Source organism: Malaclemys terrapin, chromosome 12 (assembly GCF_027887155.1).
Source record: "Malaclemys terrapin pileata isolate rMalTer1 chromosome 12, rMalTer1.hap1, whole genome shotgun sequence".
Classification (NCBI taxonomy): Eukaryota; Metazoa; Chordata; order Testudines; family Emydidae; genus Malaclemys; species Malaclemys terrapin.
The window spans coordinates 33,938,072-34,055,977 of NC_071516.1; the positions used below are offsets into that span (position 1 = coordinate 33,938,072).

Sequence of the window (117,906 nt, forward strand, 5' to 3'; positions counted from 1 at the left end):
AAGCCTCATGGAGCGGTGAGATCCCCCCCCTCCCCCCCTCTCTCTGTTTTCTTTTCTACCTCAGGTGTAACTTTCTAACCCTGTTTGACCAGGTCTAGTTTTCTATATATGACTTTTGTAATCTTTAGTAATGTAACTGTGATGTTGGTTTAGGCTCCTTGTGTAGTTATCACTATTATTCAATAAATAAGTTTTATGATTAAGCTGGTTGCTTCCCTCCCGAGCTCTCTGAACTTTACTCTTTTGTGTTTTTAGCTTCCCCCTTTACTCTGCAGCAACGCTCCTCGTACCTAAGCTAAAGATCCCTGCAGCGCTCCAAAATATTGGGGGGTTTGCTCATCAAATGGGTTACTACCAATACAAGTGTGACGTGAAAGTGGGGATAGGGATGTGCTGAACCTGTGATAATACGAGGGTGGCAGCTTGGAAGTGCTGCTTGACCCAGTCCACTCAGACTTGCTCTGTTAATGTGTGTGTGTTCGTTCATCCGGTTCTGGGGCTGGAGGAACCCAGCCCTGGGGAACCTAGGTTCTGCAGGGGACTTGCAGAAGGGAGAAGTAGAGCTCCATATGAAAACACAAGTGACACAAACAGAACACTGATATAATTACAGAAACACCCCCTACCCCCACAAAAAGTAACACTAATAAATGAGCGTTCCCCAAAGTAACAGGCAAATCTGGTAACACTGGGATTTAGTCCCCGAAGCTGGAACACCGTCCTGGAGTTCGGCGCCATGCCAGGAAAGCCAGGGGAGGAGGGGGTAGATCCATATGATTCCTCACCCACCTGGCTGTGGGAGACCCAGGTCCATCCCCCTCCGCCTGCCAGGGAGACAGGATTTGAACCTGGGCTCCCCCTGCAGGAGAGCGCGCTGACCGCACTGCGAGTGTCGCCCCTGGAGCTGCCCTGAGGAGCGGGTAAGGGGAGCTGTTGGGCCAGAGAGCGAGCGAGCGACTCCAGAGGCTGCAGAGCTCCCTGGGGGGCAAAGAGCAGGATCCCCGGCTCCCCCGGCTAGTGAGTTATTGATCCAGAGAAGAACAGCTGCGGCTGGAGCCTCCCCTGGAGCTCTGGGTTCGGGTGCTGCAGCCCAGTGAGAGAGACACGCTCCTGGCCTCTCTCTCCATCCGGCGGGGGGGAGCTGAACTGGGGCGACTGCTCTAAGCTCTGGGGTAAAAGCCATAAGGAGCCAGCTGGAGCTCAGAGCACAGGCACTGGATCCGGCCTTGTGACAGCTGCTTGGAGCCTCCCCTGGGGCTGAGAGCCTGGACACCCGCCGGAGGTGCAGGGCCTGGGGTCATGGGCAGGGCTGTAGGGACCCTGGCAGCGAACAGTCAGGAGCTCGCAGGGCTCAGCAGCAGCTGAGCAGGGTTGGGAAACGCCGTGGAAGCCCGAACGTTGGACGGCAGAGCCAGAAGTGGGAGTTGGGCACCTCTGTTAGAATTGTAAGATCCTGTGCCGGCTGCGGGCAGAGTTAAGGGCATTTGGGGACCATGCTCTGCATTTCCTGGCTGAATGGGTTTGTATTTCTTTTCAGGGTCACGGGGACGGGGAGTCTCTGGGGTCTGCAACATGTGCTGTGGGGATCCCGGCACCAGCCATGGGATATTTCATACCCCAAAGGCACAGGCACCACCCTTCACCTTGAACTTCACCTTCATGGAGTTTTCTGCCTGGCGACCTACAAAGAGCCTGGATTCTGTCTGCCCGCACCCAGCTCCTGGGCTCAGAGGTGCGGGTTTGGCCCACCCCTAGGCCTGGGCTGGGCACCAGCTCCCCTGGGTTTATCGCTGTTACACATCAGGATAACAACCTGCGTCTCTCTAGACTGTCCGGGGGAGCTGGACACCCGGCTACCACCTGGGCATGGAAAATCTCCCCCCGTCTTTTCTCTCTAGAATTCTTCCTTCCAATTTCAATGCCCTGGGCTGGCAGCAGCAGGGCCTGGCACCGGGGCTCAGCACAAGACATTTGGCTGCCGGAGCCCACACGACTGTCAGCGTCAGCTCACAGACGGGAGCAGCCTTGCAAAGCGCGCGCGGGAGGGGGGGGGGGGGGGGGGGGGCTATGTGAGCAGGGGGAAAGTGTTTGCTGCTTCCCTGTCCCATTACAACTCTGCTGTGTCCTCGCTCCAGGCAGGGCCAGGGGTTCCCAAGCTGCTGGAGGGGGGCTGGATGCCCAGTTCCCAGGTATCTGAATGGGAATCGTGTCCCAACGGCAGCCAAGCAGGGACAAATTTTCCAGGCCTGGCTACTCGTTCTCCTGGTGGAGCAGAGACCAGTGAGGGGGTGTGAGGGACCCGCACAGGCCCAGAGCTAAAACGTCCTGCTAAACCCTGCCCTGGGCCCATGCCCCGTGTCTGCCACCTGCACCCCACATGCTCCCCGCTCCCCGGGGCTCCTCCCGGCCCCAGCCAGACACCCCAATGTCTGGGTCTAGCTGCTCTACCCCACCAGAAAGCCGGAGCTGGGAGCTAATCCACCCGTTCAGGGCAGGCGGTCCCTAACCCTGCTGGGAAAACAGTGCCCTGGGCAGTTGTGGGGAGCGCAGTGCCCCAGGACCCCAGCCAAAGCCAGGCAGACAAACCCAGGGAACTGCTTTATTCCAGCGAGAGGCTGGCAGAGACAGTCTCCGCTCACAGCACCAAGGGCCTGTCTGCACAACGACCTTCCTCCGCTGTAAGTTACAGGGTCAATTTAAACTGTTCTCGTTAAACTTATACAAACCAATTGGCTGCTCTTAATTTAGGATCCGGGGGGCGGGGGTCAGCAGGGCTGGAGGCCCAGGATAGCTTGCGAGGGGGGGGGGTACAGGGATCCGGGGGGGGGGGGGAGGGCTCAGAGCCCGAAGACAGCAGGCCCAACGCTGCAGCCCAGCAGGGTGTTGGCGGCTTCCAGGCATTCGCTCAGCCGGGGCCCTGCAACGAGAAGACGGTCAGGGGAGACATCAGCCCTGGGAATGCAGGGGTAGGGGGAGGAGGAGACTGGGGAACAAAGGGCAGAGAGCTCACAGCCTGGGGGACTGACGTCGGGGAGCTGGGGGAAACGGGACGGGGAGCAGGTGGCTGGGAGCCTGTCTGTCCTGGGACTGGAGGCCTCTAGGGGGCTGGCTGTTAGGATGCCGGGGGGGGGGAGGGGGGAAGGGGCTCTTGGACCCATGGGGTGCAGGATCTCAGGGCTGTGGTTGGCTGGACTGTGGGGTCCCATGGGGTAGGACTGGTACTGTGGGCTTCTGAGATCTAGGGGGCGGGGGCTGGGCTGTGCGACAGAGGGTCTCGGGGGGGGGGCTGGGCTATGGGGCAGGGGCTCTCTGGTAGAGGACCTGGGTCCTGCCCCCGACCCCCAACTCTTGTCTCACCTGCTTGGCCCCGCACCCAGCCTACAGCCTTGGCCTCCAGCAGCTCCCACTCGTCGCGCTGCCCTGCGGCCCGGCCGTGCAGCCAGACCACGGCCAGCACCGTGGCCCAGACGCCGGGGGCCACGTCCTGTGCGGGGAAGAGAGAGACAGCCTGAGACAGCGCCCAGCCCCTGTTCCCCGGAGCGCTGCCCCCATCCCCCTAATGCTGCCAATCCCTCCAGCCTGGGGACCCCCCTGCTCCCCTCCCAGCGCTGCCCCCATCTCCCTGCCCTAGGGACCCCTGTGGCCCCCCAGTGCTGCCCCCATTCCCCTGCCCTGGGGAACCCCCAATCCAGTGCTCCTTCCCCAGACTCAGAGGGTTCCCAGCCCCCCCATTCTAGCATCGGGGACCCCCTACCCAGATGCCCGGTGGGATGTCCGGGGGTAGGGAGACAGCCTCAGAGAGGACCCAGACTGGGCCTCCCCATGTCCCCCCCCAGCTCTGGGACCCCTCAATCCAATGCTCCAATGCCCTGTAAGGAGGGCCTAGCTCCCCGCTGTGGGCACATTCCCCCCACTGGGCTCCAGATTCAGAGGTCATTTGATCCAGTCGCACTCAGACCCCGACCCCTCAGTCTGGGTCATGGCCAGTCTCGTCTAGGAGCAGAGAACAGGCCCAACTCATGGCACCTTCCCCACCTCCCACCATCTCTCCCCTCTCCTCTGCCACCTGCACTCACCTTCCTGGGTATTCTCGCCCTGGCATCCGTCTCGCTCACCCCCAGCGCAGCGGCCAGCCGGGGGTCCAGGTCCCACGAGCCGTCGGCATTCTGCAGAGACACCAGCCTCAGCAGGGGAAACTCCTCCGGTGCCCGCTCTAGGGAGAGACATGGGGAGATGGCTCTTGTACAGGGTTATGGGTACAGAACAGCAACGTGGCCGGTCCAGGCTGGGGGACAGCCAACAACCTTAACTCTGCCCCTCCATGGGCATCCTTTCTCTGCTACTCTGCACCCTGAATGTCTCAGTCCCAGTCATTAATCTCACAACCCCAGGGTGTTTCTCAAATACAATCTGACCCCGGGACCATCCCGCACTACAACCTGCGATACAGACCTATGTCCGGGGAGACACAGAAGCGTCTAAGGGTATAGGGGAGACGGGATGTTACACAGTCTATACGATATTATAGCCATTCCCTGGGCCAGGGTTATGAGGCAGAGTTAAGGTTACCTGGGCAATAGCAAGTTTGTATTTCCAGACTCTTCAAATTCAGGTTTTAAGGGGAGCCTTAACTTTAAAATTTCTGCCTTTCATGGGTTTCTTTGTTTAGAAACCAGACCGTGCCAACTGCGATCTGTGCCCCTGAACTTACCCGTACAAACATCCAAGCCTGGGACCAGCTTCACAAGGTATTTTTGTCTGGGAATTTAGCTGTGTGCCCATTTCAGAGAAAACTGCTCAGCGACATTTCTGTTACTAAAAAGCAACTGATTACCCCCTCCGCTGCCCAGTTGCCCCCCCCCCACACACACACTTAGCTCATTGATACAAACTCACCCTCCAAATTCCAGCTTCACAAAGTTTATCGCCTGGGAGTTTCCTTATTTTTTTTCATTTTGTTGCAAGATCATTTGCGTCCCGACACTTAAAAAACCCAGCTGCGGATTGCCCCTCCCCCAGCGTCACACTGGTGTTTTGCCCAGGAAGTTCCTTCACTTTCTATGTAGTTGTTAAACACTTGCCCAGCTCCGGGACCGTCAGGGCACGTCTGTCTCTGACCCGATGAAGCGTCATCCTGGTGTTTTCCCCCCACCCTGAGTCCTGACTGCCAGCCCCTGCCCCCCTCACCTTTCTGGGGCACAGTCTCTGGCTGGGCGCCGTGTATGCAGGACTTCCTGCCCTCGTGTCAGGGGCTCCCCCGGCTGAGCTTTGGGATGGCGAGGGAGACAGGAGGAGCGGCGCCGGGGGAGGAGATAGCTGGTACTAGCCACGGGGAGCTCTGGGGGTGAGTGCTCCGGGGGAGGGCGGTGGTTCTCACCTGGCACATCCGAGCTGTCGTCAAAGTCGCAGGCCATGGCACAGCCCACGGACACACCGGAGAACCCTTGGGTCCAGGCCATGGGCACAGAGGCGGAACAGGACATGGCCATGGGGGCGCTGGAGTTCGCGGTGACAAAACATGTGTCTTCCGCATGTGGGGTGCGGCCCCGAAGCCTGGGGGGGAGAAGGACGGACAGAGAGGGACGGACAGACACGCAGACAGAGACAAGCTAAGAGAGGGAAGGGAAATCTCCCCCTCACGGCACCCAGAGCCAATGCACCATTGGGACCCCTCCCCATACCCCCCCAGCTGAGACCCCGATACCCAGCCCCATCCTCCTCTCCCCCCAGCTCCCTCAGAGTCAGGATTTCCCCCCAGCCCCTTAGCGACGTAGTTACACAGACCTTAGCCCTCCTGTGTAGACAGGGCCGTGCCGGCGGGAGAACTTCTCCCGTTGGCTTAGAGCGTCTTTACCAGACATACTACAGTGGCGCAGCTGCGCGGAAGTAAGTTTATAGCATAGACCTGCCCTGAGATCAATGCAGCCAGGCTAGTGCAGAGAACCCCCCCAGCCCAACTGCCATCATTAGAGCTCAGAGTCAACAATCCCCCCTTAGTCGTCTCTTTTCCAAGCTGAAAAGTCCCAGTCTTATTAATCTCTCCCCATTTGGCAGCCGTTCCAAACCCCTCATCATTTTTTTTGCCCTTTTCTGAAACTTTTCCAATTCCAATCTATCCTTTTTGAGTTGGGGCAACTAGCTCTGCACGAAGTATTCAAGATGTGGGTGTACCATGGATTTATATAGAGGCAACATGATATTGTCTGTCTTATTATCTATCCCTTTCCTAATGATTCCCAACATTCTGTTCGCTTTTTTGCTGTCGCTGCACACTGAGTGGATGTTTTCAGAGAACTATCCACACTGACTCCAAGGTCTCTTTCTTGAGTGGTTAAAGCTAATTTAGACCCCATCATTTCATATGTACAGTTGGGGTTATGTTTTCCAACGTGCATTACTTTGCATTTATCAACACTGGGGGATTAGCAGGGGGCCTGGCGCCAGCAGCAGCAAGCAACCCTGCCTCCGCCCGCCCCGCTGTGCTCTGCCCAGCCGGCTCCCAGCGTCACTCGGGGTAGGGAGCCGGAAAGAAGCAGGGTGGGGGCGGGGACTTGGGGAAAGAGGTGGAGTGCGGGTGGGCGGAGCAGGGCAGGCTGGGGCTGGGTCACTTGCTGCTGCTGGTGCCTGGCCCCTGCTACCCGCCCAGGCTGCCCTGGACCCCGCGTCCCCCTGAAGGGGTTGCCCTGGTCCATCCTATGGATGGGACGGTTCTGATTAAATATAAGCCCAAACATTGGTGGACCTGGGCCCACGTTCCTGAATATTGGTGGAGCACGGGCACCACAGGCCCATATAACTCCCCGCCTATGTTGTGAGATCCTTTCGAAGCTCTTCGCAGTCTGCCTGGGACTGAACTATCTTGAGTCGTTTTGTATCATCTGCAAATTTTGCCACCTCACTGTTTACCCCTTTTTCCAAATCAGTTATGAATACGTTGAACAGCCCTGGTCTCAGTACAGACCCCCTGGGGGACACCACTATTTACCTCTCTCCATTCCGAAAACTCACCATTTATTCCTACCCTTTGTTTCCTAACTTTTAACAAGTTACTGATCCATGAGGGAACCTTCCCTCTTATCCCTGACAGCTTACTTTGCTTAAGAGCCTTTGGTGAGGGACCTTGTCAAAGGTTTTCTGAAAGTCCAAGTACACTATAGCCACTGGATCCCCCTTGTCCACATGCTTGTTGACCCCCTCAAAGAATTCTAGTAGATTGGTGAGGCACGATTTCCCTTTACAAACACCAGGTTGACTCTTCCCCAGCAAATTCTGTTAATCTATGCACCTGACAATTTTGTTGTTTACTATTATTTCAACCAGTTTGCCCAGTACTGAAGTCAGGCTTATTGGCCTGTAACTGCCGGGATCACCTCTGGAGCCATTTTTAAAAACTGGTGTCACATTAGCTATTCTCCAGTCATGTTTAGTTTATCAATTTGTTCCAAAACCTCCTCTAATGACACCTCAATTTGGGACAGTTCCTCAGATTTGTCACCTAAAAAGAATGGCTCAGGTCTGGGAATCTCCCTCACATCCTCAGCCATGAAGACCAATGGAGAGAATTCATTTAGTTTCTCTGCAATGGCCTTATCGTCCTTGAGTGCTCCTTGAATATCTCGATCGTCCAGTGGCCCCACTGGTTGTTTAACAGGCTTCCTGCTTCTGATGAACTTAAAAACATTTTTGCTGTTACTTTTTGAATCTTTGGCTAACTGTTCTTCACATTCTTTTTTGGCCTTTCTAATTATATTTTTACATTTCACTGGCCAGAGTTTATGCTTCTTTCTATTTTCCTCACTAGGATTTAACTTCCACTTTTTAAAGGATGCCTTTTTACCTCTCATTGCTTCTTTCAGAGTTATCTCTCAGGAAGGGGTGGGGGTTTCTGGCACAGTCACTGATCCCAAACCCTGGGGGAGGGAGGGAGGCCTTGCTCTCTCACCTGGTGCTGCCCACGGAGCTGGGCGTAGATGAGGCACCGCTGCCCAGGGAAGATCACCTCAGGGCCCCGGCCCAGCAGCGCTGCCTCCATCCCGGGGGGCAGATCCCAGCTCAGCGAGATCCCAGTCACGGCCAGCTGCAGGGCCCGCTTCAGAGACTGCAGCACCTGGGGGAGGGACCGACAAACCCAGGATGGGTCCAGGACATCAGGGTCCTATCCCCAGCCTGGGGGTGGGTGTGGGGACTGGTGGGGGGCTTGGAGCCAGGACTCCTGGGTTCTCTCCCAGCTCTGGGATGGGAGTGGGTGTCTGCAGGGTTAGGGCAGGAGGGGGAGCCCGGACTCCTGGGTTCTCACCTTGGGCTGCATGCGGTCCTGGCCTGTGATGAACTCGGCGCTGCCACCTGCTGCCCGGGCAATGCCTTTGACCAGAGCCGTGGAGGCCCCTTCCCCGATGCCGAAGGAGAAGCACCTGCAGGGGGGGCAGAGTCCGGGGCGGGGGTGGTGGTTCACAGACAGGAGTGGGAGGGGCAGAGATGGGGGGGGCATTCAGTGCTGGGGGGCAGTTGGAGAAGGCCAGTAGGGCTGGGGAGAAGGGTGAGGTGAAGGGATGGGCAGATGCTGGGGTTGGGGTCTCTCTGTTGGGCTGATGGGCAGGGCTGATGGGCAGGGCTGGTGGGAAATGATAGGGGCAGAGGTTCTCCATGCTGGGAAGGCTGGAGGAAGAGAGTTTGGGGTTGCTGGGGGGTCTCCAGGTGGGCAGGGCAGGGTCAACTTTGGGGAGATAATGGGAGGCAGGGATGGGAGGTGCTGGGGGTCCCCAGGCTGGGGGGAGAGAGTTTGGGGTTGCTGAACGTGCTCATGCCAGCAGGGCTGGAAGGACAGTGTTTGGGGTTGCTGGGGGGTCTCCAGGCCAGCAGGGCTGGTGGCAGGGTTGAGGGGTGCGGTGGGGCAGAGGGTCCCCAGGCGGTAGGGCTGGGGGCAGGGTTGAGGGGTGCTGTGGGGCAGACGGTCCCCAGGCCGGCAGGGCTGGGGGACAGGCATGATGCTGTGTGACAGGTTACTATTGATTAGCACAGTGGGGCAATTCGCCGATATTCATATCACAGACCTCCTGCAGGGCCGCCGCGCGCTCGGGCCGGTACACGTGATAGCAGGGTTGGGGGGGCGGTAGGTGGCAGGGTGGGAAGTCGCTGGGAGGCAGGGCTGGGGGGCAGGGTGGGAGGGATGCTGGAGGGCAAGTTCCCCTGTTACCTGTGGGCCCCCCGGTGACGCTGCACCTCAGCGATGACGTCCTGGGTGTTCCCCAACTCCCCGTCCGTGAACACGAACAGCTGGCGGGGGAGAGATGCTGTCAGAGCCGGGGACCCCAAATCCCCCTGGAGACACCCCCTCCCCCTGAGAATGGGGGCAGCCCCCAGAGAATCTTCCCCACTAACCCCCCTCCCAGAGACCCCCAGCCCCATAAAACCCCCCAGCCCCCTTCCCTCCCTTCTCAGACATCTCCCCTGGGGGGCTGACAGACAGCGACCCCTGACTCTAACTGTGACCCCGACTCTCACCTGTTCCCTGGCCCCTGGAGACACTAACCCGCCCGACTGCTGTGGGCACCTTTCCGGGAGCTCCCTCGTGCCCCCCACAACATGCTCTACCTGCCCCCCGGCTGCAGGGCACCCCCAGAGCTGGGCTCAGCAGCCAACGCTTCCCCCCAGCTCTATATAGAGGTACCCCCACAGCTCCTGCCTACCATGGCCTGCTACCACCCCCAGTGGCACTGGCCCCCCGTCGGCCCCAGTCCTACTCTGAGCCTCCCCCGCCAAGCCCCCATCAATTAACCCCCTCAGCCCCTCGGCAAGCGACCCCCATCAGCTCCCCCCAGCTCCAGCCCCCCACCGAGCCCCCGGGGATGCCCTGCAGCTGCCTCTGATACCTGGCGTGGGTGCCCATCTCGGCAGGGGCTGCGGTAAATGGATCGTAGTGGTGCCAAGATCTCGGTGCCCCCCAGGTCGGCCTGGAGCTGCCTGACGCGCTGCAGGGACTTGGCCATGGTCTGTTGGGTGTATCCCACGCTCTGCCTGCGGGGGTCGCCGAGGGGTCAGGGGCCGGGACAGCTGGAGCCAGGGACATCCCGACCCCAGCCAGCCCTGCCCCCAACCCACAGACACCCCGACCCCAGCCACCCCGACCCCAGCCACCCCCACCGCCTGCCAGCCCTGCCCCCGACCCCAGCCAGCCCTGCCCCCAACCCAGCCAGCAGCACGCCCTCTGACCCCCACCGACTCACCCGTAGAAGGACTCGAACCGAGACCCAAAGCCGTAGATGTTGAAATAACAGCCCAGGGGCAAACTCTTCAACAGCAGGACCAGGGTCTTCTGGGGACGGACAGACAGATGGTGTCACCCCCACGGGCCCAACCAGCCTGGGCTGCTCCCCCACTCAGCTCTGCCCCCCCAGGCCCAGTCAGCCTGAACTGCTCCCCTCCACAGACCCATCTAGTGTGGTCTCCTGCCTGGCCGTACCTTGGCGCTGTCGATGCTCTGGGGGGAGCGGTCTCAGCCGTCCATGGGGCACCCCATGCTGCCGGAGCGGTCCAGTAGGAAGATGAACTCCCCGGCCGAGCTCTGGCCTGGTATAGCCTCGGGCAGGCTGGGTAGCAGGGTCACCATCATGGCCGGGTCACCGATCAGGGAGCCTGCAGGGAGAAGGGTCCAGCCCCAAATGGGGGGTGGGGGGGCATGGGGTCGAGCCCTGTGAGCCTGTGAAAGCCCCCAGCCCCCCCCTCCTGCCCCAGAGCCCCACCCCTCTGTCCCTCCCCCCATATCATCCTCTCCCTAGCTCCCCCAGCACCCGCAGCCCCTCAGTATCCCCCGGCTGCCCCAGAACCCCACCTCCATCCCTCCCCCCATACCTCTTTCCCCTAGATTCCACACTGCCCCCAATTACCAGCCCCCCAGCGCCTGCCCTTCCATTTCCCATTCTCCCCCATATTCCCAAACCTGCAGTGCACCCCAGTGTCTACTGCTCCCAGGCACCCCACCCTCCCACCCCCAGCTCCGCTGAAACCCCCCGCTCTGGTCCCCTGAGCCCCCACACACACCTCATCCTCAGCTCCTTCAACACCCATCCATAATCATAAGAACAACCAGACTGGGTCAGACCAAAGGTCCATCTAGCCCAGTATCCTGTCTGCCAACAGTGGCCAATGCCACGTGCTTCAGAGGGAATGAACAGAACAGGTTATCATCAAGTGATCCATCCCGTTGCCCATTCCCAGCTTCTGGCAAACAGAGGCTACAGACCCCACCCCTGCCCATCCTGGCTAGTAGCTGTTGATGGACCTATCATTCATGAACTTGTCTAGCTCTTCTTTGACCCGTTACAGTCTTGGCCTTCTCAACATCCTCTGGCAAGGAGTTCCAACGGTTGACTGTGTGTTGTGTGAAGAAATACTTCCTTGTTTTTGTTTTCAATCCGCTGCCTATTAGTTTCATTTGGTGACCTCTGGTTCTTTTGTTATGAGAAGTAAATAACACTTCCTTATTTACTTTCTCCACACCAGTCAGATTTGATAGACCTCAATCATATCCCCCCTTAGTCGTCTCTTTTCCAAGCTGAAATGTCCCAGTCTTATTAATCTCTCCTCATATGGAAATCATTCCATACCCCTAATCATTTTTGTCGCCCTTTTCTGAACCTTTTCCAATTACAACATATATTTTTTGAGATGGGGCGACCACATCCACACACAGTATTCAATATGAGGGCGTATTATGGATTCATCTAGAGCAGCGTTTCTCAAACTGGGATCCGCGGACCCCTGGGGGTCTGCGAGGGAACTCCATGGTGTCCGTGGGTCACGCTGATCAACTCTTCCCCCTCCCTCAACTCCTCCACCTGGAAGCAGCTGCCAGCTCCCTGTGGCCCTAGGTGCTTGGGCAGCCAGTGAGGCTCCGCTCACTGTCCTCGCCAGGAATGGGCAGCGGGTCCCAAAAAAATTTAAATCAAAATGGGGAACCTCAGGTTGCTAAAGTTTGAGAACTGCTGATCTCGAGGCAATACAATATTTTCTGTCTTATTATCTATCCCTTTCCTAATGATTCCTAATATTTGGTTTGCTTTTTGGATTGCCGCTGCACATTGAGTGGATGTTTTTCTCCTGGGGGAATTCTGCACCACTGAACATGCACAGAATTTATGTCCAGTGCTGATTTCTTTGCTTCCCTGCAAAAAAGTGACTTTCTGATGGGGAAGCAAAGGGAAGCCACAAGAGCGGTCATGTGACCCTCCCCAGGCATATGTTTCAGGTGCCCAGGGCAGCCGGCAGAGAGGTAAATCACTGTGGGGCAGGGGGCGGGACTGGGAAAGACCCAGCTATTGGCTCCTACCCTGTGCTGGGGTCAGCTGCTAGTCCCAACTGGGCTGGGGAGGACGGGACTTCCTCTTCCCCAGCATGGAAATTGGGGCTGGGTCAGATCCACCCCCAGAGTTCTCCCCCAGCTGCAGGAAGCTCTGCAAACTCCTCCCCCACCCATCAATTCCTGCACCCATCGCTCTTCAGCTGAAGGGGGAGGAATCCCTGTACAGGGAGCTGCTCCCCCATCCGTCCAACCCACATGCATCCAGACACCCTCATACCCAGACCCTCCTGCAGAGCCTCACCCCCCCGCACTCAGAACCTACCTGATGAGCCCCACTCCCGCTGCACCTGGACCACCCCAACGAGCCACCTGCACTCGGATCCCAACCCCACTGAGCCCCAACCAGCTGCACCTGGATTCCCACCCCACTGAGCCCCCCACACCCAGGCCCCCGAGCCGAGCTCTAAGCCCCACACCCAGAGCCCTGCTGGGCCCCAACCACCTTCACCTGGACCCCCTGCAGAGTCCCATTACCTTTGCACCCAGAACCTCCCAACAAGCTCCTGTGCATCCAGATTCTCCCCCTGCAGATCCCCCACTGAGCTGCCCGCACCCAGACTACCCCACACAGAACCCTCTCAACCCACACCTGAATCCCCCCACACTAAGCCCCTCCACACTTGGATCCTGCCTTCCTGAGCCTGCCTGCCCCACCCCTGGTGTGCCTGGCACGGAGGGGCAGGGCCCTGGGGTGTTTCTGGGGCAGGCCCAGTCCTTGCGCTGTGTTGGGGTTGGGTGCAGCCTCACCGCTGAGTCTGTGTCCTGGGGGGAGGTGCACAGTGATCTCCCACCTCTGTGCAGCCAGGGCCTGTGCTCCCCAATGCCATGCTGGAGCCTCCACATTGATCTGACAAATAACATTTGCAGAAATTTAAAATGCTGTGCGTGGAATTTTTATATTTTTGGAGCAGAATTTTTAATGTTTTTCACTGTTTACCCCCTTTTTCCAGACCATTTATGAGTATGTTGAACAGCCCTCATCCCAGCACAGACCCCTGGGGGACACCACTATTTACCCCTCTCCATTTATTCCTACCCTTTGTTCCCTATCTTTTAACCAGCTACGAATGCATGTGAGGACCTTCCCTCTCATCTCATGACAGTTTACTTTGCTTAAGAGCCTTTGGTGAGGGACCTTGTCAAAGGCTTTGTGAAAGGCCAAGTACACTATATGTACTGGATCACCCTTGTCCACATGCTTGTTGACCCCCTCAAAACCATGTTGATTCTTCCCCAACAAATCATGTTCATCTATGTGTCTGACAATTCTGTTCTTTACTATCGTTTCAACCCGTTTGCCCGATACTGAAGTCAGGCTTACCGGCCTGTAATTGCCGGGCTCACCGCTGGAGCCCTTTTTAAAAATTGGTGTCACATTAGCTATTCTCCAGTCATTTGGTACACAAGCTGATTTAAATGATAGGTTACAGACCACAGTTAGTAGTTCTGCAATTTCACATTTCAGTTCCTTCAGAACTCTTGGGTGAATCCCATCTGGTCCTGGTGACTTATTGCTGTTTAGTTTATCAATTTGTTCCAAAACCTCCTCTAATGTCACCTCAATCTGGGACCATTCCTCAGATTTGTCATCTAATAAGAATGGCTCAGGTTTGGGAATCTCCCTCACATCCTCAGCTGTGAAGACCAATGCAAATTCATTTAGTTTCTCTACAATGCCCTTATCCTCCTTGAGTGCTCCTTTAGTATCTCGATCGTCCAGTGGCCCCACTGGTTGTTTAACAGGCTTCCTGGTTCTGACGTACTTAAAAACATTTTTGCTATTACTTTTTGAATCTTTGGCTAACTGTTCTTCACATTCTTTTTTGGCCTTTCTAATTATATTTTTACATTTCACTTGCCAGAATTTATGCTCCTTTCTATTTTCCTCATTAGGATTTAACTTCCACTTTTTAAAGGATGCCTTTTTGCTTCTCACTGCTTCTTTTACTTTGTTGTTTAGCCATGGTGGCATTTTTTTTTTGGTTCTCACTGTTTTTTAATTTGAGGTATACATATAAGTTGAGCCTCCCTTATGGTGTCTTTAAAAAGTTTCCGTGCAGCTTGCAGGGATTTCACTTTTGGTGCTGTACCTTTTCATTTCTGCTTAACTTCCTCATCTTTGTGTAGTTCCTCTTTCTGAAATTAAATGCTACCGTGGTGGGCTGCTATGGTGTTTTCCCAACCACAGGGATGTTAAATTTAATTATATTATGCTCACTATTACCAAGTGGCCCAGGTATTTTCACCTCTTGGACCAGATCCTGTGCTCCACTAAGGACTAATCAAGAATTGCCTCTTATCTTGTGGGTTCCAGGACTAGTCATTTAAGGTGTCAAGAAACTATCTCTGCATCCTGTCCTGAAGCGACATGTACCCAGTCAATATGGGGATAACTGAAATCCCCCATTATTATTACTGATTTTTTTATTTTAATAGCCTCTCTATCCACCTTGAGCATTTCACAGTCACTATCACCATCCTGGTCAGGTGGTCAGTAGTATATCCCTACTGCTATATTCTTATTATTCGAGCATGGAATTACTATCCATAGAGATTCTGTGGTACAGTTTGGTTCATTTAAGATTTTTACTTCATTTGATTCTATGTTTTCTTTCACATATAGTGCCACTCCCCGACCAGCACGACCTGTTCTGTCCGTCTGATATATTTTGTACCCTGCTATTTCTGTGTCCAATTGATTATCCTCATTCCACCAAGTTTCTGTGATGCCTTTTATATCAATACCCTCATTTAATACAAGGCACCCAAGTTCATCCATCTTATTATTTAGAATTCTAGCACTGGTATATAAGCACTTTAAAAACTTGTCACTTTTTAGCTGTCTGCCATTATGTGATGTAATTGAATGGGACTTTCTTTCATTTGACTCTCTCTCATCAGATCCTACCTGTATTTTATCATCTTCCATCCTCTCTTCCTTAGATCCTCTCTCTGTCCGAACCATGTGTTCCTCAGTACCTGTCAGCTTCCCCCCAGCCCTTAATTTAAAATCTGCTCTACAACTTTTTTAACCCTGCCCCCAGATTCCCCCAGCACCTCTCTGAGCACGCACCGCCATCAGCCCTAGGACCTCCCATTCCCCTACCATCCCTCTCATTGTCCTAGCCCCCACGACCCCAAGTCACCGCCCAGAACACCCCCCACATCCCATGGACCCCCCCATTCCCACCCCTCCGGCCAGGGGCAGCAGGGTGAAGGATCCCCCCCGCACCTGGCTCTGCTCCGGGCAACCCGACCTCCAGCACCGCGCTGGGTTTGTGTGGCTCCGTGTAATACACCAGCAGCTCCACGTCTCGGTCCCACGGGGGGGCCTCAGCCAGTGACACCTGGTGGGGTGACAGACACAGTCACTTCCCCATGGCTCCTGGAGAGCAGGGTCCCGCTGGCTCTCGCGCCCAGCTCAGTGCCCATCATGCAGCCGGGGGGAGGAAGCAACTCCGGGTTAGGAGGGAAGGGAGAGGGGGAAAAACACCTCAAAGGCAACACGGGGACTTGGCTCTTCTTGCAGAAAATACTGTGAAAATTCTGACTTTGTTTGGCTAAATCTTTCCAATTTGGGGGTGATATTTTCCCAGCCCCCCATTTTCTTTCATTCAAAATCAAGGAGAGGGAAACTCCCAGAAAGCAAAGGGAACCAGGACCCCTCAAATGTCCAGGATTTCACCCCCACAGGCTGGTCTCAGCCCCTTGAGATTTCCCCCAGAGAATGCGGGCAGCTCCCCAGATCCGCTGGTGTTGCTCAACCCTCTTCCCCGCCACCCGCCTTCTTGGACCCACCACCTGCCCTGCCCCAGAGCTCCCACCCCTTTTTTTTCCCCCCTAGGATCCACGCCCAGTCCCCTGGCACCAACCCCTCAGCCCAGAGCCCCCATCACCCCCCTGCTCAGAGCTGCCCCCCCACACTGACTCTCCCACTGGGGATAGCCGAGACCCAGGTGTCCGGGTGAGCCCTTACCTGGGCGGTGGTCCGGTTCCCAGCCGTGTAGCTCAGGGGGGTGAGGGAGCAGTTGGAGAGCACGCGGTCGATGCCATGGGACGACTGCAGAGTGACGCTCCGGCTCAGGGTATAGGGCAGCTCCCCCTGGGGGACTCGCGGGACCCCCTGGGTGACGTCCTGCCCGTCCCACCCTGCAGAGAGAGACAAGGGGTGAGCATGTGGCCCAGGCAGAGACAGATGCATCCTGGAGGCGAATGCCTGGCTGTGAAGATGGTGTCGCCAGGAGGGCTTTGGCTTCCTTGACCACGGGATGCTGTTCCAGGAAGAAGGACTGCTAAGCAGAGATGAGGTCCACCTAGCGAGGAAGGGGAAGAGCATATTTGGATACAGACTGGCTAACCTAGTGAGGAGGGCTTTAAACTAGGTTTGAAGTGGGCAGGTGACCAAAGCCCACAGTAAGTCAAGAACGTGGAGACCTGGGAGAAGTGTCGGAATTTGGGTGGAGAATGGGCTGTTATAGCAGAGATAAAGGAGAGACAAGACAGAACTGGGGTGGGGATCGAATCAGTATCTTAGATGTCTGTATACTAAAGCAAGAACTATGTGGAATGTACCTATTGGGTTCCGGGAAGTGGGTGGGCGTAAGCCCGCCCACTGCTAAAGGATCCCCCCCCCAGGCTAAGGGGAGGATCCACAGGGCCTGGAACTCAAATAATTACGGGGGACAACTAATGTAAAAACAGGGACAGGAGTGTGGTCAAAGGGTCAAAAGAAGAGAACCAGACGGGGACACCGAGCAGAGAACCCCGGACAGCGCCCACTGCTCCTCAAAGGCTTCAAGGGAGCCAGAGGACGCCGCCCAGAGGAACTCTGCCCGGATACGTGAACGGACAGAGGATCGGAAACAGGCCCCGCAGTCACAGGAACCTCCATCGGCCAACCTCCTCTCCCTGGTTTTATAGATGGCCTGTTTAGCCAGTGCCAAGAGGAAGTTGACCAGGAGGTCCCGCGACTTTGTGGGGCCACGGATAGGGAGTGCATAAATGAGAAGCTGAGGGGAAAAGTGTAACCAAAAACGTAACATAATATCGGTGAGGAGCCGGTGTAGGGGCTGCAACCTGGCACACTCTAAGTAAATGTGAGCCAGGGTCTCCCTCACGCCGCAGAAAGGACAGGTGTCCGGGACTGGGGTAAACCGCGCCAAGTACACACCCGTGCTCACGGCCCCATGAAGGAGCCGCCAGCTGAGATCCCCGGTGGGCCTCGGGACCAGAGTGGAATAGAGGCTGGCCCACCGGGGCTTCTCACCCTCGACAGGTGGCAGGAGGTCCCGCCACTTTGTATCGGGGCGGGACACGAGGGTGAGGAAGTGAAGAGTGTGGAGCACAAGCGTGTAGAGATGTTTCCTTGGCGCGGTCAGGAAACGAACCGGCTGCAAGTCGTGCAGCCGGCTCACGGAGAAGGGGCGGGGGGGCCGGTTGGGTCCACGGGGCAGGGGCTCAATGAAAAGGTCCGGAGGGCCAGGGGTGGAGGGTGGGCGGGGCGTGCCCTCGTGCAGGATCCGGTCGAGGCAAACCCGAGCAGCGGGCGGCAAAGCGGCCCTCACCTCCTGAAGTACGCGCTGGGGAGTACAAGGCCTGGAGAGCCCCATGCGCCGAGCGAGCGTCAGGGGATCCAGCCAGTCTCCCCGGTCGTAGTCCAGGAGGTCTCCGACTCTAGTGACTTCTGCCAGGACCAACCTCTGGCGCACCGCGGGGGACTCCGCCACCTGCACACGAAGCTGGGGATTGTGTAGCAGGGGCTCCGCGAGGAGATCTGCCCCCTCGGTGGCCGCCACGGACCTGGTCGCTGAGAACAGTTTCCAGGTCCGGAGGAGGTCCTGGTAGAATACCGGCAGCCCGGAGAGGTCTCGCGGAAGACCTCTCGGATCGAGATAAAAGAGCTGCCGGTCGTATCGGAGCCCTCGGAAGCGGCGCAGGAAGGCGTGCACCAATACGCTCCACGCCGGACTACCTGCACCATAAAGGAGCCTCTGCAGGGCCTGGAGGCGGAAGACATGGACCTGAGTGTGGAGGCACTTCAGGCCCTGCCCTCCCTCCTCCAGGGGCAGATGGAGGACCCCTGCAGAGACCCAGTGCAGTCCTGGCCAAAAGAACTCCAGAATCACCCTCCGGAGGTCGGCCAGGAAGCCCGGGGCCGGGACCAGGGTGTTGAGACGGTGCCAGAGCATGGACAGGACTAGTTGATTGAGTACCAGTGCCCTCCCACGAAGGGAGAGGCACCGGAGTAGTCCTGTCCATTTCCGGAGCCGCTCCGTCACCCTGCCCTGTAAACCTTGCCAGTTCTCCGGCGGGGACGGATGCGTGGCAGAAAGGTAAACGCCGAGATAGAGCAGCGGACCTGCGCTCCACCGGATGGCCTGAAGCGCGGGTGGGAGGGAGCTCGCCTGCCACCCAGCCCCTACCACCAGGCCAGAGCTCTTGACCCAGTTGACCCGGGCGGAGGAGGCCGCCGAGTACACGGTCTGGCAAGCCTCCACCCGCACCAAGTCGCCCGGGTCCTGGACATGCGGCGGAGGGCTTCCGAAAACTCGGCCAGAGAGAGAGACGACTACAGCCGGTCCCGGTCGCCCACGCTGACCGTTGGGAGTCCGTCCCAGAGCACTCTGCAAGCGGTAGGGTCGGTCGGATCCGGGGAGAAAAGGTGTGCGTAGAAGGCCCTGGCCCTCTGGCACATCTCCACCGGATCCGTAAGGGGGGTGCTGTCCTCCGCTAGAAGGCAGGTGACGTGCTTCTTGGCCCCCCTCCTTTTCTCCAGGGCGTAGAAGAAGCGGGAGCCGCGATCCATCTCCCGAAGGAGGCGGATGCGGGATCGAACAAAAGCACCCTGGGCCCGATGATCGTCGAGGGCCCGGAGCTCCTCCCGCTTCTCCCGGCACGCTCCGCAAAGGGATGGATCCTCAGGGCTGGCGGCCAGACGCCTCTCTAGCTCCAAGACCTCCCGTTCCAACTGCTCTATCGCCGCATCCCTCCATCGGCTGGCGCCCCGGGTGTAATCACGGCAGAAGAGCCGGGCGCGCACCTTTCCTAGGTCCCACCATCGCCGCGCCGAGGGAAAGGCACGCCGCTGCCCTCGCCAGACCAGCCAAAACTCCCGGAAGGACGCCACGAAGCCCACATCCTCCAACAAGCTATTGTTAAAGTGCCAATAGGCCGGCCCCGGCCTCTCCCCACATAGAGAGGCCGTCACGGTGACTAAATGGTGATCGGAAAAGGGGGCCGGCCGCACGGCGGAGGAGTGGGCCCGTGAGAGATGGAAACGTGACAAGTAAATGCGGTCCAACCGGGAGTGGCACGACCGATGGGCTTCCACCCGGACGTAGGTGAACGTGGAGACGTCGTCCGGGTGGTGGTCGCGCCAGACGTCCACCAGGGAATGACGTTCTACAATCTCCCGGAGGACGTCCGCGGCGGCCGGGCACTGCTCGGTCCCCGAGCGGTCCCGCTCCTCGAGGGTAGCGTTGAAGTCCCCGCCCAGGACCAGGCACTCACGAGGATCCAAGGAGCCGAGGAAGGCGGATGCCTGCTGATAGAAAGGCAGCCGCTCCGGGCCCGATGTTGGGGCATAGACGTTGACAAGATTGACCACAAGCCCCTCCATATGGACCCGGAGGTGTAGCAGGCGGCCCGGCACAACCTCGGCAACCCCCAGCACCTCGGGCCGTAGGTCGGGAGAGAACAGGGTAGCCACTCCAGCCGTACGAGCTGTGAGATGGCTAAAATAGACCCTGTCTCCCCACTCCAGCCGCCAGCTGTCTTCGGCGGCCGGATCCGTGTGGGTCTCCTGCAGGAAAACCACAGAGTACCCCCCTTCCCGAAGGAAGGAGAGCACCTGGCACCTGCGGAGAACCACCCTACAGCCCCGGGTGTTCAATGTTGCAAAAGAGATAGGTGGCATGAGGAGGGCTGGGGGGGATCCTCGCTGGCAGGGACGCTCGCGGCCCCCATTGGGCCGCGCAGCAAACCGTGACCCACCCCGAAGGTGAGCAAGGAGTCACGGAAGCTGCGGACCCGCTGGTAAGCCACAGCACCCTGCTTCCCGGTCCTTTTACCCTCCCCCATGAGGGCCCTCGCGGCCCGGAGGATCTGGTGGAAATCCCCCCATCGCTGGAGAGCGAGCGGCACCTTATTGCGGGAGCCACGCACATCTTCTAAAAACTCCCGCAGCTCTTCTCGCAGCATATGGGGGGGTGGGGTCACTGGCTGCAGAACATCCCCCGTTGGGGCCCCTGGCTCGGCCCCGTGGCCCACTGAGACGGGCAGGCAAGGGGCGGACCCTCGACATGGCGCCCGATGGACCGGCGCCACACGGTCCACCTCAGACCCCGGCCTAATGGGGGACGGCGGCGGAGGGAGGACAGCAGCCCCTAGTGGGTCGGGACTGGGGAACACAAAGGCCGCTCCCGGGGGGTCACCCTCTGGGAAAGAGAAAGACACATCCCCAGAGGCGGCAATGGCATCGTGGGAGGTGGAGGGGATAGGGCTGAGGTCAGGAATAGGGGTAGGGCCAGGGCCAGGAATAGGGTCGGGAAGAGGGACAGAGGCGGGATCCTGGGCCCCAGGAGCTGGACAGCTGGAAGGTAGCTCCTCTCGGTCGGGCCCAGGGGTCTGAGGGTTAGGGAGGGGGTCCCCAGGGATGCCGGGCTCAGGCTCTACGGCAGATGGAACAGCCACGGCAGCAGGAGGTGAACAATCTGCAATGGGGCCCCCACCCGGGAAGGAGCTCGGTTGCCCCACGCCAACAAGGGATACCCCTGGTAACTCGGGTCCCGGCCGCGAGGCACCGGCCGTCGCCTGAAGAGGCTCGGCGGCCGTCAGCGATGTGTCACCCGCAGCCGGGCAGGGCAAGGAGTCCAGGGGTTCCTCGAAGGCAGGAGCATCGGTCAGGGGAACAGGAGACGCAGAAGGGGGGGTTGAGGTGAGAGCAGCTAGATCAAGGCCCGCTGGCAGAGGGTCGTCCTCCCCCTGGGTGACCGGGGTCAGACCCAGGGCCTCGATCTCCTCATAGATAGAGGGCAGCTCACCTCCCACCACCCCGGGATCATCCCCGCTAACACCAGAGGCGACGCTTGCCTCGAGCATCGCAGAGGGTATAGGTGGTAAGGGGGTAGGAGGGGCCGCAACGTGGGCCTCCGCGAGGAAGGACCGCGGAGAATGGATGGCGGCATCCTCCGGTGCTGCCACAGCTTCCCCAACTGGCAACGGTAGATGTAATGCACCCGCGGGCAAAGCGGAAGGCTCAGCAGCGGAGCCCCCCTTCCTGGTTTTCCGGGGGGCCTCCGCACCGGATGGCAGGAGAGGAGCTCGAGCCTTCCGCTTGCCCCGCTGTCCCTGTACTAGGGTCCAGCCCTCCATGGCATCGTCTGCGGGCTGGGTGATAGGGATTGGGTCGGGGGGCAGAGATGACGGCTTGAGGACCTGAGGAGGTAACAATGGGGCAGTAGGAGGGGGGGCAGAATCCCCCTGGGGAGGGCCCTCTCTCGCGCCCGGCAATACCCCCACCGCACCCTCCTCTACAGGTCCCGCCACAGTGCACATAGCAGAGACGGGGCTCTCTCGCTCATCTGGGCATGGTGGGGGAGATACCCCTTGAGCCCGAGCGGGAGCAGTGGTGGTCCGAGAAGGAGGAGGGGCGGCTCCGGGTACCGGGCAACTAGGAGCGCCAGCAATGGTGGGGCTGGCACTCTGCCGGGGCTCGGGGGTCCCGGACGCTCCTCTGTGCCGGGCCAAGGGGCAGTCCCTCCAGACGTGCCCTATCGCCCGGCAGAGGTAGCACCGGGCCTCCCCCGTAGAATAGTACACCCGGTAATGGGTCCCCCGATAGGGGACCAAGAAAGACCCCTCAAGCGCCTCTCCAGCACGTGCCGCCGGCGGCAGTTGGAGCTGCACGTGCCGGCGGAACGAGAGGACGTGACGGAGGGCGGGGTCCTTGCAGCCTAGCGAGAGAGGGCGAACGATGGAAATAGGTTCCCCAGGGTGGAAAGGGCGGGCAGCAGGGCGACATTGGGAAGGTAAGGAGGAACAGAGGTAAGGACTACACGGACACCCAGGTCTTCTAGCGGCTCCAGGGGGACGAATACGCCCCCCACCGCCAGGCCTTTCTCCACCGCCTCTTGGGCGGCGGCCTCCGAGGCAAGGAAAAAGACAACCTTGCCATACATTTTGGAGGCCGCCACGATGGCCGCGGGCCCCACCACCCTCGCCAACGCCCGCACGTAGGTCTCCACGTGCGGCGAGGCGGGCACTTGGAGGCAACGGATGCCATGCCTCCTAGTCAAGGTGGGGAAGGGGCCCAGGCCACTATAGTTGGAAGCGGAGGCGGTGGATGGGCGAGATGGCATACCGGTGGCCGCTGCCACCTGGGCATACGCCCTAGGGGCTGGGGGAGGGGCACCCGCAGAGCTGGTGGAGGGAGCAGCGGGAAGGATTGTTGCGGCCGGTGGCAGGGCCGCAGCAGTGGAGGCAGCCCCTGCCATGGAGGGCCCAGTCTTTTTAGCGGGGCTCTTTCCCTTTTTCTTGCCCTGGCCTTTCCTGCCGGCTGGGGCAGCTCCCCCATAATTGGAGGGAGCCAGGGACGTGGCAGCAGCGGAGGTCACCCCGTCGCCCGCCGCTGTCAATGCCGCAGTGGTGGCAGGTGGTTCGGCAGCGGAGGTTGAGGTAGAGGCTAAGGGAACAGGCGGAGGAGGGGTGGCGGGGCCTACTTGGGGGGGCTCGCCCGCCGTGTTCCCCTCCATATTGAGCAGGGAGGGAGGGGAAAACACACTGGAGAAAAAAAAAAGGGGGGGGGCGGCTAAAGGAAAGGCAGGTCAACTACTCCTCCCCGCTAGGCTGCAGGCAGGGGAGGAGGGCACCGAAACGCAGGGAGATGTGGGAGTATCAAGGGCTCAGGGGGGACAGTCACCGACACCGGCTCCTCTAGTTACACTAGGGGAGGGAAGGTCACAATAACAGAAGGGGGTGCAGTGATTAACCAAAATGTGATGAAGGGCACAAGCGCACGGGAGGGGGCATGGGCACACGAGGGGAGGGGTCAATCAGGGGAAGGGGGGCGCAAGGGAGTAACGAGGCTGGGAATGGGGCAGAGGAACCAAGGGGCTAACCGCAGGGCTGGGGTGGGACAACGAAACCAAACTGCAGAGGGAAAAGGGCGGGGCAGGCAAACAAACTGAAGCTGGGGAAGGGCAAAAGGCTACAGAGGGCAAAGGGGGTAGGCAGCAAAGGGCAAAGCTGGGGGGCCTGTTGCAAAAGGGGAAGGGGTCAGTCCAAGGGGGGGTAGGTGCGTCCACGAGCGCTTGCGAAAAGTCAATGTGCGGGCCGCCTCCCCGCCGCTGCAGGCCCAAACGCTGTCAGTAGGGCGTGGCAGGTCAGGAAAGCAGCAGAGTCCCAGAGGCAGGAACGGAGGCAGATGGAAAATGGGCTGTGGGGTTGGTGGTGGGTGGTGGAGGGGGCAACGGTGGTGGTGGGGGTTTGGGGGGGGACACACACAGATGGACCAGGGGCAGGCTCCACGCCACACCCCCTGTGTCCCCACAAACACAGTCTAGACCCCCACCACTAGAGCACAGTTCGAAAATTACTCAGTCCAAAACAGCCCCCTCCACAGTGGTCTCCAGAGTCTCATGGGCTCCCCCAGCAGCAGATGGACCGCGCAGTCCTCTTCCTCCACCTCCAGGCTCCAGCAGCTCCCCAGGACACGCACAGCACCGGCGGCAGCAGCAGTAGTAGCTCTGGCAGCCAGGCAGGAAGGACCCCCACAGGTGGTAGTGCTCATGGTGAAGGTGGGGGGTCTTAGCGTCTCCCTCCAAAGATGGTGGGGAGGGGGGGCTGGCCGGCAAGGCCCCCCCACCCCTGACTCAGGAGCAGTGGTAACAGCAGCAACAGCAGTCTAGGGAGGGAGCTCTAGCCAGCAGCAGCAGCCCAGGGAGTAAGGGAGAGCTCCAACTAGCAAGGCAGGTGGAGAGGAGAAGGAGAAGGAGGGAGAGCTCCAGCCAAGAGGGCAGCTACAGAGGATACTGAGCACGCTCTGTAGAGGGGTGGACACCCGCTCCTGCCCTGAGGGGTTGGAAAAGCCCTGGGGGAAGGTTGTGGCTGGGAGCTGCTAAACTGGGCTGATTGGGAAGCAGCTGCAGCTGGGCCACACCCCAATCAGGCCTCAGCTGGCCCTATATAAAAAGGCTGTGAGCCAAAGGCCAAGAGTCTCTCTCTGTGTTCAGAGAGAAGGGCCTGGCTGTAGGGAGCTAGAGACAGGGTACTTGAGGACAGACTGGGGCGCTCCAGCCGGGAAAGCCCCAGACTGCAGCCTAGTAGAAGGCTAAGGGGAACTGGGGGTTGTAGAGGGCAGCCCAGGGCTAGGCCAAGGCAGCAGGTCCAAACCCAACCTTGCCGATGATGAGTGGCCTATACTGTAGTCTGCCCCAGGGAGCGGGGACTAGTTGGAGACTAGCAGTGGCCTTATCCTGAGGCAAGGTAGGGATAGTGGGTGGGGGTTCCCCTGGGAGGGGAGACCCTAGTACTGAGGGGTGTACTGCCAGGGGGCAGCACCCCAGATACAAGGGCACTGGGGTCCAGGAGGGTCATGGGGGCTAGAGGACAAGCAGATCACTGGCCTGCAGGGGGTGCTCCAGGATGCTGGAAGAGCTAATTCCCAGAAGTCACCAGCAGGAGGTGCCGCAGGGGTGAGTCTGCTCCTCTACAGGGAAAAGCAGGAAGAACTCGTAATGCTAGTAACTAAACACGACTATGACATAGTTTGCATCACAGAGATTTGGTGGAATAATAGGCATGACTGGAATATTGGTATAGGAGGGTACGGCTTGCTCAGGAAGGACAGGCAGGGAAAAAACAGGTGTTGCATTATATATTAAAAATGTGTTTACGTGGACTGAGCTGGAAATAGGAGACAGACTCGTTGAAAGTCTCTGGATAAGGATAAAAGGGTTAAAAAACAAGGGTGATGTCAGGGTGGGGGTCTACTACAGACCATCTAACCAGGAAGAAGAGGTGGATGAGGCTTTTTTTTAAACTAACACAATCATCCAAAGCACAGGACTTGGTGGTGATGGGAGGACTTTAACTACCCAGACACCTGTTGAGAAAATAACACAGCAGGGCACAAATTATCCAACAAGTTCTTGGACTGTATCGGAGACAATTTTTCCTTTCAAAAAAAAAAAAAAAAAAAAGCTACTAGCAGGGAGGCTCTTCTAGATTTGATTTTGACAAAGAGGGAGGAACTGGTTGAGAATTTGAAAGCAGAAGGCAACTTGGGTGAAAGTGATCATGAAATGGTAGAGTTCATGATTCTAAGGAATGGTAGGAGGGAGAACAGCAAAATAAGGACAATAGATTTTAAGAAGGCAGACTTTAGCAAACACAGGGAGTTGGCAGGTAAGGTCCTGTGGGAAGCAAGTCTAAAAGGAAAAGCAACTGGAGACAGTTGGCAGTTTTCTAAGGAGACAGTATTAAGGGCACAAGAGGAAACTATCCCACTGTGTAGGAAAGATGGGAAGTATGGCAAGAGACCACCCTGGCGTAACCAGGAGATCTTCAGTGATCTAAAAATCAAGAGTCCTACAAAAAGTGGAAACTAGGTATAATTACAAAGGATGAATATAAACAAATAACACAAGTATGTAGGGACAAAATTAACAAGGCCAAGGCTCAAAATGAGATCAAACTAGCCAGAAACATAAAGGGTAGCAAGAAAACATTCTACAAATGCATTAGAAGCAAGAGGAAGATGAAGGACAGGGTAGGCCCATTAGTCATTGAGGGTGGCAAAAGAATAACAGAAAATGTGGAAATGGCAGAGGTGCTTAATGACTTCTTTGTTTCGGTTTTCACCAAGAAGGTTGGTACTGATTGGACGTCTAATGTAGTGAATGCCTGTGAAAACAAGGTAGGCTCAGAAGAGGGTAAAATGGGGAAAGAACAAGTTAAAAATTACTTAGACAAAGTAGTTCTCTTCAAGTCACCAGGGCCTGATGGAATGCATCCTAGAATACTCCAGAAGTTGACAAGGAGATACCTGAGCCATTAGCAATTATCTTTGCAAAGCCATGGAAGATGGGAGAGATGAAAACGGCAAATCTAGTGCCCATCTATAAAAAGGGAAATAAGGACAACCTGGGAAATTACAGACCAGTCAACTTAACTTCTGTACCCAGAAAGATAAGGGAACAAATAATTACACAGTCAATTTGCAAACAGCTAGAAGATAATAAGGTGCTAAGAAACAGTCACCATGGATTTGTCAAACACAAATCATGTCAAACAAACCTGATAGCTTTCTTTGACAGGGTAACAAGCCTTCTGGATGGGGGGAAGTGGTAGACGTGTTATATCTTGACTTTAGTAAAGATTTTGATACCGTCTCCCATGGCCACCTCTTAAACAAACTAGGGTTAGCAACCTAGATGGAGCTACTATACAGTGGGTGCAAAACTGGTTGGAAAACTGTTCCCAGAGAGTAGTTATCAGTGGTTCACAGTCATGCTGGAAGGACATAACGAGTGGGGTCCTGCAGGGATAAGTTCTGGGTGCGGTTCTGTTCAATATCTTCATCAATGATTTAGATAATGGCATAGAGAGTACACTTATAAAGTTTGCGGAAGACACCAAGCCGGGAGGGGTTGCAAGTGCTTTGGAGAATAGGATTAAAATTCAAAATGATCTGGACAAACGGGAGAAATGGTCTGAAGGACAAATGCAAAATACTTCATTAGGAAGGAACAATGGGTTGCACACATACAAAATGGGAAATGACTGCCTAGGAAGGAGTAGTGTGGAAAGGGATCTGGGAGTCATAGTGGATGACAAGGTAAATATGAGTCAATGGTATAACACTGCTGCAAAAAAAAGCAAACATCATTCTGGGCTATATTAGCAGGAGTGTTGTAAGCAAGACATGAGAAGTAATTCTTCCACTCTACTCTGCTCTGATTAGGCCTCAACTGAAGTACTGTGTCCAGTTCTGGGTGCCACATTTCAGAAAGGATGTGGACAAATTGGAGAGAGTCCAGAGAAGAGCAACAAAAATGTTCTAGAAAACATGACCTATGAGGGAAGATTGAAAACATTGGGTTTGTTTCTTTTGGAGAAGACTGAGAGGGGACATAACAGTTTTCAAGTATGGAAAAGGTTGTTACAAGGAGTAGAAAGAAAAATTGTTTATCTTAACCCCTGAGGATAGGACAATAAGCAATGGGCTTAAATTGCAGCAACAGCGATTTAGGTTGAACATTAGGAAAAACTTCCTATCAGGGTGGTTAAGCACTGGAATAAATTGCCTAGGGAGCTTGTGCAATCTCCATCATTGGCGATTTCTAAGAGCAGGTTAGACAAACACCTGTCAGGAATGGTCTAGATAATTAATCCTGCCACGAGTGCAGGGGACTGGACTAGATGACCTCTCAAGGTCCCTTTCAGTCCTATGATTCTATGGGGGGAATGGGCTATTGAGGGGCATGGGGGGGATGCTTGGATATTGGGGGAGGGGCCGGGGGTAACATACCCTGGAGCGGGGATTGCAGGGCTGGGGAGGTACTTACCATGGGGCACATAGTAGTGGTCTATGAGGGTCCATGTGGGTCTTTCCCTGTGGGGTACGTAGTAGGGGCTAATGGGTCTGCGGGGGAGGGTTACAGGCTGTGGGTCACTCACTGTAGGGTGCGCAGTGGGGATTTGGGGGAGGACCAGGCAGGCTAAAGTGGCAGGGTGATCTGTGGGTCTCACCATGGGGCACGTGGGCGGGAGCAGGGGGATCTGTGGGTCTCACCATGGGGCGTGTAGCGGGGGCGCAGCACGACGGGCAGCATGTAGCGGGCGGCTCCATCGGGCTCCAGCGGCAGCTCGCAGACGTAGCGCAGGGTCAGCACCACCTCCTCCCCAGGGGGCAGGTTACCCAGGGAGCAGCTGAAAACGTCACCCTCGGCCCCCTCCTGCTGCAGCAAGAACGAGCTCTATCCCCCGGCAAGCGCGTCCCCGTACAGCTCTTGTGCCTGCCAGAGAGACAGGGTCACCCTGAGATCCCCCTGCCCTACTCCCAGCCAGCACATCCTCATACAGGTCTTTTTTATTTTTATTATAAATGGAGATATCCTATCTCCTAGAACTGGAAGGGACCTTGAAAGGTCATTGAGTCCAGCCCCCTGCCTTCACTAGCAGGACCAAGTACTGATTTTGCCCCAGATCTCTAAGTGGCCCCCTCAAGGATTGAACTCACCACCCTGGGTTTAGCAAGCCAATGCTCAAACCACTGAACTATCCCCTACAAAAAATACATTGTCCAGGAAGTGCTGCAGTTCCACCTTCACCCACCAGAGGCTGCTGTGGTACTAGAGCAGCCAGGAGCCGGCTGTATTCTTCACAGCACCCTGCACGCGGAGCCAGGTTAGGAAAGAGTGGGGCTGCCGGGGTGTGTGTGTGTCAGTGTCACAGATGGGGGTTCAGAAGGGCTGGTGGGCGGGGGAGAGTCTGGGCTGTGGGCTCAGGAGCTAGTGGGGTGACACCGTTGAGCCAAGTTCAGAGGGAGGGGAGCTGCAGGGCCACACGGGAACAGGGGAAGGGGGATGCAGGGACACACAGGGATGGGGGAGGAGGCTGCAGAGACCAATGCGGGGGTGTGTGGAGACAGGGGCAGATGTGCCTGACTGAATGGGAGAGGCTTGGGGTGAGCCTCTGCATTTGGGAGGCTCCCCAACTCCCTAACAATTCCTTCCCCTACTCACCCCCCCAAAAAACCTGTTCCATACTTCTCCCACCCACACCCAACAATCCTTGAGGTTCACTCCAGACTCCTTCCCTCTCCCTCAGCTCCTCCGTTACCCCTGACTCCCCCAAGCCTTTGCGCAGCTTCTGAGAGGTGTGGGAAATCCGGTTCTATATTGTAGTTTAAATGAATTCTTACACAAAGTTCTGTATGAATAAGCCTAGAAAGGAATCTATTAGTGGAAAAATTTACCAGAATCTTTTTTTTTTTTTTGGTCTGTGTTGTTACAGACATACTTGCTGACATTATTTTGAAATAAATTACCAAAATAATGGAAACTGGCGTGATTACAATGTTATTTTGACAAAAAATATATGCAGAATTTTAAAATATTGTGCACAGAATTTTAATTTTTTTGGTGCTTAATTCCCTCAGGAGCAACAGCTCCTGTACCGCATTGAGAGACAGGGTCAGCCTGAGATCTCCTTATCCCATGAGATCCCCTTGCCAGGGTATCCCCATACCGCTCCTGCGTGTACCGGGAGAGACCAGGTCACCCCAAGATTCCCCATTCCCCCAACATCCCCCTGCCCTTCCCCCCGGCGTGTGTGTCCCTGTACAGCTCTTGCAGCTGCCGGGAGAGATGGGGTCACCCCGAGATCCCCCTGCCCTGCCCCCGAGCCAGCGTGTACCCATACCATGCCCCCTTGGTACCGTCTCTCCCCCCTGGTACCTCTTTCTTCTCGTGGAGCTGGGCCTCGATGCAGGTGCCCCCCAGGCGGGCCTGGAAGGCGTAGATGGCCGCCTCGGCGTCCACGGGGAACACGAACACGGCCTCCACTGGCCCCGGCTCCTCGTTCCTGTAGAGCAGCTCACAGCCCACGTCTGCCATGAAGCCTCGGATCAGCACCGTCACCGAGCCGCTGCGCAGGGGTACTGTGGGGAGAGGGACATCAGCCACAGGCCCCTCTGACCCCCATGGGCGCCGGGGAAGGGGGATGTCAGCCATGGCCCCCCCATGGGCTCTGGCGGAAGGGGGCATCAGTCATGGGACCCCCCCGCCCTGACTCACCCGGCTTGTTGGAACTGTTCAGGAGGCCGCAGCTCGTCATCTTGGTCCGGGGTTCGGAGATCTGGGGGGGGGGAAAAGGTGTGTGGTGAGATACAGGGTTCCCATGGAAACTGATGGGCACAGGGTGTGTCCTCCAGCAACGGCTCTGAGACCCTAGCCCCAACCCCCTGCTCAGTCAAGTCCTGTGGCAGGGAGTCCCGCAGGCTCTCGGGCCTAGATCAGAGAGACGGCTCCTCTCGGGCCCCCCCGGGCTTCCCCTTCCTGCACACGGGGCCAGTTCCCAGCAAGTAGGGGCAGGCAGGGACCATGGTACAGCTGGGAGCTGGATGGAGAAATGTGTGTGTGGAGGGGGGTAATGGGGATGGATGGACAGATGGACGGGAGGGGGGTGGGGATGGACGTTTGGATGGAGGGAATGGCTGGGAGACGGGGGAGGGATGGAGAAATGTAGGGGAGCATCACAGGGCCCTGCACATGTGCTGGGGGAGGCGGGGAAACGCCCCCACTTGCCCACAGTGGGATGGATACACCCTGTCATCAGGGCTCTCAGCCGGGCCAGACAAACACGATCAGGGACTACCGACGCCCCCACACATGGCCCCAGCCCCCGGCAGGGACTGGGGTATGGCTGAGAGATGGAAATGTACGGGGGATGGAGGGAGGGAAGGAGGGGGGAGATGTGTGGGTGGGGACGCACAGACAGAAAAGAGAGTTGGACAGGCGGGGAGGGGGTGAGGACGGACAGATGGACGGAAGGGGTGGGTTGGACAGTGTGTGGGGGGGGTTAGGATGGACAGACGGATGGAAGGGGGGGTTGCACAGTGCAGGGGGGGTTGAGGATGGACAGACGGATGGAAGGGGGGGTTGGACAGTGGGGGGGGTGAGGATGGACAGGCGGACGGAAGGGGGGGTTGCACTGTGCGGGTTGGGGGTTTGAGGATGGTCAGAATGGGGGGGGGGGGCGCCTCTGACCCAGCAAGTTGCTGAATTTCCGGCTCTGGCTCCAATCCGAACCCCCCTCCCTGGTCCCGCTCCCAGAGCCGCGCTGCCCCCTGCTGGGCAGAGCCGGATCTGCCCATCCCGGGTCATAGACCCTGCTCTGCTGAGGGCGAGTCCCCGTGACTCCCGGGGCCGGCCAGTGGGAAGTGGGGCCGGGCTGGGCCGTGACTTCAAACCCCCCACTCCCTACATCCACCCTGCGCAGTGCTGGGGGCGGAGAGACCCCCCGGCTGTGTTACAGGGGGCAGCGCACACACACTTGTATCCCTGGCAGGACTCCTGGGTCCTATCCCCGGTTGGGGGGGGAGGCTGGGTGCCAGGATGCCTGGGTTCTCTCCCCAACTGGGGGTCCTGGACCGCAGCGGGGGGCTGTGGGCCCCCCGTTACCTTCACTAGCCCGTGCTGTGGTGCAGAGGCTGGAAAACTGAAAGTCACTTTTCCAGGCTAGCCCCACCCAGTCCAGCCAGGGAGCGTCTGCAAACTCCCCGCCCGCAGCTACTCTCACCCAGGGGCCTGGGATGGTCCCGCTATCAGGGGAACCTTCCTGGCGTCTGCACCGCCCCTGCGGAGTCGGCTAGTGAAACCAGAGTCCTCGCTCCAGCTCCCTTTGCCCGGAGGCCTGGGTGCCCTCGAGTGCTCCCCTTCCTCCATCTGGCTCGGCCGAGTCCCTGAAACCCCAACAAGGCTGGGCCCAGGAGTCTGGTCACTCAGGACAGGGGCTGGGTGTCCCCACTCCGGGGTGATCTCCCCGCACCTGATGCCTCCCTGCCCTGCTGGCCGTTACATACAGTTCAAAGCAGATACACTCGAGTTAACAGCAAGTGATAACAAAAGCCAGGGGGAAATGGGCAAGTTTCTAGGGCAGTGGTTCTCAACCTTTTTTCCCCACAGACCACTTGAAAATTGCTGAGGGTCTTGGCGGATCACAGAATCATAGAATATCTGGGTTGGAAGAGACCTCAGGAGGTCTCTAGTCCAACCCCCTACACAAAGCAGGACCAGCACCAATTAAATGATCTTTCCTAATGTTCTTTGTACTGTTAGCTAACTATTGTTGAATACAAGCGCAATATAAAAAAACCCTTAATAATAATTATCTCTCTTGCATGCATATTATCTGCACACATAGCGCAGCTTTAAGATGCTAAACAAATCTATGCGTCAACTAGAAATAATCATGCTCTCATTGCAAATATTAATACAATATGTTCTGATACTGGAAAGGAGCGGAAAAGGCATTCACTCAGGTATATGCAATTTCTCTGAGATGTCCACTTTAAATTTGATTAACACATCATACACCTAGAACAGTAAAAATAAGTAATAAAGCAACACAAACAGTAAAACAAAACCACAAACAAACAAGTGACAACACTGAAAATAGGAAGGGAAATAAAACATCAAGTGGTTGGTTATGGGTATTTTAAATGGGTGGTTTAGGATCCACGCTGTGCAAGTGCAACAGCCCTGTAGAAACAGGCAAAGTTCTCCTGGTTTCACATTGTGTGTGTCACCAACTCAAACTCACAGTGGACTCAGAGTTTTTAGAAGCCCTGGAGCACATGAACAGAGGGCTTGGAGTTTGCAGACAGATCCCTGCTTCAAAGAGCTTGCAAATAAGGTCTTTATCCTACAAAACACCTAGCAGCATCCCCACCAAACCTAGTGCTGCTTAAGAGTCAATGGGAGAACTCTGCAGAGCCAGAACTATACCAGATAACAAAGATCTGGCCTTAAAGGTTTCCAGACCTCTCCCCAAACGTAATGGAAATTTTGTCTGGACAAACAATTTTCATTAAGTTTTAGCACTAGTTTGGGGAGAACTGTCTCTCCTCCTCTACAGCAGCTACCAACAGGGCCGGCTCTAGGATTTTTGCTGCCCAAAGCAAAAACAATTTTGGCTGCCCCCCCGCCCCCGTTTTTTAATTACCCCACCCCCGGCCCCGCCTCAACTCTGCCTCTTCCCCAAATCCCCAGCCCTGCCTCCTGCCCCCAGACTCTCAAGCCTAGGACGGAGGGAGGGAGGGAGGGGGAGAAGCAGCGCCCGCGCCGCGGCCACTTGGAGTCTCCCCCTCCCTCCCAGGTTTGAGAGCCTGGGAGGGAGGGGGAGACTCCGAGTGGCCGCGGCGCGGGCGCCGCTTCTCCCCTTCCCTCCCAGGCTTGAGAGCCTGGGAGGGAGGGGGAGAAGCGGCGCGCGAATCAGCTGTTTCGCGCACCGTGGCGAGCTAGGGCGGCCGGGGCACATTTTTAGGGGCGGCATTCTGGTGCCAGCCATGCTGCCCCTAAAAATGTGCCGCCCCAAGCACCAGCTTGTTTTGCTGGTGCCTAGAGCTGGGCCTGGCTACCAAGTTGGGGCTGGGGCTCCAAATATATGGAGATATACTTATCTCATAGAACTGGAAGGGACCAGGGCCGGCTCTAGGCGTTTTGCCGCTCCAAGCAAAAAAAAATGTGGCTGCCCCCCCCACCACTAATGCCCTCCCTCACCTGCACCCTCTTCTGCCCCAGGCCTGGGCTCCCCCCCACCAGTGCTGACTCTGCCCACTCCCCCCTCGCCTCCAGCCAGTCTGCTCTGGCAGGGTTGGGTAAGCAGCTGGCAGGGTCGGGTAAGCAGCGGGGCTCCTGGGCGTGCCTCAGCCCAGGGTCCCTCCAGCCAGGGCTCCTACTTCTAGGACCAGCCGGGACATGGGAGGGCAGAGCTGGGGGACCGCCCTGGCAGGGGGCTGAGGAGACAGGGCAGGATAGCCCCAGAGGGAGCGGAGCCCCGGCAGGGCCGGCTCCAGGGTTTTGGCCGCCCCAAGCAGCCAAAAAAAAAAATCTCGATCTGCAGCGACAATTCGGCGGGAGGTCCTTTGCTCAGAGCACGAGTGAGGGACCGGCCGCTGAATTGCCGCCGAATAGCTGGATGTGCCGCCCCTCTCCAGAGTGGCCGCCCCAAGCACCTGCTTGCCAGGCTGGTGCCTGGAGCCGGTCCTGAGCCCCGGAGAGCGGGACGCAGGCCCCGCACGGCAGCGCCCCGCCCTCTATGGCCCCACTGCTCCTGCTGCTTCTGGCCGCCCTGCCGCAGTCCCTGGGCAGCTCGGGCCGCTTCGCACAGCCCCGGCTGCGGTGCTGGGGGACGGCTGCCCTGTGGTACCTGCAGGCGGCTCCGTGTGCTCCGAGGAGCAGCCCTCAGTCGAGTGTCCCCCACTCAGAGCCTGCCTGGCCCAGCCACAAGGTGCGGGTGCTGCTCCCCTGCGGCGCGAACCGCAGCGGCCCCAGCCTCCCCCCCTCAACATGCTGCTGCTGCCAAGGCCGGTGTAGCCTGATTTAGGATGTGTTAGTTGTGTTGATTTAATTTATCTACTAAATTCAATTAATTAATTAATACTTTTGTTAATTTTAATAATAATAATAATTATTGTGAATATTAATTAGTATGGGTTTTGGCTCGCTAATTTGTTTAATTAGAAGATAGAGTTTGTCCTGAATTAGGCTTTACAGAGTTTATAAAAGGAAATTTGGGGTTGTGACGAGAAGTTTACACAGAGACAGATAAAAGAACCGGAGTACTTGTGGGACCTTAGAGACTAACAAATTTATTAGAGCATAAGCTTTCGTGGGCTACAGCCCACTTCTTCGGATGCATATATGCATTTGGAGACAGATGTAGTTATAAAGACTTTTTATTAAAATTAATGAAGATAGTAAGTAAATGGTAAAACAGTTAGAATTACAGAGTTACACTTGTATTACAGTTTTTTAAGAGAATATAAGACTATAAACTGCAAAAATTGATTAATACTTACACCCTGTTTTGATAATAATCTGGTGTTGGCAACACCTTAGGCGTCTTTTACACCTTTAGTAAAGGAAGCTACAGCAGGGTTATTTGTTTTTTAACTTAACTTTATGTGTTATTAGCTAAATAAAATATAAATGAGATTTTAACTTACAGTCTTGAAAAGAATGAAGAACGACCTATTAATAGTTAATAGCCGTATAGAAGATGAGTAGTATTGATACGTAGTTGAAAGGTGGAGGCAATGAAGAGTAGACAGGAGCAGATAAGGTGGATAGGTTGCCTCTTTAATGGCAAGCTGCCTGCCTTTTTATAAGGTATTTAATCGGAAATTCTCCCTCTTATGCCCATATTTCATTCTTCCCCCATGGAAATGTTAGGGTACTTACCCCATAGGCTAGCATGTATGTGCGTATGGATGACAGGTATGTACGCACTTGTGGTAAATACGTTAAAATGTGGGCAAAACCCCTCATTTTCCACCCCATTTTACTTGGTTTAGGTAAAGGTCTCTAAACATCTGCGTGGGTATTTTGTCTAATTTTACTTTTCCTGGGAAGGGTCTCAAAAAGGTGTGAACTACGCATTAGCTTAACATACAGAGTTTTAGCCTGTAGGTAGGTCTCTTGCATTACAGCTAAACTTACTTTTAATATAAAATCTATAAATCTAATACATCAAATACTCATTTTATAAGAAAGATATATTTATACAGACAAGCAGATTAATCCTTAGGGCTACACGCCCCCCTTTGACGGGGTGGTTTGCACAAAGAAACCCCGTCATGTAGATTGGATTTTGTATTCTTGGGGCCCTTTTTAACACCACTTTTATACCTGGGCATATTTTGGTAGGTATTTGGGATAGGCATTATGTATATATATTCGTCACTCTGTGATGTTTGTATATGCCTCTGTCTAGGTGTCTGCCTAGGCATTTGTTTAGGTTTAGGCTTAGGTTTGTTGAATTTATACTGTAAGTAACCTAAAATAAGGAAATTAATTTTAATTGCAATTTCTTGGACAATTACCCATTTTTTTAATTCAAAATTTTCTTTGGGAGTTGTTGTAGGTTTATTACCTTCGTTCATTAACTGGGTAATAACTTGTTGAGCTTGGTTCATATTATTAGTAATTTGGATAAGGTGAGTTTTTTTACGAGCCATTAATGATTTTAGCTGTAAGTTTAGTGGGGAAATATAGGCCAGAAAAGTGGGTGTGCTTTGGACAATTAAATCCTGATAAGCGGGGTTGGACTGAATAATGGTAATGTTCTCAAAAGTGGGAATAGGGGAAATAGCTTGATTTCCTATTACCGTGGGCTGCTTTGGGGTAAAACAGAAATTTGGCTCTGTGACAGGACACTCCAAGGGACCATATTGGTACCTTTTTTGGTTGGTAACCACACAAAATTGGTTACTTCCTGCATAGGTCACCCTCTCCATTGGTGTTTTCCACGTGGTCAGCCTCACCAGGCATGACGATGATGAATTCTGTAATTTCTTTCCCTGTAGTTCACACAAAACAGTGTCTGTTTTAAACACATTACACCTACAGATATACTGAGGCCCTTTCTTAGAACAACAGGCCATCTGTGGCACTTTCCAGGTCTGAGTTGGAGTGTGATAGACTACCAGGGGAGGTGCATTAATGCGTTCCCTGTAGATGTCATTTTCGAGGTGACCTATAGAATGGATAGTAGCCAATTGCCTGTACACATCCTTGTCTGGGTTAAACATCGATAACAAGACCGTGAATGAGACATACAAAGATTGTGCCATTACACAATTTTTTGAAAGAGAACAACTGTCTCAGTTGGGGTGAGGTGTCACAGATCCTATCTTTCTTATAGCACCCACTGACAAATGCTGGCATGAATCCAAACAAGTGGATTTTTCCTTTTTTAGCTTTTGAAAACATTTAGGGCAGTACCAATTTAACAGTTGCTCATCCTTAATTAAGTCAGGAACTTCTTCTAGTCTTAAGGATCGTAATGCATCAACAATAGTACTTACAACATATTCCCCATATGCAGAGCATATAATTTTTTTTCCAAATGTTGATCCCTTTGCTGATTTTGTTTTAATTAATTAACTGATTAATTTTTTGTTGAGTTTCATTAAACAATTGGGTTATATTATGCATATTATAGACAGTAAATTGTTTTTTCTGTGCCAATTTTTTTATTTGTTTTAACATTGGATTGACCACTTGGTTGGCTTCCTCTTTTAACACATAATTTATATGCTTGCGGATTTTTCAAATATCCGCCTGGTTTCAAATTGACATTTCTGTACCAAATAGTGCTGTTAGGGATCCTAAACCTCCAAGGAGATTTAAGCTATGCTTTCTCTTAGGAGTTTTTGACTTAGGGATTTTTTTATTCTTTAACAGAACAATATTTTGCACTTGTTGCTGATAGGCTACAATTTTATCCACAAGTTGTACTGAGAAAATGGAAGCCGCATTAGTATGCTGACAGTAGCTACATTTTCCTAAGTACCAATTGGACAAATTCAGCACTACAGGAATATGCATAAATTGAACTTGATTAATCAGTTTCCCTATTAAGGGTGTTGTGGTAAGACCACTAGCGGGTCCTGGGCTTAACACTGGACAATTTACATTATTTGATATTGAATGATCATAATCATAGTTAATAACTGGCTTCTCAACCTTAAGTTCAAATGTTATATTTTGTACATATCTTTTGCTTTTTGTTTTGGTTTGAAAGGTAGCTATAATGAGTACCTCATATTGCCCTTGATCCTCATATTCAAGCTTATATAAGGTTAAACTTTCCCCTGTGATCAAATTAGTACAGCTAGCTTTGTTTTTTCAAGTTTTATAAGATATACCATGTTTTAGGGACGTTGAATTTGTTGTGGATGTCTTGCACCCTTCTCCCTTTGAATTTTTATTTAAGGCCCACATTTTTTTTCAACCACTAGAGGGCAATGAAGTTACTCCCATCAATTGATATTTAAAAGTAACATTCTCCCCTCTAATTCCCTTAACCTGTTGAATCGGGTTGTTGATAATTTCCGGGTTGAGTGAAATAGTCCGTTCCTTCTTTGTTGGTATGTTTTGTTGCTTGTGCTCAGGCAATTGAGCACGATTGGGTTGTCTGGTTTCCTGGGGTTGCAATAGTTTAATCCCAGACTTAGAATTTTGGCTCAGTCCGACCCTTATAGCAACAATAAGGGTGTAATAAGTCAGAAATATTAATGTTAATTTTATGGTTGCAATCTGCTGGGCTCCAGTTGTTGCAATTTTGTCTGATGCTGTTCACTTAAGTCCTGGGGAGGAAGTTGCTCCTGCGACCTGGACGATCAATACAGCTTTAACTGGTTAGCATGGTAAATTTTATTTTTATTATACTTTTCTTCTGTTACTTTAATCTTATATACTGCTGAACTGAGTTTATTAATGATTTGGAAAGGTTCGATCCATCGGTTACACAACCCGCGTTCTGGTGGCTTATATGATAACAACATTACTTGGTCTCCTACCTCCCAAGTATTCTCTCTTTGGTTTTTGTCAAAGTAAGCTTTTGCCTTACGTTTGGATTTTTCCAATTTGGCAGCTACCTGCAAATGGATTTGATTTAGATGTTTTTGCAGATTTTGCAGGTAGGTATCCATTTTTATTTTCTCTAATTGAGTGCCACTAGTGTGCCAAATTAAATGTTTTGGTAATCGCATTGTTTGGCCTGTCATCACTTTAAAAGGTGTTTTATCAGTAGATGCAGCTGGAGTTGCCCTCAATGCCATTAAAATTAAAGGCATGAGAGTGTCCCAGTTACGTCCATTGGCAGCAAGCAGTTTCCTCAACATCACTTTTATAGCCCGATTGGTTCATTCCAGCATCCCAGACGACTGTGGTCTGTATGGGATGTGCAGTCTTTGCGGGACTCCCATTAATTTAAGACAGTCCCTAAAGAACTGTCCCATAAAATGTGATCCCTGGTCTGATTCTACCTTTGCAGGGATTCCCCAGCGAGAGAAGACTTGTTCTACTAGGACTCTGGCAGTGGCTTTTGCAGTATTGGCTTTAAGAGGAAATGCCTCTACCCATTTTGAGAAAGGATCATAATCACCAATGAATATTGGTTACCTCTTTGAGTCCTTGGCAAAGGACCTACAAAGTCAATCTGCAAAGCCATCCAAGGACCTTCTTACACCTGGGATTTTAGTGGCGCATTTTTTTTGGATGGAGTAGGATTAGCTTGGCCACATGCCAGACAATTTTCACAATATTGTTGCACATCCATCCTAAGAAGTGGCCACCACCCTACAGATGCAAGATGTTGGACAGTTTTGTCCACTCCCTGATGTCCTCCTGTAGGAGTGTCATGGACCATGTACATCATTTCCCTCCGTAGGTGAGCTGGAACTACCCACACAGGGAAAGGACCTCCTGTATACATGAGAACTCCATCTACTATTTGTAACTGCTGCTTATGTCTTTTGTACAAAGGGTCTATTGTTAATGACCCTTCTTTTCCCGTTTTGGAAAGCTCCAGGATTACTCTCACTATCTCCTTATCCAATTTTTGCACATCTTTTAAATCTGGTATATCGGGTTGTACCAATTTAGTTGCAGCTATAGGACATTTAGGACTAGGAGTAGTAACTGAATACTCCTGATCTTTTCCTTCCCAAAATTTCCCTGATCGGGCTCCTTCTCGGGCCAATTTATCAGCTTTCTCATTTTTTATAGCATAAGGGTTTAATTTCCAGTGAGCTTTCACTTTTTTTACTTTAATCGGCTGTCCTGGAATAGTAATTATTACTGCTAACCAATGGATATATTTTATCAATGGTGCATACCCAATAGGTGTGCCATCAGAAGATGTAAACCCATTTGTTTCCCAGCATGGTAGAAACTCTGTGAGAGAATTGCATACCCACACAGAGTCTGAAAACAGACAGATATTTTGGCATGTGGTGGTGATGGAGAACTGCACACAGTACTCCAGCACACAAGCCACTGCAACTAATTTAGCATATTGGGCCGAATGTGGAGTGCATATTGAATATGCCTTCTCCCAAGGCTCTCCTTTTCCCTCGGGAGGAACTGCATAGATTCCGAACCCGGTACAGGGTTTGCCTTGATGGTAATAACTAGAACCATCAACAAAGAAATGATACCCATTAATGGAATCTGTCTCCTGGATTAAAGGTTGGAAGAACTTTTGTTTTTTCTTCCCCCTTAGATCCAATTGATTAAAATTGGGACACATGTGTGGCTCTCCTTGATACAATAGAGCAGTTGGTAACAAGGATGGTGTCCTAATAGGTTTGACTGCGATATTTTCCCCTTGCAGTAGTAATGCCCAGTGGGCTAGGTGAGTATTTCAGACTTGCCCATCTTTTACCCTATTGGACAGTAAAAACTGAAGGGGAGTGTGCGATGAGTGTAATATGATTGGGCTGAGGCCAATTAGAAAAGAAAAGTGTTGTATGGCCCAACTGGTTGCCAATAGATACTTTTCACAATTGTTATATTTAAGCTCAATTGATGACATTAATCGTGAGGCATAGACCACTGGTCTGATTTTCCCATGCCTTTCTTGTGAGGCCACAGCCACTAATGCATTAACACTCACCACTACCTCCAGATGATAGGGTATTTCAGGATTTGGAGTGATCAACACCGGAGCCTTGACAATGGCCTGTTTTAGCTGGGATACTGCTTCCGTGTAGGGTGACCAGATCGCAAGAGTGAAATATCAGGACACATTGGGCGAGCGGGGTGGGGGGAGGGGAGAGGACGACAATGACAGACACAGGTGCACAGAGCCATGAGAGGGGGCCCTCGGAAGCTGCGAGAGGGGGCCCTAGGAAGCTGCGAGAGGGGTTGTACGGCCCCTGCTGCAGCCCGCACCACAAGCCACAGGGCAAGGACACCTATTGAATTCAATGAGAATTTTGCATGTGAATTGATGTACCTAGTTCTGAGATTATAAAGCCAGAAGGGATCCGGTGATCACCTGGTCTCACCACCTGTATAGCACAGACATAGAACTTTCCCAAAATAATTCCTAGAGGATAGCTTTTAGAAAAAGCTTTTAGAAAAACACCATGACCCTTAGTATATTGTTAATCGTTAATTACTCTTACCATTGAAAAGGTATGCCTTCTATCCAGTCTGAATTTGTCTAGCTGCAACTTCCAACCGTTGGCTCATGCTCTACCTTTCTCTGCTAGACTGAAGTGCCCATTATTAACTATTTGTTCCCCATGTAGATACTTACAGTCTATAACCAAGTCACTTCTTAACCTTCTTTTTGTTAAGCTAAATAGATTGAGGTCCTTGAGTCGATCACTATAAGGCATGTTTTATAATCCTTTAATCAGTCTTGTGACTCTTCTCTGAACACTCTCCAATTTATCAATATCCTTCTTAAATTGTGCACACCAGAACTGGACACAGGATTCCAGCAGTGGTTGCGCCAGTGCCAAATACAGAGATAAAATAACCTCTCTACTCCTGCTTGAGATTCCCCTATTTAGGCATCTGGTCACCCTATTTCTGTATGCATTTCCCCAGGTTTTTTTGTAAAAATCAAAACTGAACTGCCCCAGAAATTCTGGCATGTGGAATCATCGTGAAACTTGCATGGCTCCAACCCTGCCGATGAACCTTTAGATCCACTGCACAGACTCCTGCCACTTGAGCTAATGGAGTAAGTGATGGCAGAGGCAGTAGGTTGTCATCCTATATGTGATAGATCAGCTCTATAGGGGGATGAGACACTTTTTTTGCCACTGGGTTTCACAGATATCTGCTGACAGAAGAGGAACTGTGAAACTCAGGAATCCTGGGTCTATCCCAGGCTCCTGAATGGAGTGGTCTCTAGTAGTCAAAGACCCTTCTTCCCCGTCCCCTCCAGTCTATGTCTATCCTATTGCTGTCTAACCCGCCCCAGCTCCTCATCTGATTTCAACTGCCCCCCCTACTGCTCAGGATTCCTTGTCCCAGTTTCCTGGTCCTGTCTCACTCTCCTCTCTCCCCGCCCCCATCCCTCAGATGGGATGTTCGTTCCAGACTGGCAAAATTATAAGGCTTCCCAACATTTCAACACTTCCCATTCTAAATTTTCGGTTGCTTAACTATAGGCTAGCTCTGCCTACAACAAAGCATATTCAGAACCTCTGATTAAGGGGATTATAAGTGTAACAACCTCCATCATAGCTAGTCACCAAAGATTGAACCCGAGCCATTGTTGTACTTAAAATACTGCACAGGATCTTTTCAGGGGGAATAAGACAAAACGCCACATTTATTAGTAATACATGTATTCATTAACACTGTATTATATGCACATAATATATTACACTTACACTCACACACACACACAAACACACTCCGTCTTGTTGTTACCAATTAGTTGCTCCCCTTAACTTCACTGGCCAGGTGAGTTAGATGGGGGAGGGGGTGGAGCCGGGCTTCTGCCGATCCGGATCGATGCTCCCATGTTGACAAGACGAGACCCGGGGTCCTCTGCAAGACACCTCACTTTTATAGCAGCTTTCCTCTTATGCAAATCTATACCAGATTCAAACTCTGTGTCTGTGTCTATTGGTCCTTTGTGCTGCTTTCTTTTGAGTGTTGTCCCAATGCTGCAAAGAGGGTGTTTCCAAAAGAAGGTGCTTGCTTCTAACCCCGGAGGCCGTCGGTATGTCTGCTTGTCTTTAATGAGCCCACTTGACACCTTTTATTGTCCTTGGGTCTGGCTCCCAGCCCCTCTCCAACAGTTGAGGCTGTCTGGAGGTGCTGCCTTTCATGCCTTGCTCATCCACACCTCATTCATCCAACAGGGCAATTGATTAAGAGTGGGGGGGGAGAGCTCTTGTTCTACTGCTAGCAAACAGAAATTTTTCTTCTATCTTATTCTATCCTTAGGGGCTATAATATTATACCAAGGGCAATGCAAAGTTTCTAAATGAGGCTTTGATACAAAGTCCCATGAAAACAGAGGTCACACGTGGGTAGATCCACCACAAGGTTATATGAAGAGGCACAATGTAAAGTCATATGAAAATTATCAGAGATTGATCTACACCATCCAGACTTAAAAGCATGAGCTTCTACTACTTGAGTTCAAGATATAACTCCCTTAGTTGGTAGCTATACAGTTATCCTCTAAAAATCCACCAGAGGAGGGCACAAAACACATGTTGGACAGTGAATTACAAAAGTGCCAAATATTATTATTAGACCTGCAATACTTTTCACAATGAACATCAGCAGGGGATAAACTGGGAGTTTAAGAATATTTGGAAAACAATTTTAGAATAACATTCAGTGCTGTGGTTTAAAAGAAAAAAAAAACCTGTTAAAACTCATAACTTAGCAGTATTCAGTGTTTGAAAAAAAACAACTTTTAGGAGCTATGGGATACAAGTTAAGAATGTTGAAACAGGAAGATGTTATGCTTAGTTACCACTTGGGCAAGGCGGCGTGCTATGTAATATTTGCAAGATTTCACCGTAATGTTTTACAATACATAGCAGTGCAATGCTGATTCCATTGATATTGTTGAGCAATTCATGCTGATTTTATTTCAGCCCACATCTTAATAGTTTTGAATACTATAGATCACAATTTTCAGCTCAGTTGGTCTGAACATGCAGAGCTTTAAAATTGCTATGCTCTAAACTATATATTAACTACAATTTTATAAACCTGCATGTCAGAGAACTGTGTGCCACTACTACTAGACAGTGGCACAAGGCAATTCAGTGTGAATCACAGCAATGTAGGACTGGAAGGGACATCAACAGGTCATCTAGTCAAACCCCTGCACTGAGGCAGGACTGAGTAATAACAACTAGACCATCCTTGACAGGTGTTTGTCTAACCTCTTAAAAAAACTCCAATGACTGCTATTCCATAACCTCTCTAGGTAATTTGTCCAGTGCTTAACCACCTTTACAGTTAGGAAGTTTTTCCTAATGTCTAACCTAAATCTCCCTTGCTACAATTTAAGCCCATTGCTTCTTTTTCCTGCATGTCCTGAGTGGGACGGGGGTGAGTCCAGGCAGTGGGATTGGGGGGAGGGAGGTCAAGGAAGTCGGTGGGTGTGTGGAGATGGACCGGGGGAAGCAGGGTGGAGGAACTGAGGGGGACAGGGCTGGGACTGGGAAAGTCAGGGGGGGCTGAGGGGGATGGGACAGGACTGGGATGGGGGGAGTAGGGTAGGGGCTGAGGGGAGCATGAATGGGACAGGGTAGAGAGCTGTGTAGAGTGGGGCGGGGCAGGGGAGACAATGGGGCTGGGCTGGGGAGGGTCGGGGGGTTGGGGAGAGGGACAGGGTCTGGAGGGGATGAGACAGAGGGGAGCAGGACTGGAATGGGGGAAGTTGAGGGGGTGGGACAGCAGGGGGAGTGATGGGGGTGGGCTGACGGGAGAGGCTGAAGAAGAGATTTGGGGTAGGGCAGGGACTGAGGGCAGTGGGTTCGGGGTGGGAGGTACAGGGGGAACTGTGGGGGAGGCTGAGGGAACAGGGTCAGGGTGGGGGCTGAGGGCAGTGGGTTGGGTCTTCACTGGCACCTCTCAGCATTGCTGTGCCGGGCGGCAGACCTGCGCCAGCGCTACCTTGGCAATGGAAGAGTCCTCAGTGGAAATGCAGACTTCATGACACAGACCCTCCTTGTCACTTCAAACCTGATGCTGCTCTGGTCAATCGCTAGGCTCTTGTCGTTTTCAAACCCATGCAGGGTATCTGGCTCTTTTTCAGTTCTCAGGTTAAGAAAAGCCTCTTCATTTTGTGAGGGCTTCAGCATTCACTTTCCTACTAGACAAACTGTCTGCCTGACACATTGCTCCCAGGGCATTCATCTTTATTCATTATCGGCAGGTCCATCAGATTAACAAGCAACACAGGGGGAGGCAACACAATGGTGTCAAGGATTTTTAATTTTTCAAACCACTTTGGCCTCAACAGGGATAACAGCAAATCTGGACAGAGCAGATGGGTGTCAGGATGGGTTTGGGTATTTATTTATTTATTTTTTTAAGTGAAAATGTTTGGGTCTGAGCAAAGGCTGCAAGCTTCCCTTTGTAAACCTCTGCTGATCTTTTGCCCCAGGGACTAACGACAGCCTGGAATCTGGGACAGATTTCCACATCCATGCAGGGTGAGATGATGGGGGGGGGGGAGAGGGGAGGGGAGGGACTGTGGGGGAGACTGTTGGAACAGGGGCAGGGACTGAGGGCAGTGGATTGAGGGTGGGGGCAAAGGGGGGACACTGCGGGGGAGGCTGAGGGAACAGGGTCAGGGTGGGGGCTGAGGGCAGTGGGTCGGGTGAGATGATTGGGCGGAGAGGAGGGACTGTGGGGGAGGCAGAGGGAACAGGGTCAGGGCGGGGGCTGGGGGCAGTGGATTGAGGTTGGGGGGCACAGGGAGGCCTGTGGGGGAGGCTGAGGGAACAGGGTCAGGGGGGCTGAGGGCAGTGGATTGAGGTTGGGGGGCACAGGGGGGACTGCGGGGAAGGCTGAGGGAACAGGGTCAGGGTGGGGGCTGAGGGCAGTGGGGCTGAGGGGAGCCCCCCCAGAGGGACCTGCCAGGGGACCAGGTGAGCCCAGCAGTGCTTACCTGGAGCAGCTCCCAGGAAGCATCCAGCAGGCAGGTCCTTCCCAGTCCCTCTGGCCCCTTCCTAGGGTCGGGTCGAGGGGAGGGGCACAGGGGCGGGGGGGGGGGGGGGGCCTCTCTGCCCGGCGACTGCTACCGGAGTCTACAAGCCCCGCCCTGCTGCAGCACGCAGGGGAGTGAGACCTCCCTGCCTCTCTGTGTGCCGGGGGAGGGGCAGGGCTGCGCTCTGCAGGCTCCTGCCGGCTAGGCCGGGGGCCCGTGGGCTGGCGCCCCCTGCCAAATACTGGGGGAATACTGAGGCAGACAGATCAGTGGTGCAGTCCGGGGAAGGCAAGGGGACTGAGATAAGGTATCTTTGAACTGTTCAAGTTCTGACTGATTGCGGCCTTTTTGGCGGCGATTAATACCTTGCTTTGTCAACTCCCCTGCCACGACTAGTGTAGGTCATCGGATCCAATGCTACTGCTAATATCTTATTGGTACCATACGTTATAACTTTAACCTTTACAAAACCCCTTAAACACGTGTATCACTTTAAACAATATTACTTTAATCACAAACTTTATTTAAAATTAAATTTCTAAGTCAAAACCACAATAAACAACCGGAAATACTGGGACGACAGCCAAACCGCAGTCACAGGAAATTTAAGCCGGTGGCTACTCTTACCAGAGACAAGCATTTATAAATCTCTGAAATTTTAACCATTTACTTAGCGCCTCAGGTGAGATTTTCCTAATGGTCTAAGGATGCCTGGAATCCCTAAAAATTCCTGTCACACACTCCTCGAATCTCCTGCCTGGCTCGCCAGCTTGTAGCCTGATTTGGGATGTGTTAGTTGTGTTGATTTAATTTATCTACTAAATTTAATTAATCAATCAATTAATACTTTTATTAATTTTAATATTTTAATAATTATTATTATTGTGAATATTAATTAGTATGGGTTTCGGCTCACCAATTTGTTTAATCAGAAGATAGAGTTCGTCCTGAATTAGACTTTACAGAGTTTATAAAAGGAAATTTGGGGTTGTGATGGGAAGTTTACACAGAGATTTAAAATTAATGAAGATAGTAAGTAAATGGCAAAACAGTTAGAATTATAATAATAATTAATGGAGATATCCCATCTCCTAGAACTGGAAGGGACCTTGAAAGGTCATCGAGTCCAGCCCCCTGCCTTCACTAGCAGGACCAAGTACTTATTTTGCCCCAGATCATCCAAGTGGCTCCCTCAAGGATTGAACTCACAACCCTGGGTTTAGCAGGCCAATGCTCAAACCACTGAGCTATCCCTCTCCTCAGAGTTACACTTGTATTACAGTTTTTTAAGAGAATATAAGACTATAAACTGCAAAAATTGATTAATACTTACACCCTGTTTTGATAATAATCTGGTGTTGGCAACACCTTAGGCGTCTTTTACACCTTTAGTAAAGGAAGCTACAGCAGGGTTATTTGTTTTTTAACTTAACTTTATGTGTTATTAGCTAAATAAAATATAAATGAGATTTTAACTTACAGTCTTGAAAAGAATGAAGAACGACCTATTAATAGTTAATAGCCGTATAGAAGATGAGTAGTATTGATACGTAGTTGAAAGTGGAGGCAATGAAGAGTAGACAGGAGCAGATAAGGTGGATAGGTTGCCTCTTTAATGGCAAGCTGCCTGCCTTTTTATAAGGTATTTAATCGGAAATTCTCCCTCTTATGCCCATATTTCATTCTTCCCCCACAGAAATGTTAGGGTACTTACCCCATAGGCTAGCATGTATGTGCGTATGGATGACAGGTATGTACGCACTTGTGGTAAATACGTTAAAATGTGGGCAAAACCCCTCATTTTCCACCCCATTTTACTATTGGTTTAGGTAAAGGTCTCTAAACATCTGCGTGGGTGTTTTGTCTAATTTTACTTCTCCTGGGAAGGGTCTCAAAAAGGTGTGAACTACGCATTAGCTTAACATACAGAGTTTTAGCCTGTAGGTAGGTCTCTTGCATTACAGCTAAACTTACTTTTAATATAAAATCTATAAATCTAATAAATCAAATACTCATTTTATAAGAAAGATATATTTATACAGACAAGCAGATTAATCCTTAGGGCTACACCGGCTCTAGGCTTATGCCGCCTGAAGCAAAAAAAAAAAAAAAAAAAAAATGGCCGGAATACCGCCCCTGAAAATATGCCGCCCCAAGCACGTGCTTGGTTTGCTGGTGTCTAGAGACCGTCCTGCAGAGGACACCGCCCGCTATTACTGTGTGAGACACAGTGAAATGAAACTGTTACCCGAAATTGGGCCAGCTAGTAAGCTTAGGGAGGACTAATGACCCACCAGAGTTTGGCAGAAAGCAGCACGTTTATTATACTGATAGCTAAGCTGAAAAGAAGGTGGGGGGGGTCGCACTCACACTCGCATACTCACGCTCCCAGGACAGGCATGGCACTGGAGATGTTAGGATCCTTGAAGGTAAGTGTCCCACAGCACAGTGATGGACAGTGTGATGAAGGTAAGTCTTCCCGAGGCACGATGGAATGCAATGCAGCGAACCATTGACCAGGCGGTCCAGGCAAAGGGCCTTCACGGGAGGTACAAGCTTGTGAGTGCACTGCTAGGATATGGCCCCTTCCCCTTCTAAGGACCTGCTCCTCATGGCCTGCGACTAGAGATGACTTGGCTGCATCTGGTTGGTCACACTCCACCTCGGGCAGTGTCCATGCAGTGTCCATGCATTGGGTGTGTGATCGCTGCCTAATTAGAGTCCCAGACATCTTGTCTATTTGGAGCTCTTCTGATCTTGCAGCTGTTCAACCAGCCCATTCACCCCACAAGCATCCCAGGGGGGAGGGGGAGTGGGAAAGCCACTTCACAGGCATTCAGAGAGGGAGAGGAGTCAAGAAGGGGAGGAGGGGGGAAGTATAACAGACCTTTTGAATATACAGGTTATACATAGCACAGTTATACACAGCATACAGATCACTGCTGCTCCTACAACAAAACCAATTTGTGATCATGCAAAAACCCAGGCTGTGGAATCGCCCTTCTCCCGGCAGCTGCACAGGGGCAGCAGTGACACACACACCGCTTCCTGCTCAGACAGGAGACCTGGCAACTGGTGAATGTAACACAAACCTCCGGCAGTTTTAACCCTTCCGTTACCTGGCAATGTCTGCATCCTGCCCAGAGCCCTGCTGGGCCTGTGGTGCAGAGATCCCTCACTTCATCTGTGAACTCCAATCCGGAGTGAGTCCTGTTCTGAGTCGCTTTCCCCTCGGAGACCTGGCACGTTGGCTCTCCTGGGGCCCATCTCTGTGTCAGACTCACAGGACAGTGTCTGTCAGTGTAAAGGGGACAAGCGCATTGGGGTTTGCATCAGACCCAAAGGATGGAGCGAATTGTTCCTGGGGGCAAATCCTCCACTAGTGTAAAGTCACCGTAACTGCTTTCACTAGACTCGAGTTACTCCGGATTTACACCAGGGAGGCTCTGGCCCGTTCAGCAAACTGGGATGTTTATCGCATTAATGCAGCGGAAGGTGATTAGTTCATTATAACCCATGTGGGGCCTGCCTGATCTAGGTTTTTTGCTGCCCCAAGCAAAAAATCCCCCCCACACACTTTTTTTGGCTTCTCCTCATGTTTGCACAGCCCCTGATTTGCGTTGTTTTCCAGGCTGCTCAGCAATGACTGATGATGGCTCTTGAACCTCATTCCAAGGGCATCTCTTAGATTCAAAAGAAAGATGGGGCTTGGATTCGTTACTTGGTTTATTGGGGGCAACTTGTCTTATTAAAGAAGAATCTCTTTTGCAATGAGGTGCTGCAGAAATACAGAGACGGAGCGAGAGAGGAGATTGCCTCTTCCGGAAAAATGTCCTTACGCCCTGACCCTCTGACCATTCCTTGTTTCTTTAGTCATGTCTTCTTTTGACACTGCTCTGTCAGATCAGGCGCCTTTGGCTAGGGCAGCCTGCTGCAGCCATACAGAGCGATTGGGGGAATTGGGCTCCAGCTGTGATGGTGGGGCAGAAATGGGCCTGGCTACATCAGCCTGACCCTCTGTGTACGCTGCCTATTTTTACGGACAGGTCCCCCTAGGTTTCCCTAGGAGCGCCCGGTCTGGAATCTCTCTCTTGATCCAGACACACGAGTGTGAAATATCCTGAACTCTGTGTTAGCCTTGCCAAGGTCCAGTCCACGTTTGCTTAGAGGACAGGGTGGATGCACGTGGGACCTAGCTGTCACGCTGAACTTCACTCTGGAGGTACATAAAGCAGCTGTTTGATCTCTCCCCTCAGGTGCCTGACTGCGTTCTGCCATTATAAACCATTGCGGTTACAAGGTATCCCAGTGAAGGGACCCTGCATTGGCTGACACGTCTGTGCTAGCCCCTATGTGCTCTCCTCTTTCCAGATGTGCTGGCCCCTTGCACACCCCCGAAATTCAGGATTGAGGGCTTCTGAGTTTGATGCAAACTGGTTAGCTTGGAAACGGTACCGATTTCCGTTTAAACCCTACATGGATTCGAGTCCAGAGAGACAAACCTGATTGGAAACAGTGAGGTCTGCGCTCGGAGAGGTTCTTGATTTCAGCTCCATTGGGATTTTGAGAGTGGCCCTGCAAACCCTTCCTAGCCTGAGTAATCCTTACCCCACAAATTGTTCCACCGGAGCCAGTGGGGTCAGTCCCATTAGTAAGGATGGCAAGATCTTAAAGAGAATGAGACCCTGTAGAAGTTTGTCTGGTCCAGCTCCGGGCTCTGTTCCCAGCACCTGAGCTCCTTCTAGCTTTCCATGCGCCCAGCTTCTCTTTTCTAGCGGGCAATTGTACAGTAAACTCGTGAACCTCGAGTAAGCACATGGGCCAGTGCTCTTTTCCTTGCAACACCCAAAAGCCTCAACTCCTGGAAGAGAACGGCCAGAATGCCGCCCTTGGAAATGTGCCGCCCCAAGCACGTGCTTGTTTTGCCGGTGCCTAGAGCTGGTTCTGGAAGGGAGCCCAAAAAGTTATTGAGTCTAGCCCCTGCCTTCACTAGCAGGACCAAGTACTAATTTTGCCCCGATCCCTAAGTGGCCCCCCTCAAGGATTGAACTCACAACCCTGGGTTTAGCAGACCCATGCTCAAACCACTGAGCTATCCCTTCCTCAAGCTGGATACTGCTGGAGCTGTTTCACTCTGGATCATAACTCACTAGTCAGGGGACGGGTTCCTGCTCTCCCGCCCCCGGGGAGCTCTGAGGCACCAGGCTCCAGTGTCACTCGCTCGCTCTCTGGCCCAATGGCTCCTCTTAGCCACTCCCCATGGCAGCTTCCGGGGGACACCTGCAGCACATTCCCCCACTGCTTTCCCCTGGGCCTTTCTGGGTCCCCACTCTGGATTTGCCAGCTCAGACGCCCTCCTCCCAGGCAGGTAGTAACCACAGACTCCACTCCATAGCCCCAAACATGCCTCCCTTGGCCCCAGGAATGACTGCAGAACACGTCCCTGCAGCCTGTCTGCTTGCAGCTCCTGGGCTTTCCGCGGGCCCCTGCTGTTCCTGGCCAGCTGAGCTGTGAGAGCGGGGAGTTGCCCCAAGTGTGACCAACGGTGCCTGTGTTTGCAGAGAGCCTGAGCCCATTGCTTCAAGAGGCAGGTCATGAGTCCCAAAGGGATGGTGAGTCTTACTGGGGGTAGGAAGAGGGTAGGGAAGAGAGCATGTGCCAATGAGTCTGAAATGAAATGTGTCAGAAATAGCAACAAATAAATAAATAAAAAATACAAATCCGTTTAATCCCCCAGGCCTTTGTATCTGACAAATGACAGCCGATGGGTGATGAGGCCAGGGTGGCCTGGGGATTGACACTGTGATTTTTAGTGTCATCAAACAGATTTCTGGGGGGAAACCTGCTGCCCACCCAGGGCTGGGCTTCAGGGTCCCCTGGGGTGCACTTGACAGAGGTCATGCGTGTCTAGCAGGTCGGACCCTCCTTGGGAAAGGCAGCGTGGCTGGGATGGACAGTGGGCCTGCCAGTGAAATGGCCCCCAGAGGGCAGCAAAGGGTCAGGAAGGAGCGAGGGGCAGTTTGGAGACACCCCCAGCCCCAATTCTCTGTGTGTGTGTGTGTGTGTGTGTGTGTGTGTGTGTGTAGTTTGCAGACATGCCCTAGCACAGTGGTTCTCAACCAGGGGTGCATCTATCACTGGGGATACACAGAGATCTTCCAGGAGGTACCTCAACTCATCTAGAGATTTGCCTAATTTTACAACAGGTGACATAAAAAGCACCAGTGAAGTCGGTACAAATGAACATTTCATACAGCCAATGCCTTGTTTATACTGATCTATACACTGTACACGTTACGTTTGCATTTTTATGTCTGAGTTTGCAAGCAAGTGTTTTTTAAGTGAGGTGAAATTTGGGGGTAAGGCAGACACACCAGACTCCTGAAAGGGGGTACAGTGGTCTGGAAAGGCTGAGCGCCACTGCATCGGTGGCGGCTGTGTGGAGCGAAGGGTTTGCAGACGGTCCCTGGCTCCCAGTGGGTGGGTGGAACTTTGCAGACGGCCCCTGGTTTACAGTAGCTGAGGGTGGGGAGTTTGCAGCCTCTCCCTGGCGGAGGGGCGGTGCTAGTTTCCCTTCCAGCTGATTCGGGGTTTCGCCGCACAGGGAACAAGGGGGAAGGTACAGTGGCTGCGGATCTGGCCCCCCAGAGATCCAGGGGCTCCTTCCATCCTCTTTGGGTCCTGCCCCCCTGTGTCCGGGGTCCCCCTCGCACCCACCCCCGGTCTGGGCCCATCCCCCTGATTCAGGGCTTCATCCCTGCAGAGTCTCCCCTCCCTGGATGTTAATTCTCGAGGTGGCCCAGCGGCGGCGGGGGTGACACGGGGCCCCCGAGAGCGTATGGAGCAATGTTACATGCATGTGTGGAATGAATTTTGTTATGTGCAGCAATATGGAGGTGATATGTGGTGGGGGTGGGGCCCAGGGGTTCGTAGTGTGGGAGGGGGCTCAGGGCTGGGGCAGAGGGTTGGGGTGCGGGCTCTGGCTGGGGGTGCAGGCTCTGGAGAGGAACTCCAAATCCCCCTAGAAGCCCCTCTCCCCTGGGAATGGGGGCAGCCCCCAGAGAACCTGCTCCACTGACCCCCACCCCAGAGACTCCCAGCCCCATGAGACCCCCCCCAGCTCCTCTCCCAGACATTTCCCTGGGCTGGGGTGTGTGTGTGACAGACAGGGACCCCTGACCTTCTCCCCTGTCTCTGTGACCCCCAATCCCTACCTGTCACCTCTTCCCCAGCCCCCGGAAACACTAACCTGCCCAGCTGCTGTGGGCACCTTTCTGGGAGCTCCTTCCTGACCCCCCGCATGTCGCCTCTGGCTGCAGGGTGCCCCCTAGAGCTGAGCACAGCACCTAGTGCTGTCCCCCAGCTCTACACAGAGGTGCCCCCCCAGCTCCTGCCTGCCACGCCCTGCTCACACCCCCAGGGACACTGGTTTCTTTTTGACCCAGTCCTATTCTGAGCCCCACCCAAAGCCCCCATCACCTGCCCCCCAGCCCTTCTCCAAGCACCCCTCTTGGCCCCCTGTCAGCTGCCCCCAGCCCCTCTCTGAACTTCTCTGGGAAGTTCAGGAACAGCCTCCTCAAGCAAGCCGAGGAGCAGAGAATCCTTCCCAGGGGCTGGCTGGGGGGGTCTTGCCCCCATGCTCGGGGCTCACTGACCCCCAAATGTGGGGTGGGGAACAGATTTCCCCCAGCATTCAGATTGGCAGAGATTCTGGGGGGTTCATCCCCCTCGGCAGCCGGGGCACTTGCTGGTTTGGAGGCCAGGGGAGGAGGGGGTAGATCGGTATGATTCCTCGCCCACCTGGCTGTGGGAGACCCGGGTCGATCCCCCTCCGCCTGCGAGGGAGACAGGATTTGAACCTGGGCTCCCCCTGCAGGACAGCGTGCTGACCGCACTGCGAGTGTCGCCCCTGGAGCTGCAGTGAGGAGCGGGTAAGGGGAGCTGCTGGACCAGAGAGCGAGTGAGGGACTCTGGAGCCTGCAGAGCTCCCCGGAGGGCAAAGAGCAGGATCCCCGGCTAGTGAGTTATTGATCCAGAGAAGAACAGCTGCGGCTGGAGCCTCCCCCGGAGCTCTGGGTTCGGGTGCTGCAGGCCGGTGAGAAACCCACGCTCCTGGCCTCTCTCCCCATCCGGCAGGGTGGGGAACTGAACTGGGGCAACTGCTCAAAGCCCTGGGGTAAAAGCCACAAGGAGCCAGCTGGAGCTCAGAGCAAGCCACTGGATCCGGCCTTGTGACAGCTGCTTGGAGCCTCCCCTGGGGCCGAGAGCCTGGGCACCCGCCGGAGGTGCAGGGCCTGGGGTCATGGGCAGGGCTGTAGGGACCCAGGCAGCGAAGTCAGGTGCAGCAGGAGCTCGCAGGGCTCAGCAGCAGCTGAACAGGGTTGGGAAACACCGTGGAAGCCCAAACGTTGGACGACAGAGCCAGAAGTGGGAGTTGGGCACCTCTGTCTGAATTGTAAGATCCTTTGCCGGCTGTGGGCAGAGTTAAGGGCATTTGGGGGCCATGCTCTGCATTTCCTGGTTGAATGGGTTTGTATTTCTTTTCAGGGTCACGGAGACAGGGAGACTCTGGGGTCTGCAACACGTGCTGTGGGGATCCCGGCACCGCCCCTCACCTTGAACTTCACCTTCACGGAGCTTTCTGCCTGGCGACCTACAAAGAGCCTGGATTCCGTCTGCCCCCAACCAGCTCCTAGGCTCGGAGGTGGGGGTTTGGCCCACCCCTAGGCCTGGGCTGGGCGCCAACTCCCCTGGGTTTATCGCTGTTACACATCAGGATAACAACCCGCGTCTCTCTAGACTGTCCGGGGGAGCTGGGCACCCGGCTGCCATCTGGGCCTGGAAAATCTCCCCCCGTCTTTTCTCTCTAGAATTCTTCCTGCCAATTTCAATGCCCTGGGCTGGCAGCAGCAGGGCCTGGCCCCGCAGCCGCTGGGGCTCAGCACAAGACATTCGGCTGCCGGAGCCCACACGACTGTCGGCGTCAGCTCACAGACGGGAGCAGCCTTGGGGGGGCTGTGTGAGAAGGGGAGAGAGCGTTTGCTGCTTCCCTGTCCCATTACAACGCCGCTGGGTCCTCGCTCCAGGGAGAGTCGGGGGTTCCCGAGCTGCTGGGGGGCTGGACGCCCGGTTCCCAGGTATCTGAATGGGAATCATGTGTCCCAACAGCGGCCAAGCAAGGACTGATTTTCCGGGCTTGGCAGCTCCTTCTCCTGGTGGAGCAGAGACCAGTGAGGGGGTATCAGGGGTCCGCACAGACCCAGAGCTAAAACGTCCTGCTAAACACTGCCCTGGGGCAATGCCCCATGTCTGCCCCCTGCACCCCACGTGGTCCCCGCCCTCCGGGGCTCCTCCCGGCCCCCGCCAGCTGCCCTGGCGTCTGGGTCCAGCTGCTCTGCCCCACCAGAAAGCCGGAGCTGGGAGTGCTAATCCACCCGCTCAGGGCAGGCAGTCCCTGACGCTGCTGGGAACCCAGTGCCCTGGACAACTGAGGGAAGCGCGGTGCCCCGGGACCCCAGCCAAAGCCAGGCAGACAAACCCGGGGAACTGCTTTATTCCAGCGAGGGGCTGGCAGAGACAGTCTCCACCCGCAGCACCAAGGGCCTGTCTGCACAATGACCTTCCTCCGCTGTAAGTTACAGGGTCAATTTAAACTGTTTTCGTAAAACTTATGCAAACCAACTGGCTGCTCTTAATTTAGGATCCATGGGGCGGTGTGGGGGGGGAGGGTCTCAGCAGGGCTGGAAGCCCGGGATAGCTTGTGGGGGAAGTATGGGGATCGGGGGGGCTCAGCTGGGTTGGAGGCCCGGGGTAGCTTGTTGGGGAAGTATGGGGATTGGCAGGGCTCAGCCGGGTTGGAGGCCCAGGGTAGCTTGCTTGGGGGGTGGGGGAGGTACAGGATCCGTGGGGGGCTCAGAGCCCGAAGACAGCAGGGCCAACGCTGCAGCCCAGCAGGGTGTTGGCGGCTTCCAGGCATTCGCTCAGCCGGGGCCCTGCAACGAGAAGAGGGTCGGAGGATACATTAGCCTGAGGAACAAAGGGCAGAGAGCTCACAGCCCGGGGGACTGACGTCGGGGGACTGGGGGGAATGGGACGGGGAGCAGGGGGCTGGGAGCCTGTCTGTCCTGGGACTGGAGGCCTCTAGGGGGCTGGCTGGGGGGCCAGAGGCTGTTAGGATGCCGGGGGGGCAGGGGGCCCTGGGACCCATGGGGTACAGGATCTCAGGGCTGTGGTTGGCTGGACTGTGGGGTCCCATGGAGTAGGGTTGGTGCTGTGGGCTTGGGGGATCTCGGGGGGTGGGGGCTGTGCGACAGAGGGTCTCGGGGGGGGGGGGGGGGGCTGGGCTATGGGGCAGGGACTCTCCGGTAGAGGACCTGGGCCCTGCCCCCGACCCCCAACTCCCGTCTCACCTGCTTGGCCCCGCACCCAGCCTACAGCTTTGGCCTCCAGCAGCTCCCACTCATCGCGCTGCCCCGCGGCCCGGCCGTGCAGCCAGACCACAGCCAGCACTGTGGCCCAGACACCGGGGGCCACGCCCTGTGCGGGGGAGAGAGAGACAGCCTGAGACAGCGCCCAGCCCCTGTTCCCCAGGGTGCTGCCCCCATCTCCCTACCCCCTAATGCTGCCAATCCCCCCGCCCCGGGGAGCCCCCTGCTCCCCTCCCAGCGTTGCCCCCATCCCCCCCCCGCCCTAAGGACCCCTGTGGCCCCCCAGTGCTGCCCCCATTCCCCTGCTCTGGGGACCCCCCAATCCAGCGCTCCTTCCCCAGACTCAGAGGGTTCCTAGCCCCCCACACACTAGCACCGTGGACTCCCTACCCAGATGCCCGGTGGGATGCCCAGGGGTAGGGAGACAGCCTCAGAGAGGACCAAGACTGGGCCTCCCCATGTCCCCCCCAGCCCTGGGACCCCTCAATCCAATGCTCCGATCCCCTTTAAGGGGGTGCCTAGTTTCCCGCTGTGGGCCTGTCTCCCCCACTGGGCTCCAGATTCAGGGGTAATTTGATCCAGTGGCTCTTAGACCCTGACCCCTCAGTTTGGGTCACGCCCAGTCTCATCTAGGAGCAGAGAATAGGCCCAACTCATGGCACCTGCCTCCCCTGTCTCTCCCCTATCCTCTGCACCCTGCACTCACCTTACTGGGCATCCTCCCCCTGGCATCCGTCTCGCTCACCCCCAGCGCAGCGGCCAGCCGGGGGTCCAGGTCCCACGAGCCATCAGCATTCTGCAGAGACACCAGCCTCAGCAGGGGAGACTCCTCTGGTGCCCACTCTAGGGAGAGACATGGTGAGATGGCTCTTGCACGGGGTTATGGGTACAGAACAGCAACATGGCCTGTCCAGGCTAGGGGACAACCAACAACCTTAACTCTGCCCCTCCATGGGCATCCTTTATCTGCTCCTCTGCACCCATGAATGTCTCAGTCACAGTCAATAATCTCACAACCCCAGGGTGTTTCTGAAATACAATCTGACCCCAGGACCATCCTGTACTAAAACCTGCGATACTGACCTATGTCCGTGGAGACACAGATGCGTCTAAGGGTATAGGGGAGACGGGATGTTACACAGTCTGTAAGATATTATAACCATGCCTGGGCCAGGGTTATGAGACAGAGTTAAGGTTACCTGGGCTACAGCAAGTTTGTATTTCCAGACGCTTCAAATTCAGGTTTTAAGGGGAACCTTAACTTTAAAATTTCTGCCTTTTGTGGGCTTCTTCGTTTAGAAACCAGACCGGGCCAACCACGCTCTGTGCCCCTGAACTCACCTGTACAAACATCCAAGGCTGGGCGCAGCTTCACAAGGTATTTTTGTCTGGGAATTTAGCTGTGTGCCCATTTCAGAGAAAACTGCTCAGCGACATTTCTGTTACTAAAAAGCGACTGATTACCCCCTCTGCTGCCCAGTTGCCCCCCCCCCCCCACTTAGCTCATTGATACAAACTCACACCCCAAATTCCAGCTTCACAAAATTTATTGCTTGGGAGTATCCTTATTTTTTTTCATTTTGTTGCAAGATCATTTGTGTCACGGCACTTAAAAACCCCAGCTGCGGATTCCCCCTCCCCCAGCGTCACAGCAGTGTTTTGCCCAGGAAGTTCCTTCACTTTCTATGTAACTGTTAAACACTTGCCCAGCTCCGGGACCATCAGGGTACATCTGTATCTGACCCGATGAAGCGTCATCCTGGTGTTTGCCGCCCGTCCGAGTCCTGACTGCCAGCCCCTGCCCCCCTCACTTTTCTGGGGCACGGTCTCCGGCGGGGCACCATGTCTGCAGGACTTCCTGACCATGTGTTGGGGGCTCCCCCGGCTGAGCTTTGGGATGGCGAGGGAGCCAGGAGGAGCGATGCCGGGGGAGGAGATAGCTGGTACTGGCCACGGGGAGCTCTGGGGGTGAGTGCTCCGGGGGAGGGCGGTGGTTCTCACCTGGCACATCCGAGCTGTCGTCAAAGTCGCAGGCCATGGCGCAGTCCACGGACACACCGGAGAACCCTTGGGTCCAGGCCATGGGCAGAGAGGCGGAACAGGACATGGCCATGGGGGCGCTGGAATTCGCGGTGACAAAACAGCACATCTTCCGCATGTGGGATGCGGCCCCGAAGCCTGGGGGGGGAGACGGACGGACAGAGAGGGACGGACAGACATGCAGACAGTGACAAGCTAAGAGAGGGAAGGGAAATCTCCCCCTCCCCCTCACGGCACCCAGAGCCAATGCACCATTGGGACCCCTCCCCATACCCCCCCAGCTGGGACCCCCTACACCCAGCCCCATCCTCCTCTCCCCCCAGCTCCCTCAGAGTCAGGATTTCCCCCCAAGCTGGAAGCCCTTTCATCTAGCCCCTCCCCTACAGCTTTCCCCCAGCTTGGACCCCTCATCCAGCCCCAGGGGGTGTGGGTGCTGCATCCCATAGATGAGGGCAGGATGCTGGGGGGATGGGCGAGAGGCCCCCGCTAGACAGGCCTGCTCATGACAACGATGTGCCCGCCCCTCTGGTCCCTGCCTGTGGGGGTCGGCTGGGTCTGACTGTCTGATTCTCTGCCCCCATCTGTTTGGGTCTCTGATTCTGGGTCCATCTGTCTGTCCGTACATTTCACAGGCCCCACTCTCCTGGCTGGGATGGGCCAGGCACCGTGGGCTGCTCCTCATCCCACCCGGCCAGCACCCACCGCTCTCCCCTTGCCCTGGGGACGGGGGCACTGGGGTTGCCCAGGAGGGGCAGGGAGGGGGCAGCTCAGCCCCACGGGAGCTGGGGCAGGGAGAAGAGCAAAGGGACGTTAGCCCATAACCATGATGCCCCCTCTCCAATGCTTCTGGTTCCCTCCTCTCACACTGGGATCCTCCCGTTCTGGGATCCTTCCTATAATTCTCTCCCCCTTCCCTCGCCCCAGTGCCAGGTTCCCCCGACAGTGCTAGGTTGGGTCCCCCTCCCGAGTCCCCCGCAGGGGTTACCTCTCAGCGGGATGTCCCGTCTCACCAGCGGCCCTTGCACTGGCTGCCTCCGCTCCGTGTCCACCCCCACGTAGGCCGTGAGGGAGCAGACGACCCCCGAGCTCAGGCTGGTCTCCAGCGCCCGGCGCCGGTCCCCCTCCGACCCGGTGTCCCTGGCCCCCTCCAGCTCCAGGAGCAGTGACTTGGCTGCCAGCCGGTGAACGGGGAGCCTGTGCCGGGGACAGAGAGTCACGGGGTGAGCCCCGGACGCTTGGGTTCCTGCCACTGTGGGGAGGGGAGTAGGGGCTAGTGGGATAGTGTATTGGGGGGCGGGGGGAGCCAGGACTCCTGGGTTCTATCTCTGGCTATAGGAGGGGAGTGGGGTCTAGTGGACACAGCAGGGAGGCTGGGAGCCAGGACTCCTGCTTCCTTCTGTGATTTGGGGCAGGTCCCATCGCATCTCTGTCCTGTTGGGGGTGGGGATGTGGGGGGCAGGACCCAGCGGCTTGGGGAGGATGGGGACCAGAGGAGCGTTGCTGTCACCTGTCTCCATCCTGTGGCTGCAGGGGGAACTGCAGGGTCTCCTTGTAGGTCTGGTCCTGGATGCGGTACTGCAGGGTGACGCCCCCCATGGCAGTGTCTGGGGGCTGCGGGCAGAGAAAGGGGGTCAGAGGTGGAGTGTGAGGGGGGAGAAGATGCCCAGGGACCCCCTCAGACCCAGGTTACAGAACAAAGGGGGTAAATACGCCCAATTCACAGCAGTTAGGGGTCTGCCTAGTCAGCCCAACGGCCATCAGTAGGGTCAGGAGTTAACGACCCCCTTTGAGATCAATGGGGCTGGGGTGGCACATAGACCTCCAGCCCAGTGGTCACTGGTAGGGGACAGAGTTATCGATCCCCATGGAGGTCTCATCTACACTACATGCTGCAGTATAACTACGTCGCTCAGAGGTGTGAAAAATCCACACCCCTGAGCGACGTAGTTACACAGACCTTAGCCCCCCTGTGTAGACAGGGCCGTGCCGGCGGGAGAACTTCTCCCGTTGGCTTAGAGCGTCTTTACCAGACATACTACAGTGGCGCAGCTGCGCCGAAGTAAATTTATAGCATAGACCTGCCCTGAGATCAATGCAGCCAGGCTAGTGCAGAGAACTCCCCAGCCCAACTGCCATCATTAGAGGTCAGAGTTAACATTCTTCACTGAAATCAATGGGGTTGGGGTGGCACAAAGACCCCCAGCAAAATGGCCATCATTAGGGCTCAGAGTCAACAATCCCCACTGAGATCAACGAGGTTGGGGTAGCAAAGAGACATGCAGCCCAATGGCCATATTTAGGGATCAGAGTTAACAATCCCCATTGAGATCGATGGAGCTGGAGTAGCACAGAGACCCCCAGCCCAATGGCCATCTTTAAGAACATAAGAGCGGCCATACGGGGTCAGACCAAAGGTCCACCTAGCTCAGTATCCTGCCCTCCAACAGTTTAAACCTGCTGCCTATTAATTTCATTTGTGACCCCTAGTTCTTGTGTTATGAGGAGTAAATAACACTTCCTTATCTACTTTCTCCACACCAGTCATGATTTTATAGACCTCTATCATATCCCCCCTTAGTCGTCTCTTTTCCAAGCTGAAAAGTTCCAGTCTTATTAATCTCTCCCCATATGGCAGCCATTCCATACCCCTCATCATTTTTTTTTGCCCTTTTCTGAAACTTTTCCAATTCCAATCTATCCTTTCTGAGTTCGTGTGACTAGCTCTGCACAAAGTATTCAACATGTGAGCGTACCATGGATTTATATAGAGGCAACATGATATTTTCTGTCTTATTATCTATCCCTTTCCTAATGATTCCCAACATTCTGTTCGCTTTTTTGCTGTCGCTGCACACTGAGTGGATGTTTTCAGAGAACTATCCACAATGACTCCAAGGTCTCTTTCTTGAGTGGTTAAAGCTAATTTAGACCCCATCATTTCATATGTACAGTTGGAATTATGTTTTCCAATGTGCATTACTTTGCATTTATCAACACTGAATTTCATCTGCCATTTTTTTGCCCAGTCACCCAGGTTTGTATAATTTGGTGGTGCCCAGAACAGGTCCAAGCAGAGCCGTCCAGTCCATAGTACAGACCAGGGCAACTGCCCCAGGCCCCGCGCTTCAGGGGGATGCGGGGTCCAGGGCGGCCTGGGGGATTAGCAGGGGGCCTGGTGCCGGCAGCAGCAAGCGACCCGGCCCCAGCCTGCCCCGCCCTGCTGTGCTCTGCCTCGCCGACTCCCGGCGTCGCGAGGGGGAGGGAGCCGGAAAGAGGCAGGGTGGGGGTAGGGAGTTGGGGAAAGAGGTGGAGTGGGGGTGGGCGGAGCAGGGCAGGCTGGGGCACTTGCTGCTGCCGGTGCCTGGCCCCTGCTACCCGCCCAGGCTGCCCTGGACCCCGCGTCCACCTGAAGGGGTTGCCCCGGTCCATCCTATGGACGGGACGGTTCTGATTAAATATAAACCCAAATATTGGTGGAGCCGGGCCCACGTTCCTGAATATTGGTGGAGCACGGGCACCACAGGCCCATATAACTCCCCGCCTATGTTGTAAGATCCTTTCGAAGCTCTTCGCAGTCTGCCTGGGACTGAACTATCTTGAGTCATTTTGTATCTGCAAATGTTGCCACCTCATTGTTTATCCCGTTTTCCAAATCAGTTATGAATATGTTGAACAGCCCTGGTCTCAGTACAGACCCCTGGGGGGACACCACTATTTACCTCTCTCCATTCCGAAAACTGACCCTTTATTTCCTATCTTTTAACTAGTTATTGATCCATGAGACGACCAACCCTCTTATCCCATCACAGCTTACCTTGCTAAAGAGCCTTTGGAGAGGGATCTTGTCCAAGGTCTTCTGAAAGTCCAAATACACTATAGCCAATGGATCCCCCTTGTCCACATTCTTGTTAACCCCCTCAAAGAATTCTAGTAGATTAGTGAGGCATGATTTCCCTTTGCAAAAACCATGTTGACACTTCCCCAACAAATTCTGTTCATCTATGCGCCTGACAATTCTGTTCTTTACTATTATTTCAACCAGTTTGCCCAGTACTGAAGTCAGGCTTATTGGCCTGTAACTGCCGGGATCACCTCTGGAGCTCTTTTTAAAAACTGGTGTCACATTAGGTATTCTCCAGTCATGTTTAGTTTATCAATTTGTTCCAAAACCTCCTCTAATGACACCTCAATCTGGGACAGTTCCTCAGATTTGTCATCTAAAAAGAATGGCTCAGGTCTGGGAATCTCCCTCACATCCTCAGCCATGAAGACCGATGCAGAGAATTCATTTAGTTTCTCCGCAATGGCCTTATCGTCCTTGAGTGCTCCTTTAGTATCTCAATTGTCCAGTGGCACCACTGGTTTTTTAACAGGCTTCCTGCTTCTGATACACTTAAAAACATTTTTGCTGTCACTTTTTGAGTCTTTGGCTAGCTGTTCTTCACATTCTTTTCTGGCCTTCCTAATGATATTTTTACACTTCACTGGCCAGAGTTTATGCTTCTTTCTATTTTCCTAACTAGGATTTAACTTCCACTTTTTAAAGGATGCCTTTTTACCTCTCACTGCTTCTTTCAGAGTTATTGCCCAGGAAGGGGTGGGGGGTTCCTGGCGCAGTCACTGATCCCGAGCCCTGGGGGTGTCCTGGGGGAGGGAGGGGGGCCTCGCTCTCTCACCTGGGGCAGCCCGTGGAGCTGGGTGTAGATGAGGCACCGCTGCCCAGGGAAGATCACCTCAGGGCCCCGGCCCAGCAGCGCCGCCTCCATCCCGGGAGGCAGATCCCAGCTCAGCGAGATCCCAGTCACGGCCGGCTGCAGGGCCCGCTTCAGAGACTGCAGCGCCTGGGGGAGAGACCAACACACCCAGGGTGGGGCCAGGACACCAGGGTCCTATCCCCGGCCTGGGGGGTAGGGGGGGCATAGGGACTGGTGGGTTAGAGCAGGGGGGGCTTGGAGCCAGGACTCCTGGGTTCTCTCCCAACTCTGGGAGGGGAGTGGGGTCTGGTGGGTTAGAGCCGGGGAGCCTGGACTCCTGGGTTCTCACCTTGGGCTGCATGCGGTCCTGGCCTGTGATGAACTCGGCGCTGCCCCCTGCTGCCCGGGCGATGCCTTTGACCAGAGCCGTGGAGGCCCCTTCCCCGATGCCGAAGGAGAAGCACCTGCAGGGGGGCAGAGTCCGGGGGCGGGGTCAGAGACAGGAGTGGCAGGGGCAGAGCTCGGGGGGCCCATTCAGTGCTGGGGGGCAATTGGAGAGGGGACAGTAGGGCTGGGGGGCAGGGTGAGGTGAAGGGATAGGCAGATGTTGGGGTTGGGGTCTCTCTGTTGGCAGGGCTGGGCGGCAGGGTTGGGGAGATGATAGGGCCGAGGTTCTCCATGCTGACAGGGCTGGAGGGAGAGAGTTTGAGGTTGCTGGGGGGTCTCCAGGTCGGGAGGGCAGGGGGCAGCTTTGGTGAGATAATGGGAGGCAGGGTTGGTGGGTGCTGGGGGGAGAGAGTTTGGGGTTGCTGAGGGTGCCCATGCCAGTAGGGCAGGGGGGACAGTGTTTGGGGTTGCTTGGGGTCCCCAGGCAACAAGGCTGGGGGCAGGGTTAAGGGGTGCTGTGGGGCAGACAGTCCCCATTTGCACCTGGCCCATGTAAATGCAGAACCACGGTCACCCTGAAGCATGGCTCCCGACCAGGCCAATGGACGCTCCACGAACTGTCTGCGTTCAGGCCACACAGCGAGACCCAGGCGGTGACGGAAACTCGCCAGATGGTTTTCAGCGAGGAAAAGGGACCCTGGGAGGGATCGTGCGTCTGAGCTCTTCTGGACACCAGCCCGAGGTCCCCAAAGCCATTCTGGGGCACCCTGAGAATGCAGATCCCATGTCTCTCCCATCCTCTGAACCCACAAACTGACTCACCTGCTTCATGGTTCACTGCGCTAACCTCTCGCTAGCTGTTCCCTTCTCCGAGCTCACACACCCGCGGTTAGTTCACAGGCGAGCTCTGGAGTGTCCTGACCGCGGGATCAGTGCCTGGAGAACCGTGTGACTTTGGGTTTATGTGCCCAATCTCGTTCCATCCAGTCTGTCCGGGTGGTCAGTTTGGCTGGAGCACCCACGGGGACCGTCCGTGGTCAGAGTGGCCCAGTGATCCAGGTGCGCACACTGGGTCCTGGCTGGGGAAACCGAATTCTAGGGAACACTCCCAGGTTGGGGGTTGGGGCATCTGCCTTGGCTTCTGACAGTCTGAGCTGAGGTTGGCACTCTCAGCTGGGTGCCACTCTGCACACCATGACAGCAAGGTTGGGGGTATCTTAAGTAGCAGGGTGGGGGCAGGGTGGGAGGGATGATGGAGGGGCAGGTGCCCCTGTTACCTGTGGGCCCCCCGGTGACGCTGCACCTCAGCTATGACATCTTGGGTGTTCCCCACCTCCCCGTCCGTGAACACGAACAGCTGGTGGGGGAGAGACACTGTCAGAGCCGGGGACCCCAAATCCCCCTGGAGACACCCCCTCCCCCTGGGAATGGGGGCAGCCCCCAGAGAATCTTCCCCACTGACCCCCCTCCCAGAGACCTCCAGCCCCATAAAACTCCCCAGCCCCCCTCCCTCCCTTCCCAGACATCTCCCCTGGGGGGGCTGACAGACAGCGACCCCTGACTCTAACTGTTCCCTGGCCCGTGGAGACACTAACCTGCCCGACTGCTGTGGGCACCTTTCCAGGAGCTCCCTCCTGCCCCCAACCATGTGCCCTCCCTGCCCCCCAGCTGCAGGGCACCCCCAGAGCTGGGCTCAGCATGAAGTGCTGCCCCCCAGATCTATACAGAGGTACCCCACCCCCAGCTCCTGCCTACCATGCCCTGCTCCCATCCCTGGGGCAGTGGCCCCCCATTGTCTCCAGACCTACTCTGAGCCCCCCCCCACCAAAGCCCCCGTCAGCTATCCCCCGCCCCCAGCCCCAGCCCCTCTCTGAGCCCCCAGGATGCCCTGAGGCTGCCCCCGGTACCTGGCGTGGATGCCCGTCCCGGCAGGGGCTGCTGTAAATGGCTCGTAGTGGCGCCAAGATCTCGGTGCCCCCCAGGTCAGCCTGGAGCTGCTGGACGCGCTGCAGGGACTCGGCCATGGTCTGTTGGGTGTATCCCACGCTCTGCCTGCGGGGGGCGCCAAGGGGTCAAGGGCCGGGATACCTGGAGCCAGGGACACCCCGACCCCAGCCAGCCCTGCCCCCAACCCACAGACACCCCGACCCCAGCCTGCCCTGCTCCCTAACCCACCCAGCAACATGCCCTGCCCCAGACTCACGGGTAGAAGGACTCGAACCGAGACCCAAAGCCGTAGATGTTGAAATAACAGCCCAGGGGCAAACTCTTCAACAGCAGGACCAGGGTCTCCTGGGAACGGACAGACAGATGGTGTCACCCCCACGGGCCCAACCAGCCTGGGCTGCTCTCCCACTCGGCTCTGTCCCCCCAGGCCCAGCCAGCCTGAACTGCTCCCCTCCACGGGCCCATGTAGTGTGGCTTCCCGCCCAGCCGTACCTTGGCGCTGTCGATGCGCTGGGGGGAGCGGTCTCGGCCGTCCATGGGGCACTCCATGCTGCCGGAGCGGTCCAGCAAGAAGATGAACTCCCCGGCCGAGCTCTGGCCTGGTACAGCCTCGGGCAGGCTGGGCAGCAGGGTCACCATTACGGTTGGGTCACCCATCAGGGAGCCTGCAGGGACATGGGACCAGGCCCAAATGGGGAGGGGGCATGGGGTCGAGCCCTGTGAGCCTGCGAGAGCCCCCAGGCTCCCACTCCTGCCCCAGAGTCCCACCCATGTCCCTCACCCCTCCTGCCCTCCCCATAGATCCCCCCCAGCCCCCACCTCCCAACTGCCTTAGAGCCCCACCCCTCTGTCCCTCCCACCATATCACCCTCTCCCTAGATCCCCCACCACCCCCATCCCCTCAGTATTCCCTGACTGCCCCAGAGTCCCCCCTCCCCCCACCTTTCCTCTAGATTTCACACTGCCCCCAATTACCAGCTCCCCAGCGCCTGCCCTTCCATTTCCTATTCTCCCCAGTATTTCAAAACCTGCAGTGCACCCCAGTGTCTACCTGCTCTCAGGCACCCCACCCTCCCACCCCCAGCTCCGCCGAATCCCCCCGCTCTGGTCCCCGCGGCCCCCCCGCCCCCCCCAACACCTCATCCCCAGCTCCTTCCACACCCACCCATAATCATAAGAACAGCCAGACTGGGTCAGACCAAAGGTCCATCTAGCCCAGTATCCTGTCTGCCAACAGAGACCAATGCAAGGTGCTTCAGAGGCAGGGCTGGCTCTAGGTTTTTTGCCACCCCAAGCACCAAGAGCAAAAAAAAAAGCTCCGAGAGCGCAACAGCCCCTGGTACTGTGCTGCCCCAAATACGTCCTCTTTTGCTGGTGCCTAGAGCCGGCCCTGTTCGGAGGGAATGAACGGAACAGGTAATCATCAAATGATCCATCCCATTGCCCATTCCCAGCTTCTGGCAAACAGAGGCTAGGGACACCATCCCTGCCCATCCTGGTTAATAGCTGTTGATGGACCTATCCTCCATGAACTTATCTAGCTCTTTTTTGAACCCTGTTACAGTCTTGGCCTTCTCAACATCCTCTGGCAAGGAGTTCCACAGGTTGACTGTGTGTGAAGAAATACTTCCTTTTGTTTGTTTTCAATCCACTGCCTATTAGTTTCATTTGGTGACCTCTGGTTTTTGTGTCATGAGGAGTAAATAACACTTCCTTATTCACTTTCTCCACACCAGTCATGATTTTACAGACCTCGATCATATCCCCCCTTAGTCGTCTCTTTTCCAAGCTGAAAAGTCCCAGTCTTATTGATCTCTCCTTATAGGGAAGGCGTTCCAACCCCTCATCATTTTTGTTGCCCTTTTCTGAACCTTTTCCAATTCCAATATATCTTTTTTGAGATGGGGCCACCACATCTGCACACAGTATTCAATATGGGGGTGTACTATGGATTTATCTAGAGCAGCGCTTCTCAAACTGGAGTCCGCGGACCCCTGGGGGTCTGCGAGGGATCTCCATGGTGTCCGCAGGTCCCGCTGACCAACTCTTTCCCCTCCCTCAACTCCTCCACCCGGAAGCGGCTGCCAGCTCCCTGTGGCCCTAGGTGCCTGGGCAGCCAGTGAGGCTCCGCTCACGGCCCCTGCCTGAGTGGTGGCTCCGCAGCTCCCATTAGCCAGGAAGGGGCAGGGCAGGAGGTCCCCGAAAAATTTTAAATAAAAATGGGGGTCCTTGGGTTGCTAAAGTTTGAGAACTGCTGATCTAGAGGAAATACAATATTTCCTGTCTTATTATTTATCCCTTTCCTAATGATTCCTAATATTCGGTTTGCTTTCTGGATGTTTTACTCCTGGGGGAATTCTACACCACTGCACATGCACAGAATTTATGTCCAGTGCCGATTTCTTTGCTTCCCTGCAAAAAAATGACTTTCTGGTGAGAAAGCAACGGGAAGCCACAAGAGCGGTCATGTGACCCTCCCCAGCCGTATGTTTCAGGTGCCCAGGGCAGCCGGCAGAGAGGTAAATCACTGTGGGGCAGGGGGCAGGACTGGGAAAGACCCAGCTATTGGCTCCTACCCTGTGCTGGGTTCAGCTGCTAGTCCCAGCTGGGCTGGGGAGGATGGGACTTCCTCTTTCCCGGCATGGCAATTGGGGCCGCTTCAGACCCACCCCCAGATTTCTCCCCCAGCTGCAGGAAGCTCTGCAAACTCCCCCCCCCCCCACTTCCTGCACCCATCGCTCCTCAGCTGAACGGGGAGGGATCCCTGTACAGGGAGCTGCTCCCCCATCCGTCCAATCCCCGTGCATCCAGACCCCTTCATACCCAGACCCTCCTGCAGAGCCTCACCCCCCCGCACTCAGAACCTACCTGATGAGCCCCACTCCCGCTGCACCTGGACCACCCCAACGAGCCACCTGCACTCAGATCCCCACCCCACTGAGCCCCAACCAGCTGCACCTGGATCCCCACCCCACAGAGCCACCCACACCCAGAGCCCACCCTGCTGAGCCCCAACCACCTTCACCCTAACCCCCTGCAGAGTCCCATTACCGTTGCACCCAGAACCTCCCAACAAGCTCCTGTGCATCCAGATCCCCCCCACCTGCAGATCCCCCACTGAGCTGCCCGCACCCAAACTGCCCCACACAGAACCCTCTCAACCCACACCGGAATCCCCCCACACTAAGCCCCTCCAAACTTGGATCCTGCCTTCCTGAGCCTGCCTGCCCCACCCCTGGTGCGCCTGGCATGGAGGGGCAGGGTCCTGGGGTGTTTCTGGGGCAGGCCCAGTCCTTGTGCTGTGTCAGGGTTGGGTGCAGCCTCACCGCTGAGTGTGTGTCCTGGGGGGAGGTGCACAGTGATCTCCCACCTCTGTGCAGCCAGTGGCCTGTGCTCCCCATTGCCATGCTGGAGCCGCCACATTGATTTGACAAATAACATTTGCAGAATTTTAAAACACTGTGCGTGGAATTTTTATATTTTTGGAGTAGAATTTTTAATGTTTTGGTGCAGAATGCCGCAGGAGTCATGTTTTCAGAGAACTATCCACAATGACTCCAAGATCTCTTTCTTGAGTGGTAACAGCTAATTTAGACCTCATCATTTTATACGTATAGTTGGGATTACGTTTACCAGTGTGCATCACTATGCACTTATCAACATTCAATTTCATCTGCCACTTTGTTGCTCAGTCACTCAGTTTTGTGAGGTCCCTTTGTAACTCTTCACAGTCTGCTTTGGGTTTAGCTATCTTGAGTAATTTTGTGTTTTCTGCAGATTTTGCCACCTCACTATTTACCCCTTTTTCCAGACCATTTATGAATATGTTGAATAGGACTGGTCCCAGTACAGACCCCTGGGGGACACCACTATTTACCCCTCTCCATTCAGAGAGCTGACCATTTATTCCTATCCTTTGTTTCCTATCTTTTAACCAGTTACCAATCCATGAGAGGACCTTCCACCTTATCCCATGACAGCTTACCTTGCGTAAGAGCCTTTGGTGAGGGACCTTGTCAAAGGCTTTCTGGAAGTCCAACTACACTATATCCACTGGATCACCCTTTTCCACATGCTTGTTGACCCCCCTCAAAAGCATGTTGACTCTTCCCCAACAAATCATGTTCATCTATGTGTCTGACAATTCTGTTCTTTACTATAGTTTCAACTGTTTGCCCGATACTGAAGTCAGGCTTACCGGCCTGTAATTGCCGGGCTCACCTCTGGACCTTTTTTAAAAATTGGTATCACATTAGCTATCCTCCAGTCATCTGGTACAGAAGCTGATTTAAATGATAGGTTACAGACCACAGTTAGTAGTTCTGCAATTTCAGAACTCTTGGGTGAATTCCATCTGGTCCTGGTGACTTATTACTGTTTAGTTTATCAATTTGTTCTAATGACACCTCAATCTGGGACAGTTCCTCAAATTTGTCACCAAATAAGAATGGCTCAGGTTTGGGAATCTCCCTCACATCCTCAGCTGTGAAGACCAATGCAAATTCATTTAGTTTCTCCACAATGCCCTTATCCTCAAGTGCTCCTTTAGCATCTCAATCTTCCAGTCGCCCCACTGGTTGTTTAACAGGATTCCTGCTTCTAATGCACTTTAAAACATTTTTGCTATTACTTTTTGAATCTTTGGTTAGATGTTCTTCAAATTCTTTTTTGGCCTTCGTAATTATATTTTTACACTTCACTTGCCAGAGTTTATGCTTCTTTCTATTCCCCTCACTAGGATTTAACTTCCACTTTTTAAACGATACCTTTTTACCTCTAACTGCTTCTTTTACTTTCTTGTTTAGTCACGGCGGCACTTTTTTGGCTCTCAGCCACAGGGATGTTAAATTTAATTAGATTATGGTCACTATTACCAAGCGGCCCAGCTATATTCACCTCTTGGACCAGATCCTGTGCTCAGCTAAGGACTAATTAAGAATTGCCTCTCCTCTTGTGGGTTCCGTCCTGAGGTGACATGTACCCAGTCAATATGGGATAATTGAAATCCCCCATTATTGTTATTGAGTTTTTTATTTTAATAGCCTCTCTAATCTCCCTGAGCATTTCACAGTCACTATCACATCGTGGTCAGGCAGTCAATAGTATATCCCTACTGCTATATTCTTATTACTCGAGCATGGAATTACTATCCATAGAGATTCTGTGGTACAGTTTGGTTCATTTAAGATTTTTACTTCATTTGATTCTATGCTTTCTTTCACATATAGTGCCACTCCCCCACCAGCACGATCTGTTCTGTCCGTCTGATATATTTTGTACCCTGGTATTACTGAGACCCATTGATTATCCTCATGCCACCAAGTTTCTGTGATGCCTATTCTATCAATATCCTCATTTAATACAAGGCACCCAAGTTGACCCATCTTATTATTTAGAATTCTAGCACTGGTATATAAGCACTTTCAAAACTTGTCACTTTTTAGCTGTCTGCCATTACGTGATGTAATCAAATGGGACTTTCATTTATTTGGCTCTTTCTCATCAGATCCTACCTGTATTTTATCATCTTCCATCCTCTCCTCCGTACTGGGACATAGAGAGTCTTCATCAATAGATCTTCCCTCTGTCCTAACCACGTACTCCTCAGCACCTGTTGGCTTCCACCCAGCCCTTAGCTTAAAAACCGCTGTGACGTTATGAGTGTAATATATCTCATTGAAAGGTGACAGGGTCAAAAAGAGTTAATTACCTCACAGACTGAACTGACCCATGGCCGAACTTTAAAGACTGGTTAGGAAGATAAGTAAATGAATAGGACTTTGAAGTCCGCATTGTTAGAGGTAGAAGGGTAGATGTTTGCTTAGGTCTTGTAATGTAAGCAAACAAGTCTTGTCTATTGCTATAGCTTTGATTCAAAGATCAAAAAAGGAATATTAACAAATAGTATTATTGTCTATATGTCTCTTTGAAGGTTGTGGTAACCTTTTATCTGAACTGTTTAATGGATAATTACCCTGTGCTAATTGCCAGGATGTTTGGGAGAAGGAGAGTTAAGCCTATTGTTTTCTCAGGCCAAAAGGCTGCTGGAAATGTGTAAGAACCCTGGGACATGAGCCTTCTGCATCTCAGATCTGCTTTGGGTTTCAAGATGGGGAAACCTTAAGCCATAAGGATTGAGATCCCCAGTCACTGACTGGACTCACCCTGAATATGGACATTGGACTATAACCTATGGACTATTCCTAAAAGGACTTTTGGCAACTACAAACTCATCTCTGCTATGTACCTGAACCTCAATAATTGACTTCAAGTCTGTATGTACATTGATCTTTTAATCAACACTCTCTTTCCTTTTTTAATAAATTTTAGTTTAGTTACGAAGAATTGACTAATAGTGTGTATTTTGGATAAGATCTAAGTTATAACTGGACCTGGGTGTGTGGCTGATCCTTTGGGATTGGAAGAACCTTGTCTTTTATCTGATGAGATAAGATTTTCAATAATCATCACCATATCTGACATGTTTGTCTGGACGGAGGCCTGAGGCTGGGCACTTTAAGGGAACTGCGTTGTTTGGACTTCTGAGTAACCAATGGGGTAATACAGAAGCTGTTTTGGGCTGGCTTAGTAAATCTGAGTATTGGAATATCCACCAGCTTTTGGGGTGTGTCTGCCCCATTTTGTTTGCAGTTCACCCTAATTGAGTGACCTCAGCTGGCTCCCACGAGCAGCATCGTCACAACTGCTCTACGACCTTTTTAACCCTGCCCCAAATTCCCCCAGCACCTCTTTGCCCTAGGAGCCCCCATTCCCCTACCATCCCCCTCATTGTCCCAGGTCCCCCGATCCCACGTCACCACCCAGAATACGCCTCCCCCACATCGCCACCCTATGAACCCCCATTCCCACCCCCCCCGGCCAGGGACAGCAGGGTGAAGGATCCCCGCCCCCCCTACCTGGCTCTGCTCCGGGCAACCCAACCTCCAGCACCGCGCTAGGTTTGTGCGGCTCCGCGTAATACACCAGCAGCTCCATGTCTCGGTCCCACGGGGGGGCCTCAGCCAGAGACACCTGGTGGGGCGACAGACTCCGTCACTGCCCCATGGCTCCTGGGGAGCAGGGTCCCACTGGCTCTCACGCCAGGCTCAGTGCCCCCCATGTAGCCAGGGGGAGGAAGCAACTCTAGGTTAGGAGGGAGGGAGAGAGGGAAAAACACCCAAAGGCAACACAGGGACTTGGCTCTTCTTGCAGAAAACACTGCGAAAATTCTGACTTTGTTGGGCTAAATCTTTCCAATTTGGGGGTGATATTTTCCCGGCCCCACCATTTTCTCCCATTCAAAATCAAGAAGAGGGAAACTCCCAGAAAGCAAAGGGAACCAGGATCCCTCGAATGTCCAGGATTTCACCCCCACAGGCTGGTCTCAGCCCCTTGAGTTTTTCCCCAGAGAACATGGGCAATTCCCCAGATCCGTTGGTGTCGCTCAACCCTCTTCCCTGCCACCCCCCCGTGCCTTCTGGGACCCACCCCCTGCCCTGCCCCAGAGCTCCCACCCCTGTATATGCCCACCAAGGACCCACGCCCAGTCCCCTGGCACCAACCCTCGGCCCAGAGCCCCCATCACACCCCTGCTCAGAGCTGCCCGCCCATACTGGCTCTCCCAGGGGGATGGCAGGGACCCAGGTGTCCGGGTGAGCCCTTACCTGGGCGGTGGTCCGGTTCCCAGCCGTGTAGCTCAGGGGGGTGAGGGAGCAGTTGGAGAGTACGCGGTCGAGGCCATGGGGTGACTGCAGCGTGACGCTCAGGCTCAGGGTGTAGGGCAGCTCCCCCTGGGGGACTCGCGGGACCCCCTGGGTGACGTCCTCCCCGTCCCACCCTGCAGAGAGAGACACGGGGTGAGCATGGGGCCAGGCAGAGACAGATGCATCCTGGAGGCGAATGCCTGGCTGCGAAAATGGTGTCGCCAGGAGGGCTTTGGCTTCCTTGACCACAAGATGCTGTTCCAGGAAGAAGGACTGCTAAGCAGAGATGGGGTCCAGCTAGCGAGGAAGGGAAAGAGCATATCTGGCTACAGATTGGCTAGCCTAGTGAGGAGGGCTTTAAACTAGGTTTGAAGGGGGCAGGTGACCAAAGCCCACAGGTAAGTCAGCAACACGGAGACCTGGAAGAAGGGTCGGAATTTGGGGGGAGCATGGGCTGTTAAAGAGGGATAAGGGAGAGACACGACAGAACTGGGGGAGAGGGGTCAAATCAGTATCTTAGATGTCTGTATACTAAGGCGAGAAGTATGGGGGAATAAGCAGGAAGAACTCGTAATGCTAGAAAATAAACACAACTATGACATAGTTGGCATCACAGAGACTTGGTGGGATAATATGCATGACTGGAATACTGGGATAGAAGGGTACAGCTTGCTCAGGAAGGACAGGCAGGGAAAAAAGGGAGGACGTGTTGCCTTATATATTAAAAATGTGTTTACCTGGACTGAGACTGAGCTGGAAATAGGAGACAGACTTGTCGAAAGTCTCTAGGTAAGGATAAAAGGGGTAAAAAACAAGGGTGATGTCAGGGTAGGGGTCTACTACAGACCACCAAACCAGGAAGAAGTGGTGGATGAGGCTTTTTTTAAACTGCTAACAATTAATAAAATCATACAAAGCATAGGACTGTGTGGTGATGGGGGACTTCAACTACGCAGACATCTGTGAGAAAATAACACAGCAGGGCACAGATTATCCAACAAGTTCTTGGAATGTATTGAAGACAATCTTTTATTTCAGAAGGTGGAGAAAGCTACTAGTGGGGAGGCTGTTCTAGATTTGATTTTGACAAATAGGGAGGAACTGGGTGAGAATCTGAAAGTGGAAGGCAGCTTGGGTGAAAGTGATCATGAAATGGTAGAGTTCATGATTCTAAGGAATGGTAGGAGGGAGAACAGCAAAATAAAGACAATGGATTTCAAGAAGGCAGACGTTAGCAAACTCAGGGAGTTGACAGGTGTAAGGTCCCTTGGGAAGTGAGTCTAAAGGGAAAAACAATTGGAGACCGTTGGCAGTTTTTCAAGGAGACAGTATTAAGGGCACAAGAGGAAACTATCCCACTGCGTAGGAAAGATGGGAAGTATGGCAAGAGACCACCCTGGCGTAACCAGGAGATCTTCAGCGATCTAAAAATCAAGAGAGTCCTACAAATAGTGGAAACTCGGTATAATTACAAAGGATGAATATAATCAAATAACACAAGTATGTAGGGACAAAATTAGAAAGGCCAAGGCACAAAACGAGATCAAACCAGCCAGAGATATAAAGGGTAACAAGAAAACAAATACATTAGAAGCAAGAAGAAGACCAAGGACAGGGTAGGCCCATTACTCAGTGACGGGGGCAAAAGAATAACAGAAAATGTGGAAATGGCAGAGGTGCTTAATGACTTCTTTGTTTTGGTTTTCACCAAGAAGGTTGGTGCTGATTGGACGTCTAATGTAGTGAATGCCAGTGAAAACGAGGTAGGATCAGAAGAGGCTAAAATGGGGAAAGAACAAGTTAAAAATTACTTAGACAAATTAGAGGTCTTCAAGTCACCAGGGCCTGATGAAATGCATCCTAGAATACTCCAGGAGCTGACTGAGGAGATACATGAGCCATTAGCAATTATCTTTGCAAAGTCATGGAAGATGGGAGAGATGAAAAGGACAAATCTAGTGCCTATCTATAAAAAGGGAAATAAGGACAACCTGGGAAATTACAGACCAGTCAATTTAACTTCTGTACCCGGAAAGATAACGAAGCAAATAATTAGACAATCAATTGCAAACACCTAGAAGATAATTCGGTGATAAGTAACAGTCACCATGGATTTGTCAAAAACGAATTGTGTCAAACCCACCTGATAGCTTTCTTTGACAGGGTAACAAGCCTTGTGGATGGGGGGAAGCGATAGATGTGGTATATCTTGACTTTAGTAAAGCTTTTGATACTGTCTCCCATGACCACCTCTTAAACAAACTAGGGACACGGAACCTAGATGGAGCTAGTATAAGGTGGGTGCAAAACTGGTTGGAAAACCGTGGTTCACACTCATGCTGCAAGGACATAACGAGTGGGGTCCCAAATGGATCAGTTCTGGGTCCGGTTCTGTTCAATATCTTCATCAATGATTTAGATAATGGCATAGAGAGTACACTTATAAAGATTATGGACGATACCAAGCCGGGAGGGGCTGCAAGTGCTTTGGAGGATAGGATTAAAATTCAAAATGATCTGGACAAACTGGAGAAATGGTCTGAAGGACAAATGCAAAGCACTCCACTTAGGAAGGAACAATGGGTTGCACACATACAGAATGGGAAATGACTGCCTAGGAAGAAGTACTGCGGAAAGGGATCTGGGAGTCATAGCGGATCACAAGGTAAATATGAGTCAACAGTGTAACACTGCTGCAAAAAAAGCGAACATCATTCCGGGCTATATTAGCAGGAGTGTTGTAAGCAAGACACGAGAAATAATTCTTCCTCTCTACTTTGCTCTGATTAGGCCTCAACTGAAGTACTGTGTCCAGTTTTGGGTGCCACATTTCAGGAAGGATGTGGACAAATTGGAGAGAGTCCTGAGAAGAGCAACAAAAATTATTAAAGTTCTAGAACACATGACCTATGAGGGAAGATTGAAAACACTGGGTTTGTTTAGTCTGGAGAAGAGAAGACTGAAAGGGGACATGATAACAGTTTTCAAGTATGTAAAAGGTTGTTACAAGGAGGAGGAAGAAAAAATGTTTTTCTTAACCTCTGAGGATAGGACAAGAAGCAATGGACTTAAATTGCAGCAAGGGCGATTTAGGTTGAACATTAGGAAAAACTTCCTATCGGGTGGTTAAGCACTGGAATAAATTGCCTAGAGCGCTTGTGCAATCTCCATCATTGGCGATTTTTAAGAGCAGGTTGGACAAACACCTCTCAGGAATGGTTTAGATAATTAATCCTGCCACGAGTGCAGGGGACTGGACTAGATGACCTTGCGAGGTCCCTTCCAGTCCTATGATTCTATGGGGGGAATGGGCTATTGAGAGGCATGGGGGGATGCTGGGAGGTTAGGAGAGGGCCGGGGTGTTCACGTACCCTGGGGCAGGGATTGCAGGGCTGGGGTGGCGCTTACCATGGGGCACATAGTAGTGGCCTATGGGTCTATGAGGGTCCATGTGGGTCTTTCCCTGTGGGGTACGTAGCAGGGGCTAGGGAACTTCGGAGGGTTACAGGCTGTGGGATCATTCACTGTAGGGTGCGCAGTGGGGGTGTTGGGGACTACGAGTCTCACCAGGCAGGCTAACGTGGCAGGGGTATCTGTGGGTCTCACCATGGGGCGTATAGCGGGGGCGCAGCACAGCTGGCAGCATGTAGCGGGCGGCTCCATCGGGCTCCAGCGGCAGCTCGCAGACGTAGCGCAGGGTCAGCACCGCCTCCTCCCCGGGGGGCAGGTTACCCAGGGAGCAGCTGAAAACATCGCCCCCAGTCCCCTCCTGCTGCAGCAAGAATGAGCTCTGCCCCGCGGCCAGCGCGTCCCCGTACAGCTCTTGTGCCTGCCGGAGAGACAAGGTCACCCCAAGTTCACCCTGGCCCCTGAGATCCCCCTGCCCTGCCCCCCAACCAGCACATCGTCGAACAGGTTACTTCTGGGGGAATTCTGCACCACTGCGTATGCACAGAATTCACGTCTGCTGCAGAATTCTCCCCCCCGCAGAAAATGCATTCTGCCCAAGAAGTGCTGCAGTTCCACCTTTCACCCACCAGAGGCTGCTGTGGCACTAGAGAAGCCAGGAGCCGGCTGCGTTCTTCACAACACCCTGCCTGCGGAGCCTGGTTAGGACAGAGTGGGGCACACGGGGCTCCGGGGCAGTGGGTGGGGGGGAGAGACTGGGCTGTGGGCTCAGGAGCTAGTGGGGTGACACCATTGAACCAAGGACTGAATGGGAGGGGGGCTGCAGGGCTACACGGGAACAGGAGAAAGGGGATGCAGGGACACACGGGGATGGGGGGAAGAGGCTGCAGAGACCGAGGGGTGTGTGTAGAGACAGGGTCAGATGTGCCTGACTGAATGGGAGAGGCTTGGGCTGAGCAAGGGTCTGCATGGGGGGAGGCTCCCCAATTCCCTAAGAATCCCTCCCGCCAAAAAAACCTGTTCCATACTTCTCCCACTCACACCCAACAATCCTCGAGGTTCACTCGACTCTTTCCCTCTCCCTCAGCTCCTCCATTACCCCTGACTCCGCCAAGCCTTTGTGCTGCTTCTGAGGGGGGCGGGAAATATGGCTCTATATTGTAGTTTAATATAATTGTATGAATAAGCTTAGAAAGGAATCTATTCATGGAAAAATTTACCAGAATCTCTTTTTTGGTCAGTGTTGTTACAGACGTACTTGCTGATACTATTTTGAAATAAATTACCAAAATAATGGAAACTGCCGTGATTACACTGTGTTATTTTGACAAAAAAATATGCAGAATTTTAAAATATTGTGCACAGAATTTTAATTTTTTTGGTGCCAAATTCCCCTAGAAGTAACAGCTCCTGCACCTCCTGGAGAGACAGGGTCAGCCCGAGATCTCCTTATCCCATGAGATCCCCTTGCCAGGGTGTCCCCATACAGCTCCTGTGTGTGTCAGGAGAGAAGGGGTCACCCCGAGATTCCCCAGTCCCCCAACATCCCCCTGCCCTGCCCCCCAGCTAGTGTGTCCCTGTACAGCTCTTGCACCTGCCGGGAGAGATGGGGTCACCCCGAGATCCCCCTGCCCTGCCCCAAAGCCAGCGTGTACCCATACCCTGCCCCCCGGTACCATCTCTCCTTCCCAGAACCCTTGCCTCCGGGTACCTTTTTCTTCTCGCGGAGCTGGGCCTCGATGCAGGCGCCCCCCAGGCGGGCCTGGAAGGTGTAGACGGCCGCCTCGGCGTCCACGGGGAACACAAACACGGCCTCCACTGGCTCCGGCTCCTCATTCCTGTAGAGCAGCTCGCAGCCGACATCCGCCACGAAGCCTCGGATCAGCACCGTCACCGAGCCGCTGCGCAGGGGCACTGGGGGGCGGGGAGAGGGACATCAGCCATGGGCCCCTCTGACCCCCACGGGCGCCGGGGGAATGGGACATCAGCCACGGGCCCCTCTGACCCCCATGGGCGCCGGGGAAGGGGGATGTCAGCCATGGTCCCCCCACAAGCCCCTCCATGGGCTCTGGGGGAGGGGGGCATCAGTCATGGGACCCCACTGCCCTGACTCACCCGGCTTGTTGGAACTGTTCAGGAGGCCACAGCTCGTCATCTTGGTCTGGGGTCGGAGATCTGTGCGGGGGAACGGTGTGCGGTGAGATACAGGGTTCCCATGGAAACTGATGGGCACAGGGTGTGTCCCCCAGCAACAGCTCTGAGACCCCAGCCCCACCCCCCTGCTCAGCCAAGTCCTGTGGCAGGGAGTCCCGCAGGCTCTTGGGCCTAGCTCAGAGATCAGAGAGACGGTTCCTCTCGGGCCCCCCCGGGCTCCCCCTTCCTGCACATGGCGCCAGCTCCCAGCAAGTAGGGGCAGGCAGGGACCAGGGCACAGCTGGGAGCTGGATGGAGAAATGTGTGTGTGTGTGTTTTTGGGTAATGGGGATGGATGGACAGACGGACGGGAGGGGGGTGGGGATGGATGTTTGGATGGAGGAAATGGCTGGGAGCTGGGGGAGGGGTGGAGAAATGTAGGGGAGTGTCACAGGGCCCTGCACATCTGCTGGGGGTGGGGGAGAACGCCCCTGCTTGCCCAGAGTGGGATGGATACACCCAGTCATCACGGCTCTCAGCCAGGCCAGACAAACACAATCCGGGACTACCAACCCCCCCCACATGGCCCCAGCCCCCGGCAGGGCCTGGGATACGGTTGAGAAGGAAATGTACGGGGAATGGATGAACAGACGGAAGGAGGGGAGTGGGGATGGAGGGAGGGAGGCATGTGGGTGGGGACGCACAGACAGAAGAGGGAGTTGGACAGGCGGGGGGGTGAGGACAGACAGACGGATGGAAGGGGGGGTTGGACAGTGCGAATGGGTGAGGATGGACAGACGGACAGAAGGGGGGGTTGCACAGTGTGTGGGGGTTTTGAGGATGGACAGAATGGGGCGGGCGCCTCTGACTCAACAAGTTGGTGAATTTCCTGATCTGGCTTTGATCCGAACACCCCCCCTAGGCCCCGCTCCCAGAGCTGCGCTGCCCCCTGCTGGGCAGAACCGGACCTGCCCGTCCCGGGTCATAGACCCCGCTCTGCTGAGGGCGAGTCCCCGCGAAAACAGCCCCTGCTCCCAATTCCCTACTTTGGGTGTACTGAGCATGCTCACCCGAACTGAGCATGCCCAGTAACCTTCGCTGTTGCCACTGCCCTCTCTCTGCCCTTACTTCTACTTACGATTTGCTGCCTCCTCTTTGGAGGGGTTTAAAAGGATTAAGGGGGGCAAATCGCAGCGGGGGGCTGTCAGGGTCTGAGCAGGGGGCAGAAATTTACTGGCCTGGGGGGATCAAGCTACTGTAGGTAGTGGCAGAAGAGGGGCTGAAGGGGAAAAATCGGGGTGGGGGTAGGAGCCGGGGTTAAGCCTTGGGGGGGGGGGGGAGAGATGCTGCCAGACCCCATGCGGGGACAAAACCCCCGTTTAGGGAGGGGATGGGGGGGGGAACAGTGACCCCGTGGGATGAGCCACCTGCAGTGCTCACTAATCTAGGGGTGTGGGGGGTGCAGAGGTTGTTTTCATTCTGCTCACAGGACGCTGCATGTCCGCCCTGAAGCAGAGGGCGGGTTCCTGGGACTGGGGTCTTAAAGGCACAGGCCTCCAATTCCTAGCCTGTCAAAGCTTAGACACCGCAGCTCCTCTCTGTCATATACAAGTGCTGCGGGCCTACGTTACTGCTCCAGCCAGGAGACTGAATGCGATGAAATATTGTACTCCCTCCCTCCCTCCCTCCAACTCTGCATCTCACATTTTGAATATGTAAAAGAGTCTTTTATCAATTTCTATGTCTATATGAAATCACTGCAGCTCCTTTCTCTTATACAACGTGCTGAGTTGCTAACTCCCTCCCAGAGCCCACATGTCTGCACCCCCTCCTGTACCCCAATCCCCTGCCCCAGGGCAGAGCCTGCACCCTTCACTCAAACTCCCCATAGCCTGCAACCCTCCTGCACCCCAACTCCATCCCAGAGCCTGCACCCCAAAAAGGGCTGGATTAACCTTTTGTGGGCCCTGTGCTAAACATATTTGTGGGCCCCCATGGGGGAAATGGGGACATGGGGCAGGGGGGCAGAGTCCTCAGAATGAGGGGCTGGCCGGGGCAATGGGAGATGGGTCATGGCACGGCAGGGACAGCCCCACTCCACCCAGCCCAGTATTAGGGCACTGTTTACAAACCGGGAGCTGCCAGACCCACACTGTTCAGCCCGGCCCTGCACTGCCATCGTGCTTCTTCCCCTTGGGGGTGGGCCCATGCTGCACCATGCTACCCCCCTGCCCAGCACCCTATGCCCAGTGCCACACCACTCAGAGACCCCCGCAAACCCACATGCCCAGTGCCCTCCCAGACCACTCCCTCACTCACTCAGAACCCCCCCCACAGATCCTCTCACTGCCCAGTGCCCCCCAGCTCCTACCCTCTCCACCACACCCAGGTTGAGAAGGCGCGCCACCTCTTGGTTTAGGAGGGTGGCATGTTCCCGGTCCCTGACGTCTTTGTCCTTGGGGGTGGGTGCAGGCTGGCCATGGCGTTCCCGATGGTTGACTGACTCCACCCCAGGGAGTTAGGTGCCGGGTGGGAGTACAGGTACTCATGTCCCTTAGCCAGAACCAAGTACTTTTTTTCTGCTTTCTTGGAGATGGGCACCAAGGAAGCTGGGGTCTGCCACAGGGCAGTCAATATATCGGCCACACCTTGGTGAAGGGGTAAGGCCACACAGCCCGGTGCCGAGGAGGACAGAACATTGAAAAGGGTATCCGACGGCTCCTCCATCGCCTCAGCCTGGAGTTGGAGATTCGAGGCTACCCTTTTGAGGAGCTCCTGGTGAGCTTTAAAGTCCTCTTGTACAACGGACGGAGGTGCTGCTATGGTCTCCTCCGGTGCCGCCGAGGGGGCCGGTCCGGCTACCAGGGCATCGGGAGGTGCCGCTGGTTCGACTCCCAAGACCCAGTCCGGGCCTGGTGCCGCCGGTTCGGTGCCCGTCGACTTCTGACTCTGTCAAGAGGGGGGACACCGAATGGGTCTGCGACGCCCTGGCTACCGCGCAGGGTCTCGCCTGGGCAGGCAATTGCGGACACGGTGCCCATTGACACCATTGGCCCTGCCACGGCGCCCCTTGCCACTGACTGGCGTGGGTGCCGAGCGGTGCAGGCTGCTCTTGGGGCCTGGAGCGGTTCGGGGACGGGTGGCTGGGTGCCGAGGCCGAGGTCGCCGTTGACCGCACGGTGCCGTAGGAGCAACAGGAGCGTCTACGGTGGTGCCGGTGCCGACCTCGAGATCTGGGCCTCGACGACAATGAGGAGCAGTACTCGACCGAAGTGCTGCTCTCATAGTCGTCCCGGCGATCGTAGCTTCAACGCTTCGGTGCCGGTAACGCCCGAGGAGAGCTCCGTCTATGGTGTCTAGCGGAGTGGGCACTCGAGCCTGAGCGTCCATAACGATGGCGTTGGGATCTGCTCCTGTAGCTCCTATCCAAAGAGGAGCGTCGACGCCGCTTGTCTCGGTGCCTGTGCTCCCGATGGGGAGTGGAGGACCTTCGAGGCTCCTGCGCAGGTGAGTCAGCAAGTCTGATCGGAGTGGAGGACTGACACGAGCTATGTGAGGACCTCGGCGAATGGGGCGCGCGGTCCTCGGAGCACGGGCTGTCTCTTGCCGGGGAGGGCTGGTGTGCTCCCAACGGCGGCTTCCCTCAGGACCGGGAGCCTGTCTCAGGTGGCACACCCGGCACCGGGAGGGAAAGGATGTCATGCGCGGCCAGTGCAGCCTCCGGCGTCGACAGCATTCTCACCGCGGGAGAGGCACGCGTGGACGGGACCGGACTACTCCACTCGGCGCGAGTCGGAGGTCTGGGTCCCGGGGGGGATCGTGGGCTGCCCAACTCGGGTCCGGCCTCACCCCTGTCCTTTTCTCGGCGCCGCTTCCCTTGCTTCTTAGCAGGTGAGCGGTGCCGACTGGTGGAGGGCGCCTTGCTCCGCACCGACGATGAGGCACTCGGTGCCGAGTCTGATCGGCGTGCTGGTGCCGGGGCCAATGCAGATACCATCAGCAGGGCCCGGAGCCGGATCTCTCTCTCACATTTCGTTCGAGCCTTGAATGACCAACAGATCTTACAGCGATCGGTTACGAGTCTCGCCCAAGCAGCGAAGACACTGAGTGTGCGGGTTGCTTCTTGGCATAGAACTGCGACAGGAGTCACATGACTTGAAGCCTGGGGCACGAGGCATGCCTCGCACCAGGCAACAAACTAAAGAAGTTATCCAACTAAGGAGAAGATGAGTACTACTAAGGCTACTGGAAGGGCTACAGCAAGGCAGGAGCACAAAGTTCCGACTACCTTCACTGGCGGGAAGAAGGAACTGATGGTGGGGGGAGTGCGCAGCTCCCCTTATAGGGCACTATAGAGGTGCCACTCCAGAGGTCGCAGTGGTGCTCCCCCACTACAGGTACTGCTAAGGGAAAAACTTCTGGCACCAGTGCACGTGGCGAGCACGCACACCTACTGCGGAATACACAGGAGCAATCACTCAAAGAAGAATAGCTAGTTCCACATTGAAATGCAGCTGTGCATTTGAGATACTATACAACTGTAGTACATTTTGCACTGCCTGCATCTACACTGACATCAGGGAGGAGAAGAGGACAAGACTGTCCCTAGCATATATGATTAAAAAAAAAGGCATCACACATTTTGAGTATTTAAAAGAGTCTCTCATAACTATTTGTCTATGTGAAGTCTCATAACAGTTCACAAATTTTAGGATTGCCTTTTGCTGCATTCATCTTGCCTGTGAATCCAGCCCTTACAGTCCCATGTTCACACGTCATTGCTGGTGTGTAGAAGCTGATTCAGAAATATTCAGTAAGTGTATTATATGGTGTCATCTTACATCCTTCTCAAGGGCAAAAATCTTCTGCAACAATGAAGGCTTGGGCTCATGACCAGTGGCTGCAGAACTTTTGGATGCGCAAGTCCACATTTCTGCATCTGTGTGCGAAACTCACGAAAATAAAAGCTGCACTGACAACGGAGAAGAAAAACTAATTGCATTATGGGGATCTCCAACACTAGATTCTTATTGGTCAATCAGTGGTTTCTCTCCTAAACCAAGGTGAAATGGATTTCTTTAATGTATGTAGTCACAACATATTATTAAAGATCATTTCATGCTCAATGCCCTGTTAAGATCTCTGCAGTCACAGATAATACCGGTCTTCTTGGGGAACCAGGGCACAGTATCCAGTCTGTCTGACTCATGAAAGGACACCCCCCACTTGAACCAAAACTGATCAGAGAAAAAACTTGCATAGAGCAGTGAATGGCGGTGTGAGACACACCTAGATCCCTGTTGACAAGTTTCAGGCAACTCCCTTATCCTCATCTGCATTAAAGATGTGACAGATCAATTTGGCACATTAGCCAGGAGGAAGCAGATCGTGAGTGTTTTCGACCACAAACCCCATCCCTCCTAATTCGCAACCATATCCCTGGACCAGTGACAGGTGCATGGGCAGCCAAGTCATTGGAAAGGAGCAAGGAGAAAGCCAGTGAAAAAAATGAAAGTGGCCATTCTGGTATCACCTTGGGCTCAGCGGTATGCTCTGTACCCCCAAACCTTACCTCCCTTTTCATGTATTCACACAGAAAAAAGTGAAACAGCGCGCCTCAATCATGCAATAGATCAATTTGTCACATTACCCAGGAGGAAGCAGATCGTGAGTGTTTTTGACCACAAACCCCATCCCTCCTCCAACCCCATGGACCAGGCGGTAGCAAGTAGCCCCGATTGTTACTGCTGCGTGGCGGAAACCACGCCCGTTGCAAAACGGGAGGATTGCTATACCTGTCGTCTAACCTGCCAGTGGGAAGGGGGCGGTGGGAGCTCCGTGGGTGGGACCGGGCCGTCACTCCAAACCCCCCACTCCCTACATCCACCCTGCGCAGTGCTGGGGGCGGAGAGACCCCCCGGCCGTGTTACAGGGGGCAGTGCACACACACTTGTATGCCCGGCAGGACTCGTGGGTCCTAGCCCCGGTCGGGGGGGCTGGGCACTAGGACTCCTGGGTTCTCTCCCCGACTGGGGGCCCTGGACCACAGGGGAGGGGGCTGTGGGGTCCCTGTTACCTTCACTAGCCCGGGCTGTGGCGCAGAGGCTGGAAAAGCAAAACCGAAAGTCACTTTTCCAGGCTAGCCCCGCCCAGTCCAGCCAGGGAGCGTCTGCAAACTCCCCGCCCGCAGCTACTCTCACCCAGGGGCCTGGGATGGTCCCGCTATCAGGGGAACCTTCCTGGCGTCTGCACCACCCCGGCGGAGTTGGCTAGTGAAACCAGAGTCCTCGCTCCAGCTCCCTTTGCCCGGAGGCCTGGGTGCCCTCGAGTGCTCCCCTTCCTCCATCCGGCTCGGCCGAGTCCCCGAAACCCCGACAAGGCTGGGCCCAGGAGTCTGGTCACTCAGGACAGGGGCTGGGTGTCCCCACTCCGGGGTGCTCTCCCCGCACCTGATGCCTCCCTGCCCTGCTGGCCGTTACATACAGTTCAAAGCAGATACACTCGAGTTAACAGCAAGTGATAACAAAAGCCAGGGGGAAATGGGCAAGTTTCTAGGGCAGTGGTTCTCAACCTTCTTTTCCCCTACAGACCACTTGAAAATTGCTGAGGGTCTTGGCGGATAACTTAATCATAGAATATCTGGGTTGGAAGAGACCTCAGGAGGTCTCTAGTCCAACCCCCTGCTCAAAGCAGGACCAGCACCAATTAAATGATCTTTCCTAATGTTCTTTGTACTGTTAGCTAACTGTTGTTGGATAAAAGCACAATATAAAAAAACCCTTACTAATAATTAACTATCTCTCTTGAATGCATATTATCTGCACACATAGCGCAGCTTTAAGATGCTAAACAAATCTATGAGTCAACTAGAAATAGCCATGCTCTCATTGCAAACAGGGCCGGCTCCAGGCACCAGCTTGGCAAGCAGGTGCTTGGGGCGGCACGTCCAGCTATTCGGCAGCAATTCAGCAGATGGTCCCTCATTCCCGCTCGGAGCGAAGGACCTCCCACCGAATTGTCGCCGCAGATCGCGATCGCGGCTTTTTTTTTTTTTTTTTTGGCTGCTTGGGGCAGCAAAAACCCTGGAGCCGGCCCTGATTGCAAATATTAATACAATATGTTCTGATACTGGAAAGGAGCGGAAAAGGCATTCACTCAGGCGTATGCAATTTCTCTGAGATGTCCACTTTCAATTTGATTAACACTTCATACACCTAGAACAGTAAAAATAAATAATAAAGCAACACAAACAGCAAAATGAAACCACAAACAAACAAGTGACAGCACTGAAAACACAAAGGGAAATAAAACATCAAGTGGTTGGTTATGGGTATTTTAAATGGGTATTTAGGATCCACGCTGTGCAAGTGCAACAGAGCCCTGTAGAAACAGGCAAAGTTCTCCTGGTTTCGCATTATGTGTGTCACCAACTCAAAAACTCACAATGGACTCATGGAGTTTTTAGAAGCCCTGGAGCACTTGAACTAGGGTGACCAGACAGTGAATGTGAAAAATCATGACGGGGGTGGGGGGTAATAGGTGCCTATGTAAGAAAAAGCTCCAAAAATCAGGACTGTCCCTATAAAATCAGGACATCTGGTCACACTAACATGAACACATGGCTTGGAATTTGCAGACAGATCCCTGCTTCAAAGAGCTTGCAAATAAGGTCTTTATCCTACAAAACACCTAGCAGCATCCCCGCCAAACCTAGTGCTGTTTAAGAGTCAATGGCAGAACTCTGCAGAGCCAGAACCTTACCAGATAACAAAGATCTGGCCTTAATGGTTTCCAGACCTCTCCCCAAACATAATGGAAATCACTTGTCTGGACAAGCGATTTTCATTAAGCTTTAGCACTGGTTTGGGGAAAACTGTCTCTCTCCCTCCGCAGCAGCTACCAAGTTGGGGCTGGGAAGGAGAGGGTAGGGTTACCATACGTCTGGATTTTCCCGGACATGTCCGGCTTTTTGGGCTCCAAATCCCCGTCCGGGGGGAAATCCCAAAAAGCCGGACATGTCCGGGAAAATCGGGACATGCGGTGCCGGACAGGGGGCTCGGGGGCCGGGCCGGCGGAGCGGTGCCGGGGGCTCGGGGGCTCGGCCGGCGGTGCCGGGCCGGGCCGGGGGCTCAGCTGGCGGTGCCGGGCCGGGGGCTCGGGGGACAGGCCGGTGGTGCCGGGGGCTCGGGGGATGGGCCGGCAGTGCCGGGGGATGGGCTGGGGACCTGCGGTGCCGGGGGCCGGGGGTGGGCTGCGCCTCCTCCCCCCACACCCCTCCTTACCTGCTTCAGGCTTCCCGTGACTCAAATGTTCGCGGGAAGCAGGGGAGGGGGCGGAGACTTTGGGGCGGGGGCGTGGGCGGGGCTGGGGGCGTGGGCGGGGCCCCGTGGAGTGTCCTCCTTTCGGAGGCACTAAATATGGTAACCCTAGGAGAGGGGGCAGTGTTTTCCCCAGGTGTTTTTCCCTCTCTCCCTCCCACCTAAGCCAGGGGGTGGTGCAGCCCACGTTCCTGGGTTGCCCTCTCCCCCCTGGCTCCATGGAGGGGCACTAAGTCGAGTTTGAGAGCCAGCGGGACCCTGCCCTGCAGGAGCTGAAGAGAGGGGCCCAGGCCCCCCCCATGGGAGCAGGACATGGAGCTGCTGGGGATAGCTCAGTGGTTTGAGCACTGGCCTCCTAAACCCAGGGTTATGAGTTCAATCCTTGAGGGGACCGCTTAGGGATCTTGGGCAAAATCAGTACTTGGTCCTGCTAGTGAAGGCAGGGGGCTGGACTCAATGATCTTTCAGGGTCCTGTCCAGTTCTATGAGATAGGTATTACATGGAGCTGCACGAACCCAGCGTGGTGCTGGAGGCTGGGCTGCCTGAAGCAGAGCTGTGGGGAGTCCTGCACCCTTCTTCCCCTGAGTAGGGTGAGTGTTAGGCTATAGATATTCAGGCCTGCCTTTAAGAATTTAGGTGTATTGTTATTACTTAGCTAGTTATAGAGATATAAAAGAGAGAATCAAAATCACTCTCTGTATGTGTAAGGACAGTCTGAGGCTCTGTTCTTAGGCTAAGGCCTTTGGCTAAGCAGCAGAGGCAGCCATAAGCTGAGAAGTGACCGGTCACATCCTCACATTCCAAACTAGTCCCATGGAAATAAGGTGCTATTGGGCTGTTAGGAATCCAATCCTGTCCTGATATTCCGATCACCTCCAGAGAAAGGAAAGAGCCTAGAAGATGTAAAAGGAAACTTAGTGTGACAGCATCCTGTCTGGCAAGAACTCACTTATCAATAGCTGGGATGTAAAATCCTCGCTTCTATATTGTTTTGTATGTTTATTTGCATGGTCTCTGTCTGGTTCTGTGATTGTTTCTGTCTGCTGTATAATTAATTTTGTTGGGTGTAAACCAATTAAGGTGGTGGGATATCATTGGTTAAATAACCATGTTACAATGTGTTAGGATTGGTTAGTTAAATTTCAGTAAAATAATTGGTTAGGGTATAGCTAAGCAGAACTCAAGTTTTACTGTTTAGTCTGCAGTCAATCAGGAAGTAAAGAGGGGAATGGGGAAATTGGAATCATGTTTTGCTAAGGGGGGAATGGGAACAGGGCATGGGAACAGGGATGGCTCTGTGGTGTCAGACCTGGGAAGGGGAACACTGAGAAAGGAAACTGGAATCATGCTTGCTGGAAGTTCACCCCAATAAATATAAAATTGTTTGCACCTTTGGACTTTGGGTATTGTTGCTCTCTGTTCATGCAAAAAGGACCAGGAAAGTGAAAGGGTAAAGAAATAAGCCCCCTAACAGTGAGGTCTGTGGGGTGGGAACTAGGGGTGGGCATTGAAGGGGCTGGGGATAGAGTGTGTGAAGGGGATTGGGGACAGGATCAGGGGGTGGGCATTGGGGTTTGGGGAGCAGGGGCTCTTGGTAGGGCTGGGGGTAGGAGGGTGGGGTGCCTGGGAGGAGCCAGGCAGTGGGGTGCCCAGCAGATTTGGGGGGCATGGGTAATTGTGGGCAGTGTGGGATCTAGGGGAAAGAGGTAGGGGGAGGGACAGAGGGGTGGAGATGAGGCAGTGGGGGATCTATGGGGAGGGGGGAGGAACATGGGTGGGGCTCTGGAGAAGTCAGGGGGGTCTGGGGGCTCTCACAGGGCTCGACCCCATGCCTGCCCCATTTGGGGCTGGCCCCATCTCCCCGCAGGCTCCTGATAGGAGACCCGGCCATGATGGTGACCCTGCTGCCCAGCCTGCCCGAGGCGGTGCTGGGCCAGAGCCCGGCCGGGGAGTTCATCTTCCTGCTGGACCGCTCCGGCAGTATGGGGTGCCCCATGGACGGCCGAGACCGCTCCCGCCAGCGCATCGACAGCGCCAAGGTACGGCCAGTACTCCTGGGGGAATTCTGCACCAAAAAATTAAAAATTCTGCACACAATATTTTAAAATTCTGCATTTTTTGGTCAAAATAATACAATATAATTATGCCAGTTTCAATTATTTTGGTGATTTTTTTCAAAATATCTGTCAGCAAGTACATCTGTAACAATACAGACAACAAAAAGACTCTGGTAAAACATTTTTTTGTGTGACAAATAGATTCCTTACTAGGCATATTAACACAGAACTTTGAAAAAAGCAACAGAGGGTCCTGTGGCACCTTTAAGACTAACAGAAGTATTGGGAGCATAAGCTTTCGTGGGTAAGAACCTCACTTCTTCAGATGCTAGACCCTCAGTCTGAATCTGTAAAAAGCAACAAACACGGCTACCCCTCTGATACAGAACTTTGAGTAATTCACTATGTTAGGTAAAAAGCAAGTCCTTACTCACCTCTCCAGCACCCGAGTTCGTGCGGAGTTGGTATGGGGCTCACAATCTGTCAGAGACCAGACACCAATTCGTTGATCAACGGGCTCACACTATCCTTAGCTTGAAAAGCTTCAGAGTAAGTGTGGCAAGTTTATTAGGGGTGAGCATCAATATTTATACACAGAAGTAAACAAAGTGATTAACAGATCATAATGGTCATGTATAATCAATCAAGATTCTACAGGATAAAACAGGTTAAAATGTAAATTCAAAAAGAGAAAAGGGGAGATGGCTACTTAAGGGGAGAGGGGTGTCATGAGTAGTTCGCAGGTCAGAGCTTTGATTAAAAGTTCAGACAGAGATATCAAGTCTGGGTTAAGTTTAAGCTCATCAAAAGTTCAGACTCAACATTCCTCCATTTGTAGCTTTGGGATAACTATTTACCAAAAGCTACACCCCATTTTAAGGAGCCAAGGGCCGCTTGGCAATTTCAGCCTGGGCCAACTCGAAGAGAGTAAGGCCCTTGGCTGAAGTAGGAAAAGAATAAACTGACCCACATGAGCCTATGAGGGAGGGGACACACTGAATACAGCAACACAGTATTATAAGGATTACTATGGCCCCAACAATACCCACCAAGAGTTTTTTAAAATTCCATAAGGCTCCCCACCAATCATAAGGTGGCTGGCCAGAGGAGTAGTTCTTAGCCATTTCCCTTAGATGTTTGGTACGTTGAAAAGTGTCAGAGTAGGTGTCATTTACAAAAACACAGCATTCTTCATTTATGAGGGCGCAAGTTCCTCCCTGGGCTGCTAACATTATGTCTAAAGCCATTCGGTTTTGCAAAGCTAACTGGTGCAGCTGGGACATTTCCCTGGCCTGATTCTCAAATAGGGTTGCAGTTTCATTGGTTAAAGATTCTAGTAGTCCCTGTAGATGGATGACACCACCCCTCAAGCTAATGAGACCAGCCCACCGCTGCCACGACAAACCATCACAGATATTAATATCTCTGAAGGTTTCACAGATGTTACGAACGTGGGGAAAATGAGGGGGAGTGAGGGAGATGCGAGAAGGCGGTGTTAGCCACGCTAAATAACATGACCCTGCCCAATCAGGGGAGAGAAAGTAATAAGCTTTGGGCCCGCACACCCAGAATGTTCCATACAATGCGTTTCGGGTATTCCATTTCTCAAAGTAGGAGGTAACCCACCACCCGTTGGACCACTGTTCCCCTGGTAACGCAGAGGGGTCGTTGTGCGAACTGCAGAGGCACAATTTGGTAGTGGTGTTTTCAAAGGGCAGTGTAGTACTGCTTGAGCAGTTGTAGAAGGCAATCGTATGTCCCTTAGCAATTAGTTGGACACCCTCGTGATCTGAGCAGGGCTTCTTAAAAGCTGACTCTGAAGGCCTGCCCACCCATGAAAAAGTTGGATCGGGGTGAGGGATCCACATATGGGATAAGTGGGATGTGCAAGGCTTGAAGCCAAGATTTTTACTAAAGGCGGTGCCATTAAAATACATGTTGCATTTATTTGTTCCCACAAAAGTTGACCCCTTTTCTTTAACAAAACACAGTGATCCTGTCTGATTGGTTACCCTGAGATATCTGTTAATTGGCACTCCTGTTTTGTCCCATGTAAGATTGTGTTGGACTGGATCTTTTACTCTAGCCGGTGGCATCCAAGTCATATTAGCAGTGGTCAGGGGAATGGGTGTGAAGGGGAGTCCCTGTTCTGCATTTACTGGAAATTGAGTACATACCCAGCAATTACTTCTATTTCCTAAAATACGAGTTTTAACCTCGTGGGAATATCTAATAAAAGCATTATCTTCATAAGCAGAAAATAAACTAAAAAGGCATAATAAAAAACATACAGTTGTCAGAATAAAAGGTCCTCTCATTTTTGCCAAGTCAATTTAAGTCTGATGTCTGAAAGAGGTAAGCTGGTCCACTGGTCGGAGGCAGTGTCCTCAGTGGTGGCAAGAGCTGCTGGTCCGTCACTGTGGTCCACTATGGCTGGCTTGACGTGGGAGTGGTGGATTCAGGATTTGCGTCCTTCCAGGAACACTGCAGTCTGGGTTGTTAAAAGAACCTGGTGGGGTCCAGTAAACCTCGGCTGGAGGGTGTCGCCACGAACGAACTTTTTGGCCCAGGTTGGAATGGGTGGATCTGTTCTCCCAGCGGCACAGTCTGGGAAAACTGCGAGGCTTTCCAAAGGGTACGGAGGCGAGCCTGTAGGGAGAGAAACTGGCACGCAGTCATATGATCCCCTCCCAATAGTGAAACATCAGCACGTGGTAGCGCCCCGCCTTTGAAAGGGGGATGTCCATAGAGCAGTTCAAAGGGGGATAATCCCAATACACGGGTTGGGCGAGTACGAAGGTGAAACAGGACCAAGGGAAGTACCTGAGGCCACTTTAACCCTGTTTCCTGACAGTATTTAGCCAATGTAAACTTAAGCTCCCTATTCATACGCTCAACTTTCCCGCTAGACTGAGGGTGGTAGGGTGTATGAAAGGAGTGTGAAATGCCCAGTCCTTGTTTTAAACGGCCAAGGACATGACCAGTAAAGTGAGGTCCGCGATCTGAGTCAAGCACGAGAGGGATGCCAAAACGGGGTACAATTTCTCTAAGGAGAATCTTCGCCACTGTGGCAGCAGTACAATTAGCAGTAGGAAAAGCTTCAACCCAGGAAGTCAGAGGGCAAACCAAAACAAGGAGGTGCTTTTTCCCAAAAGCCTTTGGCATATCTGCAAAGTCAATTTGAAGATGTTGAAATGGAGCTGCAGGCGGAGGTCTTCCACCCTTAATTTTGTTAAGAGGCGGAGCAGGTCCATTACGCTGACATGTGCTGCATGCTTTCACTATTGACAGGCAGTAGGGTTGAATGCCTGGAGCATACCAAAAGCGAGCGATGGTGTCCACAAGGGCGTGCGTGCCGTAGTGACCCCCCTTATCATGGTGCCAGCGAACTGCCACAGGGTATGTGGAGCGAGGGAGGCAGGCTCAGCCATCCTGCATAAGCCAGGTCCCTTTGACCAGAGTGGCTCCGAGGCTCTCCCACGACTGTAGTTCAGCAGCAGGTACTGGTACGGGGTGCGGTGAAGTAAAGGAGGAGGCTGCAATAGCCAACGTGGGCATGGCTAAGGGTAAGACGGCAGCCGTCTTGGCGGAGGCGTCAGCCAGGGCATTCCCACGGGTGACGGGGCTATTATCTTTCGTATGGGCCCGGCAGTGAACTACAGCCAGGACCGAGGGTTCTTGGAGGGCGTCCAAAAGCTTGTGGATGAGGGGGAGGTGCTGAATGGGTTTACCGGCAGCTGTCTGGAAACCTCGAAACTTCCAGAGGTGGATGTGACAATGCACAACTCCAAAAGCATACTTGCTATCAGTAAAAATGGTAACGGTCTTACCAGCGGCCAACTGGCAAGCTCAGGCCAGGGCATAGAGTTCAGCGGCTTGGGCTCCCCAGTTGCCTGGCAGTGAGGCGGCCTCTTGAATGTCCCATTCAGAGGTGACTGCATAACCTGTGAAACGCTTGCCATCAACATAGAAGGAGCTTCCGTCCGAGAAGAGAATGCAATCAGGGTTGTCCAGTGGCACGTCAAACAGGTTGTCCCTTATCTGTAAGATGCTATAAACTACTTCCACACAGTTGTGCTGATCCTGGAGGACTGGCAGGTCAGGAAGCAAGGTAGCTGGATTAAGGGGCCCACACCTTTCAAAAATTAGGTTAGTGTCTTCTAAGAGTTCGGCCTCTAGCTGTTGCTGATGATGGGCCGAAAAGACTTGGGTTGTGCCCCTATGCAGAAGGGCTGACAAGGCATGAGAGGTCCAAACCGTGGTAAAATGACCCAGGGTCAGGCTCTTTGCCTTTGTGATCAGCAGGGCAGCTGCTGCCAGAGTCCGGGTGCAGGATGGGGTTCCCTGAGCGACAGGGTCGATCTGCTGAGAGTAAAAAGCAAGCGGGAAATGGTGGGGCCCGCTCAGCTAGGTAAGGACGCCACTAGCAATTCCGCCCCTCTCGTGGACAAAAAGGTGAAAGGGTTTGCTGTAATTGGGGGGGCGGAGAGACATGGAGGAGGCCACACTGTCCTTGAGTAACTGAAAGGCTTGGATCGTGTCCGGGGACCACTGCAAAGGGTCAGGAGCAAGGTTAGCAGTGAGTCGGTGGAGCGGTTTGCTTAACTCCCCGCAGGACGGCAACCAGGGGCGACAGAAGCCAATTAATCCTAAGAAACCTCAAAGTTGTTTCTTGGCGTTTGGCAGAGGGCAGTTTTGGATAGTCTTTATGCGGACTGGGTCCATTTGTCTCCCCTCTGGGGTTAACAGGAAGCCCAGATATCGGACCTTCTGTGAGACCCACTGAATCTTGTTAGGGTCTATCTCGTGGCCTCTGGTGTGTAGGTATAATAAAAGTGCCTTACCATCGATGCGGAGGGCAGCTTCTTCGCGGTTACCTAATAGGATGTCATCTACGTATAGGACTAACGTGGATCCCTGCGGACTGGTGAAGCCTTCCAAGTCGTGGCGGAGGCATTGGCTGAAAATCGTGGGGCTGTCTCTGTAGCCTTGAGGAAGTCATTGCCAGACATAACTTTGTCCCTCCCAGGTGAAACCAAAGAGATACTGAGAGTCTGGGTGCACAGGAATGCTGAAAAAGGCTGATTTTAAGTCAATAACAGTGAACCACTCAGCATCCCAGGGGATTTGGCTGATGATAGTAGCTGGATCAGGAACTACTGCATGAAGAGGGACCACATACTGATTAACAACCCGTAGATCCTGTACAAAGCGCCAACGAATAGGGTCTCCGTCCTTTTTAGGAGGCTTTTTGACAGGCAATATAGGGGTGTTACAGGGAGTGCGCTGAGGGCGGACTAGCTTTTGTGCAATGAATCCCTCGATAATGGGGCGGATGCCCTCCCGGGCTTCCAGCGACAGGGGGTATTGAGGGACTGACGGGGGGGTTAAGGAGGGCTTCACTTGAATCCTTACTGGCTCTGCCGAAAGGAGCAGGCCAACATCAGTGTCAGAAATTCCCCAGAGGGTTAAAGGCAAGTCAGTGAGGTCAGGGGAGAGAGAGGGGGGGGTTTCCCAATTACCCTGAGTTGGGGCCGAATCTCCTAACACTGTCATCAATAATCCTACCCCTTCAGGAGTGCAGGTTAAAGTAGCCTCAAGCTTACAGAGTAAATCCCGGCCCATCAAAGGGATCGGACAAGCTGGGGAAAAAAGAAAACGGTGAGAAAAACATTTATCAGCATAAATAACATTTAGAGGCAAAGTGAGTCCCAGAGACTGTGGGTTGCCCCCCACCCCAGTTGCAGTTTTAACCTCAGAGGATAGCCAGGGAGAGGGGGCATGATTTAAAAGAGAGAAAGTAGCTCCAGTATCAATGAGGAAGGAGACAGGCAGTCCCTGGACTGAAAGGGTTAGACGAGGCTCTTTGCTGGGAGGGGAGAAAGTGAGGAAGGAGCCTGGGAGGGGAGAAAGTGAGGAAGGAGCCGGCTAAAGACATTAAGGAAATAAGACCATCACTTTGTTTGCCTTCGCCCCCGGGGTACTGTCATTGAGGAGGCTGAGTTTGCTGCAGCTGCTGCTGTTGCCCGTAGTTGATCCAGGCCTGGGGAACGGGCTGAGCTGGTGGTGCAGGGGTGTATTCGTCCCTGGTGTAAGTATCTGCGGATGCGACCGGACCCTCTGGGCGTCCCCAGGGGAGGGGTATGCAACCTGCTGCATCTGCTTGATCTTTTGTCTAGTAATTACTCCTCCCGAGGTGTGCCCTTCCATTTCCCCCTTATCCCTCTGCAGAGATTCCGATCTGGAGTCCTGCAGATTCCCCTCTGCGCCCTGGAGAGAGTCCCCCTGCGGAGGAATAGGGGCAGGTGCAGTGGGGACCAACTGACGAGTCAAAACACGCCGTGGTTTACACCCTTCATCGAAATAACATGGAGGGGGTTCACTCTCGGGAGAATACCTGACTGCCATAATTTTTAATGATTTCCACAGCTCTGCTGCTGTGTCCCAACAAAACCAGTAACATAACTGTCCCGGATGGTCTTTTTCGATCTGGCTCCTTACTCCTCTTAAGGCAGCCTGTTCGAAAGAGCCATACGAAGGCCACCTCATCTCCGGGTCGGCCAATACCGCGGTATACCCAGTCCAATTCCTTACACACAGTGTGTACAACTTCCTCCTAGACATTCCTGTCTGTACTGGGAGTTTCCCTTCGTTTCATAACTTATTTACAATCCCCAACAGACTCTCAAGAGGCACGCTAGTCCCTTGACCCATGGTGTCTGACAGGAGCCCTCCAACTGGCGTTTACCCTGCTGTCCAGTACACGACCCCTCAATATTGAATTGGCTGGGAGAAATCTCCCGTGGTGCCTGCCAATTCGTATATGAGTGGTCTGACCACTGGACAGAGGCACCGCACCAGAAGGAAATCCCGGACGAGCCCCCAAATTGTTAGGTAAAAAAGCAAGTCCTCTCTCACCTCTCCAGCACCCGAGTTCGTGCGGAGTTGGTATGGGGCTCACAATCTGTCAGAGACCAGACACCAATTCATTGATCAACGGGCTCACACTATCCTTAGCTTGAAAGGCTTCAGAGTAAGTGTGGCAAGTTTATTAGGGGTGAGCATCAATATTTATACACAGAAGTAAACAAAGTGATTAACAGATCATAATGGTCATGCATAATCAATCAAGATTCTACAGGATAAAACAGGTTAAAATGTAAATTCAGAAACAGAAAAGGGGAGATGGCTACTTAAGGGGAGGGGGGGTGTCATGAGTAGTTCGCAGGTCAGAGCTTTGGTTAAAAGTTCAGACAGAGACATCAAGTCTGGGTTAAGTTTAAGCTCATCAAAAGTTCAGACTCAACAATTACATTACAGTACTGAACTGTATTTCCTGCACCTGTCAGAAGCAGTGCAAAGGCTTGGGGGAATTCGGGGTAACGGAGGAGCTGAGAGAGAGGGAAGGAGCCTGGAGTAAAACTGGACAGTTGTTGGGTGTGGGTGGGAGAAAGGACAGTTACCTGTTCCGTAACTGGCGTTCTTCGAGATGTGTTGCTCAGGTGTATTCCACAGTAGGTGTGCGTGCTCGCCACGTGCACCAGTGCCGGAAGTTTTTTCCTTAGCAGTATCCGTACTGGGGGAGCACCGCTGCGACCCCTAGAGTGTGTTATACAGACAAAACTACACAGGATCTTTTCAGGGGGCAAGACAAAGATGCCACATTTATTATGATAATTTGATTTATGACCAATAACTAATATCTTAATCCTTATACACACACATACCTAATACCTATACACACACACATCCACACACACACACATCCATCAGATGTTCTGCAGCTGCTGCATAGTTACCAGTCCTGAACATAGCTTGAGTTTGTGGCTTGATTTTGCAGCTTGGGTTCATAGCTTGTGGCGGCTAACTGGCCAGGAAAGCCGGGCACAAGGAAGGGCTGGGTCTCTGTTGGGCATGCACCGATGCCCTTCCATGTTGGCAGCAGAATGTTACCCTCCAAAGTCTTCCATCTTCACCCATCCTTTTTGTAGGCTTTAGTTTGAATCCAGAGTCTATAGGTCTTGCTGTGTCCCGCTGCCTCTGGGTTTGGTGATTGATCACCTGTCAATTGCAGACATGACTTTCAGCCTCGGATCTGGCTTTGATCTTTCTTCTGTTGTACCTTTGTTCTTTTCTTTTTGGGGTGGACTTTTCTTACTTTGTTAGGGCTGTTGTCTGCATCTTCAACCATTGGTGTTTGAACTCTATTTCATCAGGACAGGCTGGTGCTGGAGGTTGATTCCATCATCCATACATACCTCATTCACACATCTAACCTAAACTAATAAGATTACAGCAAGGTTTGCAAAAATGAAGGTTGGAGCCAGCTTTTACAAAATGGAGTAAGCGTTTTAAAATGGGGTTTGAATTACAATGGTGAACAGTGAACAGAAGTTACAATATAGACAAGTGTAGTGGATGGCAAGCAGTGAACAGAAGTTACAATGTAGGCAAGTGTAATAAATGGTGAACAGAAGTTACAATACTGAAACAGTGCAACTCTCAGTGATTTAAGCAGGAATTGGATTGATAGTGAAACCTACAAAGGCAGCTGACTGAACAGCTATGGCTCTTAACAAGCATCTTAATTGTCAATTAGCCAGTTATTGGGGTAACCGGTTTTATGAATGAATGTTGTTTCATTCATAAAACCTTACTTCTGAAGTTACATTAATAAAATGAACAATTAAAAACAATTTCATTCATCAGTTCTACAAGTGGTGCCTCTATACCACGCTATAAGTGGAGCTGCGCACTCCCCCCACTCTCGGTTCCTTCTTGCCGGACAACTCCAACAGAGGGGAAGGAGGGCGGGATGTGGAATACACCTGAGCAACACATCTTGAAGAACGCCAGTTACGGAACAGGTAACTGTCCTTTCTTCTTCGAGTGATTGCTCAGGTGTATTCCACAGTAGGTGATTCCAAGCTATCCCTGTTGGAGGTGGGTAAGAGTTCACAATAGACCGGGATGGAGTACCGCCCTGCTGAACCCAGCGTCATCCCTAGACTGGGAGACGATCGCGTAATGCGAAGTGAACGTGTGAACTGAGGCCCAAGTGGCCACTCTACAAATGTCTTGGATAGGGAGATGGGCTACGAAGGCAGCTGATGAGGTCTGAACCCTCGTTGGGTGTGCCCTAACGATTGGTGGCAGGTGAACCCCTGCCAGGTCATAGCACATGCGTATACACGAGGTAATCCAGCGGGAAAGACGCTGGGTGGAGATAAGTTGCCCCTTCACCCGCTCAGCTGAGGCAACAAAAAGCTGGGAGGATTTCTGGAATGGTCTGGTCTGATCCAGGTAAAATGCCAGCACTCTACGTACATCGAGCGTGTGGAGGCGGCATTCCTCGTTGGAGGAATGGGGCTTAGGACAGAGCACGGGGAGAAAGATGCTCTGATCCATATGGAAGGCGGAGACCACCTTCGGGAGGAACGCCGGGTGTGGGCGAAGCTGGACCTTAACCCTGTGGAAGACCATATGAGGGGTTCCGAGGTCAAGGCTCTGAGTTCCGAGACACGGCAGGCCGATGTGATTGCTACAAGGAAGGCCACCTTCCATGAGAGGTGAGACCAGGAACACGTGGCCAGGGGTTCAAAGGGAGGACCCGTGAGTCATGAGAAAACCAGGTTCAGGTCCTATTGTGGCACGGGGGGTCTAGCGTATGGAAATGAACAGTCCAGGCCCTTCAGGAAGCGGGAGGTCATAGAGTGGGAGAAGACCGAGTGCCCTTGCACCGGCGGGTGGAAGGCTGATATGGTCTCCCTGACCGAGGCGGGTGCCAGTCCTTGGATCCTAAGGGACAGGAGGTAGTCCAGGATAAGCTGGAGAGGTGCGGAGGAGGGGGAGACTCCCCGCTCACTCGCCCACTTGGAGAACCTGGACCACTTCGCCATGTATGTACGGCGTGTGGACGGCTTCCTGCTTTCCAGGAGGACCCACTTTACCTGCTCCGAACACCTGCCCTCCTCCTCGCCTAGCCACGGAGCAATCACGCTGTCAGGTGGAGTGCGGCTAGATTGGGATGGAGGAGGCGGCCCCCTCCTAGGAGAGGAGGTCCGGGCGAAGCAGCAGCGTCCTCGAGCGGGCTGCCAAGAGGCAAAGGAGGGTCCCGTGCCAGTGTTGGCGGGCCCACGCCGGGGCTATGAGGATGACTCTCACCTTGTCTGCTTTTACCTTTTGCAGGACTTTGTTGATGAGGGGGAACGGTGCGAAAGTGTAAAGGAGTTGGCCTGACCACAGCAGGAGAAACGCATCGGAGATCGCGCCCCTCCCCATCCCTTCCCTGGAGCAGAACCGGGGGCAATGCCGGTGCTGGTGGGTTGCAAAGAACAGGGGAACTCTCCACTCTCGGAAAAGCCGGTAAGCGACCTCCAAGTGAAGCAACCACTCGTACTGGGGGGAGAAGACCCTGCTGAGGCGATCTGTTTGCGTATTGCGGATGCCCGGGAGGTGCACGGCCCTCAGGGAGATATCGTGGGCTATACAGAACTCCCATAAGCTCAGGGCTTCCAGGCAGAGGGCTAGGGAGCGAGTCCCGCCTTGCCTGTTGATGTAGTACAGGGGTTCTCAGACTTTTGTACTGGTGACCCCTTTTACACAGCAAGCCTCTGAGTGCGACCCCCCTTATACATTAAAACATTCATTTATATATTTAACACCATTATAAATGCTGGAGGCAAAGCGGGGTTTGGGGTGGAGGGTGACAGCTCATGACCCCCCATGTAATAACCTCGCGACCCCCTGAGGGGTCCCGACCCCCCAGTTTGAGAACCTCTGATGTAGTACATGGCGGCGGTGTTGTCTGTGAGGAACCTGACCACTTTGCCGCGAAGGTGTGTATGGAGGGCTACGCACGCCAACCGTACTGCCCTGAGCTCTTTGACATTTATGTGAAGGGACAAGTCCGGTATCGACCATGTCCCTTGGGTTTGCATGTTTCCTGTGTGGGCTCCCCAACCCAGGTCCGACGAGTTGGTCACCAGGTCAGCCGACGGGCTGGCATCCCGAAAGGGAACCCCTTGCAGCATATTGCTCAGGCAAGACCACCATTGAAGGGAAGCCAGTATTGGGGATGGAATCGTGAGAACCTTGTCCAGCCCGTCCTGGGCCTGAGAGAATTGGGAGGCTAGCTAGAGCTGCAGGGGCCTCATTCGGAGTCTGGCATGGCGGACCACGTACATACATGCCGCCATGTGTCCCAGAATCTGAAGACACGCTCTTGCCGTTTTCATTGGAAAAACTGTGACCAAAGCAATGGGCTCTCTCAGGGCCTCGAACTTGTCTAGGGGGAGAGAGGCTGTGGCCCTCGACGAGTCCAGCAGCGCCCCAATGAACTCTATGCACTGAACTGGAACTAAGGTTGACTTGGTCTCGTTCACCACTAGACCGAGACCAGCACATGTCGCGAGGAGCAGCTCCACGTTGGTCTCTACCTCGGAATGAGTATCAGAGGGGTAGCCGTGTTAGTCTGAATCTGTAAAAAGCAACAGAGGGTCCTGTGGCACCTTTGAGACTAACAGAAGTATTGGGAGCATAAGCTTTCGTGGGTAAGAACCTCACTTCTTCAGATGCAAGAGATGCAAGTCTTGCATCTGAAGAAGTGAGGATCTTACCCACGAAAGCTTATGCTCCCAATACTTCTGTTAGTCTCAAAGGTGCCACAGGACCCTCTGTTGCTCAGAATGAGTGTCGCCCTTGAGGAGCCAGTTGTCCAGGTAAGAAAAGATCTGTACCCCGTCCTGCCTGAGGTAGGCTGCTACCACAGCCATACACTTCGTGAAAACCCTGGGAGCCATGGACAGGCCAAACAGAAGGACCACAAACTAGTAGTGGTCCAGCCCCACTAGGAAGCGGAGGAAGCGCCTGTGCCCCTCAAAAATATGGATGTGGAAGTACGCGTCCTGGAGGTCCAGGGACGCATACCAGTCCCCCTGGTCCAGGGAAGCGATAATAGAGGCCAGGGACACCATGCGGAACTTGGAGCAGGCCAGAACACTGTTCAGGCCCCGGAGGTCCAGGATGGGCCTGAGGCCCCCTTTGGCCTTTGGGATCAGGAAGTACCGGGAGTAGAACCCTTTGCCCTGGAATTCTACTGGTACTCTTTCCACCGCCCCCAGGTCCGACTGGTCCGACGTTATGCGGGACCACACCATGCGGAAGGCAGACAAACGGTTGCAGAACACAAACATTATTAATCGGGGGGTCTCCCTGGCAACTGGCCTGGTGCCCCCCTGCAAATAGTCAAAACCGCCTCTTTCCCTGCCTCTTGTCGTTAGAGGGCCCGGGCTGCGGGGCAGAGCGGGACTGTCGCTGAGACCGGCGTTTTTGGTCTCTCAGTCTTTTATACGGGGGCTCGTATCTGCTCCTCGCAGGTTGAGCCGACGGTTGCAGTTTGGCCTTGTCCTTAGCCGGAGGGACGTAGAGGCCCAAGGTCTGCAGGGTGGTACGGGAATCCTTCATCCCATGCAGCCTGACATCCGTCTGGTCCACGCAGAGCACTTTCCCATCAAACGGGAGGTCTTGCATAAGGGATTGGGCCTCCGTCGACAGTCCAGACAGGAGGAGCCACGACGCTCTGCGCATGGAAATCGCCGAAGCCATCAAGCGGGCTGCAGTGTCGGCTGCGTCCGATACCGCTTGCAGGGCCGCTTTCGCTGCTGCCCGCCCCCTCTTCCACCAGGACCTTAAAGTCCTTCCTGTCCCGGTCTGGGAGGAGAGGCTCAAACTTAGGCAGAGACTCCCACAAGTTAAAGTCATATCTGCTCAGCAAGGCCTGGTGGTTGGCTACCCTGAGTTGGAAACTTGACGAGGAATAAATTTTTCTACCAAAGGAGTCCAGTCATCTGGCATCCTTATTCTTGGGGGTAGGCGCTGGCTGGCCCTGTCGCTCTCTGTGGGTTACCGACTCTACCACAAGCGAGTTAGATGCCGGGTGGGAATAGAGGTACTCATGGTCCTTGGTGGGCACAAAGTACTTCTTTTCAGCCTTTTTGGAGATTGGGGCCAAGGAGGCGGGAGTTTGCCACAGGGTGCTGGAAATGTTGGCTACACCCTGGTGCAGGGGCAGAGCCACGTGGCCCGGTGCCGAGGGGGACAGCACGTTAAAGAGGGAATCGGAAGGGCCCTCCATTTCCTCGGCCTGCAGCTGGAGGCTGGCTGCCACCTGCTTTAGCAAGTCTTGGTGCACCTTAAAGTCCTCCTGAGGGATTGATGGCGGGGGCGCCGTTATGGTGTCGTCCGGTGCCGGGGAAAGGGCCGGCACGGAGCCGTGGGCTTCAGCCAGTACTGGTGGGTCGAGCCCTGGATCAGAGTCCAGGCGCGGGTCCGCCGACTCGTGGCCCGCCGATCTGTCTCTTACACAGCCGGATGAGGCTGATGGGGCCTGAGACGCTCCGGCAACCGAGTGGGTCCCCGTCTGGGCAGCCATCGGTGGCCATGGTGCCCACTGGCACCACTGTCCCTGCCACAGGGCCCCTTGCTACTGATCTGGCTGCGGGCCCGGTGGCAGTAGTTGCCCCAGCTGGGGCGCGAGGGCCGGGGATGGGTGGCTGGGTGCTGAGGCCGAGGTCACCATCGAGCGCACAGTCTCACGGGAACGGTATGAGCAGCAGTGCATGCGATGTCGCCTCCATCGGGACCTGGACCTCAACGTCGAGGACCGGTACCCGCCCGAAGTGCTACTTTGGTACCGATGACGGCGGTGGGAGCTCCGGTGTTCCGGTGCCGAGTCATTGCGAGGGGAATCCCGATCGCGACGTCTAGTTGAGCGGGAACTGGAGTGAGAACGATGACATCTATCCTGTCGAGAATGGCTGCGGTAGTCACGTCGCAAAGGGAAACGTTCCCGGCGCCTCTCTTGATGCCTGTGCTTGCTGGCAGACGGTGTACAGGGTCCCCGAGACTCCCGTGAGGGTGGTGACCGGTATGCCCTGGTCGGCATCGAGGGAGGGCGCGAGCTGCCGGACGATTGGTCACTGCGCGTCGAACGGTGCAGGGAGCGGCCCTCGGAGCAGGACTGTGGCCCGCAGGAGAGGTCTGATGGGCACCCAATGGGGGCTTGCCCCAGGACTGGGGAGCCGTCACCGACTGCGTGCCTGGAACAGGCAGACTCATAATGTCCTTTGAGGCCTGCATCGCCTCCAGCGTCGACGGCATCCGTACCGGCGGAGATGTGCAGGCAGACAGCGCCAGGCTGCTCCGCTCAACATGAGTCGGTGGTCTTGAGCGCGAGGGAGACCGTAGGCTGCCCGACATGGGACCAGCCTCCTCTCTTTCCTTGTCTCGGCGCCACTGCGAGGTAGGGCCCTTTCCCTGTTTCTTGGAGGGGGAGCGGTGCCAGCTGGTAGAGGGGGCCTCGCTATGCACTGACGACGTGGCGGCGGGTGCCGAGTCCACCCGGCGTGCCGGAGTTGGGGCCAACGCCGATTCCATCAGGAGAGCATGGAGTCTAATGTCTATGTCTGCACTACGGGATTAATCCGAATTTATATAATTCGGATTTGAAAAACAGGTTGTATAAAGTCGAAATGTATGCGGCCACACTAAGCACATTAATTCGGTGGTGTGCGTCCAAGTACCGGGGCTAGCGTCGATTTCTGCACCGTTGCACTGTGGGTAGCTATCCCATAGCTATCCCATAGTTCCCGCAGTCTCCCGCGCCCATTGGGATTGTGGGTTAAGATCCCAGTGCCTGATGGGACAAAAAACATCGTCGCAGGTGGTTCTGGGTACAGCCTCACCTCCTCCCTCCCTCCTCCCTCCCTGCATGAAAGCAATGGACGGCAGACAACCATTTTCGCGCCTTTTTTCCTGGGTGGGTGAACACTGCAGACTCCATACCACGGCAAGCATGGAGCCCGCTGAGCTCAAGACAGCAGTCATGAACATTGTAAACACCTCGCGCGTTCTCGTGGAGTTTATGCTCAGCCAGGACCAGAAAAACGAGGCGAGGAGGCAGCGGCAGCGGCAGCGCAGCGACAAGCATGATGAGGACATTGACATGGACATGGACACGGACACGGATACAGAATTCTGTGAAACCATGGGCCCCGGTGCTTTGGAGATCATGTTGTTAATGGGGCAGATTCTATCCATGGAACGCCGATTCTGGGCAAGGGAAACAAGCACAGACTGGTGGGACCGCATAGTGTTGCAGGTCTGGGACAATTCCCAGTGGCTGCGGAACTTTCGCATGCGTAAGGGCACTTTCATGGAACTTTGTGACTTGCTGTCCCCTGCCCTGAAACGCCAGAATACCAAGATGAGAGCAGCCCTCACAGTTGAGAAGCGCGTGGCGATAGCCCTGTGGAAGCTTGCAACGCCAGACAGCTACCGGTCAGTCGGGAATCAATTTGGAGTGGGCAAATCTACTGTGGGGGCTGCTGTGATGCAAGTAGCCAAAGCAATCACTCAGGTGCTGCTACGAAAGTTAGTGACTCTGGGAAATGTGCAGGCTATAGTGGATGGTTTTGCTGCAATGGGATTCCCTAAATGTGGTGGGGCGATAGACGGAACCCATATCCCTATCTTGGCACCGGAGCACCAAGCCACCGAGTACATAAACCGCAAGGGGTACTTTTCAATGGTGCTGCAAGCACTTGTGGATCACAAGGGACGTTTCACCAACATCAACGCGGGCTGGGCGGTGTCGGAGAAAAACTGAGTTCTCACTATTTTGTTTAGGTACAGCAAGTCAGAGGCTTTATTATTAACTCTCACATGTGCAGAGGAGAGAGCAAGTAGATCTCTCTCTGGTAACTAATTACAGCAAGCATTTATACCTTTCATTACAGAAATAATGAGGGACAGCTGCATTTTGTTTATACATAGGCCATCTTGATATCTTATTTTCTTACTTGTTTTGACTCTTGCCTACATACAATTAGTTTCTATACCTTATCTACACAAGGTCTTCTACACCTTATCTATACTGAGGTCACAATGACTTCTTACACAGCTCTTTCTCACCCGTCTCACACAATTCTTACACAATCCTCACACAATCCTCGCTTCTACAAATCTCGCGTTATCAGGGTTATCAGGGTCACAGCTAGCTTGACTCTTGCTAACAAAGACTGTCTCTTGCTAACTAAGCCTGACTCTTGCTAACAACCATCATGCATTGCAGTTCCCTTCTGTCAGTTCTTTTCTCTGCTTCCACAACCCCCCCCCTTTTGTACTTTTAGTACAACAAACATTCTCAAATCTCTATTTGCATCAAGTCCTGGACTTCAGATTCTAAATTAGATGCTTCAAACTTAGGGGTTTTGATTGGATGCAATGATAATGCATGATTAGCATGAACATGAAAGGTATTACTATTATTACGTCTTTTACAACAACAATAACATAATCCTAAACTAACTAATAACAATACAAGCAATAACATTCCCATAGCAATACTATAATGGGGTTGTTGTACAGCCTTTGTCATAAAGCACAATACATCATATTTAGTACATAAGGTAGATACTCTATAAGCAGTGTGAAAGGCATACTTTTCTACTTGATATACATTTTGAAGCATGTGAATTTGCCCTTGTACCTCAGAGATTTTCTGAATCTCAGGTAACAATGAAAGCAAGTTTTGAAATCTATCAGATAGTAAGCTAGTCCAATTAAAGGGTATCTGGAACCTAAGGGCTACTTGAAAAACTCTATCTGCAGGCCAGTAAATGATATGATTGCCTGCAGTGGTAGTGAGATTAAAATGTATGTCTTGTGATATGGTGTCATTAACATACACACAGCTATCATTAGCTTGGAAGAGTAAGTGTCCTGTCAGGGTAGTTCCTTGTCCCCTACCCTCCCAGCAAACGTAGTCATAGACAGTGACAACTTCTCCTGGCTTCAGTTTACGTGTACACTGAAGCTGTGGGGGTTCTAATGGCCAGAATATCCACAGGTTACCTAACCCCATCCAAATGTCAGGTGTAATCCTAGGAGCACTAACTAAAAATCGATTGGGCATACCAGGTGGTCTAATTTCCCAGATGTCTCGATGAATTACCCAATCCCATATGCATCCTCCCCATGGACCCGGCAGGATACGGTATGTGGGAGCCCACACCCCCTGTACCGGTCCATATGCTTGGAAGGAGCACTGAGAACGTCCACACTTCCACCCAGAAAGTTTCCAAGTATGTCTCCATGGCCACAGGTCAGATGGCACTCCTGACGTGTCTGTAAGGGCAGTGGGCCAAGCCTGGTGCTCTAGATCATTCCGAATGGCCATTAGCTGGTCATTCAAGAAATCCTGAATCTCTGAGCATGCTAGATCCCACTGCAATGCCTTCCCAGCCTCAGTGATATTCAATACCATCTCTGTCAGTAACTTCTGGGTCATAGAACTAAGGGCGGAGATAACATGTAACTCACCAACTCCAGCCTGTACCTGGGTTAGTTGTGCTCCAGAAACAAGGCCTATGGCCTTCTCTAGTTGGCCCAATTTCTCATCATTGGAATGTGTAGTACTGTTTGTATCTGGATAAGTTACAGTGGTGGTGGCAAGGGTCAAGGGACTAGTGGTGGTGGGTGTAGTCTTTGTAGTGGCAAGGCGTTTTTGATATTTATCATCTGAAAGCCAATTAGGGAGGGCAGTGCATCCTGAAGGTACCTGTCCATAAGCACAAAGCCCTGATCCTGGAAAGAATCCACCCCACCACTGGACCCCACATTCCCAGGAACGTTCCCCACAGTTCCCTCCTTGCCAATAAACAATACTTCGTTTCTTCCACCAGGGCCAGTTCTTAATGTCTTTTGTAGTTAGAAAGTTCTGGACTTTGGTGGTTTCAGCAGAGCGAGTGTTTCTTCTTTTCTTCTTCAAAAGCAGTTGTGATTCACCATAATACCGGGGAGAGGTTACTAGCACTTCACCCTGTACTGGTGTGATTCCTGTAAAAGAATTCAAAGGCACAGTAGATCTGTCAGTGGACAAGGGAGAGGTTACTAGCACTTCACCTTGTCCTCTTTCCCTGCTGTCCAGGAGGCACAGCAGAGTTAGCAGGAGAAATAGGCTGATCAGCAGCTGGAGAATCCCCTCCAGGCGGAGGGGTCTTTTTGCAGTGCGAAGCATGGGTCCAGGTGGGCAGTCCTTGGCACTTCACAGCAGTGTTAGTGGTTAACAGGACTTGGAAAGGGCCTTTCCAGCGTGGAGCCAAGGCAGTCTTTCGCTGATGGACCTTTATGTAGACCCAGTCTCCTGGTTCCAGCGAGTGGCAGGGCTGCACAGGATCCTTGGGTAGTGCTTCTTTCACCAGTGTATAGAAAGACTTAACACATTTCATTAGTGCCTGACAATACTTAAGCATTGTGTCATCCATTAAATGAATGTCCATCTGAGCTAGGGTCAGTGGGGGCGCAGTTGGTAGTCTCATCGGGCGCCCTGTCAGAATCTCATGAGGGCTGAGTCCAGTCTTTCGATTGGGAGTGGCCCTCATACTCATTAGTGCCAGAGGAAGGGCATCTGGCCACTTCAAGTTTGTTTCAGCACAAATCTTGGCCAGTTTATTTTTCAGAATTCCATTCTGGCGTTCCACTGTCCCAGCAGACTGCGGATGGTGGGGACAGTGAAGGTTGTGTTGAGTCTGCAAAGCTGCACATAACTCCTTTACAATCTGTCCAGTAAAATGAGTTCCACGGTCACTGTTGATACTCACAGGGATGCCAAATCGTGGTACAAAATCTTTAAGCAGAAGTTTCACAACAGTCCTGGCATCTGCTTTCCTGCAGGGAAAAGCTTCAACCCAATTTGAAAATACATCCACCAAAACCAATACATATTCATAGCCACAACATTTAGACAGTTGAATAAAATCAATCTGAATATTTACAAAAGGTCCCCAAGGGGGAGGGTGAGCTGCCTGCCTAACTTTAACAGCTTTACCAATGTTATGCTGCTGACAAATCACACATTGTTGACAGTAGTGATGTGCAATGACTGGGAACCCGAACGCACACCAATCTCGGTTAACTGCAGCAACCATCCCCCCTTTGCTCACGTGAGCCATTCCGTGGTATACACGAGCAAGATAGGGCATTAGCATCTTCGGTGCAACCAGGCGACCAGCTGGGGCACGCCAAAGATGATCAGGGTGTAGAATACAGCCATTAGCACTCCATAAACGTTTCTCAGCTGCCGGTGCTGCTTCCTGGATCTTGGCCAGATCCTCAAGGGAGGCTAGTGGAGGCTGTTCAATCAAAGCACAAGTATATTCAGCCTGAGGTGCAGAAAGGGCCGCTGCTTTGGCTGCAGAGTCTGCCAAAGCATTTCCACGGGTAACTTCATCATGAGGGGTCTGGTGAGCTGTACATTTCACGACAGCTATAGCTTTGGGCAATAAAAGGGCATCTAAAAGAGCAGAGACATACAGACTGTTCTTAATAGGAGAACCAGTGGATGTAAGAAAACCTCTATACTTCCAGAGCAACCCATAATCATGTACCACTCCAAAAGCATAACAAGAGTCTGTATAGATTGTAACTGCTTGATCCTGAGCGAGAATGCAGGCTCGAGTTAAAGCTACAAGTTCGGCCACTTGAGCAGAAAACACAGAAGGAAGGAAAGCACTTTCAATAACAGCATGTGCAGAACACACAGCATAACCAGCAACCAATTTGCCCTTAGAATCTCGCGAGCACGAACCACGAACCATCTACAAAGTAAATAAGATCAGGATTTTGCAAAGGCACATCTAGTAAATCATCTCTTGGACGAGAGAGAACCGATGTCACAGACACACAGTCATGTGGGTCTCCATCTTCGGGCCCAGGCAACAAGGAGGCAGGATTTAGAACAGGGCAACGAGCCAAAGTAATATGGGATGAAGACAACAAGACAAGCTCATATTTTGTAAGACGAGAAGTGGATAGATGCTGTGTCTTAGATTTTAACAAGAGAGCAGCCACAGCATGAGGGACAGCAACAATCAAAGGAGATCCTAAGACAATAGATTCAGATACCTGAACAGCAAGAGCTGCTGCAGCTACAGCACGCAGGCAAGGGAGAAATCCAGCTGCCACAGCATCTAGGGCAGTACTGTAATAAGCAATGGGACGGTGTTCGTCTCCGTGCTTTTGCGTTAATACAGCCAAAGCAAACCCATTACGCTCATGACAGAAAAGAGTGAATGGTTTAGCATAATCAGGAAGTCCCAGGGCTGGTGCACTGGACAGACTTTGCTTGATAGCAACAAAAGCTTGTTCAGCCTCTGGAGACCAAGGAAGAGGCTCAGGGGTACCTGACTTAGTCAGATCCTGTAAGGGTTTAATCATTGTTGCATAGCCTAAAATCCATTGTCTACAGTACCCAGTCATGCCAAGAAAAGTACGCATTTGAGAAATAGTTCCAGGCCTCTTAAAGGAACCTGGAGTGCATGTGCCACACTTCTAGTAAGATAACGGGTACTTTCCTCAGAGGGATTAGAATCAGGGGAGCTACTGGCAGGCTCAGAATCACCTCTTTGTGGTGAAGAGGAGGCTTCTCTCCCAGGGGAAGAGAGAACAATGTGTGCAGCTGATACATGCAGTGATGAAACTGGCACTGCCGGGTGAGATTCGTTAGCAGACCCAGGCTGTGCAGGGGGAGGAGGCAGCACGGGCTGCTGCTGCTGCTGAATGTTACTGAAGAAATCTAAAATATCCTCAGCAGTTTCCTCCTCACTGTCAGATCTAACTAATTGGGGATAAAGGGGAGCAGAAGGAATTGCTTGAACGGGATTAGGATACACAGGAGCAGAAGGAATCGCTCTAGGGGGTAGACAGCTGGATGCCTTGCATTTAAGCTGTAAATGTTGCACTTGAGCTTTTAACTTTTCCTGGGAGTCTTTTAGACTCCGCACTCGAGACTCGTGGAGTTTCTTTGTTGCTTCCTCCCACCAACAGACAAATTGCTCCCACTGTGTATCAGAGGCTTTTGGTGAAGCCAGAGTTTCTTTAAGGTATTTAAGTTTGTCTAAATCAAAGGTACCTTCTAGTGGACATTGTTTAGATGGATTTGCACGCGTGTAAAGATTCCAATTATCTAAATACCTGCAGGTTTTCGGGCCATAATGTACGTACATGAAATAAGCTGGGGTACCCTTAGGGGGTGAAAGGGAAGACTTAGACTGTCCCCCACCCATTTTCCAATCACACACTCAAAGGGGGAAGGATGCCCTGTCCGCGCTAGCGGCTCATAAACTAAGGATCTCTCCCTACAGGGTATTCACACAGGAGTGACTAACAAGGATAGCCATGACCCCCTACACCTCCCTTCAGCAAAGAGCGTCGGCTAATCTCAGAGAGAAAGCGCCGCTTACTCTGTTGCATCCAGTGAGATGGTCAGACTGTCAGTGGCTCACACGGAGAGGAAAAGGGGAGGGAAGATGGGTGCACACACTCCTAGACCCAGGTAGCCTCCTCGCCGGACGATGCCAGGCCGAGTCAACCTACATGGGTCGGATCTCCTAAAGATCCTCTAGTTACCGGGCTTGCGTTAGAGTAGTTCTGGTCACGAGCCAAAAGACTTCGCAGAGTACTCTGGGCGTCTTCCGGTAACACTCAATTCACACTGTGTACACACACACACACACACACAGACTACACACACCAACATACCAAGGCCTTATACCAGGTACTACTCCTGAGTACCTCCAGGTACTATTCCCAAGTACCTTGATGCATCACTTGAGGCGGTAAAAACCCCTCTTGAGGCAGTAACAACTCCTCAATACAGGTGCAAACCCTATGCACCTAGCATATGCTTACAGGGGGCGGCAAACAATTCCCCTATTACGCCGCTCAGCATCTGACCTTGCTGCACAGTCAATAAGTTCGGATGGCGTGAGCCCAACAGGGGCAGACGGCCCCACGGACAGTCCTCCTCCGACACCCCAATAGAGATTTCAAAAGGTCTCTTACCTCTATTGTGGCGCCATGGGGTTCAAAGGGGAACGATCCGTAGCAGCTGCCGTTGCCTCAGTGGGCGTTGCCATCCCGGACGAGCCCCCAAATTGTCGGAGAAAAACTGAGTTCTCACTATTTTGTTTAGGTACAGCAAGTCAGAGGCTTTATTATTAACTCTCACATGTGCAGAGGAGAGAGCAAGTAGATCTCTCTCTGGTAACTAATTACAGCAAGCATTTATACCTTTCATTACAGAAATAATGAGGGACAGCTGCATTTTGTTTATACATAGGCCATCTTGATATCTTATTTTCTTACTTGTTTTGACTCTTGCCTACATACAATTAGTTTCTATACCTTATCTACACAAGGTCTTCTACACCTTATCTATACTGAGGTCACAATGACTTCTTACACAGCTCTTTCTCACCCGTCTCACACAATTCTTACACAATCCTCACACAATCCTCGCTTCTACAAATCTCGCGTTATCAGGGTTATCAGGGTCACAGCTAGCTTGACTCTTGCTAACAAAGACTGTCTCTTGCTAACTAAGCCTGACTCTTGCTAACAACCATCATGCATTGCAGTTCCCTTCTGTCAGTTCTTTTCTCTGCTTCCACAGCGGGAAGGGTTCATGACGCTCGCGTCTTCAGGAACACTACTCTGTTTAAAGGGCTGCAGCAAGGGACTTACTTTCCAGACCAGAAAATAACCGTTGGGGATGTTGAAATGCCAATAGTTATTCTTGGGGACCCAGCCTACCCCTTAATGCCATGGCTCATGAAGCCGTACACAGGCAGCCTGGACAGGAGTCAGGAGCTGTTTAACTAAGGCTAAGCAAGTGCAGAATGGTGGTAGAATGTGCATTTGGCCGTTTAAAAGGTCGCTGGCGATCATTATTGACTCGCTCTGACCTCAGCCAAAGAAATCTCCCCATTGTTATTTCTGCTTGCTGTGTGCTCCACAATCTCTGTGAAAGTAAGGGGGAGACCTTTATGGCGGGGTGGGAGGCTGAGGCAAATCGCCTGGCTGCTGATTACGCGCAGCCAGACACCAGGGCGATTAGAAGAGCACACCAAGAAGCGCTGTGCATCAGAGAAGCTTTAAAAACCAGTTTCATGACTGGCCAGGCTACAGTGTGAAATATCTGTTTGTTTCTCCTTCATGAAAACCTGCCCCCTTTATTGACTGATTTTCTGTAAGGAACCCACCCTCCCCCTTCCCCCAGCTTTCTTTCAAACCAAATAAAGTCACTATCATTTAAAAATCATTTATTCTTTATTAATAGATTAGAAAAAGAGGGAGGGAACCCGGGTGGTATTTGGGAGGAGGATTGCTGGGAAGGAAAAAGCCACAAAGAAAAGGTTAAAAAAATGACAGCCTTTTGCTTGGGCTGTCTACTGGGGTGGAATGGGAAGGTGTACGGAGCCTCCCCCCCCCGCGTTCTTACACGTCTGGGTGAGGAGGATACGGAACATGGGGATGGGGGAGGGTGGAACAGGGGCTGAAGCGGCAGTCTGTTTTCCAGCAGCCGTTCCTGAAGCTCCACCAGACGCCGGAGCATGTCTGTTTGCTCACGCAGCAGCCCCAGCGTTGCATCCTGCCTCCTCTGGTCTTCCTGCCGCCACCTCTCATCTCGAGCGTCTCTCCTCTCCTCACGTTGGTCCCTCCTGTCCTCACGTTGGTCCCTCCTGTCCTCACGTTGGTCCCTCCTGTCCTCACGTTCACTGGCTTCTTTCCTATACTTTGAAACTGTTTCCTTCCACTCATTCAGATGAGCTCTGTCACTGCGGCTGGATTCCATAATTTCAGAAAACATCTCGTCTCGCGTTCTCTTCTTACGACGCCTTATCTGTGATAACCTTCGGGATGGAGGAGGGAGGCTTGAGGAATTTGCAGCTGCTGTAGGGAGGGGAAAAAAGAGAGAATTGTTTAAAAAGATACATTTTGCAGAACAATGCTTATACTCTTTCACGGTGACCAACACTATTCACATTACATAGCACATGTGATTTCTGTGCAAGGTCGCATTTTGCCTCTTAATGCTGAGTGCCTGTGGCTTTGCTGCTAGAGATCACAGGTCTGGGCAACAGAATTCGGCTTGCATGCGGCCATGGTAAGCCATTGTTTTACAGCTTCTGCGCCCTCCTTTCCCACATACCAAGCATAGCCTGTAGAGTGCTGCGGTTTTTCTGTTAACATTCAGCAGCAGCAGAAAACAAACTAACCACCCCCCCCCCTCGCCATGAATTCTCTGGGATGATCGCTGTACCCCTCCCCCCCACTGCGTGGCTGGTATCAGGGAAGATCCCTGCAGGCACCAAACTAACCACCCCCCCCGCCGCCGCCCCCCTCCAGCCATGAATTCCCTGGGATGATCACGGTACCCATCCCCCCACAGCATGGCTGGTAACAGGGAAGATCCCTGCTAGCCAAACGCGAAAAACTCAGGGCCAATTTCCCATCTGCGCTTGGCTAACTGCAGGGAAGGATTTATTTTCCGCCACAGGCAAACAGCCCAGTAGGAACGGCCACCTCTGTCCCCTTAATTAAGTTCCCGTATTTCAACCAGGTTACCAGGAGTGATATCACTCTCCTGAGGATTACACAACAAGATAAAGAACGGATGTTGCTTGAATGCCAGCAAACACCGGGACCATACGCTGCCAGGCTTTGTCAGGCAATGATACCAGATTACTTGCTGCAAGCATGGCGTGGTCAAGTGTCCTACCATGGAGGAGGGAATAAGGATGCACTGCCCAGAAACCTTGTGGCAAGGCTTTTGGAGTACCTCCAGGAGAGCTTCATGGAGATGTCCCTGGAGGATTTCCGCTCCATCCCCATACACGTTAACAGACTTTTCCAGTAGCTGAACTGACCGCGAATGCATCCCAAGTCCTCAGGACAAAGTAATCATTAAAAACTGTTTGCTTTTAAAACAAGTTTTATATTTTAAAAGGTAAACTCACCTGAGGTCCCTTCCATGGGGTCAGAGTCTTGGGTACTGGCTTGGGAGGCTTGGGAGGGTACTTCAGTCAGGGTGAGAAAAAGATCCTGGCTATTGGGGAGAACGGAGTGCTGTGTGCTCTCTGCAAGCTCATCCTCATCCTCCTCCTCTCCCCCATTGGCAGAATCCTCAGGCGTCGCTGATGAGACTATCCCCGACCCAGAATCCACGATCACAGGTGGGGTAGTGGTGGCAGCCCCCCCTAGAATTGCATGCAGCTCGGCGTAGAAGCGGCATGTCCGCGGCTCTGACCCGGAGCGACCGTTTGCCTCCTTTGTTTTTTGATAGGCTTGTCTGAGCTCCTTGACTTTCACGCGGCACTGATCTGAGTCCCTATTGTGGCCTCTCTCCATCATGCCCTTGGAGATTTTTTCAAAAGTTTTTGCATTTCGTCTTTTAGAACGAAGTTCTGCAAGCACTGAATCCTCTCCCCATACAGCGATCAGATCCAGTACCTCCCTCACGGTCCATGCTGGTGCTCTTTTTCGATTATCAGCCTGCATGGTTACCTGTGCTGATGAGCTATCTGTGGTCACCTGTGCTCTCCACGCTGGGCAAACAGGAAATGAAATTCAAATGTTCGCGGGGCTTTTCCTGTCTACCTGGCCAGTGCATCCGACTTTAGATTGCTGTCCAGAGCGGTCACAATGATGCACTGTGGGATAGCTCCCGGAGGCCAATACCATCGAATTACGGCCACACTATCCCTAATTCGAAATGTTAAAATCGATTTTGGCGCTACTCCGCTCGTCGGGGTGGAGTACAGAAATCGATTTAAAGGGCCCTTTACATCGAAATAAATAGCGTCGTTGTGTGGACGGTTGCAGGGTAAATTCGAATTAAAGCTGATAAATCCGAATTAAAGTCGTAGTGTAGACCAGGCCTCTGTACCACTAAGGTCGAGTAGAAAGGCTGCAGCAGAGCTGGAGCACAAAGTTCCGACTATCTTCACTGGCGGCAAGAAGAAACTGAGGGTGTGGGGAGTGCTATAGAGGCGCTGCTCTAGGGGCCATAGCGGCGCTCCCCGAGTACGGGTACTGCTAAGGGAAAAACTTCCGGCACTGGTGCAAGTGGCGAGCATGCACACCTACTGTGTAATACACCTGAGCAATCACTCAAAGAAGAAGTATGGAACAGGTTTTTTGGGGGGAGTGGCAGATAGTTAGGGAGTTGGGGAGCCTCCCCCATGCAGATCCTGGCTGATTCCCAGCCTCTCCCATTCAGACAACCACATCTGCCCCTGTCCCCCCTCCGCACACACACCCATCCCCATGTGTTCCTGCATCTCCCCTACCTCTGTTCCCATGTGGCCTTGCACTCCCACTCCCATTCAGCTCCTGGCTCAATGGTGTCACCCCACTAGCTCCTTAGCCTGTGCCCCAGTCTGTCCCCCCCAGCAGCCCCATATGCCCCCCTCTGTCTGTCCTAACCTGGCTCTGCCAGCAGGGTGCTGTGATGAACTTCTACTCCTGGGGGAATTCTGCAGCACTGGGTACGCATAGAATTTTTTTTCCCCATAGAAAATACATTCTGCCCCAGAAGTGCTGCAGTTACGCTGTTTACCACAACAACCGGCTGAGTTCATGCTGCTGGCTGTTCTGGAACCGCAGCGGCTTCTGGTGGGTGAAAGGCGGAACTGCAGCACTTCTCAGGCAGAAATGTATTTTCTGTAGGAAAAAAATTCTGCCAGACACATGAGTTCTGCGTGTGCGCAGTGGTGCAGAAATTCCATCAGGAGTAAGCCTGGCAGGAGGCCAGGCTAGATGGGCCATGGGGCAGAGCTGGGGGAGCAGCTCAGGCTGGCTGGGCCCGTGGGGCAGATCCGGTATGGGGGAGCAGCCCAGGCTGGCTGGGCCAGTGGGGCAGAGCCAGGGGGGCGCAGGGGGCAGACCTGGGGGTGGGGGAGCAGACCAGGCTGGCTGGGCCTGGGGGGTGACTCCGTCCATCTGTCTGTCCCCAGGAGACCCTGGTCCTGCTGTTGAATAGTTTGTCCCTGGTCTGTTATTTCAACATCTACGACTTTGGTCTCGGTTTGAGTCCTTCTACCCATGAGTCAGGGGGGCAGGGCAGAGAGGGAGCTGGTTGGGTTAGGGGGCAGGGCTGGCTGGGGTTGAGGGGTGTCTGTGGGCTGGGGCCAGGGCTGGTCAGGACAGGTCTGACGGGGGGCAGGGCTGGCTGGGGTTGGGGTTTCCCTGGGTTGGGGGCAGGACTGGCTGGGGTCGGAGTGTCCCCGGCTCCAGCTGTCCCGGCCCCTAACCCCTTGGCGCCACCTGCAGGCAGAGTGTGGGATACACCCAACAGACCATGGCCGAGTCCCTGCAGCGCGTCCAGCAGCTCCAGACCAACGTGGGGGGCTCCGAGATATTGGTGCCGCTACAAGCCATTTTCTGCAGCCCGTGCTGGGACAGGCACCTGTGCCAAGTACCGGGGGCAGCAGCAGGGTGTCCCAGGGGGCTCAGAGAGGGGCTGGGGGAGCCAAGGAAGGTTGAGGGGGGCTTTCAGAAGGGAATGGGGTCGGGGAGGATAAACTCAGAGACTTTCAGGCCAGAAGGAACCATCCTGATCATCTCATCTGGTCCCAGACCCTTGCCCCTACCCCACCCCCACAGTCAGCCCCAGCCCCTCATCCCCCTGTGACAGCTCCAGCACCGACGCCCCCAAACCCTGACTTACAGACGTCAGGTCCCAGAGCCCCCCTAGTTACACCTGTACAAACCAGCAAGTGCCCCGGCTGCCGAGGGGGATGAACCCCCCAGAATCTCTGCCAATCTGACGCTGGGGAAAATCTCTTCCCCACCCCACACATGGGGGTCAGTGAGCCCCAAGCATGGGGGCAAGACCCCCCCAGCCAGCCCCTGGGAAGGATTCTGTGCCCCTCGGCTCGCTTGAGGAGGCTGTTCTTGAACTTCCTGGGGGGGAGACCCTCAGAGAGGGGCAGGGGGCTCTGGGGGCAGTTGACAGGGGGCCATGGTGGGCGCTTGGAGAGGGGCTGGGAGCTGGGGGGAAGCTGATGGGGGTTTTAGGGGGGGCTCAGAGTAGAACTGGGGCCAACCAGGGGCCAGTGCCCCGGGGGTATGAGGAGGGTGTGGCAGGCAGGAGCTGGGGCAGGGCACCTCTGTGTAGAGCTGGGGGGCAGCGCTAGGTGCTGCGCTCAGCTCTGGGGGTGCCCTGCAGCTGGGGAGCAGGGAGGGTATGTGGGGGGTCATCAGGGAGCTCCCAGAAAGGTGCCCACAGCAGTTGGGCGGGTTAGTGTCTCCAGGGGCTGGAGAAGAGGTGACAGGTGGGGGTTGGGGTCACAGTTAGAGACAGGGGAGAAGGTCAGGGGTTCCTGTCTGTCAGCCCCCCCAGGGGAGATGTCTGGGAGGGGAGGGACGGGAGCTGGGAGTCAGTGGGGCAGGTTCTCTGGGTGCTGCCCCCATTCCCAGGTGGAGAGGGGTCTCCAAGGGGATGCAGTGGCGCTCAGCCTTTCCAGACCGCTGTACCCCCTTTCAGGAGTCTGGGGGGAGGGATAGCTTAGTGGTTTGAGCATTGGCCTGCTAAACACAGGGTTGTGAGTTCAATCCTCGAGGGGACCACTTAGGGATCTGGGGCAAAATCAGTACTTGGTCCTGCTAGTGAAGGTAGGGGGCTGGACTCTATGACCTTTCAGGCTCCTTTCCAGCTCTATGAGATAGGTGTGTCTGGCGTACCCCCAAATTTCACCTCACTTAAAAGCCACTTCCTTGGAAAATCAGACATAAAAACGCAAACATGCCCCAGCACACTGTGACTCCCCAATGGCTGCCCTGTGCCCTTTTCCCAGACAATTAGAAAATCAATCGATCAGAATATAAATCTCGTACCGACATTACAGTGTACAGAGCAGTATAAACAAGGCATTGGCTGTATGAAACGTTCGTTTGTACCGACTTCGCTGGTGCTTTTTATGTCGCCTGTTGTAAAATTAGGCAAATCTCTAGATGAGTTGAGGTACCCCCTGGGAGATCTCTGTGTATCCCCAGTGGTAGATGTACCCCTGGTTGAGAACCACTGTGCTAGCGCATGTCTGAAAACTGCTCCCCCCAGGGCCGGCTGCAGGCCGCAGATTGTTCGAGGCGGCCCTGGGGGGGAGCATATTGTTCGAGGCGGCATTCTGCCCAATCCTAGGGCGGCACGGCCGCTTTTTGTTGTTGTTGTTGTTCCGCTCCAGCCGCCCTGTAGGGGGCGGCGGTGCAGAGAACCAGAGCGCCCTGCAGGGCAGTCCTCTTCCTTCCCTCCCCACCAACCGGAGAGGAGCCCTCGCGGAAGGAGGCGGCGCAGCGGGAGGGGCCGCG

General features: G+C 53.6%; 2 protein-coding genes, 1 long non-coding RNA gene and 1 pseudogene across 5 annotated transcripts; 1 reads left to right on the plus strand and 3 right to left on the minus strand.

Moving 5' to 3' along the window:
* Positions 1-4,125: 4,125 nt before the first annotated feature.
* Positions 4,126-43,404, minus strand: LOC128847091 (von Willebrand factor A domain-containing protein 5A-like; annotated as a pseudogene).
* A 7,899-nt stretch (positions 43,405-51,303) lies between these two features.
* On the plus strand, positions 51,304-55,251 carry LOC128847092 (uncharacterized). 2 transcript variants are annotated; one of them, XR_008446844.1, is made up of 3 exons: positions 51,304-52,199; positions 53,457-53,675; positions 54,128-55,251. It is a non-coding gene; the product is annotated as an uncharacterized LOC128847092 (long non-coding RNA). The 2 variants fall into 2 exon arrangements; XR_008446843.1 differs by lacking the exon at positions 51,304-52,199 and having other exon boundaries at positions 53,173-53,675.
* Positions 55,118-84,449, minus strand: LOC128847088 (von Willebrand factor A domain-containing protein 5A-like). 2 transcript variants are annotated; one of them, XM_054046424.1, is made up of 18 exons: positions 84,396-84,449; positions 78,302-78,361; positions 77,898-78,100; positions 76,385-76,607; positions 72,740-72,912; positions 71,993-72,107; positions 65,568-65,740; positions 65,332-65,420; positions 65,036-65,180; positions 64,406-64,485; positions 63,091-63,205; positions 62,724-62,888; positions 59,555-59,658; positions 59,033-59,241; positions 58,009-58,185; positions 56,714-56,850; positions 55,990-56,116; positions 55,118-55,572 (listed from the first exon to the last, which is right to left on the minus strand). In XM_054046424.1, the coding sequence occupies exons 2-18, from the start codon at positions 78,339-78,341 to the stop codon at positions 55,493-55,495; spliced, it is 2,355 nt and encodes a 784-aa protein (XP_053902399.1). In that variant the 5' UTR covers positions 78,342-78,361; positions 84,396-84,449; the 3' UTR covers positions 55,118-55,492. The 2 variants fall into 2 exon arrangements, with proteins under 2 accessions (XP_053902399.1, XP_053902400.1); XM_054046425.1 differs by lacking the exons at positions 55,118-55,572; positions 55,990-56,116; positions 56,714-56,850; ... (3 more) ...; positions 62,724-62,888; positions 63,091-63,205 and having other exon boundaries at positions 64,402-64,485.
* A 22,780-nt stretch (positions 84,450-107,229) lies between these two features.
* Positions 107,230-113,950, minus strand: LOC128846636 (SRRM2 protein homolog rsr-2-like). The gene is made up of 2 exons (XM_054045870.1): positions 113,556-113,950; positions 107,230-112,488 (listed from the first exon to the last, which is right to left on the minus strand). Exons 1-2 carry the CDS (start codon positions 113,947-113,949, stop codon positions 111,854-111,856), a joined length of 1,029 nt encoding a protein of 342 aa, XP_053901845.1. The 5' UTR covers position 113,950; the 3' UTR covers positions 107,230-111,853.
* Between the last annotated feature and the right edge of the window lie 3,956 nt (positions 113,951-117,906).

Excerpts from the sequence above, each read along its gene's own strand:
- LOC128847088 (XM_054046424.1), bottom strand. The coding sequence starts at position 78,341 with ATGACGAGCTGTGGCCTCCTGAACAGTTCCAACAAGCCGG. Across the intron at positions 64,486-65,035 it reads GGGACGGGCATCCACGCCAG|CTGTTCGTGTTCACGGACGG; the intron begins GTACCGGGGGCA and ends CTCCCCCACCAG. Across the intron at positions 63,206-64,405 it reads CGTCACCGGGGGGCCCACAG|GTGCTTCTCCTTCGGCATCG; the intron begins GTAACAGGGGCA and ends GCCCCCCTGCAG.
- LOC128846636 (XM_054045870.1), bottom strand. The coding sequence starts at position 113,949 with ATGATGGAGAGAGGCCACAATAGGGACTCAGATCAGTGCCGCGTGAAA. Across the intron at positions 112,489-113,555 it reads CCCCATGGAAGGGACCTCAG|CAGCTGCAAATTCCTCAAGC; the intron begins GTGAGTTTACCT and ends CCCTCCCTACAG.